At 41.9% G+C, this 126454-nt stretch overlaps 1 protein-coding gene and 1 long non-coding RNA gene across 6 annotated transcripts; both read left to right on the top strand.

Moving 5' to 3' along the window:
- Positions 1-25887: 25887 nt before the first annotated feature.
- On the top strand, positions 25888-29522 carry LOC127056399 (uncharacterized). Its single transcript, XR_007775799.1, has 3 exons — positions 25888-26001; positions 26963-27045; positions 29309-29522. It is a non-coding gene; the product is annotated as an uncharacterized LOC127056399 (long non-coding RNA).
- Positions 29523-32054: 2532 nt separating this feature from the next.
- Positions 32055-121423, top strand: PXYLP1 (2-phosphoxylose phosphatase 1). Of its 5 annotated transcripts, none has more exons than XM_050964069.1 (8): positions 32055-32224; positions 40149-40376; positions 42014-42226; positions 55175-55306; positions 86514-86675; positions 87768-87894; positions 115122-115261; positions 119016-121423. In XM_050964069.1, the coding sequence occupies exons 4-8, from the start codon at positions 55228-55230 to the stop codon at positions 119945-119947; spliced, it is 1440 nt and encodes a 479-aa protein (XP_050820026.1). In that variant the 5' UTR covers positions 32055-32224; positions 40149-40376; positions 42014-42226; positions 55175-55227; the 3' UTR covers positions 119948-121423. The 5 variants fall into 5 exon arrangements, with proteins under 5 accessions (XP_050820026.1, XP_050820027.1, XP_050820028.1 ...); XM_050964070.1 differs by having other exon boundaries at positions 40197-40376; XM_050964071.1 differs by lacking the exon at positions 40149-40376.
- Positions 121424-126454: the final 5031 nt, after the last annotated feature.

Below are 126454 nucleotides of genomic sequence, written 5' to 3' on the forward strand. Positions count from 1 at the left end.
TGTCGGTTCCTCTAACACTTGTACCAGGAAATTGTCCCTTATACTTTTTTTTTAAGTAGGGACTTGCACCTATCATAGACAACAAATGAGGTTTAAAATGTGTTAGTGATGGTTAACCCTACTCCCTACCAAATTTTCTGTGCCACATAACTTTTGTCTCTGTGCTTTTTTAAATTTTTGTTTTTTTTTTTAAAAGATCAGTGCAGTTTTGTGATGCAAGAATATATAGTTACATCTGGTACTTAAAAGGGAGGGGAGGAATGGAGTGGAGCAGGAAAGAAAGCCAGAGTTTGATTGTCATATTCTTTAGTGCCTTCATTATGTTGTTTTTGTGGAGATTGCAGCACAATTGTGCTTATCACTTGTTTATTGAGTAAGAGCCAGCTGGGAAAAAGCAGTCACTTCTTCTATGAATAAAAATGGAGAGTTTCTCCATGTCCATATTTGATTTGATTCTGTTTTGTTCTTACAGTCATGAAGCTCTAAAATTTCATCTTTCCTGCAGGGGGTATGCTACTTCACAGGGTTAGTTATGTTGAATTATACTGAATTCTTGCTAAAGAAACTTTGCCTTCCTACAGAAAAGGTGGAATTTTAAAAGATCCTGGGCTCCGCATTACCTGAACCCTGATCTCTTGCTGCCTGCTACTGATACATATAACCCAGAAGTGCTTCCTTGTGAATCAGACACTCATCATGCATTTTAACCCCCTTGGAGAAAATTATGCAGTGCTCTGAATTGCCTACATGAGTTATCTTTTATTCATTAGAATCCTAAATATTATTGAAATGTATTCTTAATTATTCCCTGCTGAAAACAGTGGTGATCTTGAACAAGTATTTTGCATTTGTTATATCCTGCTGCTAGCATAATTAAGAATAATAAAAAAATCTTTGGAGAAGACATAGAACTTATTAATATGATTCAATTCAAAGAAATTCTTACTACTGGCTTTCATGGCCTGTTAACAATGCTCTCTGAATATTTCAAGCATGTAGAATCTATGCTTGCAGGACTGCACACTAATACCAACATTTGCCAGAATGGTGACTAGCAAGAATTTCCCACCGGTACATTCCCATTCTCTAGATCAATTCTAGACCAGCACTATAACTATATACTGGATACTAGAACTGGTCATCATTTTGGTTTGAGATTTAAAAAAAAAAAAGAAAAAATGAACCTCTCCCCCCACCTTCCAAAAATGAATGGTTTTCAATGGAACTTATGTTTTCTGATTTTAAACAAAAAAAAGTTCATTTTCAGTCTTCCATGTTTCAGGTTTTTCTTTTACAGTTTTCTTTATCTTTCCCCACCCTTCATCCTCCCCATCCCCCTTCTGAAAAAAAGATGGAAAAAGAAAGGACAAAAAAGGAGAGGGGAGAACCAAACCTTGAAAACTGTTCTGAAAACCATTGATTTTTCAGGCTTCCTCTTCTTCCTCCAAACCAAAATTCGGAGTTTCAGAAGCTTGTACAGAGAATTTTTTTTTCTTCTAAACACAACACTTCTCTCTGCTAGATACTGTTATGTAAAGCTCAAAGAATCCACTTCCATGTCTCTTGACAAATCAAACATTTTGTGCAGTCTGAGGCCTTGTCTATGCTACATTTTTCTCTCTAAAACTTCCCCATTGCTACCACCATTTTGGTTACACCAGTGCCCATTTATGTATTATTCTTAAATTAAATTGTTCTACTATGAATGTCACCACTTCTTTGGAGGAGTTCCTCTATCCCTCCTAGATAGAAAAGCACCTGCTATTGTAACTTTTCAGCTGCCGATCTGTTGTGTTAACAGAGCTCCTGACAAGTTATAGATTTGTTCTGATATCCAAGGACACTACTGCCCGTGTGACCACTGCTGTTGGATGGTTGTATGGCTTACAACATGGCTCTGAACACCTAATTCAGTTTTGTTTCATTGTATTCTATATGTGGCATATTTCCCAGTAGAATCCAGGGGTTACCCCCCTCTAAGGTTTCTGGTCTGGCTTATTTATTATGTTCCTGATAACAGAAAAAATGATTTTTCACTGTTTTCTTACTTTTTGCCTGGCAGACATCCCTTTGTAAAAACGATTTCTTTAATATTCAAAACATAGGCCTTGTTTATCAAAAATGTTCACAAAACTCAAATTTGCTTTATGAGTTTGTAAATTATTTGAAATAAAGGAGTAGTCAACTACAATAAACATCTTAAAAAACAACGGGCCCAATTCTCAACTGCTTTGCTCCTGGTGTAACCACTTGCACCTCTTTTGCATGCTTCTACTACATGTGCATGGTGGGTCCCCTTTGGGGAATTACAGCTCCACAGTGGTACAAGTAAGCCGTCTGGTCAGGTACGCTGTACCATTAAGTCATTTATTGCCAGTACGCCATACCATTAAGACACATTTTCAAGAATGGATTGTGGAGCTCTGCATGGATACAAGTTTATACCTGCGGATGTTGATATCCTGGACAGCAATTGGTATCCACTGAACTGCGGGGCTCTTCCAGGAACTACAGTGGTGATAGGAGCAGAATGTGGGGCCGCTGCTTCAGGAGCCAGCGCCCCAGGCCGGCAGGTCTTTGGGCACAACCCTGCCCTCAGGTGGGACTGTACAGACCCCAGACAGGAGACGCAGCTGCCTGGAAGGGCAAGGGGCAGGGCTGGGAGCAGTACAGCTCCCCTTCCTCCTGAGGGGAGCTTTACTGAAGACCTCAGTTCACTGCACCTTCTGTTCCCCTCCCATAGGCTTTACTGAGGGATGATATGAGATAAATTCTCATTTATTAGGTTAGCCCTTTTCTTCTTTTATAAAGAGAAAGTGTTTGAAAGCACAAAGGCTACTCTCTGTCCTCTCTAACAAACCTGCCTCCCATACAACCTGATTTCTGCAATGCTTGAAAAAAGAGTATATCCCACAAAGGCTGCTTAGAGATGAAAATTTGTAGTGTGAACAACGGCTCCTATCTGGAATGTTGTGAATGGAAATACAAAAAAATGACTACCCCAGCCACTGTTTTTACAGTAATAGTACAGGCAACAAGCTATGAAGTAAAACCTCTCCTTCATGTGCAGGACCTTGATCTTTAAGAACTGGGAGGCTGCTGTACTTCTGTCAGGTACCAGGAGGAACTAGATATGAAATGCTGACACTCCTGCCACGCAACTGAATAGATAGGGGATGTAAGATGGTGGTTTTAGTGATTGAACGTTACATCTTAGAATGTTTGGGCCAAGTTTTATCACTGGGGTAACTCAACTGACTTGAAACAAATCACAGTACGGCTTAAGCAGTCTCATTTGTGTTTGTCATTGGGAGGAGGAGATGTCTGTTGACAATGGGGAACATTTTATTTCCTCCATGCCAATGAATTGCCTTGGTTAAAGAAAAAAATAAAATCAGATACCACAGCCACCTCTGATAGATTAAACAATTAGATTTTACTTGACAAAAGAGCTGATCTCAGCAGAGATCAAATAGTTTAGCTGTGGGAGCGGTCTGAAGAGGCTCCACTCTGTATGTGAAAAGGTTTTTTTTTTAATGTTCGTATAGTGCCTTTCATCCTATACAGCACTACTGATGTGCAACCACATGTGGGGGGCAGTAGGGTAAAAGCAGGGTTACCAAGAGGTGCACAGCACAGTGAACAGGGGCAAGGGGGCCAGGGGAAAGTTTCACCAAGGACACCAGAGCAAACCAGTGCTTTCACAGAGAGTGCATGGGCTCTTTATTATTCATGCACAAGAGACAAGATCTGAATTTTTAGAGGTGCCATTGGAATTGCACAGAGCAGACTGAAGAGGATTCAGTCTATCTGCCCTGGAAAGATTAAAATTAGAGTAAGTCTTATTAGGAATTTGAACTAGTGATGTCAATGAGTAGGTGTTTCAAACCTTAGACAACTAAGCCAACCCTCTCATTCTCTTGCGGTGTTAAAATTCCTTTCTGTCTTTGAGAAATCACATTAAAAAGTTTAAAATATTAAATTTTGGTTATACAGAATTTTATGGGACTGAAGGTTTAAACTGTTTTCTTTCTGGAAAAGAACACAGTAATTGGTATTACCTGCTTACTTCTTCCCAACCAAAACACAAGCTACAAGTTACCATATGCCCTACTGTGCATGTTATATGGCTCCACTGTCATTGAAATGTTACTGTGTTGCATGAGTTGGTGACACATTCAATGAGGATTTTAAATTAAACCAAGTTCAGAACCATTGGCTCATTAGTATTTTAATCCTTTGAGATCTCTACCCTTAAAAACCCCAGTTAATGGTTCTAGTTTTATATTTGTAAGCAGAGTCAGGATAAGCTCTACCCTGACATCTGGTGGAAAGAATGTGAGAGAGTGTATTTGCATAGGCACGCCCACCCTATCCCAGACTGCCAAGCTGTGGGACTGCTTGGTGACAAATTGCTCACCCTCAGTTGGGTGGTACTGGCTAGACATGGGACATGGGTTCCAAAACCCAGAGAACTGAGGGAGGCTGGGGACAGATATTTGTGCCTGGTGGTGCAGTCTCCTTGTGGAGCCAGAAGCACCAGTTGCACCCCCTCCTCTCTCCACTGTGGAATGTCAGAGTTGTTTTTTTATTCCCTTAAGAATTTAATTACAGGTTACTGAGCTGAAATCACTTTGGGCTAATGGTGCACTAGCACTGGGGCTCCCCTACTATGAGCTGGAATCACTAAGAGCTGAAAATCACTAAAGAGCTAAAATCACTGAGCTGAGAGCACTGAGTACTGTGCTAACTAGTGGGGAGCCCAAAGCTATACTGTGGAACAGAGCTGCTGGCGGAGTGGAGCAGTTTGTGGGGACGGCTGGAGCGGATCACGGGACAGCTGGTGGCAGCGGAGTGACTGGCAGAGCGGAGTAGCTGTGAGCGGCCTGCAGAGCTGAGCAGTTTGCAGGGACAACTGGAGCAGCTCACAGGACAGCTGGTGGAGCAGAGCAGCTGGCGGAGCGGAGCAGTTTCTGAGAACGGCTGGAGGAGCAGAGTGGAGCGGCTGGTAAAGCGGAGCAGTTCGTGGAGAAGGCGGGAGCAGAATCCACGGAGAGGCAGGGCAGTTGGCCCCGGACCACGTAAGGTGCCCCTTTCTACCAGGCTGCGGGGGGAGACCTGCAGATAGACTCTCGAACTTTGGGCTGCACTGACCCAGGACAGAGACTTTTGGGACTGTGGGTGATTTGGGGGTTGCTGGACTCAAGAGCCCAGGAAAGAGGACACAGCCCAATTTCCTGGGGTGGGTCTTTGCTCACGGTTTGGTCTATGAACTCTAGTAGAGGTGTTTTTCCCAATTTAGTGTTTGTTGTTTATCTCATGTATTAAATCTTTTCTGCTACACCGAGACTCTGTGCTTGCGAGAGGGGAAGCATTGCCTCTTTGAGGCACCTAGGGGTGTGTGTAAGATTTTCCCAGGTCACTGGGTGGGGGCTCGAGCTGGTTTGTCACTGGGTTATTGAAACGGAACCTCTGGATACTGAACCCGGCCCTTGTTGCTGCCAACTTAGAGGGGCAGAAGGGTTACATATTATAAACAGCACATTAGTATAAATGGCTGGGGCTCATCTCAAGGAAGACCAATGTTCCATTAACAGGAACTTTATGGGCTACTACCAAGTCTAGGATCAAAGTGATTAGAATAGGATGGGATAGCTATGGTACAAATGTCAAAGCTGCATTAAAAAACCTTTTACTAGAAAAAAAGGCCACTAAATCACATTGGTCTTTATTCTCTACTTTACTGGGCCTTCCATCAGAGTGGGTATAAAACAGTACTCAGATATGGAAAAGTCTCATATCCACATTGCACAGATATAAATGACAATTTGGACACTAAACACATTAGTACCAACAGCAACAGTGTTGTCAGCCTCAGACACTGATCCAGAATTGGTAGCACTCTGTTCCACCAGGAGCTGTGCTATACTAAGGAAAAAAGAGCCACCAGAGACTGATTGCAATTTGTAATGCTCTAAACAGACAATATATACTACGGTCAGATTGTAGCCAATTCAAAATTCTTTAAAAGGAGCACATTCTTCCACTGGAGGCTGTTGAGAAAACTATTGAAATACTAGACATATTTTTGCAAGTAGTGACAACTTCACTGGTCCTTGATTACATTGCCTTATGAAGGAACAAGAAAATAGAAAACATTGTGAAACAAAGTAAATGGAGAGAGGTTTATTTCCTCATTTAACAAATGGGACAGCCTCTGACTACATCTAAATATTTACCAGAGTTTGGGGGATTGCATGATGACAATATTCTTCATTAACAGGAGGTTAACATAGTGCCTGGAGGAATGGGTGCTGTCATTACAGCTAAGGGATGTCTGGTGAATAGGAATGACACAAAGATACATATGATTTTGTTTATTTGTAATCTTAGATCGAGGGTAGGCAACCTGCGGCACACGAGCTGATTTTTAGCGGCACTCACACTGCCCAGGTCCTGGCCACCAGTCTGGGGGGGCTCTGCATTTTAATTTAATTTTAAATGAAGCTTCTTAAACATTTTTAAAACCTTATTTACTTTACATACAACAATAGTTTAGTTATATATTATAGACTTAAAGAAAGAGACCTTCTAAAAACATTAAAATGTATTACTGGCACGCAAAACCTTAAATCGGAGTGAATAAATGAAGACTCAGCACACCACTTCAGAAAGGTTGCTGACCCCTGACTTAGATGGTAGGTAAAGATGTTTCACTGGCCTCTTTGATTCAGCCCTTGAAATGAAAGGCTAGGGGAATGTATTAATTCAGGAACACCTTTTATCTTAGGAAATTTTAAGAGTCAACTAGTATTTGAAGGTTTTCCCTTTTAATTGTCATCTTATTTATCAAAGGTTGGAAATTAAAGACTATTTCCTTAATACAAAGCCTAAAATGCCTACAGAGGAAGAGACATCAGACTAAGCACATTGTTTTGTTGCTCTCAGTGCATTTCTTTCCAAATGATAACATTAGTGCTTCAGATACACCATCTGGTATTCTGCTGGGACAGCACCTTTATGAGCAAATACATATCTTTGGGTTGACCACTTCCAATTTTTTAAAAACAGAACAGATTTACTTCAGGCAAGGAAATTCTTAAATACAACTGATGTTTTTGGTCATTTAAGTCAAGTCACAACCCCTTTTATCACGATGTTAAACAACAAATGCCTTTGTGTCCAAGTACTGTTGACTTTGGAGATATGTGAATGCATAATCTTATGTGCCATATGGGCTGTACTGTGCAACAGGAGTTGGGCCTGTTTACACCTGTGCTGGATTTAGTCCTGGAAGAACAGGGATACGTGCTGAGGAAAGGCTGAAGAGTCTTAAATATGAATTTCCCAGCCTCTGGAGGATTTGAGTCTGATCCATTATCCATTTTTCTTAACATAGGTTTTTTGTGCTAAGATTTACCCTAAGCTTGGTAACTAGCCTTCCCAGACTGCTTTTCTAATCTGTATACAGTGCTGCCAACTGCACACATAGCAAGATCTTGTGGGGGAAATGAGATCAGCTACCCCATGAGGCTCCATTTAATTTCAAATGGGAGCTCCATGGGAACACCAGAGAGATTGTTGCTATTTTTCAGCAGTCAGCACTGTTTGATTCTATGTGCCTTTCCTTTGCGAAGTTAGAAAAATAGAACTATTGTGAGTACAATGCAAATACTCTAATATCAGTGCATTCATTTTATGGTCTAGCCATCTTTTCCATCAAATCACGGTTTACTCACCTCTTTCTATTGTTAATATCGACAGTAATGTTAAACTAGGAAAATATCTCACAAAATGGCAAGCTTTTCCTTTGCTGTTGCAAAGCTTGGAAAAATATGCTTTAGAAATGAGTGACATGGAACAAAACCAGATTAGTCACAGATGAGATCCTCTGAGTAACAAGAAAGTTAAATACTTTCCCCTCTCATATTTAGCATGCTAGAATGCCCTTAGAAGGAAATAGATACCCAACCACATTTACTGTTAACATGCCAGGCACTAAGCTCTGTGACAGTGTATTCATTTCCCTAGAGTGTAAATCACCACAAGATTGGCCCAAAGAACTTAGGCGTGTGTACAATGATGGTCGATGTAGCAAGGCCCTGATTCAAAGCCCATTGACTTGAATGGGCTTTGGATCTGGTTCCAAGAGAATTGAATGTATAGTACAGGAATCAGTGAAAATATAGTCTAAAAATGCATAAATATGGTAAAGGGACTCAACTCTGTATGGTATTACATGATTTAGGGTGTGTTCAGGGTGAATGTGCAGTCATCGTTCTATGGTGAGAAGGTGGCTACTCCCTTTGAGAAAGTCGGAGGAGGTAGTGCCCAAGGGAGGGGAAGTGACAGATCGAGAAGAGGGTAGCAGGTGAGGGACCTAGGCAGGCATGGGGAGCCCGAAAGAGAAAGAGAGATTAGAAATGAAGAGAAAGAAGATGAGGGGAGAGGGAGTAATCTTGTGTATACTGTACCCCAGTTTATTGGAAACATGGTGAATTGAGACAGTGAAGCTCAGTCTTTGAGGGAAGGTGTTGACCGTTCATATTATAACAAACTCTGCCTGCTGTTGCAATCCCTAAAATGGCAGCGCTCTTCTTTTTAAAAATATATCATTAATTCTACCTCTTCTCTACTTTAATAAGTGAGAAAGCTATTATAAAGCTGAAAGCTGCTATGTTTGATCAGAATATGTATTAGCAATGCAAGAATGTGAAGGCTTCTGGGTAAAAGTATGGTAATTAGCAATTAAATATATTAGTTTTTTCAAGGGAATTTTTAGCTTGTCAGGGTAAAATGAGCCAGTAACTGCAAAGTGCTCTAAATGCATTAGAAGCATTAGATTTCTGGAGGGCTCCCTTACTAAGGAGAAATTTAGCATCAAGTTCTCTTGCATTCTATAAAAAACCCAAATGTGACAGTACTACTGTGTCATTTTGAAATTACACAGACCACTAAATGATTCAATTACTGCCTGCCCTGTAACCTTGGGTGCCTTAATACTTGTCTGCTATGGCTAAGAGCCCTGACACCCAGTATCCTGCTCACACACAGAGGTCTCATCCTGGCTTCCACCAGCCTAGCTGGTCCTTTCAGGGTGACATAAGCCATTCCAGTCCCCATCCCAATCCATCCATCAAGTTCTTAGCAACCAGACACTGACTTCTCTCCTCTGGTTTGTCACCCCCCAACACAGTTATTAATACAGTTTGCACACTGGAGACCTGCTTGGAGGTAAAAATAAACAAAGGTTTAAATAGAAAAATAACAGATGCCAAGTTGAAATAGTAAGGATAAGCAAACACATACAAGTTAGACAGAAAATTAACAAAGACGCAGCCATGGTCTAACCTTCAAATGTGATATGTTCCCTTATCTAGTACAAGTTACCTATTGTTTCCCAGCGGGGATGCTGCATTTCATGGACAGCACCTACCCAATGACTGTTACTCAATTTCTGGATCAATTTCAAACTCAAACCCCGTCCCTCTTCAAGAGGCTTTGCAGGGGGTTTCCCCCTTTTCAGTCACTATAGCTATTCGAAGTGGGGAAAACACCCTCCTTTCTTAGTTTCCCAAAACTTGGGTTCTTTTTTCAGTGCCAAGCTTTCAGTGTTTTCCCATTAACTTTAGTGGACAATCATTTGTCTTTTCCTGGGTTGTACAGTACTAGGTGCTGGGAGCTAGTCTCCTCTAGTTAGGAAGGCAGCCCCTTTTTGCCTGGCTGCCCAATGGCCTGCTATAAGTAGAACTGAATGTTGCCGTTCAGATTATGAGCACAGTTTTATATATCCACACACACTATTCATAACCAGTCTGTATGCACATTTTAGAACATTACAAGCTTTCATAAAATACCTTATTTGATATACTTTTATACTAGTCACATTGTATATGATCAGTTGATTCCACTGAATATTCTTTGGCATTCCAACTCCATTCTCCCCCTTGGGTGTCTGGACCATGCTTGTCAAGACTACTTACTCTAATAACAATACAAAGTCTCCTAGGAAAACATAGTGGGATGAGATAAGTGTTTTAGGGTTCTATTCTGCCAAGCACCCCCATTGTATTCAGTGATTTTACTTCCCAGTAAGGTCATACAGAATTGGGCCCTTAGTCCTCTGTAGTAGGGCATACCTGCTCTGGCTTCAGGACACAGTGCTGTCTCAGTTTCCCCTTACCTATAACCCTCCTTCTAGGGCTTTCAAGACTTTTCCTAGCTGACGCTTCTCTCTAGCAAGCTCTTACACCTTCTAGGTCTCTCACCCAGGCCTTTCCTAGGGAATGCTGGACCCCCCCCCCACACACTCATAGACTCATAGACTCTAGGACTGGAAGGGACCTCGAGAGGTCATCGAGTCCTGTCCCCTGCCCTCATGGCAGGACCAAATACTGTCTAGACCATCCCTAATAGACATTTATCTAACCTACTCTTAAATATCTCCAGAGATGGAGATTCCACAACTTCCCTAGGCAATCTATTCCAGTGTTTAACTACCCTAACAGTTAGGAACTTTTTCCTAATGTCCAACCTAAATCTCCCTTGCTGCAGTTTAAGCCCATTGCTTCTTGTTCTATCATTGGAGGCTAAGGTGAACAAGTTTTCTCTCTCCTCCTGATGACACCCTTTTAGATACCTGAAAACTGCTATCATGTCCCCTCTCAGTCTTCTCTTTTCCAAACTAAACAAACCCAATTCCTTCAGCCTTCCTTCATAGGTCATGTTCTCAAGACCTTTAATCATTCTTGTTGCTCTTCTCTGGACCCTCCCCAATTTCTCCACATCTTTCTTGAAATGCGGTGCCCAGAACTGGACACAATACTCCAGTTGAGGCCTAACCAGCGCAGAGTAAAGCGGAAGAATGACTTCTCGTGTCTTGTTTACAACACACCTGTTAATGCATCCCAGAATCATGTTTACTTTTTTTGCAACAGTATCACACTGTTGACTCATATTAAGCTTGTGGTCTACTATGACCCCTAGATCTCTTTCTGCCATACGCCTTCCTAGACAGTCTCTTCCCATTCTGTATGTGTGAAACTGATTGTTCCTTCCTAGGTGGAGCACTTTGCATTTATCTTTATTGAACTTCATCCTGTTTACCTCAGACCATTTCTCCAATTTGTCCAGATCATTTTGAATTTTGACCCTGTCCTCCAAAGCAGTTGCAAACCCTCCCAGTTTGGTATCATCCGCAAACTTAATAAGCGTACTTTCTATGCCAACATCTAAATCGTTGATGAAGATATTGAACAGAACCGGTCCCAAAACAGACCCCTGCGGAACCCCACTTGTTATACCTTTCCAGCAGGATTGGGAGCCATTAACAACTACTCTCTGAGTACGGTTATCCAGCCAGTTATGCACCCACCTTATAGTAGCCCCATCTAAATTGTACTTTCCTAGTTTATCTATAAGAATATCATGCGAGACTGTATCAAATGCCTTACTAAAGTCTAGGTATATCACATCCACCGCTTCTCCCTTATCCACAAGGCTCGTTATCCTATCAAAGAACGCTATCAGATTAGTTTGACACGATTTGTTCTTTACAAATCCATGCTGGCTATTCCGTATCACCTTACCAACTTCCAAGTGTTTGCAGATGATTTCTTTGATTACCTGCTCCATTATCTTCCCTGGCACAGAAGTTAAACTAACTGGTCTGTAGTTTCCTGGGCTGTTTTTATTTCCCTTTTTATAGATGGGCACTATATTTGCCCCCTTCCAGTCTTCTGGAATCTCCCCTGTCTCCCATGATTTCCCACACACCAACCTTCCTATAACTACTTCCTACACAGGAGCTTTGGAAAGCCTCTGCTTTACAATAGCTCTCTAACACCATAACTCTTTTCCCCACAGTATTCAGATGCCTTTTATAACTTCCAGAAGTCTGGTTCTGAGTCACCTGTCCCATCACATGACCCCTCCCCCACACCAACTCACTCCTTTCACCTGGAGAAGTGGGCTAAGCCTTGGATAAGTACAGCTGAACCCCAGCACCCTTAAAGATCCAGCTTATTCTGTAACAGCCCTAATTCATGAAAGCATCTCTGTTCAGGAAGGGCACATAAGCTTAACTTTAAGCACATGCTCAGTGGTTCCCAAGCACATGCTTAAAGTTAAGTGTGCATACAAGAACTTTCCTCAATCGAGGTCTTAGCAGGCAAATTGGATGTCTGGGACCTACTACCAAGCCAGCGGGGAAAATCAGTGCTATCATACAGGCACTAATTCTCCTCTCATTCACACTGGTGCAGATCTTAAGTAACAAGGGCTGTGTCAGATTTATAGTAGTGCAAGTGAAATCAGAACCTGGCCCACAGTGTTTTGTGCTCTGCTGAGGTTACAGAATAAACATACACATGGACCTGGATCTGCAAAGGAACGTAGACATTGCAATGCTCCATGGCATGGTGTCTAGAAAAATCACAGGCACAATACTTCAATCCCCAAAACCTGAGTTAGGTGCTTAGTCTCCCTATACAGTAAATGGAGAGAAATAGGCACCTCAGAATGCAATCCACAAATAGCAACATACTTGGTATGGAGCTACCTAAGCAACTAGTGGGAGAGACTGACTAGAGTGGTATGTACTAAGCCCCACCCCTCTCTGGTACTATCTCTGCTTAACAATCCACAAATGGAAACCCCTCTTAGACACCTAAGCTTTTTTGAGGCGGCAGCGGCAGCGGGGGGGGGGGAGGGGAGAAGAAATGAATTAGGCACCTACGTTGCTCCACACAAAAACAGTTGGAGGAGAAGGAGCTGAAGTTGACCTTATACAACTTTTAGCCCACTGTTTAGAGGACTCACCTGGGAAGTAGGAGACCCCTCTTCAAATCCTTTCTCCCCAACAGACAGAGAGGGGAATTGAACTATTTAAGTATTTATCCATAGTGGAACAGTAATTGGACAAGAGAGAAAGCAAGTGAGTGGTGATGATTCTCCAGTCATTAGGGCACCCACATGGGATGTGAGAGGCCCAGGGTCTAGTTCTCCTCCTTCCACTTTTCCATTTATCCACAGCTTCACTATGAGAATAGCTCAGTGGTTAAATCTCCATATTTGGCCAAGGGGGGAATTGAATTTTGGTTTACCTGTATGTTAGGTGAGTGCTATAACCACTTAGCTAACAGTTATAAACTGAACTAGGGTACTACCTGCTGCCACATTTTGCATGAGACCTGACTTGGTAGGCAGCCTCAGAGGCCATCTTCCAGATCAGGCCCTGCATATCTTGGAAGTAGATGAACGCCTATCTTCCTGTGGTTCATGAATTGCTTGGAGGCTTAAGTGAGTGTCCAGACACCTAGGGTGAGGCACAGTGCACATGCCTAGAGGCAGAAACATAGGTGCCAAGGGAACTGTTACCCTGAAAACTTAGGTGCTACCCAAGTTTAGGTGCCTACAGGGTTACACAGGCGTGGATTGAATTCAGCCAAAAACTGGTCCTTAGGCAGCTAAATATGGGGTGTTGACCCCAAAGTACCTTTGTGTTACCCACCATTGCTGCTTCCAAAGCTCTGCTGACTTCAGTGGAAATGGCATTGCAAACATAAATGCTATTTTAATTTTAAATCTCATTTTAAGTCAGGGGGGAGGATCAAGGCATGGTAAAAATGAGACAAAAGATTCTAAACGGGATATCAAAAACAGTGGATGTGGGGGAAGGGAGTAAGGCTCAAAGTATTTAACTGTGTCCTCCTGGAGGCTGAGAGATAAATAGCTGCATGGTTGCCTAGAGTGATTATTGTGATGACTGCTTGCTTTAATTAATGTCAAGGAAAATAGTTCCATTTTCTGCACACTGGGGCAGCTGCACACAACATGCAGTGCTTGGTGCTAGGATACAGATTCAAATCTAATTCTTCCACAGTACAGATATGTGGAAGAGATTCTAATTAACTAGGGAGTGTTTGTAGTCTACGTGAATGACACTTACTATATGAAGAGCAAACATGCTCCGACTGTGCATTAGAATGTAATGATATATATGTACGTTGTTTGTGGTTTGTTTGCAGAGCTGCACAAACCTGAGCAGTTCCATGGATTTTACTTGAAATCATTCTGTGGTCCCTTCTGCACTGGCCAGATTAGCCTCAGGCTAATATACTCTTTACTCTCATATACCTGGGCCTGAGGCTTTGGTCCTATGGCAGCAAAGAAATTCTCCTTTTCCCCTACTTCCACACATGAGAACACACATCAAAAGGTCCTACAGCTAGATCACTCTTCTTTGGGGGATAGAGTGGGATTAATGAATTTCATATTGACAGGTTCATCCATTTCAATGTGTTTGCTTTCAAATGTGGCATTTAGAGCTCAGTTTGGAGTTAAGTGCTTGAGCATTGCTTGAGGACTCCTTTTCATAATGAACACTACTGTATGTCTGTTATATATTCTGTGACAGATGGGAGACCTTGGAAGCCTAGAAACTTCAAAAGAGATGTGCCAGAGGCTATGGACACATGGGATATTCATAAACTATTGTATCAATAAGTGGTGTATGTACCGTGTTCCTGGCTTGCTGGATTGGTTTCCTGGGGAATCTGGAATCACTGGGGAGTTAGGGTGAGAGGGAAATTATTGCAAGTTTTCCGTTCTGGCTATGCAGATACCCAGCCCTTTGAAGTTCAACCCCTGCGGGCAGTAGCCTTGACTGGCATTACCTGGGTCAGGAGGCCTGGGAGACAAAGTTTCCATACTGTAAAAAAGTCAGACTGATCTGGCTCAGCAGACTCACTCTAAAATAAAGAACTGAGAGGTGTGTATGGACCTACCAGGGTCCCAGGGAGAGGATGAGTGACATCTAGTAAGCTTAGCGTGCATGTAGACTATTGTTTTATGATGCTTTCTCTGTATTGCTTTTGCCCTAAATACATCTATGATGCTTTGATTAATGCTGACTGGTCATTGATTAATACTGTCATTGTCCTGGAGACAGCAGAACTGCAGGCGTTGAACTAAAATTAGATATACTGGGATAGGTATAGTGAATGACAAGGGGAGGGCAGTCCTAAGACTCTGATCTGGAAAGAGAGGAACACAGGTTCCAATCTGGTCACACAGTGCACAATCCAACTCTTTCCATTCTAGACTCGAGTACCTCCGTCCTACCTCTATCCTGAATTTCCCATCATTATATTTGAAGGAACAATTGGAAATGGATATGTACAGGGAATATTGCCTGATGTCTGTATCAAGAAAAAAATATACAGTGGAAATGTAGAAGCAAACTCATTCTCTTTATAAAATGAAAATCTAAGGGAATGTATGCATTAAACAAAGGATGTAATCCCAAATACTAAAGGATTCTTGACTCCTGGACTTCAAAAGATTATGGCTTATAGATTCATAGATTCATAGACTCTAGGACTGGAAGGGACCTCGAGAGGTCATCGAGTCCAGTCCCCTGCCCTCATGGCAGGACCAAATATTGTCTAGACCATCCCTAATAGACATTTATCTAACCTACTCTTAAATATCTCCAGAGATGGAGATTCCACAACTTCCCTAGGCAATCTATTCCAGCGTTTAACTACCCTGACAGTTAGAAACTTTTTCCTAATGTCCAACCTAAATCTCCCTTGCTGCAGTTTAAGCCCATTGCTTCTTGTTCTATCATTGGAGGCTAAGGTGAACAAGTTTTCTCCCTCCTCCTGATGACACCCTTTTTGATACCTGAAAAAGGCTTCTGGGCCTTATTCTGATTTAAATCAGGAATAACTACTGTAGACAATTGAGCGATGCCCTTATAAAATCAGCATGCCAAACCCTGTTTTTTGTTTTGTTTTTGTCAGAAAAGAGTCTATGTAGGAGTTCTGTGACATCACAATGGAGACATCGAACTGGTGGAAAAGCAGCAACTTTAGGCTGCATGACAAGATAAATTTTTGCCACATACGGACCCAGGTAACATATTGCCAGATCCTTGGATCTCTCTGATCTGTGCTTGGTGCAGGACTTCAGGCAAAGGTGGCTTCAAGCCACCTTTCAACAACTGATCTTAGGACCACCCAGCACCTCAGGGCTACTTTCTGTTAGGCAGTCAGTAAGTTTCTTAAGGACTGTTCTGCTGGCCAGGGTATGTTCCCTGTGCCAGGAAAGGGGATCTGGGAGTGGGCTTTACAGCACTGAGGGATTCTCTTATGCCAGGAGACTCCTCAGCTGCCCCACCAGTTTTCCAGTTTCGTTTTGGTGCCCAAACAGTGCAAATCAGCTAGATGAACAGTTCAGGCTCTGGCCCAGATCTTCTAGTTTGTAACTAAGCTCAATGCCAATTTAGAAATGCTTTCTCTATGGTGTTTATTTTTACCTCTTTTATATAATTTTTTTTATTCTACATCACTAAAATTAAAAATTTATTCTGATGAAGACCAGGCCTGGATAGCCGAAGTGTTAATGAAAGACACATTTGGAGAAATTAAGTACTCTGGCCTCTCCAGGGCAATGAGGAAAGAAGTAGGTAACTGATGGTACAAAGTCACAGCTGTAGAGGAGACTAAAGATCTTTCCCCAAAAGTGCCACACATGTACTTGTAAGAGCCATCATGAATACAGGGAGACTTGCCTGATCTGAAAGTAGTAAGACATTGTTACAATTGTTACAATTGCCTTTTCCCAATTTGGACCTTTCCAGCGCATTGACCCACTCCTACTGGTTGCAGCTGTTCACAGTAAACTCAGCTAGATTTGATGGGATGATTGTTTATTTTTATACTGTCTCGTTTGAAATTAAGTTTGGATAGGGCTGGAATGAACGCTCAGTTTTGACTGTATTTGTATGGAATCTGGTCACTGGGCAAATATTCACTCACACAAAAGCTACAAAGAGTCCTGTGGCACTTTGTAGACTAACAGAAGTATTGGAGCATAAGCTTTTGTGGGTGAATAAATACCCGCTTTGTCAGACATTAGTGGCATCTGATGAAGTGGGTATTCACCCATGAAAGCCTATGCTCCAATACTTCTGTTAGTCTATAAGGTGCCACAGGACTCTTTGTTGCTTTTTCAAGATCCAGACTAACACGGCTACCCCTCTGATACTTGTCACTCATACAAGTTTCACTCAAAAATAAAGATCAGGCAATGAACAATTAAAAGTGGTGGTGGAAGCCACTGCAAGGGTAGCCCAGCCCCATTGTCAGCTCTTCCTGTCTTCCCTTTGCAGTCTCAGAAAGCTGTGTCTATTCCCTGCCTGTTCTCTGCCAACAAACGCCACCTCACTAGCCCACCCTCTGTGACACCCCTCACCAGCCCACCATCTACTACATTGACTACCCTAAAGGATTCTGTGATTCTTTTTGCTCCCTGGTACCTAATGGCTCTGTTCTGTTACCCTTCCTCTGGGCACTATTTGTGATAATGAGCACTATTCACTATGAGCAGGTTGCAGAAAGAAAGATACGTTCCCAAGCCTGTTCCTGAATACAATTAAAGCAGTAAGATAAATTCAGTGTTTGAGTTAAGATGCTGTTTAGATGCACAGTACTTTAATGTTCTATATAGAGAGAACTGGAATCAGTGTATATTGCAGATTCTGCAGAAGCAGACAGTGTGTATTGGGCACAGATCCTGACTGATTTACAGTATCCCTCAGCAGGTGTTAATTTTAAGCAGGGATAAGACATTAGAGGTGAGTCTTCCAATGGTATGCATCTTCACTTAGGTATGACACAGCTCCAGCTTTTACACATCTTACATTCTAGTCACAGAAATGGGGAACAAAGTGGCTTTGGTGTCACAACTAATAAGTCATATTAGTGTTTCCCCAAATAAGCAAACCACACTAATTTATACACATTTCCACCACCACAAATCATAATGTGTTTATTTCCTTCATAAGATGGAACAGCAGGTTGGGATGCTAAAGGATTTCCCTTGCAAAGGTAATTGTACTTGCCTGCTCCAATATATACCAGTATTATCAAGTTAGGAAGAAAGATTTTAGTAACTTGTATTGTCTTTGGGTTTATTTTCTTTTTACAGGACCAGATCTTATTAGAGAGTGAATTATGCCTGTGTTAACCTGAGCTCATCTGTGTCTCCATCTAATGTTTTTAAGGTGCTTATTACCTTTTTAAGTGGTAATAGGTGCAATGAAATATGAAATGTAAATACACTTGTTAAATGTTGGTGGCAATTTTAATGGTGAGGGGAGGCCAAGGATTTTAAAGGTATCTTCATACTCTCTTACACCCAGAAGAGGTCCTGCCTGGACAGGATTGAGGCATAGTAACTGAAGGGGCAGTAAGGAAGATGACAATGCCACTGCACAAATTGTATCTCTTCTGTAAAATAGGGGATTTCCATGTTCACTATTATCAAGCTATCACTTCTCATGAACACTACATGCTTTAGAAAAATGTAAACACAAAATACATTTAAAATTCAGAAATTTCTTGGGCAGATCCTCAGCTTATCCAACTATTGAGCAGTAAAAAAAACTTCCCTGACATGGCATCTACATAGGGTGACCAGACAGCAAGTGTGAAAAATCAGGATGGGGTTGAGGGTAATAGGAGCCTACATCTACAGATTCCTCTGGCATAAGAGAATCCACAGATTGTTTAAAGCTAGCACTATGGGCTCCTTGCCACCTTATCCTATCCCACTCTCTGTGGAGAGGCACATCAGGGGCAGAAGTAGCTGCCACTTTTCACAAAACCACTGCCCAGGCAACATGGCTCCTGCATGGGTCTGAATTTACCTAAAACCTCACAAAAATAATACACACTATTTATGACAGAAACATCATGATCTGAAAACCCTTCCTCCCTCTCAACTGTCCTACTGAAACAACCCCTCAATTACCATGTAAATACTGCAGTAATGTGTTCAGGCCACCAGCGGTTGCCTAGGAAGCCAATTGCTGTTCCTAGGGGATCTGTTTGAAATTCCAATCCAGATTCTAGTCAGGCTCAAGACTATGGGAGTAGAAAGCCTGAAGAGCAGGTAGGAGTTTCTCCCTCCCCAGCTTGTCTGAGCTAACAGAAAGCAGCTGTGCCAGACAGAACAGGTGGACCCTGTTACTCTTATAACCAATTAAGGTTATATAAGTAGCCTTTCTCAGCAGTATGACAGGAAGAACTGTTGAGAGAATATGGGATTTAGGAGGGTAGTAGTGCACAGATGGGATAGAGTCAGCCCACACTGATTGTTTTATGCCTTTGCTTGTTTTGTGTCTGCTGACCTGGGATAGTGATACTTAATCTGAATCACTCAAAATGCAAGCCATAGCAAAGAGCATTTCACTTGTACAAGAAAAATAATTCTTTAAGATCTGGATCATTCAGTGGGGCTAATCCTAGTCCTGCTCCAAGTTAATAATCATTATCTGAGAAAATATTGACTATGAGAGCAAGGATGGATAAATAGACAAATTTGCCAACTAGTATAAATATCAGCAGCTACTGTAAAATGGAGATATATTCACTGGTAGGTTGGAGAGTAGCTGTACTTTGCTGGCCACCCTTTGAGGAGTCTGAATGGGTGTGGCAGATGATCTAGTTATTCCCCTTTGGAGACTGCCTTCTACCTTACAAGGTCATTGGTGATTTAAGGCCACCAATTGAGCGGCAGGGGGTATGAGGAAGGAACAATGGGTGCTGTTCAAAATGGAGGATGGTGGTCTAACAGCATTAGGACACCTGAATATGAATTAGCCATAACTAATTATCAGCCTATTCACCCATCATGACAGCAGATTTTAGAACAAAAGCTAAGCAAGAGTGAGTCATTTGCTTATGCTGTTAAATTGAGTGTATAAAATTATCCAAAGCTACCTTTAGTTACAAGATATTAACAGCAGGACTGTATTAGGAATTGCAGGTGAGATCTGAGAAAAGCACAAGTCACCATTCCTGACAACAAACGGTAAACATTGCTTCTTAGGGCTGGTCCACACTACGGGGGGGAAATCGATCTTAGATACGCAACTTCAGCTACGTGAATAACGTAGCTGAAGTCGAATATCTAAGATTGGATTACTCACCCGTCCACACCGCGCGGGATCGATGTTCGCGGCTCTCCCTGTCGATTCCGGAACTCCGTTGGGGTTGATGGAGTTCCGGAATCGATATAAGCGCGCTCGGGGATTGATATATCGCGTCTAGATTAGACGCGCTATATCGATCCCCGAGCAATCGATTTTAACCCGCCGATACGGCGGGTAGTCTGGACGTGGCCTTAGTACAAAGCACTTCAAAAAATTACATCACAAAGTGCTATTCAAGCTCCTCTTCCAGTGGCATTGAGCAATGGGATATCTGTTGATAAAATACTGTACTAGGCCTGATGTAAACATGTTTATGCTGAATGTAGTTGGGCTACAAAGAATACCGTTTAACCTCTGCAAAGCAGCAGCAGATGTCAGGGCCATGCAAGTTGGTTTTCCCATTGAAAAAATAGTCAGCAGTATGCAGTGTGGGTATTTTCTTAGTTTAATTTGGTATTATATCCACCAGTCCTTAAACAGAGAGTCACAAATGGAAGTGCACAGGAAAACCCCTCTTCTGGAAATCTAAGCCCAAAATCCAAAGCCTGGTTCTCAGGGAGTAAGGATGCCAACAGCCTTGTATTATAAGGGAATCCATTATTTAACTAAACAAAATTGCTTGTCCTGACTAGGTAAGTATAGATAAGTCCTGATTAGATAAGTACTTTTACTCAGTTTTGCTGTAAGAGCAGAATCTGACCCACTCTGGCAACACTACATCCTAGTTGAATTTCAGGATAAGAGGTGTCCCTGTACGGATTTAGAATTCTAGTGGAGGTGGCCAGGTCAAATTTGCATGATGTTGCAACCCCAAGTACCAGGTCACAAAACCCCTAAAAGCTGGCCCCACTGGCCCTCCATCATGCTGACAGAGGGATGGCCAGGCCCACATCATTCAAATTTGGCCTTACTGTTCTTCCATCATACACATCCTTTACTTTTGAAAAATGTTCATAGTCCTACTAGGGAGCAAGTGCACCCCAGCAACTTAAAGCTATTACAGGACAGAGCAACTCCCATAAAGAAACTACATCATAAAACTAACAATACATTTTTAAAAAAACTGTACCTCATTTGCACACTAAGAAAAAGCACTTATAAGACTGTTCTAGCACCACGTGGAGAGTCCCACCATTACATTAAACTTAAGTTGCCCTGCTGTGTAGCTGGAGTAATGTCTACACTGATGTTAAACAAGGGAGGTGCTACACTGACAGCTCAGATTGAAGCTTGCAGTCTCTAGAGAACATTTGCTACCCAAGAGGATGTAAATAGAGTATGTTGATGTGTTTGAATTTTGTGGTGATGAGCACATTTGTATTGCCAGAAATGTTACCCCATTTTCATGAGTGTAAAAAGATATTTTTTGCTTCTCTTGGCAGAAAAACCATTGTTATTTTTGAAGATGCTGGAATTAAGAGAACTCATGTTTCAGCTGAACAGGTTAGTAGTTTGCTAGCAGGCACAGTATTTATACCCCAGAAAGCTAAAACTTAACAATTAGCACTGTTCTGCACTCACACTAGAGAATACACAAAGGCTGATTTTTACATGAGAGAGAAAGATATTTGTATGTACAGCTGGATCAACATCCTTTGCTTGTTTAATACCTTGTGGTAACAATACAGATTTTGTAGATTATCATTGGGGATTAAATCAAGTAGAGAAATAGTCCAGAAAAAGAATGAAACTGTTAGTATATTCCTGGACTGTATGTACTGTAATTGCAGATTATTGCTTCAACTGATGAATCTGAGCATGATAACATTATCAGGAAGTTAATGCCAAGAGCAAGAGATAAATATACCACATTTAACACAAACAAGATACAATACAAAATAAAGTTTTTTGAGGGTAAATGTGGCGATTCCCAAAGAAAGTAAGCAAAGGTCATCATTTAAATATCATAAGCTCATATATGTTAAAATGGCAGACATCTGAGACTGAGGTAACAAACTCTAAAAGGAAACGGGAAGAGATGCTGAAATGCAATGGTACACTTATACAGAAGTGGGAGACTAGCCTTGCTGACTGAAAAATGGCATAGTCATCAATTGAATGTAACGAAAGATTTTGCAAAGACTCCAGATGGACTAATATTGATAGGTAATAATATACATATCCCAGGAGGAAGTAGGAATATAAGGTTAGAACAGTTACATGTGCATGAGTCATCAGGGTATCAAAGGGAATAAAACCTTTGCTACTTCAGTCAAGCATTGATCATATATGTAATATGACATTCCAAATGCTCTAGAAACATGCCAAATTTGTATAACATGAACAAAGCAACCCAAAAGAACCTGGGAGACCACATTAATTTCCAAGTATGCTGTGGCAAAAAGCAGGCACAGAATTGTGATTTCAAAGTAAATTCTTTTTAGCTGATTATTGCCTGTTCATGTAAATGCTTATACATACTGAGAATGAGTGATGAGGCATCCCAGCCTGTAATTTAGAAGCTTAAAGCAGTGTTTGCTAGGAAGGGGATACTATCAGAAATGGTTAGTGACCTTTGTCTAGATGAGAGATTAAAGATTTAGCAAAGCATTGGGGAACATGTTAGAGAAATACAAGCCCAGGGTATCCGCAATCAAAAGGTATAATTGAAAGAATGATTAGGTGGTTAAAACTATGATTTTAAAAAGGAGAAATAGACCCTCAGGTTCAGTTAGATTTAAGAAATAGCCCTGGGACTGGTGTGTTATATTCTTCTGCTCAATTGCTAATTGGTATTTCATACAGAAATAGATTGGCATGTACTTTAGATGTGCCCAGCTTCAGATAAAAGTGGTTGAATCCCTCTTTTAAGTGCAAAACTCAGCTTAATCTTAATTATGGAACAGCAAGTTCTGGCTCTCTGCCTTAGAGAAAACAGGCTGCTTCTTGTTTTTGGATTCTTGTGTGTTATGATGAATTTTAAGAAATAAAATAATGTTATATTACAACCTTCTAGCAGGAGAAGGTATATTTTTATTTGACTTCTGTTTGTTTTCAGTGAAACATGAGAGAAATGTTACCAGAGTGGCTACATACTGTCTGTCAGGATCATAATAAGGACAGCCAGGTCCAAGGATTAGAGTAGCATGAAACCTCAGGCAGGGAGTAACCGAAAAGTTAATAATCAGGTTTCAGGATCTGAAGGCAAATTCCAAATCAAGCCAAGGGCACCCATGGCCATAGCAACTGCAGGAAATCCACACTGTTACCTGAACTGCCCCTTGTGTTTATATAGAGTGGGGACCCAATCAAGCGCCACGAGCCTGCTACCTGTCAAACCCCTTCAGGCAGGACTTCCCATAGTCTGTGTCCACAGTGAGTCATGGGCATTGGAGCAAAAGCAGATTACAGCTGTTGCTGGGTAGCAACCGGAGCAATCAGCTACGTGGTAGCTCTGTAGGCCTCCTAGACGCATTACTTCTGGGAGAATTCAGCACCACTGTGCATGTGCAGAATTCATGTCCCCCGCAGATTCCATCCCCCCCACCCCCACAGAAAATACATTCTGCCGGGAAGGTGCTGCAGTGTCACCAACCAGGGGCTGCTGGCTCAGCCTGCTGTGGAGGGGGAAGGGGATACGTTGTCTTCCTCACAGCGACTTGCCTGCACGGTGAGGTGAAGAGGCACCGGATATGGGGGCAGGAGTATGGAAAGAGCAGGGCACACGGGGCTGCTGGGGGGTTCACATAGACTGGAGTTCAGAAGGACCAGTGGGGGGACAGACTGGGGCAGGGGCACAGGAGATAGTGGAGTGACAGCATTGAGCCAAGGGCTGAATGGGAGTGGGGGGTGCAGTACCACATGGGGGTAGGAGGTGGGGAGTGCAGGGACACATGTAGACAGGGGCGGAGGGAGTGGCTCTGTGGGGGTACAGGGACACTTGGGGATGGGAGAGGAGGAGTGGCTGAGTGAGAGTGCAGCAACACAGGGGGGCTGGGGTGGCTGAGTGGGAGTATAGGGCCATGGTGGGTGCAGGGACACATGGGGGCAGAGAGAGTGAGGTGGTTGAATGGGGTGCAGGTTCACCTGGGGATGGGTGGCTGAATGGGGGTGCAGGGACACATGGGGATGGGGAAAGTGAGGGTGCAGGGACAATGGGAACAGGGGATAGATGTACCTGACTGAATGGGAGAAACTAGGACTTAGCCAGGGTCTGCCCAGGGAAGGCTCCCCAACTCCCTAACAATTCCCCCTGCCCCGCAAAAAAAAACCCTCTGTTTATAATTCTCCCACCCACACCCAACAACTCTCCAAGTTCATTCCCAGGTTCCTTTCCAGCCATTATTTTCCTCTCCCTCAGCTCATCCATTACTGCTAACTCTCCCAAGCCTTTGCATTGCTTCTGAGAGGTGTAGGAAATCCATTTCTGTATTGTAGTTTAAATGAATTATTACTCAAAGTTCTGTATTAATATGCCTAGTAAGAAATCTATTTGTCAAAAAACATTTCCTGAATCTTTTTTGGTGTCTATATTGTTACAGATATACTTGCTGACAGGTATTTTGAAATAAATTATCAAAATAATTGAAATTGGATTGATTATATGGTGTTATTTTGACAAAATATGCAGAATTTTAAAATATTGTGTGCAGGATTTTTAATTTTTTGGCACAGAACTCCCCTAGGAGTACCTGAGGGGTCTTACAGTGTTTCATCAAGAATAGGAGCAGAATCCAAATCTTATCACACTGATACCTCAGAATATGGCATCTATTAGAGCAGGAATAGGCAACCTATGGTATGCGTGCCGAAGGCGGCACGCGAGCTGATTTTCAGTGGCACTCTCACTGGGTCCTGGCCACCAGTCCGGGGGGCTCTGCATTTTAATTTAATTTTAAATGAAGTTTCTTGAACATTTTACAAAACTTATTTACTTTACATACAACAATAATTTAGTTATATATTATAGACTTATAGACAGAGATCTTCTAAAAACATTAATATGTATTACTGGCACGTGAAACCTTAAATTAGAGTTAATAAATGAAGACTCGGTACACCACTTCTGAAAGGTTGCCGAACCCTGTATCAGGGCTGGTCTACACTAGGCGAAGGGATCGAGCTAAGATACGCAACTTCAGCTACGTGAATAACGTAGCTGAAGTCGAAGTATCTTAGATCGAATTACCTACCGTCCTCAGGGCACGGGATCTACGTCCGTGGCTCCCCCTGTCAACTCTGCTACAGCCGCTCACTCTGGTGGAGTTCCGGAGTCGACAGGAGCGCGTTCGGGGATCGATATATTGCATCTAGATGAGACGCGATATATCGAGCCCCGATAAATTGATTGCTACCCACCGATACGGCAGGTAGTGAAGACATAGCCTTAGAGAAACAAGAGCTACGTAAAAAGAAACTTGGCATAGACCTCACACATATACCACTTCTGTAGGGGAGAAAAGACAACCACAGGACACTGCAGATCCTAATAGGATGAATGAAGATAGTGATGGCCTGAAATGCAAGCTAATGATGAACCAGCTACTGTATATCTGGATTGGCATCTACATTAAGAGGGTGGAATGTCTGTTTTCCAGGAACAACCAAAGAGTCTGTCATGTTAAAATTGGTAAAGACCAGACTTCAATAGTTAAATGCCAGTAACTGCTGATGATGATGTGATTTCAAGGTAGAACAGGAAGGCCACACACAGGCTGAAGCAAGTTGAAGACTGTTAAGTGTATGAACAGTGGGACTGAGTTTAAAGTTTGCATCACATGTATTTTAAAAATGTTGTACGGAACAGAAATCTTCAGGAGGAAATGTAATAGATTGTGGTATAAAAGGAGAAAGAAAACTTCCTGTTTGTGGGTTTGAGTCAGAGTAATAGCATGCTTCAAAGTTCTAGTTACTTCTCAGTAAAGTTCCAGTTTGTTTATCCACTTTTTTCTTTCCAGCATTCAGAAGTGCCTAGATCCCTTGATGCATTTTTAACTCTTGGACATGAGAGGTTCACGAACACATTCTTATCTTATCCAGGAAGGTCAGGCAGTCTACAGGTAAGGCAACACAATCTTAATGGATAACATTTAAATGTACTAAGATTCTTACAATTTCCAGTGTAAACAAATGGTCAGAAATTGTATATTGTACCATATATGGCAAGTGACTTTACCTCTGACTTTATGCTAAGGAATCATTTATTATTGAAATTCAGAGACACAGTTGGACCCAAATCCTCAAAGGTATGTAGGCACCTAACTCCCATTTGCTTCAATAACCACTGGACTACTGTATCATTCTCATTCTCTCCCTGCAGTCCAGTTACTGTCCCACCGTGGATAAATACTGAAACAATCTTTAGGCCAAAGAGAGAGAGACTCTATAATCCAGTGGTTAGGGCACTGGCTGGGAGGTGGGAGACCCAGGGCCCAGTTCCCTGCTCCAATCACTCTTTCATCTATCCACTGTGGAACAGTTTCATCAGAAGAGCTTGCGGGAGTCCGTGTCAGAAAATCCCATAGATCAGTTTTGTGCTAAAAGTTATTTGGTGAGCATCACCTCCGCCAGCTAGAGTTTCAGTTGACTCAATCTAGTAGGTGTCCTCTGAGCACACCTACCAGATTGGGTCCTTCAAGTGACTTAGGCAGCCAATCATCTTTCTTCCTTTGGTTCCTGAATTGCTCAGGAGCTTAGGCAGGAGACAGGCATCCAGATGCTTAGAAGGAGGCAGAAGTGTGCATGCCTAAGGGCAGAAACAGGCACCAAGGGAGCTTTTATTTTGAAAATGTTGGTGCCTACAAGGAGTTTGGGTCCATTACAGTAGCCCCAAAAACTGGGATTAGGCACCTAAATCAGATATTCATGTGCCCGAATCTGGGGTTTAGGTGCCTAGGTATCTTTGAGGATCTGGACCAAGTTACCCTGCTTCACTGAGGTGGTAGTATGAGAGCAGTGAAAAGCTAGTCGTTCTAAATAGTTTAAGACTGAATGCTTAAAGAATTCTTTTCTTCCTGAGAGACAAATGGAAAATTTTCCAGGTGCCTGAAGTGTTACCCAGAGGCTGTCTTGAGTGAATCATATGGAGCCTCACACTGAGGCAGGTGAGACTTCTTATAGTAATTTGAGTAGATAAAGGGTAATGATAGTCCTGATTAAATAAAATGTATTTATTAAGTTTGTTCTTTGTATGTACAAAGTACCTTTTCCTTCTGGTTTGTGGGTGTATAATTTAATTCTTTATAATCCCAAATTGCTTTTTTGTAATGAGATCAGAGTATTTATGTCACATCTAAGAATACATTTGTCTTGCTATTTTCCCCCTTACCTTGTATCTGCTCTTTAGCTCCCCAGAGAATGATAATAATATAAAGAGAATCTCTGAAAAATCAGAAAGGAGGCAGCCAGATACAAACACAACAAGGGCTACTTGGTGATAATGTACTTTACTTTTTTCTTTTAAAATAAAATAATACATTCTCTTAATCTGGCCAGCTTTTAGGTTGTCAGAAGCCAGATCTGAGAGTCTCAATTTCGTACCAAGCAGTACCTTAAAATCTAGTTAAACCATGAAACTAGTTTCAACCTTCATCCAGAGGGAGGAGGCTGTGTTAATACCTGACAGGGCTGGGTCTTTCAGCCACCTATAATTTCTGATTTGCAGGTCTGCCTGTCTAACCTTGAACAGAAGTCAGTTAGGGAAATATCAGACTATTTTAGACTCACAGACTTTAAAACCTGAAGGGACCATTGTGATCAAGTCTCACTCCTGCACATTGCAAGTCACAGAACCTCACACGCCTACTCCTGTATAGACCTATAACTTCTGGCTGAGTTACTGAAGTCCTCAAATGTTGATTTAATGCCTTCAAGTTACAGATAATCCACCATTTACTCTAGTTCAAATCAGCAAGTGATCCATGCCACATGCTGCAGATAAAAGTGACCCTGCCCAAGGGTTTCTGCCAATCTGACATAGGGGAAAATTCCTTCCCACCCCAAATATGGCAACCAGCGCTGGCTCCAGGCACCAGCGCAGCAAGCAGGTGCTTGGGCAGCCAATGGCAAGGGGCGGCATGTCCAGCTCTTCAGTAGCAGGTCCCACCCTCCCTCTCAGAGGGAGGGAGGGACCTGCTGCCGAATTGCTGCAAAAAATGAAGTGGCTTTTTTTTTCCTCCCCGCTGCCTGGGGTGGCAAAAACGCTGGAGTCGGCCCTGATGGCAACGAGTTAGACCCCAAGCATGTCAGCAAGAATCAGCAGTCAGATACTTGGGAAAGAATTCACTGTGGTAACACAGAGACCTCCCCATCTAGTGTTCTGATACTTGCTACTAGCAGTTTCAGATGGGCCACATGACATTGTAGGCAATTTCATTGTATCCTTTCCATATTGACCTAATGCATAATGCCTTGCCTCTGCAAGGATTTGGATGCAGTTAATGGGCCTGTTGACAGGTTTTGTTTCCAAACACACACTAGTAAGAGACTGCTAAAGTTTTAAGTTACTGCACAAAAACTTTTACAATGGTTGAAATTCACCCTGATTCATGGATACCTGGTGGTGTTGCTAGCAGACTGGTTTCTATGTAATGAAAATAATATTTCTGCTACTCCTACAAAGACCTTTAGCGCCATAGGAGAGATAGACTGGGAAAAGGGCTGTAGGATCTGCAGGTCTGTAGATCCAGTTGAATAAAAATTCTTTAGATTTGATAAAGTGGGACTGTGGCCACTATTTCAGACTATATGCTGGAGTAGAGTGCTGAGCTGTAGTTCACATGCCATGGATTCAAAATGAGAGTGGAGTTTGCCTTCCCACATACTATGGTATAGTGTAAATAACCTAATGACTTTAACTCCAAGAAAATTACAAATTCTTCTGTGTGTACAGACAAATGTGTTATTCTCCAGAGCAAAAGGCTTCTATGAAGGAAATGAAATCCTTTCAATTAGTTAGAGAACAGATGGGGAGTTCATGACTGCCAAATCCTTTGTGAATTATATTTAATTCTAGGACCAGATGGGGACGTAAGGGTATGTCTACGCTACAAAATTAGGTAGAATTTATAGAAGGCAATTTTTTAGAAATCGATTTTATACAGTCGATTGTGTGTGTCCCCACCTATGACCATTAACTCGGTGGAGTGGGTCCACAGTACCGAGGCTAGTGTCGACTTCCGGAGTGCTGCACTGTGAGTAGCTATCCCACAGTTCCCGCAGTCTCCCCCGCTCATTGGAATTCTGGGTTGAGCTCTCAATGCCTGATGGGGCAAAAACATTATCGCTGGTGGTTCTGGGTACATGTCATCAGGCCCCTCCCCCCCATGAAAGCAATGGCAATAAATTGTTTCTCGCCTTTTTTCCTAGGTTACCCGTGCAGATGACATACCACGACAAGCATGGAGCCTGCTCAGCTCACTGTCACCATATGTCTTCTGGGTGCTGTCAGATGTGGTACAGCATTGCTAAACAGCAGCAGCTCGTTGCCTTTTGGCAGCAGATGGTGCATTACAATTGGTAACCATCATCATTGTCTGCTGGGTGCTCTTTTAGCTGACCTCGGTAAGATCAGTCGGGGGCGCCTGGGCAGATATGTGTGCTCCTGGCTGGCCTCGGTGAGGTTGGCCAGGGGCGCCTGGACATAAATGGGAGACGACGATGGCCAGCAGTCGTACTGCATCGTCTTCTGGCAAGCAGCCAGGAGACGACAATGGCTAGCAATCATACTGCACCGTCGTCCAGCGAGCAGCCAGGCAATGACAATGGCTAGCAGTTGTACTGCACCACCTGCTGCTAGTCTAAGATGTATAAGAAAGATGGAGTGGATCAAAACAATAAAGACAGCAGGTTTGTTTTGTATTTATTTGGTTTGAGCATTGGCCTGCTAAACCCAGGGTTGTGAGTTCAGTCCTTGAGGGGGCCATTCTGTGGGACAACCCTGTAAGCCAACCCTGTAAGCCATGTCATCAGTCACCTCTTCCTCCATCAGAGCAACAGCAGACAATCATTTCATGCCTTTTTTCCGCACAAACGCCAGAGTACGACAAGCATGAAGCCAACTCAGATCACTGTCGCAATTATGAGCACTGTAAACACCATGTGCATTATCCTGCAGTATATGCAGAACCAGAACCTGCAAAAGCAAAAGCAAGCGAGTAGGTGATGGCAGCGCGGTGATGAGGACACGGACACAGACACAGACTTCTCTCAAAGTACAGACCCCAGCAATGTGGAGATCATGGTGTTAATGGGGCAGGTTCATGCCGTGGAACGCTGATTCTCGGCCCTGGAAACAAACACAGACTGGTGGAACAGCATAGCGTTGCATGTCTGGGATGATTCCCAGTGACTGCGAAACTTCTGCATGAGTAAGGGCACTTCCATGGAACTTTGTGACTTGCTTTTCCCTGCCCTAAAGCACAAGAATACCAAGATGAGAGCAGCCCTCACAGTTCACAAGTGAGTGGTGATAGCCCTATGGAAGCTTGCAAAGCCAGACAGCTACCGGTCAGTCACGAATCAATTTGAATGGGCAAATCTACTGTGGGGCCTGCTGTGATCCAAGTAGCCAACCCAATCACAGAGCTGCAGATTTCAAGGGTAGTGACTCTGGGAAATGTGCAGGTCATAGTAGATGGCTTTGCTGCAATGGGATTCCCGAACTGTGGTAGGGCGATAGATGGAACCCATATCCCTATCTTGGCACTAGAGCACCAAGCCAGCAAGTACATAAACTGAAAGCGGTACTTTTCAATGGTGCTGCAAACATTGATGGATCACAAGGGATGTTTCACCAACATCAATGTGGGATGGCCGGGAATGTATTGTGTTTGCTTTTTCTTTTGATAGTCAACAGTTGGTGTCCAGTTTCTGTTATACAACATGTAACTGTTTAATAGTTCTGCTTAGTGACACCAATTAAATTTAACTTTTGAAATGTAGGTTATATATTTAAACATGAGTGAAAAAAGAGAGTAGGTTTTACACTAAGATTACACAAATCTGTACAATTTAGTTTAATAGCTCCAGAGATTTAAAACAAACAAACAGGTTTATTCAAAAGAACTGACTTTAGGAGAAAATGTGAGACTATGATGGTGTAGAACAATCTTCATGGAAAAAGACTGATTTAATAGTTGTGAGGGTTATACATTATCAATGTCTCCAAGTAGTTCATAGAGTTATGAAATAAGGAGTCCACCTCAATTTTATCTTTTATTGGAAATTCCAACAGTGTTCCTCTGTCTGTAACTGAAAAGGAGCAATCCTGAAAAGATATGCCAGATCTCAACAGATCTCAGGAAGGCAACTGTGATGACAGAAATAATGAGAAGTCCTTGTGGAACTTTAGAGACTAACAAATTTATTTGGGCATAAGCTTTCAGGGGCTAAAACCCATTTCATCAGATGCATGGAGTGAAAAATACAGTAAGCAGTGTGTGTGTATATGTATATATATATATACACACACACACACACAGAGTACATGAAAAGATGGGAGTTGCCTTACCGTGTGTGTGCGCGCGCGCACGCTAATGAGGCCAATTCAATTAAGGTTGAAGTGGCCTATTCTCAACTATTGTCAAGAAGGGGTGACTATGAAGAAAGGGAAAATTACTTTTGTAGTGCTAAGGAAGCCAATGCAATCAAGGTGGACCTTGGCCATTTCAACAGAGAAGTTTCAGATTCTGTATGTTATGAATCATGACACTGATGAAGTCACAAGCACCAGTGAGCTCATCCTGGGGGTGCCTCACTGCCTGGGGCTCACTCCTGAGCGGGGCCTCTGGGTGAGGCTAGAATACAAACCATATCACTTCCTTTGTGCAGAAGGGAAACTGAGGCACGGGCAGGGGTTCATTTGCCCAGGGTCACTCACTTGGGCAGGCAGTGGCCGCGCTGGGAGGAGTGCCCAGCCCCGCACCTTTTGAGCGTCTGGGTCCCAGGCGGCAGGGAGCAGGGTGGCTCAGCGCGGAACCCCGGTTGTGGGCAGCGCGGCTGAGCCGGAGGAGTCACCGCGCCGCTCCCCATTCGTGGGAGGAGGGAGCCCAAGATGCAGCCTCCCGTTGCGGCGGTAGGTGGCGCTGGCTGCTGTCGCGCTGGGTCCCAGGGAGCCCCGCGTGTGGTAGCGGGGCAGGAGGCGGCGCTCGGCAGAACTTGGTCCGCTCCGCCGAGTCCGAGCTGGAGCTGTTCGCTTGGCGGCGGCAGCAGCAGGAAGCGGCGGGCTTCGGCTCTAGCCCCGGGCGGAGGCGCTGAGCTGAGCAGACGGCAGCCGCGGGGGAGGTAGGAACCGCTCGCCACACCTTCCCCCGCGCCGGGCGCCCCGGGCAGCGCCGCCACCGGGCGCCCCCTTCCCCCGCGCCGGGCACCCCGGGCAGCGCCGCCACCGGGCGCCCCCTTCCCCCGCGCCGGGCACCCCGGGCAGCGCCGCCACCGGGCGCCCCCTTCCCCAGCGCCGTGACGGGGCGTCCTGCCCTGGGTAGCCTCTTCCCCCGCGGGCACTCGCAGCTCCGCGCTCCTTCGGGCACCTGGGCAGCACTGCTACTGCTGGGCACCCCCGGCTCCCCGCTGTGGGCAGCGCGGCCAGCGGGCACCCAGCTCCGGGCGGACCCTTCCCCGCGCCCGCTCCAGGCGCCGCCGCAGAGCTCCCCTGGCTCCCTTCCTGGCGCGGGGGCTGCTTTGTCTGGGGGGAACCACCGCGGAGTGTGACCCGCTGGGCTCCTCCGCTCCCGCCTCCCGGGGGTCCCGGCCAGAGCAGCCGGGCTTGAGTGCGGGGCGGCCGCTGCTCCTCCTTTCCCGGTTGGCTCGGGCTGCGTCCGGCGCTCCCTCTAGGGGAATGTCACTTCCCCCAGTGCTGGGCAGCTCGCCCGGCGCCAGCGTGGGGCATCCACGTAGCCCGGTCTTGTTAGGGGCAGTCGGGAGCCGCGTGCCGGCTCCGGCTCGGTGAGTCTCCACTAGCTGGATTGCGAGCTCCTAGGGCAAGGGGCTCGGTTCCAGGCGGGCTGGTGCCCTGCCTAGAGCAGCTGGGTCTGGTTCCCAAAGGGTCTCTTAGGTGCTGCTATGCTACCACTAATTAATAATATTCTGCTGTAACCCCCTCCCCCAAACGACCCTCCAGCAAACTCCTCCCTTTTGGCATTGAAGATTAAGCTGTGACAGCCCTTTGAGGTTTGGTGGCCTTGTCTTTACTAGGGAAAATGTGAGTTCTTACCCTGACATAAGGAAGACAAAGCAGTTTGTAGCTTTAACTCATGCCAGCTGATGCAGAGTTTATCTCAACCTGCCAGCACATCTAAAACCTACAAACTGCTTTCTCCTTGCGAGGATTTCCCTTTCTGTTACCATATGTTAACTAATAAAAGGTGTGAAAGCATCTTTTTCTTTCCTTTTATTGTGGACTAGCCAATGAGATTTAGGCCTCTAAGGATATGTCTATACAGCCACAGCCTTAAAGGTGCTTTTGAAAATTTTACCCTAAATTTTGCTGATTAGATGTTAAGCTTCTAAGCATCTGAATTGGCCTTAGGAGCCTGTCACCTAGGTGACTGAAAACTTTACCCCAGCTTGTCACTTGCCAGTCTGAATGGTCTATTGGTGACAGCATCCCAGGCAAGTAACTTTAAAAAAAAAAGGTTAAATAATAATAAGTAATAATAATAGTAAAATCTAGACTAATCCCTCATAATGGCAAAGGCTAGACAGAATCCCCCAGTCTCCCCTTGACAGCCTTGACACCTGACTTTATTTATAAAAAGAAAGGTGAGAGCTAAAATTGGTTAAAGGAGTCAATTACATACAGTAATGGCAAAGTTCTTGGCTCAGGCTTGTAGCAGTGATGGAATAAACTGCTAGTTTAAGTCAAGTCTCTGGGGTACATCCGCAGCTTGGATGGGTCATTCAGTTCATTGTTCAGAGCTTCAGTTTGTAGCAAAGTTCCTCCAGAGGTAAGAAGCAGGATTGAAGACACAATGGAGATGATCTCAGGGCCTTTTATAGCTTTTACGGTGTGGAGGGCATCCCATTGTTCTTACAGTGGTCAATTACAGCAACAAGGTGGAGTTTGGAGTCACATGTTCATGCCCAATTTCCCTTAGTCATTGCAGGAAGCCATTACCTACACTCCAGACAGCACGTTTACATGACATTCCACTCAGTGTAGATGGCTGTCTCCCATGGTCCATTGTCAGCCAAGTGTTTTTTGATGAACCACTTAATTTGAATACTCCTTCCAAGATGTGCTGGGTGTTACCTTGTGGGCATTACCTCAGGAACAAACGTTTGAAATCCAAGTATTAGAGCCAGTACTCATAACTTCACATACAAAATGATATATGCATACAAGTAGCATAATCAGAACCAGCAAGTCATAACCATTTCATAAACACCTCACTCTACAATCTTTGTACAATATTTGCTGCAAATATATAACAGTGGCAGCAATAATAATCGATATGGTCATATTTTAATCAGATAACGTCACAACATACCATTAGCTATGATATGTTTTTAAGTGGTGTAGTATATGAGGTGTCAATTTTTTTTTAAATTCAATCTTTGTGAAGTTCGCTGCCTTTTATGTATTTAAGGAAAGTCCACTTTTTTCAGTGTACCGAAACTTCATCTTAAAATTTTTTTTGTTTTGAAGACTTTTTGACTTTTATTGAATCTCGCTTGAAATTTCTTGTGTTTGCATTCATTGGGTCCTTTATAGAATGTATCAGTTTTACATAGTGCCCTATCAAATTTGTGGTTCATTTTGGTCAATTTCACGGTCCTAAGATTTAAAAAAAAGTAAAATTCATGATTTCGGCTATTTAAATTTCACAGTGTTGTAATTGTAGGGAACCTGACCCAAAAGGGAGTTCTGTGTGTGTGTGTGTGGGGGGGTGTTGCAAGGTTATTTTAGGGGGTGGGTTGAGATACTGCTGCACTTACTCCTGCACTGCTGCTGGTGACAGTGCTGTCTTCAGAGTTGGGCAGCTGGGAAGTGGTGGCTGCTGGCCAGGAGTCCAGCTTTGAAGGCAGAGCTACTGCCTACAGCAGTGCAGAAGGAAGGATGACATGGTATGGTATTGCCACCCTTACTTATGCACTGCTGCCTGCAGAATGGGGCCCTTAGTCAGCAGCTGCTGCTCTTCGGCCACCCAGCTCTGAAGGCAGCAGCGCAGAAGTAAGGATGGATGGTATAGTATTGCCACCCTTACTTCTGCGCTGCTGCTGGCAGAGCATTGCTTTCAGAGCTGGGCACCCAGCCAACAGCTACTGCTCTCTGACCGCCCAGCTCTGAAGGCAGCACAGAAGTAAGGGTGGCAATACTATGACCCTCCCTAAAATAACCTTGCAACCCCCTGCGACTCTCCTTTTGGTCAGGACCCCCAATTTGAGAAACACTGGTCTCCCCTGAGAAATCTGTATAGGATAGGGTAAAAACATACAAAAGACCAGATTTCGTGGTCCGTGACACGTTCTTCATAGCCGTGAATTTGGTAGGGCCCTAGTTATACAGATTTTTGCTTCTTAATTTCTGTAAAATGTGAGTTCCTTCAAAAAGTGGGAGAAAAGAAAGGATTAAAAGAGATGTTCATAACCATGCCTATCTGAAGACTGAACTCTCTTGGCTGATCACTTTATGTAACTGCTAGGAAAACAGAATTACCAAGGGGATGACCTTGTTACTGCTGATTAAGGGACAAGCACCTATTTTCATCCCGAACTTTGCCTTTTAAGAATATTTATGCTATAATTCTTTATAGGTGGAGAAAAAAATCTCTGAAGCAAGTTATCTGGCATTGAGTAGCTGCATGAACCGTTGCATATTATACTAAAGTTATTGTGCCAGCATTACAATAATAATGGGATGCTAGACTAACTGATTTTGGCAATGAGTAGTTTTAATACTGATGTCCTGTTTTGACATCTGTGGAAGGAGGATTACAGCAGACAGAATTGGTAGTGGGTGGGTGTGAGTGGAATGAAAAGGAAAAGCTTCTTAATTTTAATCTCTTCTCAAAAAGGTGACTAAAAGCACAGAGAGATAAATCATATTAACCTTATCTTAGTGGTTTTTAATTGTAGTCATTTAAATATTTTATGTAAATTCAGCATTAGTAAAACACTACTTTAATATTTATAACAGACAATATATATGTAGGCACAGCTCTTTGTCTCCTAGAGAGTTTCTGCTAGACCATCTCCTCTCCAAAGAGAGGGATTCTGATTTGCTACGAAGGTGCCTATGGCAGTGTCTCCATAATTAGGATTACATTCTAGAATGGTCTTAAAATAGGCCATAAATTCTTGCTTTTTGTTTTTTTCTTTTTGTAAAAGTAGGTGTCCAATTGGTGTAACATTTTAAGCCCTTTGAATTTTCTCTGCAGCTCTTGTCTTGTTATTCTTCATAAATTTTTAATAGGTCTTTGAAATGGGGCTCTGGCTAAAATTTTTTCATGGCAATCTGACTTTTCATTATTGACTTTTTCTTTTTCAAACAAGATTGTCCATCTGCACAAAACTTGGCAGGAGATGGATGCTGTGAGTAGTTATGGTGCAGTGGGTAGGCTTTTTTTTATTGGATTTAGGCTTGTTTTTTAGCAGCTGTTTACATTATTATTGAAATCTTACACAAAAGAGCAAGCAGATCTAAGTGATGGAGGCTGAGCGTGCAAAATCTTCCCTGTCAGGAGCTACCTTTCCTGTCACTTTATTGCATGGTAGAGAAGGGTTTCCTGTGAAGTTGTTGACATACAAGGTTTTCTGCACAGCTACTAATGGAGAAGATTTTCTCCATTTCTCCATCAGCTGCTACGCTTCTGCCTCCACTACAAGTTTTCCTTAGGTTCCCACCCTGAGTGTAGTGTTACAAAAATCTAAAGACGATGAATACACAAACTTTGTTAAGAAGCAATTAGGGTTGATTCACTCACAACCTACCAGACGCTAAATCACAAAAGCAAAGAAATGAAAAGTTAACCAACCTAATGTTATATATCCTCTACTCTTCCCCCACATACCTTACCACAAACACTGTACATCGTAGACCAGGGGTCGGCAACCTCTGGCACGCGGCTTGCCAGGGTAAGCACCCTGGTGGGCCGGGCCAGTTTTTTTACTTGCTGCGTCAGCAGGTTCGGCCGATCATGGCTCCCACGGGCTGCAGTTCACCATCCTAGGTCAATGGGATGGCAGGAAGCTGCAGCCAGCACATTTCTCGCCCGCGCCGCTTCCCTCTGCCCCCATTGGCCTGAGACTGTGAACCGCAACCAATAGGAGCCGCGGTCCCCCGAACCTGCCGACACGGCAGGTAAACAAACTGTCCCGGCCTGCCACGGTGCTGTCCTGGCAAGCTGCGTGCCAGAGATTGCCGACCACTGTCATAGACCAAGCACTGGAAACATAGTTCTGTCCTGTGGTTCTCTTTGGGGATCACAAGCAGGTTTCAGGAGGTCCTCTAAGCAGGGCCAGCCTTAGACTAGCTGGGGCCCAGGGAAGATGGACGAAGCCCAGGACTAGGAGCCCTGCCACCTGGGGCTGAAGCAAAGCCTGAGCAACTTAACTTTGTGGGGGCCCTGTGGCATGGGGCTCCAGGCAATTGCCTTGCCTGCTGGCCCTGGCTTTTATATGCAGAAAACCAATTGTTGTGGCACAGGTGGCCGTGGAGTTTTTAGAGCATATTAGGGGGCCTGAGAAAGAAAAAGGTTGAGAGCCCCTGCCCTAGGACAATACCTTGCAACACTCCCTTTATCATCCTTCTGCAAACACCAAAACTAGCCTCTCCCACCGTAACCGACTACTACGCCAAACATCTGCAACTGCTAGTATTGGGGAGGTGGGGAATCTGACAAAGGGGTGTATGCAGAAAGGTTTGTGGGAGGACAAAATGGATGGAGCCTTTTGTAGGTGATATAAGATGGGTTTGGAAACTAGGGTATAAGAAAAATGACATGGTGCTCTGCTGAATGGTTTTGAATACATTTGGTTAGAAAGTGTGGACGTGGCTAGACTGTGTTCAAAACTGTCCTCAAAGACTCTGCAGTGTCAGTTTAAAAGAAAAATCTTAACACATCAGTTTCTTAAATTATCCTTGGAGAGCAGTTTTGATCAGGGTTTGGCAGTGTCCACATTTGCTGGCTGTGTTCAAAACTGCTCCAGGAGTTTGAATACAGATTGTAATCATGACTAATCATGAATTAGTGATGATGGAGCCAGTAAGACAGCAGTGCTGCATTGATTCACACTGAAAAAGTTATTTATAAAAATACTGTAGCTTGGCTAGAAACCTTCTTTTTTTTTTTAAACAACTTAAAATCTGTCTGAAAGTTTAGGAATAACAAAAGTCTATGTGGAGATTTTAAATTATGTAATTTGTACGTTCAGGTATTTTGAGAGCGACCTGGTAATTATACTGAAATACCATAGAGATTATCTACTAAATCTGATTTTACAGTATGGCTTTTTTCTGTGTAGCATCTTTCAGGCATAATATATCCTGAAGTGCCTTAAAGAAGTAAGTGTAGGTATAAATTACACGGAGGTGGCAAATATAAATTAAAGCAGTCAATCATAAGGTCAGTAACAGGGTGATAATAACTTAAATTTATATCAAAATGTATATAACCCCATCTATCCAGAAATATACCAGATGCTCTCTAAATTATGAATTACTTCTATGTGGTGAAACAGTGATTCCTTAGTTGAACACTATAACACTACAGAACAGTTAAGGGCAGAAAATTATGAATACTTTCTCTTAAAACTGCACAGGGTACTCCAGATAGGCTGAATGTAAGTACCTGGGCCTCAGTTTAATTCAAGTCAGTGAAACTCCATGCAGGAACATTTGCGTGATTCTCTTTGCAGTATCAGTATCCTAGTTTGGAATTTGGCTGCTCTCAGGAGTTAGCATTATATTTTTGTGTAAAGTGTCATGTGATCTTTGATTACAGTTGCTCAATACCTTGATTTTTATGTCTCAGGGAAGAAATTGTGGCATATGCAGAGGAGGTGAGACTTGTAGTGATAGAGCTGATATCTTGGTACATGTCTTACATATATCCAATGGTATTTTAATATACTGCATGTATTTTAAATGTAATTGGTTGATCTTAAAGAGAAAAGATATTTTCATTGTGCTGTATAGTTACAAAATATGTGCCAGGCAATCAGATTGAACAGACAGGGAAGGTAGAGGCTTGTTCATGCCCGAAGCAGCATCTGACACTTAGGGCATAAATAGAATTCAGATTCAGAATCAGATTGGTAGAAAGTTGATCCTGTTGATTTAAACAAAATAAAATAAAAATTCAGGCAACAAGAAGTAAAATTACTTAAACAAGAAGACATATATAGAATATGCTTTAAAAGAACTATTTTTGGGGGCTGAAATAATGAGGTTTGTTTTCTGAGCCAATCAGAAAAGAAGCTATTCAGTAATGCTGCAGTGAATAAGCATTACTCAGATGACCCATCTGTTAGATAAAGTTTTCATAACTGCATTAATCAGTTGATATAATAGGAATAAAGTCAGCATTACAGAAATTTGTCATAGGATTACTGGGTCCTGTTTTGAAAAGAAACCCTATGGCTTTGTCTCAACGTCTGTTTTGATAAATTGCACGACAGACCAGGAGTATTTATGCGGTAGATCATTATCCTGTGATGTTCTTTTAGAATTGATGTTCTCCTGTGAGTGAAATACAGAGACTCTATTGTATTGTATTCTGTATTGTTAATGATTATTTTAAAGGGACAAACTAATACCAACACCAATTTTTACCATACTCACTTCATTTGACTTTCTTCACATTTCTGTTTTGGGCTGGCTTACATTCCCCGTGTGTTTGGACTTCTGTTTCATGCTACTTGCATTTCGACTTAATCTTTTGACAGACATTCCCAGTGATGTCTATCTGGCCTATGCTTCCTGAAAGGAATTTGTAAGAAATAAATGGAAAAACCAAACAAAAACTATTGTGCAAACATTGAGTTTGCATAAGAAAGCATTTAGAAGTCAGTAGAAGTAAAAGTTCATGTGGACTATGCAACCATCAATCTGCCTGCTAGTACATACCTTTTCTAACAGCCTTTAATTGAAAGATCCCATGCTATTTCTTCAGCCTTGCTTGTTGTACTGTCATGGGGCTCAAGCTGCTTTAAAGTCACACATGCTGTCTGTTGCCGTTCCCCCAAGGAAATATGTCATTCTCTATAGCTATGGGGTGGAATCATCACTGAAACCTATCCCCACTACATGCTCCAGATGAATCTTCAGTGAAACTCTGAGGTTGAAGAAAACAGAAGACCCTGCCTGCTCCCTAATGCACCACTAGCCCAACATCGGGTGGGAGGAAGCGAAACTTTCTAAACAGAGTGTTAGCTGTGTTTCTGCAGAGCTGAAATGGGAGAGTGGCTTCAGTATATGCTGCTGAGGGAAAGAAGGGTGAGTACAGTCTGCTGGGATGGAAAGCCACACTTGCCCAGCTCTTTTGGATAGAGGGGGCAGGAAGCAGTTCTGGCACTTAGCTGCCTCACTGTTTTACTTCAGCTCTGTGACAGAGCAGTGTAGATAAACCTGAAGGAAGAAAAGTGGTCAGGAGACCCATCGTTCAAGGAGAGGGAGCAGCCGCTGTAGTGGGAGTAGGACCACAAAAAAATCTTATGCCAGGAACCAGAAATCCAACCTGGGAAGTAGGGAGCATAGATAACTTTTATTTTTCCTGTTTAACACTTTCTGTTCGGTGATACTTCTTACGTTTACCACAGGAAGTACCTCAGTAAAGTTTAAAGTATGGTAAAAAACTTAGTGGTATCTACTGCAGAAGAAAATTGTTTCATTTCAGGGTTAGTGAGAATCAGGTGAACTCTAATGGTTAGATGCTATAGGATTTTAAGCTAGTTGCCACTGAAGGGAAAGTCAGCTGATGACTGGATGCAGAGTTTGTCTTAAAGTGGTAGGGAAGTTCCAGGCTAATCTGGTGAGTGGACAGAAGAGTTGAGTACTTAATTACTGCTTGACATGTTAAAGGCCACATGGCTCTCCGCAAACGCATAGATTCTGTGATTGAGGAACAGTACACCAAAACAAAGTGATTTTGTGTATCCAGGATAACAATGGATACATTCCCAACTCTAGCTATCATAGAAGGTGTGATATTTAGAGGGTGATACTGAACAGGTGGAGAACAACTAGAGATTCATTCAGGATCACATAGGAGTTCAAAAAAGCCTAATTGACTTAAGAGCACAAGTTCCATTGACATGCTGCAAGAAGAGGATAATATGTAACTTTTATTACGAGATTAATAAGCAGAAATAAATGTATTTCTTCATACTAGTACTAACTCAAGTGTTGGACAGGGTGCTTGCAGAGTGGTCTGCAAAATTTGATTATTCCAGACCACCTAAAGATTTTATCTCCAAAATTCATGATTGGTCACCGTACTTTGACCTGAGCCAGTGACTTGATCACCAGTTAATTCTGGCTGGATCCCTGCAAGATACATCTCCAAAGATAGTGTTGGGGGGAAGAGAGTGGGGGCAGGGAGGGGTATGGTCAATAGAAGAGAATGTAGGGCTATTGGAGTAGTGGAAGGCAGAATAAGCATGCAAAGGATTAAATAATGAAACCACCTTCCCTTCCCCCCTGCGGAAGCCTGGGGGCAGCCCCCCACCCGCTCCCTCCCTGCAGAGGCCTGCCCCCCCATGGGGGGGGGCTATGTAGGGCCCCAGAATAGCTAGGGATGACCCTGTGTGTGTGTGTGTCTGCTTGCTATGGGGGGGATAATCATCCACAAAATGAGGCCTGCCTTTCAGCAATTCATAAGTATTTAAAAATTCAACCTTCCCCTGCCCGACCCTGGCACTTGTTTGAGGTCATAATGTTTCCTGATCATCCACTGTTTGTGAACTGTGTGTTGTCTGTTTACACTCTAAGCCCTTAGAGGGCATGGTGGTACATTTCTGAGTGTATGGAGGCCACTTAAGATTTGAACGTATCAGGGCATGTGTACAGTGAATTAAGTTATATTGATGTACAGCCAATGCAGTAATTAAATTGATTTTATATGTCCAAACTAGCTCTTTCTGTTGGCGGTGCAGATCCTTACCAGGAGCACTTGAGCCAGCCATCATGTGGGGCATCGTGGGACACTGACAGCCAGAGCCCCACCGACCAGGATTGACAGCCACCAGGGGCTGACAACTGGAGGAGTCAATATAGTGTCTATGCCAGGGGTCGGCAACCTTTCAGAAGTGATGTGCTGAACCTTCATTTGTTCACTCTGATTTAAGGTTTCGTGTGCCAGTTATACATAGAATGTCTCTTTCTGTAAGTCTACAATATATAACTAAACTATTGTTGTATGTAAAGTAAATAAGGTTTTAAAATGTTTAAGAAGCTTCATTTAAAATTAAATTAAAATGCAGAGCCCCCAAGACCGGTGGCCAGGACCCGGGCAGTGTGAGTGCCACTGAAAATCAGCTTGTTTGCCGCAGGTTGCCTATCCTTGGTCTACACTGACATTCTGTCAACTTAACTAAAGTGATCTAAGTGCTATGCCTCTCATGAAGTTTTTAAGTCAGTGCAGTATAGGGTGACCAGAGAGTAAGTGTGAAAAATCGGGACAGGGGTTGGGGTAATAGAAGCCCATATTTAAAAAAGCCCCAAATATCAGGACTGTCCCTATAAAATCGGGACATCTGGTCACCCTAGTGTAGTGGTTGACTTACATTGGCGAGAGCACCATTGTAATGTAAATGCTTACAGAGTTAGATTGATGTAAGCTTCCCTATGTCGACCTAACTCTCTAGTGTAGATCAGACATCAGTCATTCCATATCTACTGATGGATTATTATAATTTAATTAAATGTGTATGTTCTGGGATGTTTGCAATCGGTCAGTGTTACTGCAGGAATTGGGAGGCTTATCTCAGAATGGAATTCTGCTGTGCTGCAGAGTGCATGGGGCCATCACTACTTCTCTGCCTCCTTTCAAGTTCCAAATTAATTTTGAAGTAGCTATATTAGGAAAGTGATGCTCAATTTTTTTTTTTAAAGCAGGAATGTATTTTTACTTCCTTCCCCATCCAGATGGCTGAAGGGATTTTTTTTTTTTTTTTTTGAACCTTTAGAAACCTGCCATCTCACTAAATGGGGAAGGAAGCAACAGGAATTACCTTGACATTCTAGCCTTTCATTTGATGTGGTTTATAGCATATAAACATACCAGTTCAGGAAGTTTGTAAAGCCTGTGTCTCGTGTGGCCTGCACAGTGAATCCCTGGGCAGTTGGGTTATCAGACAGTAATTTGGAAGGAGAAGGAAAGAGCAAGAATGAAGTTAGCCCTGAAGCAGTGTTAGTTAGGCAGGAAGAAACACTACAGGCTGCTCATGCTTAGATTTCACAGCCAGGCTGAATTACTTGTTAGGAAGGAGTTAAAGGAGCTCTTGGACCACAAGGTGACATCTGGTGTGTCTCTACTTCTGAGGAAAAGTGGAATCCTGGTGTACAAGGCCAAATGAAGCTTCAGCTAACAACACCCACTTGTGATTTGTTCTGTGCATGTCTGTCTCCAGGGCCGATGCTTGCATTTAGGCGGCTTAGGCAATCGCCTAGGGCGCCAGCATTATTAGGGGGTGGCATTTTGCTGGAGGGGGCGGCAGGCGGCTCCGGTGGAGCTGCCGCAGTGGTGCCTGCGGAGGGTCCACTGGTCCACGGCTCCGGTGGAGCTGCTGCAGTGGAGCCTGCGAACGGTCGGCTGCTCGCGCGGCTGCGGTGGACCTCCCGCAGGCACGACTGCTGCAGCTCCACCGGAGCCGCGGGAGCAGCCGACTGTCCGCAGGCAGGACTGCGGAGCCAGGGGACCAGCGCACGGGGCAGCGAGATGGCCGTGCGCCTAGGGCGCTCAAACCCCTAGCACCAGTCCTGTCTGTCTCTCTCCCCTTGTCTCACTAATAAGTATACCGTGTTCACTAACTCAATTACCTTATATTAAGGATTTTCTTTAAAGCAAGACCTTTGAGTCCAGTCAGACCTAAACATGGATATTTGAGCTCCAAAAAGCAGTGTTTCAGCAAGTTAAGAGCATGTGAAAATGGGAGGGGAGGGTTGTTAAGGTTGCAGGACACCTTCTAATATTATAGTAATAGTTTCTGGCATAGCTGTGTGGTACTCTTAATGGGGGCATGTCATAAAGTCTAAAACTAAAGGATTTGTTTATGATCAAAAGTTATTTGAAAACTGTTAAAAGCTTCATAATTTGACAGATTTGATTATAAAGTAATATATTGGGGAGATTAATGTACAATGCAATCTGTGGTCCACTGTCTTCTGTTCCATTGTAAAATGTATTCTAAAATTCTCATTTTGTCTTAAACTTGAAACCATATAAGTCTTAATAGCAACTTTTCCATTTACAGAAATGTTATAGCAGCAGTTTATAAGTGGTTTTCTGCCGCAGTGATTTAGTTTCTCAGTCTTCCTTTTGGTAACCTAAAAATGTGCAGAATCCTTTGAGGTTTTTTTTTTTAAGGATGGTCATTTGTACAGGTTTCTGACTGGCTTAACATAAAATGAATACTCCCAATAGTCTGAAAAGTAAATTTAACAGCACATTGGGAGTGGGCAGAGGAGTATGAAGGGAGTAGCAAAAAGTACTTGGCTTCTTTTAAGTTAAAGTGCTAGAGAAACACAAATGGATACAACATTTCCCAGGGCCACCCGGGGGAGGGGGGGAAGGGGGCAAGTGGGGCAATTTGCCCCGGGCTCCACAGAGGCTCCCACAAGAATATAGTATTCTATAGTATTGTAACGTTTTTTATATTGAAGGGGTCCCTGAAGTTGCTTTGCCCCAGGCCCCTGAATCCTCTGGGCGGCCCTGACGTTTCCTTGTACTTAGTAGAGCTTTTGCTATTTTCTTCTTTTCTTTGTTGGTTGCAAGGAGTGTGGATGATGATTTAAATTTTTCATCTATAGTAGAGGATTGCAACTAGTGGCAAGATATTGTATAATTTTTCCCCAACAGATGTCAAAGAAATAATAGTATGTCTTTGGAAATTCAAAGATTTACAGCAAATACACTGTTTAATTTTGTTGTATGGTATGACAGACACATGCAATACAAGCAATTTTTTTTTAAAAATCCTCTATAGATAGGTCTGTAGTGATACCAAAGTCTTCCTTTTGTTTAGTAAAGGTGTACTGGTAAGTAACTTACAGTGGTATTACATATTTATCATATTGGCAAAGCTTTTTGTTTGTTCTTCTTAACTAATGGAACTATAACAAATGTTAATTTTTAAACTTGAGTATCCAAAACTAGAAAATCTGAAATGGCTGAGAGATATTACATCTGTAGATCATTTGCTGAAGATAATTTGTTCTTAGTCACTGCTGAAAAATGTAACGAAATGGTATCTGTTAGTGTATGAAGAGTCAAATTTTACTATTACTTTGGTGTAAATTGGGATTAAAATCATCCATTGAAGCCAAGGAACACATTTAATTTGGTTGGAAACATCAGAATAACTGAAGCTAGCTATAAACAGGGCCACAAAACAAGGTACATATGGAATTACTTTTTACCATGCATCTGTAAACTCTAAAATGAAAAAAGTCAATAAATCTACTATATCATGCACCTTTGCGCCTGTATTTTTGTGCACAAGCTTCTGTGCACAGATATAGAAATAAACATAGCATGATAACCCAGATATGTCACATTCCATCACCAGTTACTTCTTAGTGATCTTCTATTCTTGATCAGCTGCTGCAAAAATAAAATTGCTTTGATCCCGTATAATGCTTGTAATCATAACAAAAACTATAACAAACCCAGACTTAGAATAAATGCATAATAATAGTTCTATTACACACGACAATCTCAAGGCTCCCCCACCATCTTTTCTGCTTTTATCTGTCCTACCAAAGAACCATGTAAATGGAAAATACTGTAAACAAATAAAAATAAAATACAAAAGTGTACTATAGATGGTCTTGATATTGAGATACATATCCTAGATAGTTGGCTATTTGAAATACAAATTGCATGTAAGCATAAAGGCAGAATTCTAAGTTGAATTGGGGAAGAGTGGGGGATCCTGGCTAATCAATTGAGTGGGGTTTAAAGTACCTAGAGTTACACAGTCTATGTCTACATGACAGCTGCAATGCTTCAGTGTAGACAGTCCAGCGACAGGAGGGGTTCTCCCATTACTATAGTTAATCCACCTCCCCAAGAAGTGGTAGCTATGTCTACAGAATAATTCTTTCATTGACCTAGCGCTGTCTATCCTGGGGATTAGGTCAGTTTTACTACATCGCTCCAGGTTTTAAATTTTTCACACTCTTGCACAACGTAACTGGGTCAACCTACCTGTTATTGTAGTCCTGGCCACAGACTCTACAGAAGAGACCAGATTAGAAGGGTGGATTTAAGTTTTGTAACATAAATGACAGAGAACAAGGACCTTGGGGATAGAATTATCTGGCGTAAATTAGAGACAAAGGAAATCTATTTGATAGGGTTTTGTTATAGGCCATCTGATGAGAAGGATCATCAGCATGAGTATAAATAGAAATTGAGGCCTTGTGGAAATGGCAAACAAATTCATAATTAGAGAAATCACTTAGTGAAATACAGACTTATAGCTGCAGTACTCCATTGGAAGAATTGAGCATTAGTTCTATGGTTCTGAGTGCATGACAATACCTACCTTCCTTACATCAATGATAAAGAACAGAATTATGCAGAAGCAATTTTAGATTTGGTTCTGAATGCCGTGGAAGACATGATTGCAGATGTAAATAAAGGAACTAATACAAAGAGTAAATTCTTGAACTAGACTGCAGAATACAAGGATTTCAAAGCTGACCTCCACCCTGGCATTGTGTCCAAATGTTTTCCAAGTTTAATGTATTATTTTATGTAAAATAAAAAGGAGCTAACAAGACAGATGTAACAGTAAGTGCAACTCATAATCTCCTCTGTGTGAAATCCTCTTTGTCTTTCTCCCACCCTTTGTTTCTTATTGTGGCTAATTTAGACTTTTGTAAGCTCCTCAGTGCAGGTATCTGTTATTTTTTGTCCTCTCTGATCGACATGTTACAGCTCTTTATAAATATAATACCAAAGGCAGGAGGAGGTAGAACAATTGCAATAAGGATATTGCGAGACTCCTAGAAAGGCAGAGTGAGACAGCAAGTTGCTTAACGTTATTCCTCTCAAGTGGAGACAATTCTGGAAAAAAAAAAATCCCCTTCCCCTGAGCTTATTTTAGACTAGTAGCAAGGGAAGGCTTTTGGGGAGGTAGTGCAGAGCCTGGAAAATAAAATCATGGTGCAATCACCACCACAGAGAATTTTTGTGAAACTCTTGTGGCATATATGCAGTAGTTATAGTAACAGCGTTAAGAATGTGGAGGAGAAACGCTCACTCCAATAGGCGGATCTAGATAAACTACTTGTGTCCTGTCCCTATAATTTCCTGTTACTAAAAATTAGTAGATATTCATTTTCTTCTCAAATGTCTGTCTTTAGGAATCATTGATTATGCTGAAACAGCTGAATTTATTGATGGTGTCTAATGACTATACTTACCATAAGTAGTAGTGGTTTCTCTGGCCAAAGTAATGTTTCATTATTCAAGCGACTAGCTTGTTTTTGTTTGTTTTTTGCTTAAGTAATGTTATATGATGGCATATATCACATTGATATGCCATCATGTTCCAGCAGTGCCCCTCTGCCATGTACATTGGCTAAACTGGACAGTCTCTACGCAAAAGAATAAATGGATATAAATCTAACATCAGGAATTGTAACATTCAAAAACCAATAGGAGAGCACTTCAATCTCTTTGGTCACGCAGTAACAGTTCTAAATGTGGCAATTCTTTAACAAAATATATTTCAAAAACAGACTCCAACGTGAAACTGCAGAACTGGAATTAATTTGCACACTGGACACCATCAGATTTGGCCTGAATAAAGACTGCGCATGGTTGGGTCATTAGAAAACCTAAACCTAATTTCCCCAATATTAATTTCCCCCTACTGTTACTCAAACCTTCTTGTCAACTGTCTGAAATGGGCCACTCTCCTACTACTTCAAACGTTATTTTTCCAACCTTGGTATCCTGCTGTTAATTGAATTGTCTTGTTAGATTGACCTCATACTTGGTAAGACAATGCCCATCCTTTCATGTATTTATACCTGCTCCTGTATTTTCCACTCTATGCATCTGGTGAAGTGGGTTTTAGCCCACGAAAGCTTATGTCCAAATAAATTTGTTAGTTATGATGCATCGTGTACAAAATCAACGAGGAGTCCTTGTGGCACCTTAGAGACTATGTTATAATCATATCATAGTGATACCACTGTGATGAATATGGCGTGCAGCATTACATTCAGCTCTGTTCTTATAATTGGATATCTTTCTTAGGACCTTAAACTGGAATTATTTTGGGTTTTGGTGCTACCCAAAGATGTCCTGATGAATGTAGATAACACTGACGTTGTCTGCCTAGCCAAAAAGAAGTGGGGAATCAGAAATTTTTTATTGTAGGTATTTTACTAAGTGAAGAAGCATTGATCCTCTCATTTGCTGCAATGTGCAGTGAGATAATGGATACTCACCCAGATAGAATCACATACGCTACTATATAACTTTCTGAATTTGGTTCTGTTTGTGAGGCATTAATAAGGATCTATGTTCTCGTATAGAGGGACGCTCACTGTGTGCAGTTTGATATATTTGCTTTCAAAGAACTTCACTCAGTGTTCTTTCCCTTCTTTAAAATGGACCCTTCAAAAGTATAGTACTTCTAACAATTCAAGTCTGAATGTGGAAACTGAAAATAGAAAAAAAATTCATAATCCCATCTGCTGCTATCACTTTCAGTTCAGTTACCTTCAAAACAAGGCTTTCTTGTATGCAGGAAGAAAAATCCTTACCGTGCAATGAAAAAATACAAGACAGATCAAAAGCAATTGAAAGCTCTCAAAGACATAGAACTGTCAGTAGTAGATAGGAGACTAGTGAGCAGGCTGCCTAAATTCTTCAGTAACTTTCCCCCAATTAATCCATGAACGTCACTCTGTACCAGCCCATAAATTTTTATTTCCAGGCGATCTCTCCTCAATTTCCAGACTGGTTTTGCTACTGCAGAGCCTGATAGCACAGTATGATTGTTGTGTCTGTCTCTAGCAATCATTCAGTTATAGGCTTTGAAGCTTTCTTCCTTACAACTGTGACTGTTTCCCTTCTCCATTTCACAGTGACCACATGACCAATGTGATGTTGCTGGATCTGCCATACCAGATAAGCACAGTAATTGTATGGAAGCAGACTTTGAAGAGTAGTATTGATTTATTATGGATATATGCTATTTTAATCAAGTAAATTCATTCAGCTGTCATGGTGATTCAGTGAAATAATGTGCTTACATGCTAAGTAAGATCGTAGGTTTGCATCCTAGATGGATGCAGCTAATTTAGGGGTAATGTTATTAGTCAAGTGGCACAGAGGTACAGAATGGTAATGATTATTTTGGGGGGTTGGACAAGTCTAATTTCTCAAGAACTTTTAAAGTCCTTGGTAGTGTGGATATCTTTTCAGTGCACTGTGTGAAATACTAATACTAATAAAAAAACCACCTTTCTTACATAAGCCCGAGGAGATCTTGCAGTGATTTCCAAACATTCACAAATTCAGTCAGACATTTCTGTCAAGTAGGTTTCCACGTCTGAAGTTGAGAAAATTGAGGCAGAAAGAAGCCATGACTTGTCCAAGATCTCAGAAGAAGTCCGGTAGAGGCAGGAATGGATCCCAGATTTCCTGACTCCCTCTCTCCTGTCTGTTAATAACAATACCATTTTTTCAGCCTTGAGTGAATATGCAAGCAGTTGCACGGCGTATGTTAGTACATACTGACTTCTTTGTGCTTGAGTAGGTGGTAATGGGGATACTTTAAACTAGATCAGTAATCTTTTGCTTTTGTGATTTGTTAGAATAAATATTGGACACAATTTGAGAGGGAGGAAAATAAAAATATCATATAGCAAGGACATATACTGTATTAGGTGTCCAAGTAGCTTTTCTTTTAATTATTAGCTACATTTGGTTATAGGGGGTATCATTACATTATTTTTTTTAAAGTGTAGGTTGATTTTGTATGTCTTATGATTAGTAATGTCTGAATGAGGTTTGCGGTTCAGCAGAATTTCTTTATCCAATCTACCATTATGTCTTGAGCTGAAAACTAATGATATAGGTAATGTGCAATAAATTCTGTGATTTATACCAATTTATTAACCTACTGATAGAATGCCAGTGCGGAGAACGCTGGGTGTGAACTGCGTTTCTAGCAGTACCGTATTTATTCCTTTTTTAGAACAAGAGAGTCAGAGACTGGAGGATCACGAGCCAACAAGTAGAGCCAATGTTATGTCAATTGTTGATGATAAAATTGGCCTTTGGGTACTGAGAGCTTTCAAGTGGAGACAGTGAGGCTAGGACATGACCTGCACTCTGAACCACCCATAAAGTAAATAGATAAAGATCAATGTACTCCAAATGTCATCCAAATAGCAGCTGCTCTGTAATGCTGTGAGCTTTAATTCTGCAGCAGTAGTTCTAATTCTGTAATAGTGTATTTCTAAAGATTGGTCTACACCACAGAGTTAGGGCCACGTAAGGTAGCTTACGTCAACCTCAGTCTGTAAGTATGTACCTTACAGTGTTGCTCCCGCCAATATAAGTCTCCCACGACATCAACCTAGTAATTCCACCTTGGTGAAAGGCATAGCAGTTAGATCAATATAGTTAGGGTGATGCAGTGTCTGTGTAGACCAATGGTGGGCAACTTGTGGCCCGTTAGGGTAATCTGCTGATGGGCCACGAGACAGTGTTTACATTGACTATCCGCAGGCACGGCCACCCACAGCTCCCAGTGGCTGTGCTTCACCATTTCCAGCCAATGGGAGCTGGGGGAAACGGCGCCCAGCATGTGCCTGCGGCCGATGCCACTTCCCGCAGCTCCCATTGGCCAGGAATGACGAACCATGGCGACTGGAAGCTGCTGGCGGCAGTGCCCACTGACGGTCAATGTAAACACTGTCTCGTGGCCCACCAGCAGATTACTGTGATGGGCCCCAGGTTGCCCACCACTGGTGTAGACTCTGTATTGCCTACATCACCTGTTGGCTGTCAGCCATGTGCAGGGCTCACAGCTGTTGCCTCCCCACCCTGGGGCTCACAGCTGGAGCCCCCCTTGCCCCAGGGCCAACAGCCTCGTGTGAGTTGGCAGCTCAGGTTGTTGACCCCATGGTGGAATGGTTCCAGCTGTCAGTGCCCCACACAGTTAAGTCTGTGGAGGTGCTCCTGGTGAGGATGCACATAACCAATGGGGGCATAGTGTGGACATAAAGCACTGCAGTAATTACTCCGGTGGCTGTACGTCGACTTGACTTAGGTCAACTTAATTTTGTAATGTAGAGAAGGCCTAACATCAAAAGCACATTGGCTATGTGTTTGCCTCCTCATCTTTTTCTGATCACGTGGAGCGGGTTTTGGTTTTTTGGGGAGAGTTGATTTTCTTGCCCTTAGTTTATGCTTTCTAACCCCCCCCTTCTTTTTATGTACTACTCAATTAGAATATACTTCTCAAAGTTGCCAGTTGAATGTCCAGCCAGTATAACTAACATATATTCTATTGCTTCTATTTAATGTTTGCAGTCTTAGTGCTGTTTTTCTCTTGAATACCACATCTATCAGTATTTTAAACCAGTTGTTTCATTTCATATTACTGTATCTGTGCATCTGATCCCATGATACTTGATATCAAGTGACAGCTGACAACAAATTTTATTGGCAGACCCTTTATTGAACACAATTACTCTTCAGGAACTGTCCCAAATCAATCATAACATAATGACTATACTTTTGTTAGCATGCAAAAACATGTATCATTAAAAAAAAAATCTTGCTTTTGTATTTACAATCTCTGAACTATTTAGTCTAAACAGTAACTCTTAATTCCAAGAAGAGTGAAAGTTTAAGCTAATTAAACCTCTTCCATAAATATCCCGGCATCTGTTCTCCCCACTTTCTTCAATCTAAGGTCTTCTCTGAGCTTCTCCCTCTCCATTTTTTTTGGCATATTGCATTATATACCAACATTATTAACTAATGATATTGGGATAGGGGAGGTTGGTGCTAATTCTTGAGATTTTTCTTCCTCATATATTTTACCTTTTCTTCCCCTCTACATTTAAATTTGTTTTTCCTGTAGTTTTCTTTCTGTCCTTCCTTCTGTTTAACTTAAATGCTTCTTTCTCTCCTGGTGGTTTGTAATCAATCATCCTTATGTCTCACTTTTTTTCCTTCACAGCTCAGTTTAGCATCAGTCAGTGCACTGGCACACCTCTCGTTAAGAGATTACACTAGTGTACAGTGAGAGCTATTATTCTGAAAAGTTAAAAAGGCCCTTTAAACTACAGGCCTTCCTTCCCATTTATACTCTCTCTTTTTAGCCATGCATTTCTTACTGTGTTCCCATGCCAACTATGGCACTGGTGGCATTTTGGAAAAGTATAGCAACAGGCATCGGTTTCTAGTTTCTCAGAATCCTCAGTTCTTTATAGTCTCTTGGAAATTAGTATAACAAAATGGAAAGACAGTTCTCCCAATATAATCAGTATCCCGTGAGACAGAGAGAGAGAGAATCTTGCAAAGACTTTTAACTCCTAACTTTATGTTCTGAGAAATCCAATTAATTTTATTACCAGAAAAGCACAGATCCACATTACAATACTTAAAACTCATAATAATCAAAATTACATGAAACTGCTTAAATCTACTTTTAGATTAAAATTTTAGAGGTAGCTAATTCAGCCCCACAGTCTAATTATACCATGTTAACAAACACTCCATCCAGTTCTTATCCTGTCCTGTTCTTAAGGGAAATTATAAGCTTTTCAGTGTGTCTGAAAGTTTAATAAATCAAGGCTCTGGAGGTCTAAGTGGAGAAGGGCATTTCCAGGCTGGTAACCCCTGCCACCAGTCTGTCCCCTTTCTTGTTTTATGGCAATATTGGTCCAGACTGAGCACATTCACTGACCACTGCTGCCGGAATAATGATTTGAGGGAAGAGGTGGTCTCTCCAGAAATGTGACCCATTTAGGACTTCAAAGGTCAATACCAGCACTTTAAATTCCACCTAGAAGGCCCCAGGTAAACTGTGCAGTTTTCTGTGCACCATTATCATGCACGTCAGCGTAAGTTCTAATTCATAAAAGGACTCCTCAATTCTGGACTAGACATCTACTTTCTCTTGACTTATCTCCTCATAAATATATGCTCCATCATGCTGTGTGCTAGCCACATTGAGTAACTATCTAATCTTATTGATGTTGCCCTTGTGTTTCTTTCCCTTTGCCAATTGGATTGGTTAAGTTGCCTTTAATACTGTTTGATGCCCAAGAAACAATCCAATGGGGTACAGCGGTGCTGCTTTAAAAACGATACACAAAGATGAAAAAGCTCATCAGGACAGAATCGGTGCTGCCTTGATATAGATGGTCATCTTTGTCTCATATATTGCATACAGGTCCCTAAATTTTGGTCTTGCTAAGCAGATCAAGACAGGAACCAGTAGAAAGAATTTACTAATCTAGTTAATTCACTGTTTTGTGACACCAAAGAGTGTTTTCACAGGTTTTATCCTTAATCTGAGAAAATAATAATCTGACAATTTTGAGATTGGGAACCCCCATGGACTGTAAACAATCAAAAAGACTGAGGTCAGAATTCCAGCAAGAAGGTAAGCATAGCAGTCTCTTCTTCTCCAAAACAGGAAAGTATCTGGAGTGGCATTTTCCATACAAACATCAGGGTACTGGGACAAGAAACATTGGTGAAAAGAAGTTCTTTTCTGTCAACATATTGTGTGCTGTAAACAGACCTCAAATCAAAGGAGATGGGGAATCATAAAATACTTCTTTCAAGACCAACCAAATTCCTGCATCTTGCAGTCAACACAAGAAAAAGGCAACTGTCATTCATAACTAGAATTTCTGTTTTACGCACAGCTCGACTCATAACTCCTCCTCTGAATCTTTATTCTCTTACCTAAAAAGCGACAAAGAGTCCTGTGGCACCTTATAGACTAACAGATGTATTGGAGCATGAGCTTTCGTGGGTGAATACCCACTTCATCAGACGCATGTAATGGAAGTTTCCAGAGGCAGGTATAAATATGCAGGCAAGAATCAGTCTAGAGATAATCAGGGAGGATGAGAAGCCCTCTTCTAGCAGTTGAGGTGTGAACACCAAGGGAGGAGAAACTGCTTTTGTAGGTGGATAGCCATTCACAGTCTTTGTTTAATCCTGAGCTGATGGTGTGACACCAAACAAACAAACAAAGCCTGTAAGTGGCTAGCCAACTACAAAAGCAGTTTTTCCTCCCTTGGTGTTCACACCTCAGCTGCTAGAAGAGGACCTCATCCTCTCTGACTGAACTAACCTCATTATCTCTAGACTGATTCTTGCCTGCATATTTTTACCTGCCTCTGGAAACTTCCACTACATGCATCTGGTGAAGTGGGTATTCATTCACTCACAAAAGCTTGTGCTCCAGTACAGCTGTTAGTCTATTAGGGTGCCACAGGACTCTTAGTCTGGATCTGTAAAAAGTGACAAACACGGCTACCCCTCTGATATCTCTTACCTAAGATTCCTATATTATTTAACAATAGTGCTGCCCCTAGAGGGAGTATTGTTAACCTGTCTCTTTAACAGTTCAGAAACAGAGTGTATGATAGTTTGAACATTCCTAGCATGGTAAATAAGGGTAGTTTTGGGGAGCCATGAGGCAAGCATATTGCTTTTCTGACCTGTATTTTGCAGGAGGGTAGGGAGAGACTGCTTTAGTTAAAGGCATTTTAGAGTTGTGAAGATTGGGAACTCACCCTCAAAATAGCAGAGTGCGGCAAGATAATATTTAGAGACTGGAGAGAAGCAATTACTGTGTTGCAAATTTTGCTTAGTTTGATACACTGACCTGAGAGACAAGGAAGAGACTTAAAGCCTTTGTATCTTGATCAAGGCTCTGTGTCTCCAAAACTTGCATATAAGAAATAACCTCATGTCTCTCTTGCACTCCTGCCAAAATTATACTTGGATTTATTTCAAGGTAGCTGAAGCTTTCACTTGTTAAGTATTCACTTATCTGTTTCATTCACAGGAAGTGTTCGTATACAGAGATGAAACCATGAAGAGAAAGCAGAACAACTAATAATGCTTTTCCGAAATCGTTTTCTGATCTTGCTCGCTTTGGCAGCCCTATTGGCCTTTCTGAGCCTCAGCCTACAATTCCGTAAGTAAAACCTCCTTTTGTTTTGCCTACAATATGCCCATAGTGTAACCAAATGTGTTAGGTTTTTTCCTTTTAAAAAAAGCCTTTTGTGTCCTTTCTTAAGCATGTGTGTGTTTTATATAAATGTACATAATTTTTTCTTTTAAATTTCCTTTTAAAAGGTAAAATAATTTAAAAATTAAAATAGTAAAATGGCACATTGCGCAAATATAAAATCAGGACAGTTTGACAAAAGATCATTTATTTTGTGAAAACAATTGTCCTTACTAAGAATTTGGTTGATAAAATTGAGTCAGTGTAGTTATGCAAAGCTGATGTATGTAAAAATACTGATTTGTTTTATATTGGAACAAACAAGATGGAATCCAGTGAATTGCTCTGACAGTATTGAGCACTGAGACTTTTCCCTTTTTTGGTCTTATCCGCACAAGGAAATTTAAATGTGTTTTAACAAAACTTTTGACAGTCGAGTTAGCTGACACGAAGCTGACCACAAGCGATTGGCTAATGTAGAAAAAGGCAAATTATGTTCCGCATTGTATCTTCTAATCATGTTTACCCAAGACTAGTAGATACAGTGCTAAGCTTGACTTGCCCTTGTCTCCAGGCAGCACTGTGTCAGCTAACTTAAAAATCAGCTTTATAAATGAAATTTACTAGTGAAGGTGAGGCCAATTTGTGAACCTCATCTTTCCACTATTACAAACAAAAATAAATAGGTGTTGACTGAAGGTAAGAAGAAAAGTATGGATAGAATGTAGGAAAATGTCTTCTCCTACATTGGATGTGTGTAGTTTAGTTAAGAAATACTTGTGCTCTTCAGCCTTTGTATTTAATTTTATTAAATTTATTTGTAATTCTCCATTTCTTTCACATCCATGGAATAAAATATGCTCTGTTTAGCAGCCAAAATAACACCTGTAAAGGAATATAGTAGAACCTCAGAGTTACGAACACCTCAGGAATGGAGGTTGTTCATGACTCTGAAATGTTCAGAACTCTGAACAAAACATTATGGTTGTTCTTTCAAAAGTTTACAACTGAACATTGACTTAATACAGCTTAGAAACTTTCCTACGCAGAAGAAAAATGCTGCTTTTAACCATCTTAATTTAAATGAAATAAGCACAGAAACAGTTTCCTTACCTTGTCAAATCTCTTTTTTTAAACTTTTTTTCTTGATTTTTTTTTCCAGTGATTTATGTTTAACACAGTACTTACCGTATTTTCTTAGTTTGTGTGTCTTTGCTGCTGCCTGATTGTGTACTTCCAGTTCCAGATGAGATGTGTGTGGTTGACTGGTCAGTTCATAACTCTGAGGCTCTACTGTAACTTGCATTTAAAATGTATCATCTCAAAATATATCTTGAATAATGTTTAAATGATTTGTGAAGCACAGGGTTTTCACATTATATTTTTGCATTAAGTACTCTTCTGCAAAATGTAATCCAAAAACCCATGACTCAAAAAAAAAAAAAATCCTCTTAAGAGAATTTTCCTTTCTTGGGTAGGATGTGAGCCAGGCACACTGTAGGCTGCTACATGCCATGCCTTATGACTATACGTGCCTCTGCCTTAATTTTCTGTGTGGGAGGTGATAGTCCTAGAGAGAGGCCAGTTAAAATGTGAGACAGAAAAATATTACCTCAAATGTAAAAATGAGTGTGATAGCAAAAATAGATACCTCATAAAGAAGAATCCTTACTCAGAGAGGATGTATGTAGGTAAGTGAGAATCCTATGAAATAATGCCTTCAAAAAAGCAGGTAAGTAATTTTCATTTCTTTAAAAAAAACCATTTTCACACGACACCTGGAGAGTAAGAAGACAGAAGGATGTTTCAAAAGGAAAGTAGGCTGCAGCAATCAAGGGTAGCACAGTGAAGTAAAATTGGAGTTTTTACATAAAGAGGACTAAAAGATCATCCAGCAGGTACCAAACAGAGTAAAGTTCAGTCAGATAAGATGGCAATATTGAAACAATTAACAGCTTCAGTTAGCTGAAAGGTTTATCCAAAATTAAAATAAAGGACATTTCCAAAACAAACAGGACGTTTTTATAGATGGGAAAGGTGAGCTCCCTTTATCATGGAAATATTCTGGAATACAGAGCGGTTGAATCCAAGCAAGAATTCTTAGTAAGCTTGTGGAAGTGGCAGCCTTGCCTTTGATAGAGATGGCATTTTAGCTTCTGGCTAGCCAGATAACAAGAGGAAATGCAACTGGAAGTCTATTTAAACATGATCCTCTTGGTAACAGCAGTGCCCAATAAATTGGTGTCAAACAGAAAGTTGGGTGGAGTTCCTAAGATCTTTTGTCTGCTCCAGATTCTGTTTCAAGGACCTGTTCACACTGAGTGTGTCAAGAAAGGCCTGGCACGGATGAGCATGCAGCTTGGAAAAAATGTTGTTCTCCTTAAGGTGGAACTCCAAGAAGAGCTTGGAGGGGAATCTTAAATGAGTCTGTAGTACCAACTTATCTTTTTCAAATTTGATATACAGTCAGTCAGGTACTAGAGTCTGAGGGCATGTCTACACGAAACTTAAGTTGACCTTTGTTAGATCGACTTAAAACCACTGCAGTGATTATTGCAGTGGTCACTGGGTGGTGTGGTAGAAGCACTAGGAGTGCTTCCACCAACTTAAGAGGGGCTGAGAACCTGGGCACCCCCATAGGAACAGGGCTGCACTCCCCCCGTCCTGGCTCTTGGCTCCCTGCTGCTGAGAGCCTGGCTGTTCCTCCAGGCTTCTATCGGGGAGCTCTGTGCCCAGAGTATAGGCGACTCCTACTGGGGAGCTGGTAACCTCCAGGCAGCAGCCAGGCTCTAGCTAGAGCCCCCCTCCCTCCCCCCCCACCCCAGTAACAGAATGGCTTTCTTGTCAATTTCACAGCTCCAGAGTAGAGCCTTGAAATTGACAAGAATGACAGCCAACAACTCACGTAAATAACCAGTGTCTACACAGACACTGCATCACCCTAACTACACTGACATAAGCCCTATGCCTCTTGCACAGGTGCGGTTATGATGTCGACATAGTAGGGCACTTACATTGGCAGGAGCAAAGCTGTAGTGTGTATACTGACATAATTAGGTTGACGTAAGCTGACCTTACATTGACCTAACTTCATAGTGTAGACCAAGGCTGAGGCCCACTCACTCTGCAAGCAAGTCACTGTCACCAGGAAAATGATCTCCCATGTAAGAAACTTAATTTCACAGGAATCGGATGTTTTGAAAGGAGTGTTTATCATACCCAATATTCCATGACACACAGTAGAAGACTCTTTAGTGGGGAGGAGGATTCAGAAGTGCAAAGCCCCCATAAGCCATAACTTACCATGGACTAAGTAAACCAGTGTATCAGGAAGAGGGATTTTTTTCAGTCATTCTAGTTAGTGTATGTATCCATCTTATCTTTTATTACACACTGAAGTCTCTTTGAAATGTTACTTACATGCTTCATAATAGCCTGACATAGTTCTTTGTAGTTGTTCACTCTGCAGTCCTGGGATGCTGCTTCATTTTCTTTGGTATTATAGCTTTTCTTAATTGTTTTTTTCGTTACATCCAAATTATTTCTGTTGTATTCAGATCAGATTACTAATATTATGGCACAACATTTTTTGCATTACTTTGTGTAATCCCCTCCCCCCCCCCAAAAAAAAAAAAAAAAGAAAGACTTGTGTACATTTTGATGCTTGCTTTTGGTCATTGTCTTGTTGTAATAAATCCTCTTTCAGGCTTCCTCCCTCAAAAATTCATCAGTTATCATAATATTACTTCGTACAGTACAGTGTTTATTATGATGTCAATGAAACATAGCTCACCATCACCTTTAGAAGAGAGATGTTCTTCACAGTATTCTTGGTTCCCACTTTTACGCAAAGTGGTGATAATGTAATCTCTTTCTGGTTTGATATATTTTGTGTAGAATGCTTTTTCATCTGAGTGTAACATGCTCATTTTCTGTTTTATTAGACCGCAAAACTTAGTTTCCAAACTTTCAGTTTTTCCAAGCTGTCTTAAGCAAATTTAATTTCATTGCCGTATGTTTCAGTTTCAAATAACAGAATGATAATTACAGTGTTCTGGGACTTAGTATATTTAGATCTGGGAAAATACCCAAACCACGGTAAGTTAGGGGAGCCAGAGATGCATTTGAAGCCAGATATCTCATGAAATGTTAGGAGTGGAAATGAATGCTTTGTTTTAATGCAGATCTGTGAATCTATTACTAAATGGTGTATTAGTGAGACAAGATAGGTGAGATAATATCTTTTATTGGACCAACTTCTATTTGGTGAGAGAGGCAAGCTTTTGAGCTTACACAGGAGCTCTTCTCCAGGTCTGGGAAACTTCATGTCCCTGCTAAATGTAAGGTGGGATAGATTGTTTATCATAAGTTATTAACACGTTTCAAAGGACCAATCAAGGTGAAGTGGCATTTGTTACTAGTCCCAACAGGCCACCTTAAGGCAGCTTTTCACTAACTTCATTGCACTGTGACCCTCTTCTGAACATAAGAACGGCCATATTGGGTCAGACCAGTGGTGTTTGTAACTCTGAGGTTCTACTGTATACATACAAAATGATGGGGTCTAAATTAGTTGTTACCACTCAAAAGTGAGCTCTTGGAATCATTGTAGATAATTCTTTTAAAACATCCGCTCAATGTACAGCAGCAGTCAAAAAAGCTAACAATGTTAGGAACCATTAGGAAAGGGATAGACGATAAGATAGAAAATGTCATAGTGCCTTTATGTAAATTCATGGTATGGCCATATCTTGAATACTGTGTGCAGATCTAGTCACCCCATCTCAAAAAATATATAGTAGAAATGGAAAAGGTACAGAGAAGAGCAACAAAGGGTATGAAACAACTTCCGTATGAGGAGAGATTAAAAAAGACTGGGACATTCAGCTTGGAAACGAGAAGACTAAGCGGTGTTATGATAGAGGTCTGTAATATCTTGCCTGATGTGGAGAAAGTGAATAAGGAAATGTTATTTATTCTTTCATATAACACAAGAATCAGGGGTCACCCTATGAAATTAATAGGCAGCAGGTTTAAAACAAACAAAAGAAAGTACTACTTCACACAACGCACAGTCAACCTGTGGAACTTGTTTGCAAAAGATGTTGTGAAGGCCAAAACTATAATGGGTTTCAAAAAAGATCTAGATAAGTTCAAGGAGGATAAGGCCATCAATGGTATTAGCCAGGATGGTCAGGGATGCAATCCCGTACTCTTAAGTGTCTCTAGCCTCTGTTTGCCAGAAGCTGGGAGTGGACAACAGAGAATGGATCACTTGGTGATTGCCTGTTCTGTTCATTCCCTCTGAAGTACCTGGCAATGGCCATTGTTGGAAGACAGGATACTGGGCTTGATGGACTATTGGTCTGATCCAGTATGACCGTTCTATATTCCCAGTAGAGTAGGAGGCGATGGACTCCTGATTTTTCTGCTTCATGTAGATTTTGAAATTGGGGGCAAAGCTTCAGATTATGCTTTCAATCCCTGCCCCAACAACTTCAACTAATTTAGTGCTTAGTGTGATTTCAAGTGCTGAAATGCATGATGACTCTGAAATGAATTGCAGCAGGTGGACAGGCCCCCAATTTGTACAATTAGTAAATATCCCAAGTAATGTTTTCAAGTAATGGGCATCTATTTATGTCCATAACTCCTCTTTCCGCTTTTTCCCTCTTGATATGTGTGATGGGGTTTGTTCATGGATAACCTTTTCTTTTATTTACTTTTTCTAGTAAGTGCACAGTGTATTTACAGCATTTTGCTATAGTATTTTGCTATAGTATTTTGCTTAAGTATGTAATAAACTTTTTAAAGGACTAGTTTCAGAGGGAGTTCTGGACATTTTTTAAGTAATTTACTTTATTGATTGTGTGGTGTAGTGTTTGAAGCAAAGGACTAGGAACCTGATATGTTCTCAATTTCATTTTGGCTGATCTACTAACAAACTGTACAACATTAAATTTCAAAACAGCTCAGCTATAAAGCAAGGTTTCCTTGAACAGATGGTGCCTCTGAGTTGATGTATGCTTTACCTTTTTAAATAGTATAGAAAAGTAAGTGCTGCTTAAAACAAAATTCTAATTGAGCTAATTGTCTCTGACCGCTAGATACCACAGCATATTTTCAACTAGCAGACCATACAACCCTGAATTATTATGTGGTAGGCTAGATCTCAAACAGTATGCAGCTGTTGACAATTGATGTTTATTGGTAAATGCGAGCTGTTGCCCTGTTGTAAATATATCTGAGTACAGTAATGTTACACATGAAAATAGTGATTTTTATATTTATTTCTATATAACATTATGCTTCTTACTTGCCAGGATATCCTTTTTTCCCTCTTTGTATACTGTTTTTGGCTGCCTTATGGCTGCCACAGGCCCAAGCGGCTCCCATCAAATTGTGGGGCGCGCCAGGACGTGCCTTCCAGTTAGAACCTCTCTGCTAAATGGAAGGCAGAAAGCAGGGGAAAGGGGGGGCATGTGACCCTGTGTGCCCCCCTTCACATGTCACCTCTGGGGTAATTGGTGGAGAGTGCTCCAGCTATTCCTGCTGGTGGCTGGCAACCACATGCTGAGCCTAAACGCTTTTCTTCTGTAGTCAGCAAGCAACTCCCTGCAGGAGCTGCCTTTTCCAGTTACTGATCTGGCCCTTCTCCCCAGACTGTTTTAAGCACTTCTGCTATCCTTCCTGGCAGGTTCCATGTACTTTTTAAAAAATTGATTTTGTGAGACCCTTTTGCTTGGGTGCCTCGGCACTCTGGGAAGTCCTTCAGATCTGTTTCGCTGTGGGAGGCTTTGGCATCTGCCTCTGCATTTTACTGCTTTTATGCTGGATTAGCAGAGTGCTTGTTTCTTTGTGTTTAATGTGGGCCTTGATTGTCCCACCTAGTTTTTGTGATGCTTCAGTGCCTGTTAGCAATTGAGTAATGGGTTTTTTTTGTTTGTTTCTTTTTGTTACTGCTTGGGAACTTGTATCTGTGCTTCAGTGCCTGTGTGTGTGGCACAATAGTCCTTCTGGTTGTGTTTTGGAGCACCTCCTTTGACACCACTTTGGTACTTTTGCCTTCCTATATTGCATTTTCTGCTTCTGGATTATCCGTGTGAGGTGGTGCTAATGAGCCATACTAGAGTCTCCTGTAGTGAGGCACTGGACTCCCACATTGATGAGTTTATTGTTCTGCCTGTATCCTTTCCATTCTCACATGGTCCCTCTTCCTCATATCTTCAATGTAGAGACACACTTCACAGATCTATTAAGTGAACTAATGCTTTCTGATTTGTTACTATTACAACTTGATTGGCCCAATACTAGAAGGCCATGTAAAGCCTTGCTTGATCGGAAGCAACAAGCCTTGCAGTTAAGTTTCAGAGAGGCAGAATTTCAGGTTGGTAATTTTCTCTATAAACACCATGTAGGTTTATGTAGGAAACTGAAAAGCAATTTTAAGTAACAGTTAACAAATTTTTAGAGACTGTATTATCTAAGTTGTGTCATTGTTTTATTTTGGTTGAGATAACTGACTTCCCTGAAACCCACCACATCCATCCTTCCCAGAGCTACCTATTTAGTTCTGTTAATAGACTCTTTTATTTTCAAGGTGAAGTAGTTGCATTTTAAATGCTCTGAAATAATTGGATGCAGAACAACATCCATACAGTAATGGAATAATCTGTTAAATGATAACTAGTTTTATGGTTTTCAATGAGAATAAATCTTCAGTAATTAAGAGAATTCCTTGCTGCTGCATAATAAACATGCAACTCCTTAAATTTACAATTTCAAGGAAAATTACTTTATGCTTTTACTGAGAAAGGGAAATCAGGTACAAAAGCACACTTTGACATTCACCAGGTTAACTATATTGAGAATATAGCAACTTAGATTTTAGATTTACTTTAGCATTATCTTCTCAGGTGCAAATACATTTGTTTTGTTTGTCATGGTTGTCATCTGTATCCAAAGAAAATCAAATTAAAACAAAAACAGAATTTTTTTTTCTCTCTCAACTTGCCATCAAATCAATACAAATTAGTAACCTAATCCTTGTCATAGTGAAGGTCTCTTGATTGTTAATCTTAGTACCATAATAGCAAAGAAAAATAAAGCACAAAACAAAACATCAAGACCTTTGTATGTTGAATCAAGAGAAAGAACAATAGTAATGATTCTTCATGTATGCTGTATATATTCAAAATGCCATATGTTTTTAAATCACACCACCTAAAGTTTATGGTACAATATATTATCCATTAAACAGAGGCAGAGGGGTGTGTGTGTGTGTGTGTGTGTGTGTGTGTGTGTGTGTGTGTGTGTGTGTGTGTGTGTGTGAAAATGTCTGTCACGTTTTCAAGAAATGATTCTTTGAGAGAAAAAGGCACAATGCTATGCATAGGGATGGATGGCTAGGGTAGCTCCTGCTTCCTTCCACAAAGACCACAGTTGAATATATTAGAGGAACCATTTTAAAAACTCTGCTTTAACATGGCTCAGGCTGACTTGGTTTAAACAGGATTTGGTCAGTTAATATGGAAGTGTGTGAAAAAAGTATTTTCTAGGCCACAGAACTGTTTGTAAACTCAGTTTAATCCTATTTTTTGACCCGGTCTGTGATGGTTTGCTGAGCTCTAAGCACAGATCATGTGAGTCAGGTTAAAACGTGATTAAAAATGAGTGTATATATATATATAGAGAGAGAGCTTAATATTTGGCAAAAACTAATTCTAAATCAAATAGCTAGGTTTCTAAAAATCGTAAGACATCACTCAGACCAAATTATAGTGGGAAGGAAATGAGAATGGAAAATCAAGAGTGCTGGTAACAAATAGCAATCTCATACAAGCAGGCTTGAATCTGGTGACTGAATGTGCAAAAAGTGTGATGTAATTAACAACTATATTTAAGCCTTGTAATTGCAATAGTCATCTTATTAATATAATTCCTACTTTAAATATTCATTAAAAAAAAGGAATTCCTACTTCTAAATTAAAAAAGGTGGAACCCAAATAAATGCATCCTAATTCCAGTTTAATTCTTGGTTTGAGTTTTGGATAAATAGTAAAAGAAGTTCCAACTACTGTGATTCAACCAGGCAAATGGTCTTGGATAAAACTGGAACCAAACTATATTTGCTAGGAGTTCCCACCTTTATAAGTCTTTCCATGTCCTAGATCCCATTGTATATTTATCCTGGTATCTAATTCTCAGTTTTGTTTCTAATAACTGAGCTATCAAAGTTTGAGTTTTCTACAATACCTGCATGGTTGATTAGTGAACTGTCACTTTGCTTGTGAAGTTGTACCCTGTCAAATCTATTCTTCTTAGACAAGTTTTCTCTCTGAAGTGGAGCTTAAGGTCTCTTTCTGCAAAGTTTAAAAGAATATTGTTGGACACACTTGCTATTTCTCACAAGTGTCCTGTATATGAGGTCACATTGATTAGATCTTCCTTACTGTGAAGGCCAGGTAACTTTGTTATACATCCCTACAAAAGACTCTTGAGTAAAATCCTCTCCCCGTTGAAGTTGAAGGCAGTTTAACTTCAGGGGGGCAGGATTTCTCTCTCTGAAATTAGCTTTTTTTTTTTGAGATGTAACTATTAATTTTATATTCTGCATATGTACTTGATTTTAAATTCTGCTCACCTTTGAATGTATAAACTAGATTTCTTCACTTTGAAAATGTTAGTCCTTTCTTTCCTAATATAGCCTTACCAACACAGATAATTCAGCAGTTATTCAACCGGCCAGCCACCTACAAAAACTTCTTTCCATCCGTTGATTGATTGTTGCTCTGAGTCATGCTGCTTTTCAGGTAATTAAAGATGCATTTCTGATTCCAATATCTTTTTATCTTCTATGCTACATGACTCAATATCTTGGGGAAGTTGGTTCCAGAGTTTAATAATGTATTGTGTAAAACAGGGATTTTGCATATCAATATCCATTTTAAATTATCACCTTTTTATTCCAAAGCCCATCTTGTTTATGTTTATAAGAAAGACTGAATAGGCAGGGCTTGATTGGCATCCCTTCATTATCATCTATCTATCTATCTATCTATCATATCTTTCTTTCCAAACTATGTAGCCCTAGGATTAAATTTAGTTTGCTGCTTTCAGGGAGGTGCAAACTTCACCTGCGTGAGCCAGCCGACCCCTTATGTCCCATGGCAGATATGCCTCTTAGTGCAGAATTTGTATTGTGATTCTGCCTTGGGATTTCTATAGTAGTGCAGCTTTTAAGTTATATCTGTGACTGAATAGGAGCCACACCTTTGAGGGTTACCCAGAGGGATGTATTTTAGGGCTGCCAGTCTTTTTGGGTTGTGCTGTCTGCTTGTGGGCCACCCAGTGGTGGGGAGTTTGGGTGCTTTAATTCCACCAACCCCCTCCTGACAGGCTTTCTGCTGCGGTGGTGGTGCACCGAGACTTGAATTTAGCCCCTAGTAGCTTCCTAGTAGCTTCTTAAATCATTGTCAGATGAAAGTTCTCCTATTGCTCCCGCCCAGACCTCTATTTGTTGCCTTCTTGTAGACTCTTCTTTTTATGCTGGATTTTACTGAGATGCTGTAATCAAAACTAAATGCCTTTTGGCTTTCATAGTGACATTCTACATCTCTGTTGTACTTCTGCCCCCTTTTAATACAGCCTCTTGTTTTTTAGACTGATGCTTTGTTGGAGCTGTTCAGTCATGCGTGATCATCTTCCTGAGTGCTCACAATTAATTCAGAATGCATTAGTCTAGCCCATTTCCTTTTAGTTTCTTCAGAGCTTTCAAAATGAATACCATCTAGTCCCAGTTATGAATTGCAATCTAATTTCTCATAATAGTTCATTGGTCCTCTGCTTGGAACTTTTTGTCTCTGGGTGTGCCTTACCCGTCAATGAAGAATCACTCTGGCATAAGTATCTCTTAATCATTCTCTGTGATGAAGAATGTAAATAGGTCATCCTGTATCTTTCCTGAATTTTTCTTTATTCTTCTCAATTGCCACCATGTTACAATCTGGCACTCTTGTAGATGTACAGGTCGTCCTGCAGGCTTTTATTTCTGATACACTTAAAATTCCTTTTTCTTTGGCTAGCTGTTCAGGTTTCTTCTTAGCCCTCTTAATCTTCATCTTACATTTTACCTGTCAGAGTCTGTTCTGTTCCATTATCCTCAGTTATGCTGGTTTCCATTTTTTGAAAAGTTTATTCAGGCTAAAGTATCTTGTCATTTAATAATGCAGGAGTTTTTCCTAACCCTTTCTTGTATTCTAGGGTTTACATATCTTCTCTGACTAATGACGTTTCTTAAGTTGCTTCCATGCTGATTCTGTGGATTTTAATGCTTTCCCTTCAGGCATGTTTTGATCACTTACTTTTTAACGGAATCCCTTCTCCTGAAGTTACTTAAAAAAGAAAAAAGTTCATTCACTGAGAGAAAAGCAGTGATTTACATGTATTAGGTGGCACTGTGGTTCTGGTTGTAATAAAATGGAGTCTAAATCTGAATAATGCATGTTCCAAACCTACAGCAGGACTCACGCTCACACTCATTGCTGATATTGCAGTGAAATGCTGACACAGGTCAAGTGGAAATTAGCTCCCATCACCATTTATGATGAGGGAATTGTAACTGTTTGGGGACAACTGCAACTGTATTCCCTCTCTCTAATCCACCAGGGACACCTACTTTAAAGGCTTCCAGCTCCCAGCCATCACCTCTCTTGGGCAAAGACTCATGTCTCGCTCCCTTCTGACTTGTTTTTTCCAGGCTCTACAATTCCTTGCCTATGCTGTGATATTCTCAGCAAGCCAGACTGTCTAAACAGGCTAGCTTCCGTGTTTTGCTCTCTTTCCAAAGGCTATGAACAGTGTAATTGTCCACAGATGCAAGTTACCACACAGCTCTTTCTAAGCAAGCAAATTTATTCTTAAGATATACAGAGAAAATATTTAAAAACAGTAACAGAACCTACATGCATGATAAAAATCTTAGCAGAGATCATACCTACTCCAACTTCAAGCTCTGGTAGGTGTCAGTCCCTCAAAACCCACATGTGGATTTTCCCCATGGCTACAAGTTCATATCCGTTTCAAATTCAGAACCAGAACTCAGGCTGGGAAGTTCAGTCATTTTGTTCAGTCATACTGCTCAGTCATACTGCTCAGACCTGTGATCTCAAGTCTCTGGGAATCGGTAATCAGCAGTCAACTCTCTTCAGGGCATACACCTCTACCTCGCTATAATGTGACCTGCTATAACACGGGTCCTCATACAACACGGTAAAGCTCTGACATGCTGCTCTGAGCTGTGTGTTAAGGGTGCCGGGCCAGGCCAGGGCCGAGGGGTTGAATAAGGGGCAGAGGGTCTTGGGGGTGGTCAGGAGCTCTCTCCCCCGCCCTAGGGTCTGGGAGGCAGGAGCTGTGGGAGGGCACTCTTGGGGGCTCTGCAGTCCCAGAGTGGCCCGGGGGATTAGCAGGGGGCCAGGAGCAGCCTGCTCTGCTTACCTCACCCCAGCCCCAGCCGTGTCGCTTGGATCCCCCCTGCACTCACCAGCAGCGGTGGAAACGGAGCAGCCCAGCCCCTGCCTGCTCCACTCCACCAGCCCCCAGCCACAGCGCTCTGCTTCCCGCTGCAGGTCCTTTCCCCAACCTCCCCGCACTCACCTGCGGTGGAAAGCAGAGCACTGCGGCTGGGAGCTGGTGGAGTGGAACTGGCTGGGGCTGGGCTGCTCCGCTTCCCGCCGGTGCTGGTGAGTGCCTGTCAGGGGGCGGGGGATGTTGATAGAGTTCAGAGCAGTCAGGGGACGGGGGGTTGGGTAGGGGGTGGGTGATTAGGGACGAGGGTCTCTGGAGGGGGCTGTCAGGGAACAAGGAACGAGGAGGCCAAAGCAAGTTCGATATAACACAGTCTCATCTATAACACAGTGAGATTTTTTGTCTCCCGAGGACAGCGTTATATCGGGGTAGAGGTATAGCTTCAAAAGGCTGGGTTTTTGCATAGCCTAAGATACTTACACTTCATTCAGTAGGGTCTCCCAAGGATGTGGCAGGACATTGCTATATCTGCCACAGTGTTAAAACATTCCCGTTTTCATTTGGAGGAATTCAATGTGCCAACTATTGTTTTGGACCCCAGCATGCACAATGCACATAACCTTTGCCATCTTTCTCTGTGCCAGTCTCTGCTACTTCAGTGCCAGTGTAGGTGCACATATTTGTATAAAAGTCCCAGTGGAACAAACTCGTCTCCCACAGTGCACTGGTCACTGCATAGATGCCTATCTGGTGGAGTTTTTGAGCTCGACTGCTCTGAAGTCCAAAAGACACTCACCTGTACATTTAACATTGTGTGTTTCCTCAGCATAAACTTCACCATTGTAGTGTTGCTGTAAGATGACTTTTCAGCAGTGTCCTCTTGGACATGTGCTCCTTGCTAGTCTAAGGCAAACATCCATGTCCTGGTGGCCATTATAGCCAACTGTGACATAGTTGCAGCTAAGCTCTGTAATTTGGAGTGACCGGTTTTGTGAACACTTTGCCAAGCAGGGCATCACTCAGTATGGCTGGCAGTGCAAGGATAAAATAAAAGGGATAAAAGATTAGTTCAGGATAGCAGATGGTCAAGCACAAGAGGGAAAACTTGCCAATTTTATGTAACAATATATATTTTGGAAGAAAATGTAGGTTTGTATCCTTAGCATTTTGTATCTTGTAAGAAGGCTTTGGAATTAAAAATGAACAAAAAATGTTACCTTTACCACATTCCAAGGATTAACTATCATTAATATGCGTGTGAACCCTCTCATTTCAATGGCCACTGCTGAATTACGAGCATTGAAAAGTAGAAGAACCAGATATCTGGTATCATAATTCGCCAATCACTTGACCAATTTGAAGGGAATGAAAAAGAGAAAAATTGTTTCTGGAGATGCAGAGGGAAATGAAAAAGGTTTTGAGTTTTTCTGAAAGAAAAAGAACAATTCAGGGACGAGGACAAGGACCTGCTGCACACTTCCACCTGTGCCACAGATGAAGACAAAGGAAACTAGAACACAGAGCACCTACATTTCATGTCTCTGTGTTTTTAAAGCTGTGCTTCTTTCCCAGTTTTCTTCTTTTACGTTGGATACTTACAGCAATTGGTGTCCATGTTCGTGTGTTTTGTTACAGGTAATTTGTACTGGTTTCTTTTGTCAAGAATCTATCAAGCATACTTTGTTTTGCCATCAGTACATAATTCAGTCTTCATATCTTTCATCCTGAGTTTTGTTTGGCAGACTTTAGGGTACTAACTGGGTTCAGTCCTAATTAGCTCACAGCCTGATGTGCTATGACAGCATTCTAGATAAACTGGTAAGAATTATATAATTTACAAGATTATATTGCACTCTGTCAATCTTCCTTTTGTCTCTTGGTCACAGAAGGTTAAAGAAAAAGAGTAGGCAACCCTCAAGTGTGCCTCCTATAGCTGCACTTTCACGTGAGGGACATACGTGTGTGTTCTGTTTTGGAAGTCGTGGCAATCAAAATGCTGCTTCTGCACAAGGGGAGAGAAGCCCCTGTGCAGGACAGACACACTCTTCAAAGCAGCAAAGTCACTTGCTAAGGTTGTCCCTCAGGCTGGAAAAGACAAAATCAAAATCAGTCCACTCACCTCTTCAGACTCCTTGGTCTTTATCCATAGTCTCTCAAGAATATCTTCCCAGATGCAGGATAGTAATCTCTCTTCCCTTTTTTTCAAAACAGCAGGGGCTTTTGTCTGCAAATTGCCCCACACCTCTGGGGTTTGGGGACTGTGTTCTTGGTTCTGGGTGAACAGATTTTTAGCAGGGCAAGTTATACCCAGACTCTCTGGAGACTCGTCCTCATTTGGTCTGATAATGCAAATGAAGAGGGAAACCACCATCTTCTGTCTCAACCAAGGCACAGAAAGCAATTTAACTAGTAAATGGGAATGTAATTTGCCTATTGTCATATTGAAAAGCAAACTTTCTTATGATTCCAAGGCTACAAATACAGCAATAAAGAGGCCAAGGACATTTTAAAAAATGTTTGTAAGTGTCTAATATTATCCAGTCTGATCTTGAAATAGACTCTCCAAAGGTAAGTGAACAAAATGAAAACTCAGTTTGTGGATTTTAGTGATTGCTGCTGGGGGCCTAATGTGTATATTTAAAAGTTCAGATAACAATTTTCCCTTTGAAATGCCTGCTGCTATATTGATCATTACCATCCAACAGTCATGGATTTATTTCTCTTTGGTAGGAAAGGAGGTTTGCACTCAATAGCGTTAAGAGAACTACTCAAGTAGGCTTTTGATAATGTTTTTGTTCTCTTGTCAAAATACATTTTTGCTGAAGGTTTGCTGCAGAAATCTATGGTTAAGGTGAACTGCAGTATAAAGTGCTGCCACAGCAAGTATTTGTTCAGTTCTGTTGAAAAGTATTGGCCTGACAAGAATGTTTATTCAGTGATATCTACTCCTTGGTCACTGCGCTTTTAAATATTTTGCTTAAATATTTGCAGTATGAACTTTTTGGCCCTCAGATCTACTTCCCAGTTTATAAGTTACTAGCATACAGATAAATGAGGAATAGTAGTAGATGCTATAATCAAGCGGCGCACACACACATTTGCGTGCGTGCACACACGCACACCCCTCAGTCCCAGATTCACTCTGTGTAACAGGCTAGGATGCTGGAGCATTCTCTGTGAGGCATAGGAGAAGGAATCCTCCTCTTCTTTCACCCAGTTCTGACCACTGAACTGCTGTGTGGCTGGTACTGTGACCTCAGGGCTGCAGTTTGCCCCATCCATAGGCACCAACTTTTCCTGGCGCCGGTGGATACTTGACTCTTCCTCTCTCGCCCCAGTCCCCACCCTGACTCCACCCCTGCCCCGTCTCCTCCCATCCCTGCCCAGCCCCCATTCTAACCCCTTCCCCAAAGTCCCAGCCCCAACTCTGCTCCCGCCTTGCCCCTATATGACTCCTTCCCCAAATCCCTGCCCTGGTCCCACCTCTTCCCCGAGCGTGCTGTGTTCCCCCTCCTCTCCGCTCCCTCTCAGTGCTTGCTGCAGCAAAACAGCAACCGCTAGGAACTAGGGGGATCCTAGGGGGAGAAGCGGGGAAGGTGCACTCAGGAGAGGAGATAGAAGTGAGCTGGGGTGGGCGGGGAGCTGCCAGTGCGAACAGAGCATCCCCCAGTTTTTCCCCGTGGGTGCTCCAGCCCCGAATCACCCACGGAGTCAGCGCCTATGGCCCCATCTAGCTCTTGTGTCTGTGGTCAGGACAAAAGACTGGATTGGTGTATCTGCACAACAGTGTATCATCCACTGGCCTGTTTCCAGACTTTCCCCCATGTGTATGGGACCAAAAAGAGGATTGAATTGTTGATATCCAGCACAACCCCTGCACACAGTAAGTTTATGTGAGGATGGCTCTAGGTATGCAGTTCAAAGGTGGGGCTGGGAAGCCGGAAGATTTGACCCATAGTTCTAAACTAACGTATTTTGATGATATAGTTGGGCCCTACAATACATTTTTAATTGAAAGTTTGCAAATATGTATAAAAGACACTAAATGTAGCTTGATGAATTGTCTTACACTGTTTTACACTATTTTCTTAAACTTGTCCAGAAATTAAGATTTCTTATTTTAAATCAACTTTATGAAACATGTTTTATAAATGGGTTGTTTTTTCTCCACTAATCCAGAATTAAAGTAGTAACTTTGTTATGCCAACAATCTACCACCCTTTTAAGCGCAAGTATGGTAGTCTGTGAATTGCAAACACAATAAAAGCTGTAGAGTAACAGGAGTCAAAAGTGGGCTACTGACAGGTGAATAGTGGGTTTTTATTTATTTTAAACTGTTGTGTAATCTCAGGAGTAAAGATTAGTGTATGGAAACAGAGTTCCTAAACATACATTTCCATTTAGTATTTAGTCATTGGTTTAAAAAAAAAAAGTATAAAGGACACTAGAAAATGTAGATCTGTTTTAAATAATGTATACAATTTGATAAGCTAATAATATGTGTATATAGTTTACCGGCTGGTTAAAAAAACAACAAAAAATGCCATTTATGTATAAAGAGCTTTAGGTACAGAATTGGCAATTTACATAGCTCACTGTTTCCACCTAATCTTTTTGTTAAAAGGAAAAAATATCCAGTAAATTTTGTATTATGATATACTGCTCTTTATATCTGTTTTTATGGCACAAACAAATACAGATAGGTGGATGATTTTTCAGTGCTTAGTATTAAATGCTTATTCTGAGTCTCCTGTTTTCTGACAATATATGTAAGTCTGTAAGAGCAGAGGAATGGGTGACAGTCCCCTTGAAGTTGCAGGAGTTTTTAAGGTCTGTGTATTTGGCCTTGAAAACAGTTCTGCTACTAGACCAGAGGTCGGCAACCTTTCAGAAGTGGCTTGCTGAGTCTTCATTTATTCACTCTGATTTAAGGTTTTGCATTCCAGTAATACATTTTAACGTTTAACGTCTCTTTCTGTAAGTCTATAATATATAACTAAATTGTTGTTGTATGTAAAGTAAATAAGGTTTTTAAAATGTTTAAGAAGCTTCATCTAAAATTCAATTAAAATGCAAAGCCCTCTGGACCAGTGGCCAGGACCTAGGCAGTGTGAGTGCCACTGACAATCAGCTCGCGTGCCGCCTTTGGCATGCGTGCCATAGGTTGCCTAACCCTGTACTAGACTAAACTGACACTTGTTTTGGAGAAGGGCTGTACTCCGACCAGTCCTCGTATGATTTGCCAGAGAGCTTTGCTCCAATATAAACTGTAGGAGGTTTGTCAGAGTGGAGCTACTTCCCGTATTCCCCCAGTTAAATCCCTTTATCTATGCTATTGTTCCTCCTCTTCCGCTACCCCACATGACCCCCCCCTTCCCCCCATTCCCCTTGTTTTTCGATATGTCGCAAAGCCAAGACAGCAGCACTATGGGAAGCCCTTGACGCACTGAGCCATTGTACGAGTGCATCAGGAAACAGTATCCATTGCTGAGGTATCTATGCTTCAGGGGCTCCCAACAGCACTTCTGCTAGTGGGAAGAAAAGCCAAGGGGGAGTGCATGAGTGAGTGGGAGGGGTAGGAGGAGAGTGTATGGTACTAGGATGGGTGAAGCAGGGTTTTAGAGTGGGGTGGAGAATGTGGAATGATGGCAGGCATTGTGGACAGCCAAGGTGTGGGAAGGGAGCATAAGAATGTCCCTACTGGGTCAGACCAAAAGTCCATCTAGCCTAGTATCCTGTCTTCTGACAGTGGCCAGTGCCAGGTGCCTCAGAAGGAGTGAACAAGATAGGTGATTATCAGGTGATCCATTCCCTGTGGCCCATTCCCTGTTTATGGCAAACAGAGGCTAGGGACACCATCCCTACCCATCCTGGCTAATAGCCATTTATGGACCTTTCCTCCATGAATTTATCTAGTTCTTTTTAGAACCCTGTTATAGTCTTGGCCTTCGCAACATCTTCTGGCAAGGAGTTCCACAAGTTGACTGTGCATTGTGTGAAAAAATACTTTTTTGTTTGTTTTAAACCTGCAGCCTATTAATTTCATTTGGCGACCTCTAGTTCTTGTGTTTTGAGAAGGAGTAAATAACATTTCCTTATTTACTGTCTCCACACCAGTCATGATTTTATAGACCTCTATAATATCTCCCTTCCTTAGTCATCTCTTTCCAAGTGGAAAAGTCCCAGTCTTATTTTGTTCCATACTCCTCGTCATTTTTGTTTCCCTTTTCCAATTCCAATATATCTTTTTTGAGATGAGGGTGACCACATCTGCATGCAGTATTCAAGATGTGGGCTTACCATGGATTTATATAGAGGCAATGCGATATTTTCTGCCTTAGTATTTATCCCTTTCTTAATGATTCCCAACATTCTGTTGGCTTTTTTGGCTGCTGCTGCACATTGAGTGAATGTTTTCAGAGAACAATCCACAGTGAAGCCAAGATCTCTCTTTTGAGTGGTAACAGCTAATTTAGACCCCATCATTTTGTATGTCTAGTTTGGATTATGTTTTCCAATGTGCATTACTTTGCATTTATCAACATTGAATTTCATCTGCCATTTTGTTCCCCAATCACTCATTTTTTGAGATCCCTTTATAGCTGTTCCCAGTCTGCTTTGGACTTAACTATCTTGCATAGTTTTGTATCATCTGCAGATTTTCCCATCTCACTCTTTACCTCGTTTTCCAGGTCGTTTATGAATATGTTGAATAGTACTGGTCCTAGTACAGACCCTTTGTGAACACCACTAGTTACGCTTCTCTATTCTGAAAACTGACCATTTATTCCTACCCTTTGTTTCCTATACTTTAACAGTTACTAATCCATGAGAGGATCTTCCCTCTTACCCCATGACAGTTTACTTTGCTTAAAAGCCTTTGGTGAGGGACCTTGTCAAAGGTTTTCTGAAAATCTAAGTACACTATATCCACTGGACCCCCCTTGTCCACATGCTTGTTGACCGCCTCAAAGAATTCTAGTAGATTGGTGAGGCGTGATTTTCCTTTACTAAAACCATGTTGGCTCTTGCCCAATAAATTATGTTCACCTGTGTGTCTGACAGTTCTGTTTTTTACTATAGTTTCAACCAGTTTGCCTGGTATTTAATTCAGGCTTATTGGCCTGTAATTGTCAGGATCACCTGTGACGTCACATTAGCTATCTTCCAGTCATTTGGTGCAGAAGCTTATTTAAATGTTAGGTTACAAACCACAGTTATTAGTTCTGCAATTTCATATTTGAGTTCCTTCAGAACTCTTGTGTGAATACTATCTGGTCCAGGAGACTCATTGCTGTTTAATTTATCAGTTTGTTCCAAAACCTGCTCTAATGACCTCAATCTGGAACAGTTCCTCAGACTTGTCATCTAAAAAGAATGGCTCAGGTTTGGGAATCTTCCTAACATCCTCAGCCGTGAAGACCGAAGCAAAGAATTTATTTAGTTTCTCCACAATGGCCTTATCGTCCTTGAGTGCTCCTTTTGCATCTCTATCATCCAGAGGCTCCACTGTTTGTTTGGCAGGCTTCCTGCTTCTGATGTTCCGAACAATTTTTTTTGCTATTACATTTTGAGTTTTTGGCTAGTTGTTCTTAAAATTCTTTTTTGGACTTCAGAATTATATTTTTACATATCACTTACCAGAGTTTATGCTCCTTTCTATTTTCCTCACTAGGATTTAACTTCCACTTTTTAAAGGATGCCTTTTTGCCTCTCACTGCTTCTTTTACTTTATTGGTTCTCTTACTATGGCTTTTTAATTTGGGGTATACATATAAGTTGAGCCTCTATTATGGTATTTTTAAAAAGTTTCCATGCAGCTTGCAGGGATTTCACTTTAGGCACTGTGCCTTTTAATTTCTGTTTAACTAACCTCATTTTTTTGTAGTTCCCCTTTCTGAAATTAAATGCTACTGTGTTGGGCTGCTGTAGTGTTTTCCCTGCCATAGGGATGTTACATTTAGTTAAATTATGGTCACTATTACCAAGCGGTCCAGCTATATTCACCTCTTGGACCAGATTCTGTGCTCCATTTAGGACTGAATCAGGGATTGCCTCTTGTGGGTTCCAGAACTAGCTGCTCCAAGAAGTAGTCATTTAAGGTGTCAAGAAACTTTATCTCTGCATCCTGTTCTGAGGTGACATATAGCCAGTCACTGTGGGGATAGTTGAAATCCCCCATTATTATTGCGTTCTTTATTTTTTACTCTCTCTAACCTCCCTCAGCATTTCAGAGTCACTATCACCATCCTGGTCAGGTGGTTGGTAATATATCCCTACTGCTATATTCTTTTTATTCGAGCATGGAATTACTATCCATTGAGATTCTGTGATATAGTTTATTTATGTAAGATTTTTTCTTCGTTTGATTCTGTGCTTTCTTTCACATATAGTGCTGCTCCCCCTCCAGAATGACCTTTTGTGTCCTTCCAATATATTTTGTACTCTGGTAGTACTGTGTCCCATTGATTATCCTCATTCACCAAGTTTCTGTGATGCCTATTATATCAATATCCTCATTCCAGTTAACCCATCTTTTTATTTAGACTTCTAATATTTGTATATATGCAGTTTTAAAAACTTGACACTTTTTATCTGTCTGCCATTACATGATGTAATTGAATGGGACTCTTTTTCATTTGGCTGTTTCTCATCTGATCCTACCCGTATTTTATCATCGTCCATCCTCTCCTCCTCACTAAGATATAGGGAAGGATCTATTAAAGGAGAATCTCTAAGAGATGTCTCTGTCTGAACCACGTGCTCCTCCACACCTGTTGGCTTTCCCCAGCCCTTAGTTTAAAAACTGCTCTACGACCTTCTTAATTTTAAGTGCCAAGAATCTGGTTCCATTTTAGTTTAGGTGGAGCCCGTCCTGATAAATCTAAACCCCTCCTCTCTACACCATTGCCTCACACACACTGAGACCCTGCAGTTCTGCTTGTTTAACTGGCCCTGCATGTGGAACTGGAAGCATTTCAGAGAACGCTACCATGGAGGTCCTGGACTTCAGTCTCTTGCCTAGCAGCCTAAATTTGGCCTCCAGGACCTATCTCCTATCCTTCCCTGTGTCACTGGTATCTGTATGTAGTATGACAGCTGGCTTCTCCCCAGCACTACGCATAAGTCTATCTAGATGTCTCAGGAGTTCCACAATCTTCGCACCAGGCAGGCAAGTCACCATGCAGTTCTCCCGGTCATCGCCATCCCAGCTATGTATGTTTCTATTGATTGAACGTTATGTTTCTATCCAAGCTATGTATGTTTTTAATGATTGAACATAACTATTACCTGTCTCTTCCTAATAACTGGAGTTCCCTCCCACTGGAGAGGTATCCTCTGTGCGAGAGGATACCATGACATCATCTGGAAGGAGGGTCCCACCTATGGGATCGTTTCCCTCAGCTCCTGTTGGATGTTCTCTTTCCCTGAGACTTTCATCCTCCTCAACAGCACGTAGGCTGTCAGACCAGGGGTGGAACTGTTCTACTGTGTCCCGGAAAGTCTCATATGTTTATCTCTCCGTCTTCCTTAGCTCCTCCAGTTCAGCCACTCTGGTCTCCAAAGCCCATACACGGTCTCTGAGGGCCAGGAGCTGCTTGCACCAAATGCACACATATGCTACCTGTCCATAGGGCAGGTAATCATACATGCTGCACTGAGTGCAATAAACTGGATAGCCCCCACTCTGCTGCTGGACTTCTGTCTGCATTCTCCTTTTACTTCTGCAGCTCGTTTGTTTGTTGTTGCTGTTTTGTTTTTATTAGGGGAGGGGTTTGGCCTCAAGTTTAAAGAATGTTAAATGTATCTAACCCCCACTTTCCCACTAACCTTCCTCACAAAACTTCCTTGTTCACCATTCCTATTTGCTAGCTCCTTTGATCGTTTCTGAGCGGGCTTGTTAAAGCTCTGGTCTTCCTGAGTAGCCCCTCCCCCGGCTAAGGGTTGATGGGTGCTAAAGGGCTTAGGGACCAAAGCCTTGTTAAGAAGCTCTCAGCTTTGCCTAGCAGGCCACTAGGCTCAATACATGGTCCCCCAAACCATAGGTGCCGAGTCTGTAATCTGCGGGGGGTGGTCCCAGGGGTCTGCCCAGGCTCCACCCCCAGTCCACTCATTCCCCCAATGCGTCACGCCTTCCCCACCCAGTTCCACCCCCCTGAGCATGCTGCGCTCTCCCTCCTTCCCGCTCCTCCCAGCGCCTCCTGACGCTGCGAAACAGCTGATCTACGGTAGGCTCTGGTAGGGATGCGGAGGCACTGATCAGCGGGGCCTGCTGGCAGGCAGGAGGTGCTGGGGTAGGAGAAGGTTCTGGTAGGGGGGCTAGAGCACCGTTTTTTTTTTTTCCTGTGGGTGCTCCAGCCCAGGAGCAGGCAAGCAGCAAGCACATCACAAACACACACTGCAGACAACAAACTTACCCCAAGGGTCACGTAATCACTCTTCCTTCACCTGAGCACGAGGAAGAATTTGGATTCAGCTATGGATGGCCCAGAGGGAGATGTCTCCAGGAATAGCTCTGCAATGACAGTCTCCTCTTCCAGTGTCAGACGTTGCCAAAGTCTAGTCCCTTTTCCCCTACCTGCATTAATTTACTAGCTTTTAAATGTCTCTTTTAAAACACCCTTCTACTCATAATGGCTGTGAATATGACATCTACTGAGTGAGAGTTGTTTGTCCAGCACTGGCCAAACCAACTTCTCTCTAACATGGTAGTAGTTAAATGGAACAAATAATTGTATAGCTGTACGTGCACTTAAGGTCAGAGTGCTCACCTGCAGTGAGACATTCTTCTATTACAAAATTGCAAAACGTATGTACAACTATCAGAAAGATTCAGATTGGACAGGTGGATTCTGTTCCGTCACATACCAGCATATTTGAATGTCACCGGTGTTCAAATATGCATTTGTATAAAAAGCAAAGCTCTAGAAATGGCCCTGTGGAGTGGATGCAGGATGGCAGGAATCATAAACTGTTATGGCAGGGTCCTGAGTTGAGCGCACTTCTCACTTTTAAATTGACAGCATTATAGGTTATTTTACACTAGCAGCTCTCCAATTCAAACCTTATCTGTCTTTTCCAGACTGCTTTTAGTGCTGTATATCTGCCAGAAGAGTCTTCCTTCCCCATTCCATGTTTCATTGTTTCAGCACCCCTCTACCCTTTCTTATTGTTCTTTCCTTACCAGTCCTTTGCTTTACTCTTCCATTTTCTTCCCATTTGAAACAAAATAAAACAAAAATACCTCCTATGGCTATCATGAAGATTTCAGAAACTTGTCTGGTCTGCAGTGTACCATGTGACCCTTGGAATGACCTGTTAATACCAAAAAATCTTTACCTTGGAAGGAGGGATAACTAACTTTTTGTATTTCCTGACATACTTGTTCGCTTTTACAGGCTAGCATAAGATTACTGGATAGTCTTCTTGCGCTTTTGCTGTATGTCTTAGTTCCATGTCAATGCTTTAAATAGTTTGCTCACATGGAACTGAAAGAACCTTCTGTCTTTATAAATGTAGAAAATTTTACATCACTCTGTGGCAAGAAAAAAAAATGCAAGTGGCCATTTTAGCCTTGCTCCATACTTTCCTCTCAGACCCATTTCAGGAAAAAAAGTTTGAGACATGGCTTTGTTGTCTACCTTTATGCTTCTAGGTAAATGTTGATTTATTTATTTTTTGAAACTATATTTCTTCTGTATAAATTGCTGCAGCACTATTATGTGTGTTTTTAATATTCAAAACCATACCAGAGGGAATGGAAAGAATTTGTAATTCAGTGGTTTGATAGTTTAATGTTATACAGCATATGCTTTGTTCTGTGTAGACTGAAGTTTGTAATAATTTCGTTTTCTGCAGTGTGTTGTTTTTTGTTCCTGTCAATCTCATCTGTATTCTTTTTATATACTCAAAATCTGTATAGAACTGCCTTCCTACAGTTATTCATCTAAGTATAATATTTGATTTTTTTAAATTATACTTTCTTTCCAAGAGGACTACTTCTCATGTAGTCATGGATACAATTATTTTAAAGTGCCTGTTGTAATGATTGCATCTGTTGCTTAGAAACTATATGTCTAGTATTTATGTTCTGTGAGCTCACTTTCTGGAGTTCATAAATTGTTCTGCAAAAACAAAAGAACAAATTAATTCAACCCTTTTTAGATTTAATGGGTCATATTTTAAATACAGTGAAGATACAGCTATTCAAAGGAATCTTAAAATGTTTAAAAAGTGGCTATTTTTTTATTCATACACAAGAGTTTCTCTGTTTGCTTAGCCCAAACTGTTTACATATTTTAAAATGTTTCTTTAGCTTCTGTAAAAGATCAACTTTTTTGTAATACACTTTTATATAAAAAGTCTAATTTTTGTTTAAATATTCTTTAGTGTGCAATTCAGATGTTTACATTGCTAATAAATTGAAAAATACGAAAACCTTGGGACAGATAGCTGGTACAAATTGTTTTAACTCCTTTGTCTTCAACGGAGTTACCCTGATTTACATTAGCTGAGAGTTTGAACCCTTTTCTCCCATTAAAATTTTTGTTAATACAAAACACATTAGAATTCAGACATAAAGATTCCTAGATCATTGATTATGGTGGTGTTTTTTCTTCTACCACGTGGCCAACCTCCTGCAATTCTCTTGGAGTAAACTGAGCAGATTGCCAATTTTTGGCATCTTTTATTTTTGACTGCTATTTCCCCACATATTCCTTTTTTCATGTTTCAGACATATTTTGGCTTGGTAGGACAACAGTCAAGGCTTCCTTGCTGTTGTAGTTGGATGTTAATATAAAAACCGTATATTGTATCTTGTTTCTATTAGTCCTGACTTTTAAAAATATCCTTTAAAATAATTTTATATTATTGCTCCTCTAGTTTTAAACATTTTCTACAAGTTGTGAACTTTCTAAGCTATTTAAATTTCATCTCTGTTGTCAAGGTGTTATAATAATGATATACATAGGTAGTCTTTATAGCATAGTAGGTGAGGTTTCCAAAAACCTCCAAAACTATACTTTAAATCTGCCTTTTATCAATTGCACTGACTTCTGGAAATGCTCAGATAGCAAATTAATTAAATATGTTGAAATTTTCATCTTACACTTTTGGGTTCCTCTCCTGACAAGAAAAATGCTCAAGTCCTGGCATGATAAGGGCCTTATTCCAAAATACTGTTAATTGGGGCTCTAGATTTGAAAATGTGAGCACTGACAGAGAACTGACTGTTCCACAGAGATACATTTAGCTCAGTTTCATTTGATCCTGTACACCATGCATTATATTGATAGCACTAAAGGCTAAATTCACATAACGTAAAAATAACTAAAATATGTCATAGCCATTTATTGTAATGTAAAATACATTGTACAATAGAGATTTAACCTTATATCAGTTTACATCAGAAAAAGCAGAAAGAGATGGGACAACATTAGGTGGCCATCTCCATGAGTTACTTGCTGTAGCGATTCCTGTGACCTCATATTGCCATGGGCTTAGTGGTCAATAACTCTGCTCAGGCAGAGACAGGGTTGGCACTGAGGAGTAGGAGTTTCAGTAAGGAGTATTGAAAGTGAAAACTGCTGCTCTTCTAAGAGCTTTTAATAGCTGCTGCTTGTGGAGCAGAGATGAGGTGGCACAGTTGGAGAAATGAAATGTGTGTGCCAAGAAGTGGGGGAGGAGCAAGGCAGTGGGAGGAGGAGGGGGATGCATGCAAAGAAGGATTAGACAGCTAGGGCCGAGTACAAACAATCGACTCAAAAGGAAAAAAAGGCACAATAATAAAGACATCAGACTGAAAGGATGACAGAGAAAAGGCAGAACGGGAGGGGAAAAAAGAGAAGTTGAAAACAATTGAGAGAAATTATGAGATTGCACAGGGCAAAGTGGGAGTGGATCATTGGGGGGTGGGAGAAAGGACAAGGAGGAAAAGATATAGAATTGAAATTTTAAAAAAAGCCACAAATAAGTATTTAAATTACAGTATTTTTTATTCACTTCTGACATTGGGTAAGTAGAAATAACCTTATTGTATACAGCCTCTAGGAGTATAGAAATTGCTGTACCAGATCAAACCCGTATATGAATTGAACAGAACATAATATCCCAACTGAGGGCTTATATAATAGACTGATATAATGGAACTATAATATTTTCAGTGTTGTTTTCCTATCCCATTCCTTACGCCTTCAGGAAAAAAGTTTGCTTTTTTGATCACTGCTACACATTGAGCAGAAATGTAAATTAAAGTGTGTCCACATTAGTGTCCAGGGGTGATGCCTGGATCTTTTTAATCTGAGTGCTTACAGTTAATTTAGACACCTCAATTTGTATGAGTAGTTCAGATCATTCCTTCCAATGTGCATTATTATCTTGTATTTGTCAAAATTGAATTCCATTTGCGGTCGGGCTGCTCATTTGGCTGATTTTGCTGGGTCCATCCAAAGTTCTTAACAGTTTTCTCTATCTTGACTAACCTAAATAATTTTGTGTCATCTGGAAATTTTGCCACTCAGCTGTTCACCCATTTCCATATAATTGGTAAACGTATTAAGCAATACTAGTTCTTGTACAGAAACTTGGGACAGCCCATTGTCAACTGGTCTGTAAGTAAAACATTTGCTACCATCCAATCATGCAGAGTTGCAGCTGATTTTCAGAGAATGCATATTAGTTTTAGCAGTTTAGCCACTTGATTTTTAAATTCCCTCTGAACTCTTGGGTGTATACTATGTGATCCTGGTGACTTGTTGCTCTTTAATTTATCAGTTGTTCCATACTAATTCTTTTGATACTTCAATCTTTGGTAGTACCTCATTTTTGTTAACTGGATAGCGTAGGCCTATGGCAGGTAATTCCCCCATATACTCTGTGGTTAGGACTGATGTAAAGAAATAATTTTGTTTCTCTGCAATGACTTTATTATCCTCTTTATTGCTCTCTTTTCTCCCTGATTCTGGCTGCCTGTTTCTAGTATACTTCAATAATTTTTTTTTTCTGCTTGAAGGGGTTACACATCATCTTTGTTATCTTATACATAATAGTTTCAGAGCTAAGTCTAATGATTTTGATTTTTTTTGTTTTTTTACTTTAGCTATAGTGTCACTGTGTTAGTTGTTGGTATCATTTTCCCCCAACTACCCATCAATGGATGTTGAACTTAATTACATTGTGTTCCCTATTAGTTACACCAACCCTGTACATTCCTTAGGGCTAAACTGATCGAAGTGTCTCCTGTTGTGTGCTCTGGAACTTGCTGTTCCAAAAAGCACCTAACTGCTTATAGCATTTGAAAGTTGTCTGTCTAAACCATGTCTCCTTGGTACATTGCATCAATTTATATGGGGGTAACTGAAGTCCTCCAATAACTGTTCTTTAGGCATAGGAACTACTTTGATCTCCTTCAACAATGTGTATTTACAGAGGCTGGTAGTATAATCTTACTAGTATAATTAAGTGTATTCTTCTGATTTGAGATTTATAGCCATACAAATCCTACTGTAAGTTCCTTTCCACTCAGTCAGCAGTTCAAGAGACATTGTCTAGACTAATTATAACTTATTAAAATCTTAATATGGAAGGACCTGAAAAAATGGATGTAGTGAGTAGGGAACTTCTGGAGGTGGCAATTGAGCCTTGAGAGTAGAATACCAACAGTTCCCCTTTCCTACCCTCCAAAGTCCAAAGGTTCCATATTCGTAGATTATGCCAACCCTAATTCTGTGGGTTTTCTTCCTTATAAATAAATTTAAAAACACGAGTAGGTGAAATTCAGGGCCAGTCACCATCGATGTTGCCATGTCAGTAGCTGAAGCAGGAGGAGCACAGAATCTGAAAGACTTAAACTTTGGCTTTGGTGGATGAAGAGAAACCAATTTTAAACATTCTTAATGTGTGTAGACTATAGTACTTTAAATATTTAAATCTATGTGTATATTCTGTTAATTACTTTAACTTGGACTCTTAAACATTTTCTGTATTGGTTGCATTTTAGTACATCTTTTAAATACTTGGTATTGTTTCTCCCCACTTCTGCACCCAACACACCAGCCAACCCACAGAACAAATGTGCCTCTAAAATCAGTGCCCATCACAGTCATGATGTGATTTGAGGAAAATCAATAAATCTTCAGTTTTGAAATTAGTCTTCCCTCTTTGCAGTTGAAGACTAATAGGAAAAGTAGTTCATATTGTTTCCATCATTTTCAATAAGAAAATCTTTCCCGCTTTGAAAGGAATATATTGGCAGGGGCAAAGCCTTGAGAGTTCATTATTATGGCTGCAGTCTTTGAGGGCTACTACAGAAAATAGTCTTCAAACCTAGGCAAGCTGAAGAGACTTTGTCAACTCAACTTTGTCCAAAATTTGGATTTTGTAGAAACAAGTTTTTGCAGATCCAAAGACCTATGAGAAATATTTCCGTTTATTTTTTGTTTCACAATACGAGTTTGAGTTGACTTGTGGCTCTTTCAGTTTAGTGTGATACTGCCAAGGGCATTTTCACAACGACGTTAATATTCACTTTTGTTGACTTTTTGTTTTTGTTTTAGTTGGGTAAATTAAGTAATTTTTTTCTGTGTATTTCTGAAATCAATATTTCTTACATTCTTGTGAAAGGGACACTGAGATGTTGTGGGCACCAGGCATGATTCAATGTAATTTTGGCTTTTTCTCATATATTTTAATGGCTTTTTCCAATTTAAAAAGTCTGTGCTATCATCCAACATGAGTGAATTCTATTTTTAGACTTCATTTGTGTACAGCATTTCAGTTTCAAGTTCAATGATTATAAAGTGAATAAAAATTATTAGATATATTTTAACAATGAGTCCTGTGGCACCTTAAAGACTAACTGATGTATCGGAGCGTAAGCTTTTGTGGGTGAACATGCATGCGTCAGACAAAGTGGGTATTCACCCACAAAAGCTTATACTCCAATACATCTGTTAGTCTTCAAAGTGCCACAGGACTTATTGTTGCTTTTTACAGACCCAGACTAACACGGCTACCCCTCTGATACTAGATATATTTTGACATCCTTATGAATATTTTATTGCACAAGTAAACAAAAAGTCTGAATGGGGGGAAGGGGGTGATATCTGAACATTGTAAAATCAAAGTTTACTAAAAACATGTTACTTAAGTTTTTCTGTGAATTTTCGATAGGAGCCCTCCCAGGGCTGCAAAGGGACACTGACTAGCACGAGACAGGCTGCAGAGACAGCTTTCAAAGGGAAATATCTAGGAATATGTGAGCCCACTGCAGCTAGCTTCACATGTAAAACACTGCAGCTTTAGACTGCCGGTTGGACAGCAGTCACTGGTCCTCCAGCGAAAGTGCGTCCATGCAGATAGCTGATTGGTAAGAAGTGATCCTGCATGAGAAGTAGTGGTTAGGCCACGCTAGATATGTGGGCTGAGAAATACTCTGTGATAAGAAAAATTCAGCTGAAGTAATTTTTTATATCACCTAACCATTCTGGACTAATGTGATTTTCCTATGTTGTTTTTGCCATTCTCACTGTTTACTAGATCATAAATTAGGTAGATAGAACAATCAAAACTAAAATGTACTACTTTCTCCATAAATTGTACTTCCCAAGGCCCCAGTCATCACTATATACCTTAAATTGATGACCATTTGTACTGAAAATTTTCAGTGGGTTAAATTGTCCTATATGTAAAACAAGATTGTCTGCCACTCACAAAAAGATGACATGTTGGAAGTGTAATAAGGGTACTTTAGACCTGTTCACTGGGTGTTCTTTCTGTACTACTAGCAGTCAAGACTTCTGTTGTTTCCAAGGAGATGATGTAATATAAAGCCAACAATCTGTTGTTGTTTCCCTGTCTGAAGTAGTCTCCAGGCAGGCAACCAAGATACTCGGTAGAATCAAGTTCCTGAACTAAATGCTTGTGATATTTACTGTTAAGAGGGCCTAACAGAGTTAAAACTATCCTGAGCTATTAAACCTGACTTCAGAATAAGAAGAGTTGGGGAAATTCAGTCATTCCCATCCCTATAAAGAACAGACCAAAATCTGTTTTCCCTCTTTATATGGTGAAGTTTCTTTTCTAAATATTAGATTCTCTAAACTGTTTTCTCAGGTGCTTTTTACTAAGAAAAGTCCCAATAGTCCCATGGTTACAAGTTCCTTTACCAAGATGTGTGTCTCTTTTCTTCAGCAACTCCTGCCCGACCTCTCAGGGTCTATGCTGAAGAGTCAGGATATTAGCCATCATGGGAGATAATGACTCATATAGGTTTTAAATTCCTTGTTCTGCTGCTGCTCTTGTCACCCCATGGGAAAATCCAATATAAGAAGCAGTTTCAAGGAAAAGAGTGCAAATGACAAAAAACAGTGACTCTTATGTCCAGATAGATTTCAGTGTCTTACTCCAAGGACTGCCTACACAAGAGAGCTCTTTAGGGTCTTCCTGATTTCATTATGTAACAGCATCAAAAATTGACAGGATGAACACAGAGCCCCGTGGTCTAGTGTGACTGATTTTCATGGAGTCCATTTCCTGATAAAATAACCAATTTTTACAACTGAATATTTTGCACATTATAAAAATAATAATATGGATGTAATGACCAGTATTAATTTACTACAAATGTTACTAATTTTATGTCTTTTAGTGCACTTAATTCCAGTCAACCCAGTCAAGGAAGATGGGCTGAACCCTAAGAGCCGAAAGAGAATAATGCCTGATCCTCTGACCGAACCCCCTGCAATTGATCCTATTTATGAAGCTCGTCTTTACTGTAACGTTCCTAGCATAACTGAACGCAGCATGGAAGGTAGGCCGTGAGACGTGGTGTAGGCAATTGACAGGGTTTATTTCATTATTAGGTCTTACATGTTGGCACTGGAAATGGTGATTTAAGTGTGCATTGCAAATGCTTTAGAACATGGAGCTAGCTACAAAAATCTTGACTGGCTGCTGAAATATATTCAGTTGCCAGAAATGCTCAGTTCCTTCTTCCTCTCATTGTGTATTTTGATTTTGGAGTTGGTCGTTAAAGGAGATCTACAAAGGTTCTTCTGACAGTTAAATTGTTTGTAAGCTCCACAGAGGGACGAGGGTACAGGGAGAGAAAATATAGATTGTAGCTGTTGTTTAAAAATATTTAGCATTTTGTTGGAAACAGTGTAATCACTTCCTAGTGGTGTGAAATTTTGAACATGTTAATGCTGAAGTCTCAAACTGGGACACAAGCAATTGGGGTGTTTCCCCAGAAATGACAGGTTAGGTTGGTGAGAACCATGGAAAGAGATAATGATGGGAGGGGAAAGCAGCCTCTATCTTTAGTTGAGGAAGACACTTTTTGGACTGCTCACCCCATAGTATGGCACAAAGCATCTTAAATCACTATACCTTTGTATCATCCACTAATGTCAGTTAAGTGCTTATATCAGTCAATCCTCTTAAAAAATAAACCTAAGATAAAGATAAAAAACAATACTTTGATCCAAAGTAGTCCACATTTGGTGATTTTCTAGGCGTGCTGGAAAAGTCATCTGCTGAATTGGGTTTTTGGAGAGGGCTGTGGATATGCTTCCCAGAATGATTAAAGAAGGGGAGGAAAGGAGCCTTATGGGAGCAGAGTTTCTTTTTGAATAATTATTCTAACATTTCTTGGGTTCTATTGTAGCATTATGTGTTGGACACCTAGACCCTTTATAGATTTTTTTTTAATTATTTAAATTGAAATAAATACTTCAGGACAAAGGACTGTCTCTCCTCCATATTCTCCAAGCACTAAATACAATGTTGAAAAACAACAAATAATTAACAATAATACATGCTTTTTTACTTGGAATAGAAGAATTGGAAAACATATGGAGAGGATTAAGATTGATGTTTAATTTTACTTCTTCCTTCCACATAGGTCATGCACCCCATTATTTTAAGCTTGTGTCTGTCCACGTGTTGATTCGCCATGGGGATAGATACCCACTTTATGCCATTCCCAAAACAAAAAGACCAGAGATTGACTGTACATTGGTGTCTAGCAGGTAAAGGTCCTGGATTTTGCCATTTCTCTCTCCATGTTGATATTTATTGTAACATTTCCAAATGTGTGAGAGCTGAGGCATGGTGCATGAACAAAATTAGAGAGAAATGACTGTTGTTGTTATGCATCCAGTGTGTAAAACAGCTTTCTCGGAATGGTTGATTGTCTCTTCACTCAGCCATGAGCAGTTGTCCATTTTTTATTATTATTCATGTAGCAGACTGCTGTTTTGCAATCTCTTTTGCATGTGTACTGCTTGGATAAAGTTAGAGGGTCATTGAATTATCAAAAAATCCAGTGTGTTAACTGCACTCAAAATAGTTCGTTTGTCATTGAAAAGATGGCTTCTATCGTAGCAGGTCCTGTGCATTAAGATGCTATTTAATCTCTTCATTTGGTCCTTAAAAATGTAAAAATCAAATGATATAATAGTGCACAGATGCATATGAATATTTTTCACACATATTATATTAATGAAGCATTTTGGTTGGGATTAATTGGACAAAAGTGTAGAAATTCCAAGTTATGGTTCTTACAACTGTAATCCAGCTCACTCATCCGTGTATAGGTTTTGTATTAACATATATTAATATTAAGATAAATTCCTTAGTTTTAATGGCCAATTTGTTATCATTTTGTGCGAGATTCCTAGTTTCAATTTCTTGAAAGTTGGACCAATTTTAAATTTTAACCCTAATATATTAAAAGACAATTCAGATGTTTTTTCAAAGTGACAGAATCATAGACTTCTTCAAAAAACTCTATTTTAAAAATTAAGATATTTAGATATTGTCTTCACTTTCAAGGCCCTTCACAATTTACCTCCATCTTACTTCTCATCTACCATTCACAGTTGAGATGTCACTGCCCATCTCCAGTTGGCCCACTATGCCAGCCTCCATAATGCACTGCTTAAATTTTCAAACAATCACCTCTCTATTTCTCCCATTCTGCCTCTCCGTTTTGAGAGGAGCTCCCTGTAAACATCCACAAAACTACTTAATTATCCTCCTTAAAACGTTCTCCTTTTTCATGATGCCTACAAAAAACTTGACAGTGGTTAGAGACCACTGCCTGTCATGCTGTTTCCTTGTATTCCCCATCTGTCTGTATCCATCTGGGGGGGTCTCTTGACTTATACTGTAAATTTGGGGTAGGGACTATCTTTTTATTCTATGTCTGTAAAGCGCCTAACACAGTGTGGTCTTGGTGTATGATTAAGGCTATGAGGCATTACAGTAATACAGATAATAAATCTTATGATTAGCATGTTATGTTTAAATAAAAATATCCTATTCTGTTACCAGTTCAGAGCAGCACATATTCTTAGAGATTATCTATCTTCATCTGCAAATCCTGGGCTACATCTGCTTATAAAGAACCAAAACCAATTTAATTGAATATCTACACTACATACAGTGCCTGTTTCAAATTTTAAAAACCTCTTGTCCCTTATCTAAATGAAGCATTAGAGATTGACTGCTTTTTCCCCATTAATAGGAAAGAATTTCCGTCTCAGTTAATCAAATCTCCTTTCCTGCATGATAACAATAAATTGCAATCTCTGTTCAGTGAGTTCAGATCTAGCCTCTGCTATAGAAATTTTGAAACTTCTAAAAATATTTATATGCCACATGTATAAGTTACCTTTGAGTTTCATTTCTTAACATATATCCTTAGTGTCAAAGAGATAAATAACACTTTTTCTTCAGTTTAGTTTATTTTTGCATTGAATATCTTTTTTGGGCGGAGTGAGCGGGGGGAGATTGCACATCTGTCTTTTTAATTTGAGCTCTTTGAGGTAAACAGATACAATGCCACTATTCAAAAATTACTATTTACCAACAGTTACTCCACAGTGCTATTTGAGATGGCAAGGTCAAAGCCAAAGTAAAAAAGGAAAAAAATAGTATGTTAGTTACCTCTGTGTAGTAAATATTTTAATGACAACCACTTAATTTGATTGCTTGGTGCTTTTATTTCACATTATAAGGCTGTCTACAGTCTAGCACTTCCACTGGTAGCAGGCCCAATTCCGGTTGCAGACATTCTCTGAGTGTTGCTGCTACTTTTGTCAGCAACATTTGTTCTTTTTTACTTTAGGTAGTGCTCAGTGATATGAGAGGTGCAGTATGGAACGATCAAAAGTGGACATTAGAAACATACAGTATAAAAAGACTTCACCCTAGTTTGTTTGTTTTTACTTATACTGTACTTGAGTCATTGGTGGTGATTGAGTTCCCAAAAGACACAGTTTTCCCCAGTGAGCATTCTGAGGTTACGTCTACACTCAAAACCCACAGGAGCAACTCTCAGATCCTGGGTCTACAGACTTGGGCCCACGCTACAGTGCTAATAACAGCTGTGTAGGTGTTCTGGCTCAAATCTCTGAAACCCACCCTTTCCCAGGACTTCAGAGCCCAAGTCTGAATATCCACACAACTGTTCTTAACACTGTAGCCTGGGCCAGGCTCTGAGACTCGCTGCCACAACTTTTGAAATATAGTATAGACGTACCCTCAAAATTTTGAAAGCTGAAAGTAAAAACAAAAAATGAATGCCCAACATAAATATCTTTTCTATCAGTCTGTAGTTTGCTATGCATATTGATTACCTGAGACAGAATGAAGAGCTGCAATATATTTTTGTTAATTATTTCTTCAGCTATATTTGTCCTTCTGTAAAGCTGGGACTACTTGACTCTTTCCACGATACTCACAGTCCATGGTGAGGGGTGTTGAGGTCAGTGTATCCAAAGCAGTGTACGAGAGCTAAGTGTTATTAAGTAATGTCTTGCAAAACTTCTTTGTCTTTCTCTTTCTTTCTTCACTGTGACAGGTTTGTGGGCCAGAGTAGCAGAGAATTTGACTACTAATCCCATTTGGACCAGGGCTGGGTTTTTGTAAGGTTTCCAGTACTTCCTAGCAATTACTAGAGTTCCACATATCCTCATGAAACTGCCAAATGCAATGAAAATTAAACCTCTCCTAACCTGAAAATAGATGCAGTTTAACGTAAGGAGTAGGAGAAGTTAGTTCATTATTTGACATAGTTCTCACATCCTGGTTATATGTGTAAAAATGTTTATTGTAAAACAATTTTTCCCTGATATCATATGTCACCATTGAGGGCAACTCCACCTGTGTTTTCTCTCAGTGGTCCAGCAAACGCGTCTAGTCTCGGGCTTCCAGCACCCCAGCCGTTGTCTTTTTTTGGGAGGAGACCACATCTCACTCCCTTCTGACTGGAATATGTCCTGGCCGCACAGTTCCCTGCCTACACTGTATTAATGCTAGCAAAGACAGCCTGCCTAAACAGACCTGTCTGCTCTCTCAGTGGTTACAGGTGTAATTGCTACAGTTATAAGGTACCACACCGTACTTCTTTTTTCAGCCTACTTTAGTCTTAAGGTAAAAAAGGATTAGAGAAAACATGGTAAAAACACCAAAAGAACCTACAGCTTGCTAATAAGCTTACCAGACATCACCTTAGTTTTAACAGGTTCTGGCAGGATAAATCCTTCAACACCCCGCCCTAAGGGAGTCCTTGTGATTACCAGTCCATCACAGCTTCATCTCAGAATAAAGCACACTCACGACATGTTTAGTTTTCCCTTTGTACAGTTCAGGCATCTTTGATCTGGAATTACCAGAAGCAGGTAATTGGTATGCAATGGGTCTCTCTCTCCATAGGTGCTGATTCCATGGGTGGTCCAGGGCTGGAGCATGTATGGGGAAAAAATAGTGGGTGCTCTGCACCTACTGGCAGCCAAGCTTCTGGCCCCGCCCCACTCCACCTCATCTCCTCCCCCAAGCATGACGCATCCCCGCTCCTCCACCTGCCTCCTAGCGCTTGCAGCCGCCAAACAGCTGTAGTAAGCTCTGGGAGGGAGGGACAGAAGGGGGAGGGTGGGGCGGGGATTTGGGGAAGGGGTTGGAATGGGGGTGGAGTTGAGTGGGGACTTTGGGGAAGGGGTGGGATGGACGGGGCAGAGGTGGAGTTGGGCGGGGCCGGAGACAGAGGGAGGTCGATCACCCACTGGCGCCAGTAGAAGTCGATGCCTATGTCTCTCCTGAGGGCGTATCTTCAAATGGTTGGCTTTAAAGTGGCTCATTTGCATTTCCCACGTATTTCCTAGAAAATCCACTTCACAGGTACTATTCCAAAAAAGTCCATTGAAGTTTCTAATACCTTCCAGAGATTGCATTAGTTAGTCTCCTAGAGAAGGTTCATACATACAATCCTACAATAACACATACATAATTGCAATTTTAATACAGTGGACCCCAAAGATGTTACTTAATTTAGTGAAGTTTAACCTAATTCAATAAAGTTCATTAATGATATTTCAAGATATTGTCAGTGTCACACTATTGATTTTTAAAGAGAAAAATCTTTTAAATTAAGTTTGAGCATTTTGCACTTAAAGAAGCCTGATCATATTGCATTTTGAAAACCTGTTATGCTAATATATTTTAGAACTTGAGCTAGTGCTGGCTGCAATTCAGCAAAAACCAGAAGCTTTATTGTTACAGTCCACTCAGCAGTTCAAGGGTCAAGAGCAGAGGTGTCAGCAGGATTGTCTGAATTGCAGTGTTTTCTTGTAGGCTCTGGAGTCCAGTGCCAATGGTATAGATACATGGGTGTTGCTTCCTTCACATGTCACTCAGGCAGGAACTGACCAGCAGATGAGCAAGCATTAAGTTACTCCTCCAAGCAGCACACAGGATCTCCATTTTCCTTCCCAGCCAGTTCTTCCTGTTCCTGCGTTGTAGAATCAAGCAGAGAGGTGGTTGTTCTGTGGTACTTTTTAAGGGTAGTAGAGCAGGAATTTGGATGGATTTAATTTGGTTTTTAGGTTTGTCATTCTAACATGTAAGCTCCTGGTCTCAGGAAATATATAAGATGTCTTCCTGCACGTCCCCCATGCTTCCAGCATAAGCTGAACATGTGGTTTTGTCTTTGGAGCCAGACTGCCTCACCCCTTCAGTGTCTAAGTGGTTTTTATGTAACTAATGTCTGGACAGTGGGTATTGTGATATTCCTTGTCTCCCTGACTGGATAGTTTTGAGTAGTTCAATTTAGGAAACTATTAGCCGAGTCCCAGACCTTGTCCTGTTTCAATTCTTTGCGGTTCTGATTATATTAAAATCAGTGACTTTAATAATATTGCATGATGGGAATGTTGCTAACATATGTAGGATTTCTTGAGGTCCTTCCTGTCCAGCTGAGCCTCATATCTAATTAGTCCTTGCCCCCTGGCTGCTCCTCCAGTTACATTGTAGATGGTTAACTAGTCTACCTAGCCACCTTAACCCCTTCAGGCCTTGTGTGGGATGGACACCCTATCACAACTAGATTACTTTTTTTTAGTCAGATAGGATATCTGACTGCATAAGAAAAACAACCTGGAAGTAGGTATATGTCCTGAAATTGGCAATATTTAAGATATTACCTTCAGTAGCAGGCAGTGCTATAACCAAGCATGAATAATTAAACAGTAACCATATGGCTGACTAAGCTAATACTCTGGATGACTCCACAAAGAGTTGCGCATGCACAATCTGTTTTGCTCCATCAGTGCGTCTGCTGTAGCAGCAGGAAGAAAATGTACTTCAGAAGGCCCTTCAGACTTTATTTAGGTTATCATTCTTCTATTCTGTAATACAGCGCAAATTATGTATGGGAAAAAAATGGAAATAAGATCCTCTTCTATAACTTGTCAAGATAATCTCAGCATTGTCTCCATTTTGGTGGTTATGAAGTTATGCGTTATTAAAGATTTTTTTTAACATTTTCATTTAACATTTTAAAAGAGAAACAGAAAATGTTAAGGCCTTTTCCCCTCCTGTTGTATAAATCAGCCCCACTTCTAAAGCATTTATTCCTTCTTAAGCATGGAAAATTCAGGGTAGAACAGAAGTAAACAAAACGTTAGTCAATACCAGGACTCCATGTGGTATGTATAATGTTGCATTAAGAAGCAGAAGATTCAAATAATCATTTTCACTGTCTTATAGCAAAGAAACAGTTATAGAAAAGATCATGGGCAGAAATTTTGGGAAAACAAATTACTTGCACACCCTCACTTTGGAAGGGAACATGAGTATTAATCTCTTTGGCTGTGATTTATCACTGGTATAGTCAAGGGAGAGGTGCAGTGCCTGAGTGGTTAAAGCGCTCAACTGCAGTCCTGAAGGTTGTGGATTTGAGTGTCACTCTCTCACGCAGAAAGACCATCTCCAGTTCACCTAACTACAAAATGGGTACCTGATCCATCGAGTTAGGACAGTTAGATGTGATGCTGGCCGCATCACTCCCTTGTGTACCGTTGGCTGTGAAAGTGATGTGCTTTAACTGCATCAGTCCTATGAGTCACTGGCTTGTGGGTACTTCGACTTCTATAGTCAAGGGTCAATTTAGTTTAATACACACACATTTTTTCAGGAATTTTAACGTTTATCTTGTTAAAACATGGAATATTGTATGAAAAGTACATGCTGTTTTGTGAAAAATGTCTGATATAATGTTCAGAAATATTTGACTCTGTACAGGTTCAAATATGTACTGTTACTCTGTTTAGAGAGTTAGATACAGTTTGAAATTGCATGGTATTATTTACCCCAAATACGTTACATTTTTTAAACATGTCACAGTGAATTATTACAATTAAACTTAAAGGGCCCATGGATACTGTATTGAATCCACAAAAAATCAGAGACCTGTCTTGACCAATAGTTCTGTTAATTTGCTCCATCCAGTTATGAGATGTTAAAGTGTAAAACTTAGGTAAAAGGACTGATTAATCAATCAGGATTCTAATCACTTATCTACATGGGCAAAGTTAGGTAAGTATGGATTGATCCATTCTAAAATTTTTTCATGTGATTAGACAGTCAGTTTCCAATATCTAAAACATTATGCCTTAAGCATTTATTTATTTATTTTAGTCAGATAATTTATAGTGTAAAAAAAAAACTTGTTGTTTGAGGATATGTTATGGCCATAAACCACATATTATAACAGCAATTAAAAAACAATCTGTTTCCTGGTTGTGGCTTCCATGGTAATGAACATGAAAAGGCTAACCCTCCAAATGTGGTGGTCAGTGACCTTTTACAATTTCTGAAAACTTTCTTCTGTTACCACCCCTGCCATTTTTCTTATCCTCTCACACTGCTTCTGTCACTGAAGCACTTATTTGGTCAAACAACTAATAATCTACAGCATCCTGCCTAGAGGGGTCTTAATTCAGTGGGCAGTATGGATACTAATAGAGTACATTGGTCAGCACTTCCAAAAATTAAACTTTGTGAATTAGGTCATGTAAAGTTGAGATTGCTCCCAGTCTTTGGTCTTTTGCATGCCACCAAATAACTCTATCACTGGGCTGAGTAGGCAATTAATTTCTTTAACAAGATGAACTGGGAGCAAATTGCTAATTGCTAAGATAGGATTTTTAATTATCTGTCTCTAGGGAGTGAGATAATATTTTCTTTGGAAAATAAGGAGACATAATTCAAATCCACTCAGAGCTCGTAAAGGGTCTGATCTTTTCATCTCAGAGAATGTCAGCTATGTTATAATATATACAAGAAGGCACTTTGCAAAGATAACTGGAAATGATTAAATTTATGTCTCTGGATTACAGGGGGATATGAGATTTCAGTTTGATATTTTAAAGAGAAGTCAAGGTTGATGGATGGCTAAAAAAGGCATCTGCAGTTCCTTGTCTTTACTTTAAAATACTGTGCAAAAGTCACAGCTTTTTTTAAAAACTGTTTACTCCCTCTTAGTGAGACTGCTCAGTGGAATTGCTTAAATAAAAGAGAGAGAGCTTTTCACCTGAAGGCTACTAGCTCAATCTACCCAGGGACCTGAACCTGCAGTCTGATCTATGCAGGCAGACTCCTGCACTCCTGTGGAGCCTGAACTGAATTAAAATTAAAAAAAAAAAAAAAACTATTTAAAATTGTAATCTGTATTAAGACCAAAACTAATTATAATCTATTAAAATCATGCAAATTAAATAAAAAGTAAAACTAATTGGTACATGTTAGCTGCCAGGTTTTAAAGAAATTTCCCACCAGTTCAGTAGTTTGAGTCACTGGCTAAGCACCTGGAATCAGAGTTAGTTGAACTGAAACCAGGTTTGCTACCAGTAGTCTCTTCTGCAGGTGTACAGAGAGTATTTTCTTCATTTCAGTTTATTCCATTGGTTCAGTTCATTGACTAGTTCATTCAAAATTAAGAAATCAGTTAGGCATTGAAAAGGCAGGAAAGCTTGTTTTTCATTTTCAGTCTCTGAATAGAAATTCAGTGTCAGAGGATGAGATCTACTAGTTCCAAAATCCTGAAGGACAAGGGGACCAGGAACATTCAGTTCAATTAACCAACTACACATAATATTCATTTGTTTAATAAATCAGTTTTAAATGCAAAACATGGCTTGATAAACATTTTAGTGTAACTTTTAATTTAGTTTTATTTAGTAAAAATATATTAAATGATGTTTTTGTGCATTTTAATTGCATTTGAATTTCCATCCAAATGAAGCTTGACACAAATCACAAGTAAAAAATTAATAATCTTGTAAATAAGACATGTACTGTTCACCATTTTCTAACAAAAAAATTAAAAATCTGTGTAAAGATAAGTTAAGCTTATATTCTTACTTAAATAAATGAGTGTAGATGTAGTATATCTTCCTGATTAGCAAAAAGAAATACCAAATTTAGTGTGAAGGTTAGGATTAGTTGTGAATCAATGTGTTTTAATGGTTACCAAGCAATGCAAATAAAGCTTTCTTCAGAAGGATAAAAAGTACAAAAACAAAACATGATTAAAATTAATTAGATAAATCAAGGTTTTCTGCATGCTAATTTAATTCAGTGATTTAAATCAGTCCACTCGGTGGAGCCCCTTTGTGTTAGCAGGGTTCTGTATGGATGTAAGGGTTCTTTGCTGTGGGTCAGATTGTAGGAAAAGGGTGTAGGTCAGTAATGACTGAAAATAATTACTGTTTGATGGCTGTTTGATTCTGCCTGTGATCTCAATCCGTATTGTAGTAGAAAGGAGTTTGTATCATGAAAACTACCCATAAAATTTAACAGACTGGTAACTCTGCTGGCATTCTCAGCAGAATGTCCAGGTCAGAGAGTTAATGGCTTTATAATTCAAGAGTCCTCTTACCTCTAATCTTCAAATCTGTGTATCCACCACCTTCCATAGCCACTAAAAATGGGAACTTATCTAAAATTGAAACACTGTCTCTTGTGGGAACAATCCTCTTGTAAATTAAAACCCTGCCTGCGAAAAGAGTGCAGCAGTCAGTGAAAGGGGACAGCTTGAGGTGCATATGCCATAGTTTCAAGTCTTAGCAGAGGTGGATCACTTAGGTAAAAACACTGGCATTTTTAATTTTGCTGCCATCATTTTGGATAGTATATTGTTTTAATGTCAGGAGGATTTTAGTGTTTTTTGCCTGTCAGCTTTGAGTTCCTTTATGACTTTATATTGGCTTTTCATTGCAAATTCGTAATCAGAATATTAAAAGATATATAATTGGCACATTTTTGAACTGTAGGTTTGTTGCTATTGAGTAATTAATCTGAGGTGTCTAATTAATATTTAAATTTGTTTAAACTGCTTGAACTTTACTTTCTGATAAGTATACCATTCAGTTTCAGTCCATTCATTATTTGATTTTAGTATTCTGCTGATGAAATACATTAATTACACAGATTATGCCACAGCCTGATGGTCTTTTAATAGATATGTAAAATAGCTTTGCTTGGGCTTTGTGAATTACGGATTGTGGCATGTACATAAAATGTGGGATGAATAGAAGAAAAATGGATAAAATGCTTTGGAGATGTCTTCTTTCTGTAATTTCAGTTAACATTTTTACTATTTTCAACATTCAGAGTGCAAATTCCCAGAGGGAACTTAAAAACACATTTTTCTCTATAAGAAGAATTATTTTTTATGCTTTTGATCCAAATTTTTCCATAGTAGTAGTTATTTTTTAGGAACAAAGTAACTTTTGTCATGTTTTTCTCCCTCTGTAACAAATACTTGATTATAGTGATTTTGATCATACAAAATAGAGAACATCAGTTTACTAAAATAAGTTGTATTTAGAAAAATGTAATCAGAAGAGATTAAAACCATTACAGAACAATTTCCAGTTTAATAGCATGCTGGTTTAATTGGCAAGTGCTTGTGAGGTATTGATGTGACTAAGGTAAGTAACAATATTTGAGCTTTAGGTATGTCTCCTACACAAGTGGGTGCAACTCCACTTATTTCAGAAGGCCTGTATCTGCCTACAGGAGCAGGGAATTTGGTCTGTGGTTTTTGCAACTTCTGTGTTCCCACCAGTGCTAGAAGGCCTGGCTGTAATGGTACACTCATGCTGTCACCAGTGTAGCTCTCCAAGGGTAGTAGTGTTGGGAGAATTTAACAGAAGAAATAACAGCAGATTCCTCTCAAAATAAGGTGCAGAGGCTGTCAAGAATTAGGCTAAATCTTATTTAGAGGCTGACCTACTTATCATCCTGTAAACCACATGGCAGAAGCATATGGCAAGGCTAGAAAGTGGGAGTACTTCTACAAAAACAGTTAAAGGCTGAAACGTACTAATTTTGGAGGAGTCCTGCCCAGTGACATGGGAGTTTGTCCTAAGAAAGTGAAAGTTGCTGCATTTTAGTGAGTAAGTAAGGCTAAACTGTATTGTGTTTCTATTCAAAGCTCTATATGCAGATTAGGATAATTTATTAATCCTATATCTCTGGCCATTCATTTGTCTTCCAAAGAGCGAAATAATCCATTCCCTCAACCATAGCTATTTAACTGCTCAGAAGTTGACATCAGGTTTGCATACAAATGTATGTGATTCCCTTGTGGAGTAAACTCAGTAAGTATAAGAAAAAATGAACTTAGTTTCAGTATAACTGTGAGCCAGAATATATTAAAATACAAATACAATAAGATGGTGTAAAGCAGCGGTTCTCAAACTGTGGGTCTGGACCCCAAAGTGGGATCCCTCCCACTGTACCAGGGCCTCAGGCTTCGGTGTACCCTCCTGAGGATGTGTAGTAATTTTTATTGTCCAAAGTGGGGTGCGGTGCAATGATGTTTGAGAACCCCTGGTGTAAAGGGATACTCGGGGGATTCAGCAACAAAAAATTATGTGCACAATATTTTCAAATTCTGCATATTTTATTTGACAAAATAACACAATATTCACACCAGTTTAAATTATTTTTGATCATTTATTTCAAAATTCTTGTCAGCAAGTAGGTCTGTAACAATACGGACAACAAAAAAGATTCAGGAAATGTTTTTTTGACAAATAGATTCCTTACTAGTCATATTAATACAGAACTCTGATGATAATTCATTTAAACTACAGTACAGAACCATATTTCCTGACCTTTCAGAAGCAGTGCAAAGGCTTAGGGGAGTCATGGGGTAATGGAGGAGCTGAGGGAGAGGGAAGTAGTTGCTGGGAAGGACCCTGAGTGTGAATTTGGAGGGTGGTTGGGTATAGGTGGCACAAGTATGAAACAGGTTTTTTTGAAGGGTGGGGAGGGATTGTTAGGGAGCTTCCCCCATGAAGATCCTGTGTGACCCCTAACCTCTCCCATTTAGTCAGGCACATCTGCCCCTGTCCCCATGTGTCCCTGCACCACCATGTGTTCTTGCACCCCCTGTCCACATGTGTCCTTTCACTCCCCCACTCAATCACTCCCCCAATCCGTGTGTGGCCCTGCACCTTTTCCCCGTCCCCACTCAGTAACCTCGTTCCTGTGTGACCCCGCACCCTCTCCTGCTGTCCCTATGTGTCTTGTGCCCCCACTCAGCCACCTCCTGTCCCTATGTGACCCTCCACCCATCACCATGTGGCCCTGCACCTCCTTCCCCCTGTGGCCCTGCACCTCCACTCCCATTCAGCTCCATCCCCAGTCTGTCCTCCCCAGCTAGCCCTTATGAGCCCCTGTCTGACCCCCCAGCAGCACCATGTTGTCTGTCTTCCGACTTGGCCCGACAGGTGCTGTAAAAAAGGCAGGTTCTTTCTTTTCCCTAGCTGGCTGGGAGCTTCTGCTCTGTTTTGTTGCCACAGGGCCCTCTGGTGGGCAAAAGGGAAAACTGCAGCAACTTTCCAGCCAAAGTTATTTTCTACTGAGGCTGCTCTGTTCTATCACCACAGCACCCTCTGCTGAGCAAAAGGCAGAACTGCAATAAATTTCCTGCAGAAGTTTTTTTCTGTGCAAAATATTTTAAATATCCACAGCTCATTAATTATGGCACAGAATTCCCCCCAGGAGTGAGAGGGAGAAGGATCTGAGTCTTATGTGACCAAAGGCTTGACAGATCAGTAGGAGTTGTTGAGGGAGATCTCAGATATAAACCAGACAGCAGACACTGTCTCACTTCAGTAAACCAGTGGTGTGATCTGGGTTCGGATGCTCAGTGTTCATAGGATGAAAGAGCCTGTCCACTTCTCATCTTCTGGCGCACGTCTGTCTGGCTCTAGCCCGACTTAAGTAACTCCAATCACTACACAGAATGGGAAATTTGCTCATATTCCTTCAGCAAGTTCCACTTTCTTGTGGACATGTGGAGATGAGGAATCCCTTTTCCTGGGTATCCTCACATACTTCCACAGATTGTCTCCTGAGGTGTGCAGATGTCTTTCAGAGCACAGATTCCTGTGGTGTGAACACAGCACCTTGCCAGAGAAAGATCTAACAGAGAGTGTGTACCCCACTGCATTTTAGTGTACATCTTTAATCTGTCAAATTGGCAGCTTCCTATTTGATTAACTATTCATTTAACTTTTCCTTTTTGCTATATTTGAGACACATTTTTAAACATGTGACTGAGTAATTGGACACGATGATTAAAATATCATATTACAGCATAGTTTTCCTTTAATCATAGTCTGACAGCTTGTCTTCTGTTGTCTTTAGCATCTTGCATTATTTATTCTATTTATGAATATTTACAAATATTTAAATTATTAAAAAATAAACATGTATTTTCTTGTCAAGATATGATTTTAATGTCAGTTTCACTCATAAATGCTGTACTCCATCATTTTATTACTCAGTTTGACCCTGTAGTTTTCATGAAAGTTTAATCTCAAATGACTTGTGGATTCCAATATCTGTCTTTTCTTTTAACCTCACTAAAACAGACATATGGAGCATAGTGGTTTGCCAAACGTCATAAGTAGTCACGTTTTATTAGAAAGAAAACAAAACAAAAAGAACTTTCTACTCAGTTTAGTCCACATTATGTGGTAAAAGAATTGTTTAAAATATACAGCCTACTTATAGCAAGAATACAATTGTGCCACATAATGTGATTTGAATTATTAATCAAAAATGGTTCTCCCGATGATGGGTGAAAAGAAGAAAATCTTCCAGATATAAATTGGGTGCACTGACAGTGTTGTTTTCTTGAGTCAGCCTCAAACGGTAGGTCTGAGGTACATGAACTGTCCATATCCATCTCCCTGTTTTAACTCTGAAGTCTTGAGTTGATGTTCTGTTTTTATGCTCAACATTTGAATGAACATATCCAGCTTAATGAATTTACTGTATGATCTTGAATGGCCTCCCAGGCCTTTTGGTGTACCAAGAGCGATACCTTTCTCAGTGGCAAAAGCTCCAGCTAATTCCCTGACAATTTCCCTGTACTGATTTGAGTTCCCAGAGTTAGTAAAAACCTCCATTTTTAAAACTTTAAAGAAGTGCAGCAGAATTTCCAAGCTGCTGTCCCAGAGTGTCCCAGAAGCAAGGAGCCTTGCTGCAGAATGTATGTCCAGCTTGTTGAGGACTTAACATGACCTTTTGTGCATAAATCACATTTCATGCATGTGGGAAAAACATCTATATACCTAAACCCATGTGTTCATGTGTGTCATACACATACACACACCACTATGTACTCCATGGAAAACTGGACCCAAATTCTACAGCATGGCTCCTCTTGGTTCTGTATGTGTTGCAGCTTAGGGTTTTGGGTTTTTTTAACAAAGATACCAAAAATAGGGATTTCCCAGTGTGCTATACACATTCAGAGGCATCTAACTAGTTAACAGTTTAAACCACAAAACGGAAGTCAGAGTTCATTTCTCATCAAACCAGCTAAAATATCTCCTGATTTTTAGACCTACAATAACTCCGCACTTAACATTGTAGTTCCTGAAAAATGCAACTTTAAGTGAAAGAAGTGCTGAGAGGGAGGGCGAGGAGTGGAGAAGCCCCGCATCTCCACTCCTCCCCCTCCCTCCCAGAAAATCCTAATCCCCACTAAATATCTGTTTGGCGGTGTTTAGGACTTTCTGAGAGGGATGGGAAGGAGCAGAGACATGGTGCTTCCCCGCTCCTGCCCCTCCCTCCTAGAAAGTCCCCTAAGTGCTGCCAAACAGGTGTTTAAAGGTGGGGGAAGTGCTGGGAGGGATGGGGAGGAGGCGGAGAAGTGGAACTTGTGCAATGCTCCCTTGTAAAGTCGCTGCTCTGCCACAGAATCTTACAAGCAGGCAGCCAAGTGACGTTATAAGAGAGCATTGCACAACTTTAAACGATCATGTTACCTAATTGAGCAGGGACGTAACATTGAAACAATGTTAAGTGGAACAACATTAAATGTGGAGTTACTGTAATTCAACAGAAACAAGGACAATTTTATGTCAGGATGAGTCAGCTAAGTTTTTGGCATTGGTGCATACATAGTTCCTTTTCATGTAGTTCCACAAAATACTTTTCTTAGGCCACGTCCAGACTAGGAATTAAAATCGATTTTAGATACGCAACTTCAGCTACGGGAATAACGTAGCTGAAGTCGAATTTCTAAAATCGAGGTACTCACCCGTCTGGACGGCGCGGCATCGATGTCCGCGGCTCTCCGTGTCGATTCCGGAACTCCGTTCGGGTTGATGGAGTTCCGGAATCGATGTAAGCGCGCTCGGGGATCGATACATCGCGTCCAGACTAGACGCGATATATCGATCCCCGAGCAATCGATTTTAACCCGCCGATGCCGCGGGTTAGTCTGGACGTGCGCTTAGTGCATAGCAATGTAAAATGAACAGAACACTGTCATAGTTTTGGCATACATTCATTTTTTTCTAACAAGGATTCTAGAAGATCTAATATAAGTGCTTTTAAAGACTTAAAAAAAAAAGAATGTTTGCATTTAAAAATTCTTCCACATTTGTGCTAATAATGCATGAAAGCCAGAAAATGAAACTAGCAAATGGTTTTTGTTATCCCAGTCTAGATCTGTATCTAACCCCAGTGTAGTGTAGTGCATTGATAACAGGAAGTCACATGAAAAAAGCAAGCACGTGTTATTGTTAAAGGGAAATAAATTCTTGTATTTTGTTACAGGTAATCATCATTTTATTTTACAGAAATAAAAACTTAATTAAAAATCATTCAACTAATAACCAGACAATAGATGTCTATGATCAGATAAAGTTAGATGGTAACAGCTGATGAATCTCACAATGTACTGGATGACTATTTAAAAACAAATTTTGGACTGAATTGATTTGAAATAGATGCTATATTAACTCCAGATTCCCCAACTGCTGTTTGTAATGCTGCTGCTATAATAATAAAGAATCTTTGTCAGTCAGATTACACAATGAATCCCTTTTATTGCACTTTGAGTCTTTTGTGATGTTATGGAAATTAAATTTTACAAATTTCTCTGAGGGCTTAATCTTTTCAGCTACACAACTGAGTCATTTTCTTTGCTTCCTGCTCAGAAGCAGTCCCAGCAGTCTTAGCAGTGTTGCCTAGATACTCCGTCTCCTGCAGCATCTGTAAATTGGCAGATTCAACAGTAAGATTGGTAATCTAAATAAAAAAATCTTTGGGGAAAAAGGGATTTGTCAACTACCAGTTTAAATACTACTGCAAGAATTTCTTTTCAACACCACTTGCAGAATTGTTTGCTCTTATATAGAAACTTGCCACAGTAAAATCACTAGAATACTTTTTTGTCTGTTTGTTTCATATTGGAGTTTTACAATAAGGCTAGAAGGCAGAAACACATTCTAGTTTGAAATGTCCCATTTTGGCAGAAAAACCTCTAGCATGTCTGGATTGCTTCTCCACTTTTCTGAAATTATTGGAAGCAACCAGAAAGCTTTCTAGGTCTGAAATCCAGCTTTCAGAATGGGGAATCCAATAACATAATCTTCTGTACTGATTTCTGTGGGTGTATGCTTGTACAGATGCCCCTCCCCCCCTGGTTTACACAAACCAGACTTACACAAATCCACGCTTACGGAAAAAGTTGTGTAAGCTAGAAATAGGAGTTGGTTGGATTTTTTTGGTTTTTTTTTTTTGCATAATTGTCAGGTATATGTTTCCGACTTACAGAAAATTCGAGTTACGCAAGGCATTCCAGAATGGAATGCTTGCGTAAGTCAGGGGGTGTCTGTATGTTAAAAGAAACTTAGAAATTAAATAATGTATCTGTTTCATGTTTTGTAATTCATTGATATTCAAAGGTTGCTATTAAGTCCTGGATGTTAGTTGCTCTGCCCTAGTACTATGTGTATCACTCCCTTCTTCATTGTACCAGTAATAGTGATTTGAGAGAGATCTGCTATGTGGTTTCTTTTCCTTCCCCCAAATAATTCCTAACAGTTTCACCAGTGACAGTTTTAGTCCACTAGAATAGGGTTTCTCAAACAGGGGTCGCCGCTTGTGTAGGGAAAGCCCCCGGCGGGCAGGGCCAGTGTGTTTACCTGCCTCGTCCACCGGTCCTGCCGATCGCGGCTCCCACTGGCTGTGGATCGCTGCTCCGTGCCAGTCGGAGCTGCTGGAAGCGGCGCAGGCCAAGGGACTTACTGGCCGCCGCTTTCAGCAGCTCCCATTGGCCTGGAACAGCGATCTGCAGCCAGTGAGAGCTGTGATCAGTAAACACACCAGCCCGGGCCGCTAGGGGCTTTCCCTGCACAAGGGGTGACCCTTGTTTGAGAAACCCTGCACTGGAATTACTGGTGATATAACAGAAGCAGCAGAGCAAGTAGTAGAGCAGCTCTTGCCACTTGTCTCACTATTGTGTTGTTTGAAGAGCTTAACAAAAGAGCTAGAAATTTCATTAAAGGGGAGCATTGCTGGGAGAAAATTACAAATGGCAGTTTGTGCAGGCTAAAGTTTATTAAAACACCACAAGGTTTTAGGCTTGTTTTTGGTTAGCCAAAAAAAAAAAAAAAAAAAAAATCATAATGTTCTAGTCTTCAAATTTTGTACAAACCTGTTGGCAGCAGGATTACATACAAAACAATTTTCTTTAAATGTATTTCTTTCATTTTAGATTCTTATTCCTGAGACATGTCAAATACACTAAACTTTTTGTAGGTTTAGTTAAATTCCATATTTAGAACAGAATTAAGCTTTGTGGTACATGGCCAGAGTTGCTATAATAGGAAACCTGAAGTGATCTAGAAATAAAGGAAACTTTTTATGGCGTGTACTTTCCTAACACTGCACTTCATTTGACCTACATAAAAATTCTCAAAATCTGGAAACAGCGTGGGATTGGCTAAAATCCCATAAATTAATTTGTTTTCCTTCCACACTGTATTTATACTGTAAAACTTAAACTTTTCTTTCTTTATACCCTTTTTCTTTTCTCACAATTTGTCACTGCTCATGATTTTCCACATACATAGTTACAGTAAAGTACAAACAACTTTTTTCTAATCTCTTTATAAAGAAAAATATAATAAACACTGTGGTTTTGGGAATCTATTTAAGACTGCAGACAAAAAAGAAAGGGGCATTTTGATCCCAATTGAGTGAACTGATTTGCCTGAGAGCTAATGCAATTAGTGTATCTTCATGCTAGATACATTCTTATTAACCAAAGACATCTGCTCCCTTGGAACTATGCATCTAGGAAGATCCCATGTGAGCACTGTTGCCTTTATATTGAGAAAATCTGATGCCAGATTTCTTGTTTCAGAATGCTTTTATTCAGATGGCATTGTGGCACCCTCTAGTGGTTCAGATAACTTTCAGAGAAAAGCATAAAGTTCTTAGACATAAGTTTTCATATCAGTTTTGTATATTACTGTGGCAAAAGTCAGTAGGGTGTAGGTGTGTGTCTTTTTTTTTAATAGTTCTATATAAACTTTTCCATAAAACTACTAGAGACCCTTTAAGAATTTCTCTTTATAAAGTCAAAGTGAGTTCTGCTTAAAACCAAAATCCCAGTCAAATTAATTGTTTCTAAGCAATATTAAGAAATAGGTGGCTATATCTGATATTGATGGCTAAATGCCATATCAAGGAGATGTCAACAGTCTTGGATTTCCATGGTTAAGTATGCTGTCGAGCTGGAATAGTTGGGATAGGGATGGGGGTACGAGTGGGAGGGAAAGGGGGGAAATACAATGACACTGGACTAGATGAAAAAGTAGAACCTTTTAGAAGTGTATCTTGTATGTAATGGAATATGAGAATGCAGATGCACATCATTGTTCTTCTTCGAGTGATTGCTCATATCCATTCCAGTTAGGTGTACGTGCCGCGCGTGCACATTCGTCGGAAAACTTTTACCCTAGCAACTCAGTGGGCCGGCAGGTCGCCCCCTAGAGTGGCGCCACCATGGCGCTCGATATATACCTCTGCCGGCCCACCCGCTCCTCAGTTCCTTCTTACCGCCCGTGTCGGTCGTTGGAACAGTGGAGCGCGGCTTAGCTGACCTCCACTTCCCTAGCTACTCGTATTTCTCGTATATAGTTACGCAGTTAGTTTAGTTAGCGGGGTTCGGGAAGTAGCCCCTTCCATGAACCCGGTCCCGGAGCCCATGCGGGGCTCACCGGTTTTTCGAATGGGCCGGCGTGCCAGAAGCCGCGGCCGAAGGGAGATCCACACGACTCCTGTTTCAAGTGCCTCAGGGAATCACACTTGACAGCTAAGTGCCCCATTTGCAAGGCTTTTAAGCCGAGAACAAAACGGTGTGGGATTTTCACTTACCCCTCCACCTGGGGCGCCGAGCGATGATCAAGCGGCGGGCAGTAGCGCCTCCTTGGCACCGGACCCCGCCGATACTACCAAGGCCTTTCGGCACCAGCCGTCGCCGGCACCGATATCGGCTCGGCACCGCTCCCTTCTTCCGAGGTCGAGAGAGCCTACGATTCCAGTCCCCCAGGGCCACGGAATCCGGTGCCTGGCAGCTCCCCGGCACGCGCTGTGGTAGAGCTTACTGCTCCTGCTGCTTCCGTGCCAACGGCACCGCAGCCAGAGAGCTCATCTAAGACGGATCACCCGGCACCGATGACGTCGGCACCGTCGATCCCGGTCCCACGAGGGCCGTGGAATCCGGTGCCTGACGGCTCCCCGGCACGCGCCGTGGTTGAGCTCCTGCTCCTGCTGCTTCCGTGCCAGCGGCACTGCAGCCAGTGAGCCCGTCTAGGTCGGATCGCCCGGCACCAACACCTGCTGAGGCATCGACGACGTCGGCACCGTCGATCCCGGTCCCGTAAGGGCCGTAGAATCCGGTGCCTGACGGCTCCCCGGCACGCGCCGTGGTTGAGCTACTGCTCCTGCTGCTTCCGTGCCAGCGGCACTGCAGCCAGTGAGCCCGTCTAGGTCGGATCGCCCGGCACCGACACCTGCTGAGGCATCGACGACGTCGGCACCGTCAATCCCGGTCCCGTAAGGGCCGTAGAATCCGGTGCCTGACGGCTCCCCGGCACGCGCCGTGGTTGAGCTACTGCTCCTGCTGCTTCCGTGCCAGCGGCACCGCAGCCAGAGAGCTCGTCTGAGTCAGATCGCCCGGCACCGACGCCTGCTGCGGCACCGATGACGTCGGCACCGCCGATCCCGGTCCTACGAGGGCCGTTAGGATCCGGTGCCTGACGGCTCCCCGGCACGCGCCGTGGTTGAGTTACTGCTCATGCTGCTTCCGTGCCAACGGCACCGCAGCCAGAGGGCTCCTCTGAGTCGGATCGCCCGGCACCGACGTCTGCTGCGGCACCGATGACGTCGGCACCGTCGGTCCCGGTCCCACGAGGGCCGTTAGGATCCAGGGCCTGAGGGCTCCCCGGCACGCGCCGTGGTTGAGAGCCCTGCTCCTGCTTCCGTGCAACCTGCATCGCAGCCAGAGGGCTAGTCTCGGTCGGATTGCCCAGCACCGACGCCTCTGAGGCACCGACAATGTCGGCACCGTCGATTCCGGTCCCACAAGGGCTATCGAATCCGGTGCCTGACGGCTCCCCGGCACGCGCCGTGGTTGAGCTTATTGCTCCTGCTGCTTCCGTGCCGACGGCACCGCAGCCAGCCAGCTTATCTAACTCGGATCGCCCGGCACCGAACCTCGGTACCGTCAACCCCGGTCCCACAAGGGCCGTCGAATCCGATGCCTGACAGCTCCCCACTATGCGCTGTGGTTGAGCCTGCTGTTCCCTCCACGCCGGAGACGTTACCGACGGCGAGGAATTTCATTGCCATGACAGAGTCGATGCTGCCTGATACAGTCTCTTCAGGTGACCGTCCTCTGTCAGCACAGCAGAGCGGCACCGTTCATGATTACGGTCCCGCAGGCACTCCAGGTTCTGTCGACACGCCCGGCACCATCGGCAGTCCCGATGCTGTTTCCTCATCGGTACTGGTCACACTCGCTGCACCGCCCGGTATTCCGTTCGCCGACCCGCTGTCGGCACCGTTCCGACTCCCGGCGCCGCGGCGGATACCTTGACCCCTGTAGTCTCTCCCCGAGCCTCGAGATCTCGGTTGACCTCCCGGCACCGTTCTGGTTGCGGGTCTGGATCTCGTTCCAGGTACCGGTACGCCTCCCGGTGCCGGTCCCCGGTGCCGAGTTGGGCAAGGTCCGAGTGAGTCACAGACTCTGCCTGTGCCTTCTTTAGTACCTCCGTGGCAGTCCGCACACGCATCTGTGTCATTCCATATGCGCAGATTCTATGCTCAGGACCATGATCCTGACATGATGGCCAGCGGGCGCCCGCCCCAATGCCGAAAGAGGCTTGGCGCATGGGCTTGCTTGGCCGCCAGGGTACTCTGCAGAGGCCCTACAGTTCTAGGTAGCAAAGTAACAAGCCTTGCTTAGCTGCAATACTTATAGCACCGGGGTGAAGGAGTTTTTCCTTCAGACCTCCCGCCAGGAGTCCGCTGCCGTCTCGGAGGACAGAGGAAAGGAGGTTCCCGGAGCGTCCCTCCAGGCCTCGTTGGACGCAGCAGACACTGCGGCCAGGACTCTGGCCTTGGGCGTCGCCATGAGGTGCATGGCTTCAGGTTTCAAACCTCCGACGGGAGCTGCAGTTTGCCATTCAGGATTTACCCTTTGTTGGTAAAGGCCTCGTCGTGGCAGGGACAGCCCCAGGCTGCGAAGCCTGGTGGTCAATGGGCTCCTAATGCGCTCTCTAAGCATGCATACGCCGGCGATTAAACGCAGGCCTTTCTGGCCCCAGCCGCCATACTCTGTGCCTAGCCAGAGGCAGAACTTTGGCTAACGGCAAGGCCAAGGTGGTCGCGGACGAACGTCAGGCCCCCTAAAGAGCCAAGGTCAAGGTCCCTCGTAATTACCACTGGGACCGGAGACGAACCTTCCAAGGTGTACCTGGGGACAGTGCATCACCTTTAATTTGCTCCAGCCCTGTCCCCCTTCGGCGGGCGAAAGGGGCGAGGGGTTTTACTCCCGTTATGCCCTAGTCCCCCACGCGGGCACAGGTCAGACCTTCCTGGTCCTGCACGGCCTCAACCGGTTTAGAATGAGGTTGAAGTTCTGCATGGTATCCCTGGGAACCATTATTCCATCCTTACCTCCTGGGGGCTACTATGCCGCCCTGGATATGAGGGACGCGTACTTTCGTGACGCCATCTTCCCTCCGCACAGGAGGTACCTCCGCTTTATAGCCAACGGTCACTCTCCTGGCTTACGGCCATAGTCGCCGCCTACCATCGATTCGCTTATCCGAGGAGACTCTGAGACACAAACCGCTCAGTGCGTGGACATCGTCACGGTCTTATTCACAGGCCAAGGCCTGATGGTTCCTATAGAGCAATCCACTCTGGTTCCCACGCAGAGGTTGGGCTTCCAAGGGGCTATCCTGGTCTCCTACCCAGCTGGAGTCTGCTTATCACACCTGCGGTTTTAGGCGATGGCAACAATCATAGGAGGTCGACGGGCTTTCCCAACGACCTCGACTTGTTCTTGTCTCAGTCTCCTGGGTCCATGGTTGCCCGCAAGTTTGTATCCAAACACGCCACGTTCCGCCTCCGTCCTCGCCAAGTCCGGCCCACCTCGGCGTACCGCCCGGACAGGGAGCCAATGGTCATGGTGGTCACCGTTCCCTCGAACACCATAGACTCCCTAGAGTGGTGGCTCCTCCCTCCCTGATGTGGGCAGGGATGCGGTTTCATCCGCCCCAGCCCTGACTGCCCGGACGACGGACGCGTCATCTCTCTGCTCGAGTGCTCATGGTCACCCCCGGGCTTAAGGCCTTTGGTCTTCTTGGGAGCTGGCATTCCACATCAATGCCCCAAAAATGAGAGTAGTCCGCCTGGCGTGCCAGGGGTTCCGGCGGCAGCTGCGAGGCCGTTGTATCTCGGTGTTTACGGCCAACACAACGGCCATGTGCTTCCTGAGTATCCGGGGAGGGACATTGCCCCCCCCCCCTTTTTTGTCAGGAGGCCATCCATTTCCGGGTCTTTTGCATGGCCCATTCGATGGAGCTGGCGACGTCCTTTCTCCCAGGCGTTCGGAACGTCTTAACGCTTTGCCTCAGCAAGTCTTTCTGGTCTTACGAGTGATCACTCTGCCCCATGTGAGGCGTTCGGCTTTCCGGAAGTTGAGATGTTTCCTCACACAGACCTGTTCGCTCACTGCGAGAGCAGGAAATGTCAGATGTTCTGCTCCTTCCGAGGTCTCTCCGCAGGATCGATCTTGGACGCATTCCTGATGCCGTGGAGAGGCCAATTGCATTATGCCTTCCCACTGTTCCCACTGGTCCGCTAGGTCCTGCTCACACTCCGCAGGGGCAGAGCGTGCATCGTCATGATCACTCCAGAGTGGTCCAGGCAGCACTGATTTACCATGTTGCTCGGCCTGTCAGTAACAGACCTAATTACCCTTCCACCCCACCCAGACCTCATCACTCAGGGCGACAACGGGCTTTGTCGCTCGGTCCTGCAGCTGGTTTACCTCACGGTGTGGCTGCTGCGTACCTGAGTCGGGGTGACGGGCAGCCTTCCACCTGGTCAACGGTCAGGGCCAGGTGGAAGTGTTTCTTCTACGGCTGCAATACGCTCGATCTTGCTCCTGCTGAGGTCTCGATCCCCTCTATTTGGCCTGCCTCTGGCCTTCAGCGGCAGGGCCTGACGGTATCATTGCTGAGGATACACTTAGCAGCCTCTCTACCTCCCAGCAGGCTAAGGTGGCCGTTCCCTGTTCTCACGATCTATGGGTTCGAGGTCCCTCAAGGGCTTGGAGCGCTCGCACCCTCGGGTGCACCGCCCAGCCCCGACCTGGGAGCTCAGCCTCGTTTTAACCAGACTTATGTCTCCCTCAGTCGAGCCGTTCACGACTGGCCCTCTGCTATGCCTGTCCTGCACGACAACTTTCCTCGTAGCTGTTACGTCTCCTCCCTAAGGGGTTTCGGCCTTTCATGTTACCCACAGCTCAACGCAATGGGCATAACCATTGCACTCCTTGGGCATCTGTGGAGGGCTCGCATTTATATTGTGCTGACAGACCCATCTCCTAAGGTGCCCCGGCTCTGTCGCGGTAGCGGGCCAAAGGAAGGGCTTGCTTGTTTTCCTCTCAGAGGATCTCATCTTGGGTGATGGCGGACATCCCCACTTGTTATGATTTGGCTCATATTTCACCAAGCCACATCACCATGCATTCTACCAGGGCTCAGGCTTCGTCTGCCGCCTTGCTGTCTCGTGTACCTACCCACGAGATCTGTCGCGAAGCTCCATTGGTCCTCGGTCCATACCTTTGCTTCGCAGTATGCCCTGGTTCAACAGTCAAGAGAGGCTGTGGCCTCTGACTCGGCAGTTTTCATTCTGCCGCATTTCACTCCGACCCCACCGCCTACGTAAGGCTTGGGATTCACCTAACTGGAATGGATATGAGCAATCACTCGAAGAAGAAAAGACGGTTACTCACCTTTGTAACTGTTGTTCTTCGAGATGTGTTGCTCATATCCATTCCACACCCGCCCTCCTTCCCCACTGTCGGAGTAGCCGGCAAGAAGGAACTGAGGAGCGGGTGGGCCGGCAGAGGTATATATCGAGCGCCATGGTGGCGCCACTCTAGGGGGCGACCTGCCGGCCCACTGAGTTGCTAGGGTAAAAGTTTTCCGACGAATGTGCACGCGCGGCGCGTACACCTAACTGGAATGGATATGAGCAACACATCTCGAAGAACAACAGTTACAAAGGTGAGTAACCGTCTTTTATGATTTTCAAAGCTTGTGTGTGTTTCATATTTTTCATTTCTGCATGCGTTAAATATATGACTTAACATGTATATATGTGATATAGTCCTGTCATGAATTTGAACATACACTTTTAAATTCCCACCCGTACACAGAAGAATCAGTCTATTCCTTTGCTTCTCTCCTCACTTTTTCCCCTTATCATTATCTTGCTTAATCTTCAAATACCCCCTTAAGCAGGGCCGGCGCTTCCATTTAGGCGGCCTAGGCAATCGCCTAGGGCGCCAGGATTATTGGGGGGCGGCATTTTGCTTGGGGGGGCCAGCAGGCGGCTCCGGTGGACCTGCCGCAGTTGTGCCTGCGGAGGGTCCCCTGGTCCTGCAGCTACAATGGATCTGCCGCAGGCATTCCTGCGGACGGTCCGCTGCTCCTGCGGCTCCGGTGAACCTCCCGCAGGCATGCCTGCGGCAGCTCTACCGGAGCCGCGGACCTCCGGACCCTCTGCAGGAATGCCTGCGGCAGGTCCACCGGAGCCGTGGGAGCAGCGCGCGGGGCGGCAAAATGACCGCGCGCCTAGGGCACTAAAAACACTAGCGCTGGTCCTGCCCTTAAGTAACCCACCAACAGCAATAATATAAGAGTTCATATTGTGTTATGGAATCACCTTGGCTGAGATTTTCAAAGCAGTGTAGGGGATTTAGACACATCTTCCATTAATTTGAACTGTTATTGTGTTAATTTCAGATACGTTTTACTTATATCCATGAGAGTTGTAGCCATGACACTTGTATGATAAGAGAATGTTTGCAGTCAGTTTCTGTTACTGCATGTGTACTTGTTTTAATTTCTTAAAATAAACACACTAATTCTCCAGCTGTCTCAGTGAAAGGCCAAAGGAACAGTCTTGGAGTAGCCATCTCCTCCTGATGGGGTGTAACTTTAGGATGGGGTTAGCCATCTTTCTGTTACAGCCATCTTCACTGATAGGAAGGAAAGGCCAGTATCTATCAACTTCCTTGCTCCATATTGCTGCTCCTCTGTTTCATTCTCATAGAGCTGTCCATTAGTTACATGCCACAGTGCCAAGGACACCTCAGAAGCTGCAATGCATGAGAGATTTTAGTGCCACTGTGAGTTCCTAGGTGTGCCCTGTATTCCAGGATATTGCAAAAGTTTGAAAAGGAGCAACAGCCAAGACATGACTAGTTCAGAGCTAGAGCTCTGTTTCTTGTTTGTAGTATCAGGGAAGCCAAATATTTACTTTTCACATAACTGAAATTATTTGTTGAAAGAATGTTATTGGTTGGTGTAATGTTTAAATATCGACCCTTGTCCATGTTATGACTGCATGTCCTGGGGCAACTTACTTAAGCTTTGTGCTGCTCAGTTTTTCTACCTGTAAAATGAAACTAGTTGTCTCAGAGGGAAATTGATAAATGTTTCATTAATTGTGGTAAAGCACTTTGAAAGGCTTGGAAGTGCAAAGTTTTATTAGAAGTGAAATACATACTACATGTATATACATCAGGGTATCTTTGCAGGGATATTTGATCATAAAAAATGACTTTTAGTCACTCTATTAAATTGTATATATGTAATTTAGATATTGCCACTAACACTCACAATTTATGTGAACTAACTTACTCTCAAACTCTGCTGCTAGACAGAGATTAGAGAGAGATTATGGAGAATATTTGATGTTTGTTGTCTGTTTGCCTGCCTGGGTAAAATACTGGGTAAATATTCTGTGAATATTTCCCATCAATCTTACTATGACACTGCTTGGTTTGTTTTGGCCTCATCCGTAATGGTCAGCTCAAGAGTGTTAGGATGCATGTCATCTCATGTGTCTGTACTGTGCCTGACACAAAGGGCCCCATTTCAATTAGGCTTTTTGGGTGCCATTACAATATAAATGAAAATTCAGCTGTAAGTATGTACAAGAATAGTTTTTTATAAACACTCTTGCAAGTGGTTACAAACTAACACTATACTATATGATACAAGGATTATCTTATTCAATTAAAGCTGAATTTGAATTTGCAGGTGGGTACTTACCCATGAATTATCCATTAATTTGACCAGGTCACGTGGAATAATTCTCCTTCTCTTACAAAAAGGACCATGGTGTTTTTAATGGCCAGGAGAAGTTAGGAAGTTGCTTTTATTTCTCATTTAAAGACAGTTCCAGCAATGACACAGTGCCCTTTAAGAAACCAAGTAGAAATGGACTAGAGAAAAGTATGACTTACTGCATTGCCAACAGCACTTCCTGCACTATAATACCTAAGAATTCCCTGAAGATCTCCCACCTAAATACTGACCCAGTCAGCCCTGTTTAGATTATCAAACCTGACAAAATCACAAACCAAGGTTGTGTGGCTACAGACAATGCTGTTGAAATGGGGTAGTCTTTCTAGTTCTGAAAAAAAATCCCTCCACACAAGGGATTTTTCCCAATATTGTTATAATGAGATTGGTGCAAGTAACCACAAAAGTTACTAAACTGAAGAATGTTAACTTTTATTGAATTTTTGATATTCTCCTTGGACATTCGGACACATTAAAGTCCTTTATTTTGTCCTCACCAGTTCTTTAATATCAGTGCACAGCTATGTGGCTGGATTTTTTTAAGGAAAGCCCTGGCCAAGAGCAGCTGTTTTCTCAACAGGAAATATTTCCTTGTCATGAGAGTACGTGAACTGACCCTAATTAGAACTTTTCACTTTTCTGAGCTATTTTTGCATGCACTTACGGAAGTGTTCATGTTTTGGTTTCCTCTTCAGGAAGCCGTCTCACCCTCAGCTTGAAGCTTTTGTTAGGCATATGTCCCAAGGCTCTGAAGCCCAGATGGATGGCACCCTGAGCAGCCTGCCTCGTTACCCCAGTCATTCTTTGTGTGAAATGGGAGAACTTACACAGACAGGTAAGTTCCTGTACCTTCTTCTCGGTCTCCAACAAAACATAGTCCACTTCCAGGGCTCTATGGCCCTGTTTAGATAGGAATTCAGTGTGTATTAAGTAGAACCATGTTGAAAAATGATTCTGCTAGCTAACTTTGTTTCCAATCCCAGTGTAGATGAGATATGGCCATGTCAAAACCTGCATATACCACACACAGTCATGATAGTGTCATATACCTTGCCTACATTTAGCCTACTAATGCATCACTGTTGACGTTAGTCTTAACATGTTAAACCTCAGAATGGCAAACAGTTGCCATTTAAAAAAAAATCAAGCTTATTTCCTTTTCCCTCCTCTCCCAAACATGGAATTCCATTCTGCACCCCCTACATTAGTACATTAGTTGTACATTAGTCCAACATCCAGGAAGAATAATTAATACTGAGTTGGTAGCAGGCTTACAGTTCAATATCTTATGATCCATCAAATTTAGGCATGATTGGTAAGATTTAATTGCCAATTTTCCCCTGTGATGAAGTTGTTGCTTCTAGCCCAGGGAGATCCTGAGAGAGCAGATGACAAATTGTGGCACTTCTCGGTATGGAAATGGAAATGCTTTTTTAGATTATATGAGGGGCTTTTAATGTATGAGTTTATTTTTCTTTCTCGCTCTGAGTTCTGTTCAATTGGATTAAGTTGATATGAAGGGAGCCGAATTTTACAGATGATGGGATTAAAAAGAAATTCCAATAAATTGTTTAACAATTTTAAAACATTCCTGAACTAGCTTGGCTCTAAAATATGGAATGCATAGGACACATGATGGCTTTGTTATATGGTGTATAGCTTTCATTGGTAGTAAATGGGGATTATTTGCATAACTCTGTCATGGCTTCACTCCTTCTGAGTAACATTCTGTCCCTCATTTATTCTGATAAAACGTTTATATTACACCAGCATGCATTTCCTGTTTGTAAAACCGTGTTACAGTTTAGGTCAACCAGATACATTATCCTCACTATTGTAATAAAAATGAAGTATATATATCACATGATATATGAAAACATGTTGGACTCAGGTCCTCAAATGTATTTGTGTATTTTATGTGTATTATCAATTCTGTTCAACATATAGCACCTGTTGTGTATAAGCTACAATCCCTGTTTGTACATTTATTTTTATTTGCTGTCCAAATATTTTCCTCCAAAATTAACAAAAGCCCTTATAAAACAAACCAAAAAAATCCCTATCTGTAAACCTTCCCAGTCAAAACACAGTTGGGTTGAAATGTGGTTGTGAGCAAGGAATTAGTTTTACTGTTGGCAGATTTCTTACCTCAGTATATGGATATATTTTGCTTTCTAAAAAACACACTAGCAGCACACACCTCTGTGCTCTGGACTCTCTTTACAATATTTAAAACAATACTGAACCATTCATATCCATTGTTATTCCTGGGCGAATTCGGTGCCTAAAAAGTAAAAATTCTGCGTATTTGTCAAAATAACACTACATAATCGCGCCAGTTTCAATTATTTTGGTAATTTATTTCAAAATACCTCTCAGTAAGTATGTCTGTCACAATACAGACACACAAAAATTCCCCCAGAAGTAGAGAGTTAAAGAAACCCCTGTGTCAACCCAGTCCCTGCTTCTCTGCCCCCAGCCCCCCCAGAGCCCAGCCAGGGGCCCCTTCCCAGCGCAGGCACTCAGACCCCCACTCCCCCCAGAGGCCTATCTGTTTCCCCTCCCCTCCCCTCCTCGAAGCCCAGACACTCACAACCCCTAGCCCTACCCCACTCCCCAGTGGCCAGCAGCCTCCCCGCACTCCGGATCAGACACTCACAGACCCTACCCTCCCAAAGCCCAGGGATCCAGAGGAAGAAACAGCCTGATGCTGGGTCCCAGGCTTGCACAGAGTTTCCTGTGTGCTGCTGTCTCTTTCCTTCAGTGCATGCTGGGAACTGCAACTGCTGGGAACCCTCCAGTTCCTGCCCCCTTCCGCCAGCCGTGCCTTCTATTTGGAGCTAGGCTCTGCCAGGTCCAGCGGCTTCTAGTGGCAGCCAACATCTCTGCAGCTCATTTCTGTGGGGAAAAAAGGAAATTCTGCACACACACCATTAATTTCTTCAAAATTCTACATTGCGCAGTGGCACAAAATTCCCCCAGGAGTACACTCTGGACCACCTGCACATTCTTCATTCCTGCCCCATAACATCATTATACCTTCATTCTATCTCTCTTCCCCAAATACCTATGAATAATGGAGTTCTTTGCAATGTATCTGGAAGGAGAAATCTGGACTCTGGCCAAAGAGAATGGCAAACACATTGTAGCATTGAGGAGCCTCTGTGGAGAATGCCAGCAACTGCCTCCTTTCTGTATTCAGGAAGCACCAGCTATAGTATCTCCATTGATCAGACTTTTGATAATGATCAATCATACCACAATAAATTCCCTCAACTGTCTGGAGCCTGTCAGATCCCATCGATCACCTTGGAGTGGATCATTGAAACAATAGCTAGTTGGCCTGTCCATGCTGAGAGTGTAATCATAACTTCTCCAAACCCATTCTTAGTACTAGATCCAGATTGTAGCCAGCTAGATTTGTAAAACCAGCTGGGGTGGTCCTGTGACTGTCACCATAGCCAGAAATTCCAGAGTTAAATAAAAAGAATCCTCCTCCTCATGGGTATCAGTCACTGAGCAACATTGGCCTCAGCCCGTGCAATACCACCTCTCTTGAGGAATCTGCAAAGCTGTCCCAGGATTTCTGCCATGTAGTGGGGTAACCTATACATCAATTTTAAATCTAACTTTACCGCATCCCAGGACTCATACATTGTCTGTATGGGTTAGTTAGTATCTAGAACTGACGCTCCCTGTGACAACATGTAAAGGTGCTCTGGCATGCAAAAGTAACTGAGTTCTTGCCTATCACTTGGCTGTGCTGGACAGGGTTGTAAAAGGAAAGGGGAGTCTGTTGCAAAGGAGCCTACTCTAGGGGAAGGGTGGGACTTCTCCCTTCCCAGCTATGTGAAGCTGTGGAGGGTGTTATTCTGTAGTATGAGTTGATTTGTGCTGGCTTTGAATTTTGGTTCTGGAAATAAAGCAATCTCTGAAGAAAGAATGGGAAGAGGCTGGTAGTTGGGACTTGATTTCCTTTCCCTAGTTTGAGAGTCTGTATGCCAGCTTACGCTCCCCTAACCCATTCCAGGTTTGTGGTATGCATTTAAGGGCTGTTTTGAAACTATGGCTGTTTATCTATGCAAGCAGCACTGTGTTAACAGATTTCTCCTGGAAACTGAGTTTGGATCCATTTTATAAACCACATAGTATTTTTCATAGATCATCAGACTAGCTTTCCTGTTCAATTATTTTAAAGTTCTATATCCAGTACTACTCATGAATGAGCTGCTTTATTATTAAAGGTTATAGAACTAGCTGTTTATCTACACTGAAGAGTATACAGAGCTAACCTATATTTCAGATTTAGAAGTGTGTGTGTGTGTGTGTGTGTGTGTGTGTGTGTGTGTGTGTATATATATATATATATATACACACACACACACACACACACACTTTGTGAAATCTTCCTGAATAATAGCCAAGCTTAAGTGAAATTTGACTCTTGGGTAAGATCAACATTTTTTAAACTAATTTGTGCATGTTAGAAAACTGCTAATTGTCATTTCCCAAAAGTATCAGAGTTCTAGACATTTCCCATAACCCATTTATCCAAACACTGGTAACAGGATTTTTTAAATCTCTCCTAGGTGTTGTACAGCACTTACATAATGGACAGCTATTACGGGAAATTTATATAAAGAAACATAAACTGCTATCAAGTGATTGGACAGCAAAGCATCTCTACTTGGAGACTACAGGAAAAAGTCGAACCCTGCAGAGTGGGCTTGCACTTCTGTATACTTTCCTTCCAGATTTTGATTGGAAGAAAATTAACATAAAACATCAGTGGAGCACTATCTTTTGTTCTGGAAGCTGTGATTGCCCAATGAGAAACCATTACCTAGAAGAGGAGCAACGCCGCCAATATAGCTTACGGGTGAAAAATAGCCATTTGGAGAGAACATATGTGGATATGGCAAAAATAGTAGGCATTCCCACTAGGCAATTAAGAGCTTCTAACCCAATAGATTCTTTGTTGTGCCATTTTTGCCACAATGTCAGTTTCCCTTGTACTAAAAATGGCTGCATTGACATTGAACACTTTAAGGTAATTAAGACACACCAATTAGAGGATGAGAGAGAGAGACAAGAAAAGAAACTTTACTTCTGGTATGCACTACTGGCTATTCATCCTCTCCTTAATCAGACTGTTAACCGGATGCAGCGCGTTGCAGAAGGCAAGAAAGAAGAATTATTTGTCCTTTACTCAGCTCACGATGTAACCTTGTCACCTGTTCTCAGTGCCTTGGGCATTACAGAAGCCAGGTTTCCGAGATTTGCAGCCAGATTAGTCTTTGAGTTGTGGCAGGATGGGAAAAAACCCAGAGAACACTTTATCCGCATCTTATATAATGGGTTTGATGTCACATTCCAGACCTTGTTTTGCCGAGAGCATAACATGCATTCCAGCAAGCCCATGTGTCCTCTGGAAAAGTTTGTTCATTTTGTCAAAAGGGGCATGTTTTCAGTTTTTAATAGCACTAATTATTATGATGCATGTCGCAGGAGACCATTTTAAAGGGAGGTGTTGAGGAGAAGAAGAAATGTTAATTTATGTATTGACACAAGGTCTGTGTGTCTGTATTGGTGGAGGGGGTGGAGTTCACCTTTTGGGTTTTCAAATTCTTGTACATTAAAGTACAAAATATTGCTTGAAACAGATTTTAATACAGTTGGATTTTCATCAGAAGACATTCTGGATGTTCTGGAGTAGAAAATAATTTGCTAGGTTATTTTAGTATGCATATGAACACATTTGCTAAATTATCTGTAATTAATTAAGTGTGCTACTGTAAACTGGACATTGCTTGAAAAAGTTTGAGAGTATAGGTTTGGTTCCTCTGAATTCCAGGGCAATATTTGGACACTGCAAGTTACCATTTATAAACAAAATGGTTTTTTTCCACCATATTATCACGATAGTTTTAATACATAAGAAGCACACTGGATCAAAAGTACGTATTAATTCCAACCATCTGTAGTATAGTCTTGCTAAAGAAATCCTGTGACAGGAACATCTTTCCCTTTGCCAGAAATATTAGGGGACAAGTTGGCAGAAATACACACATGTGTTTTGAGCATGTGCAAATGTATGCGTGTGTTTTTTGCACACAGCCTTCTGTAAACTTGTCCCTCAGGTAGGTATGCTGGATGAATGGATATAAACGTCTCTTCTTTGATTGCACTTTCAGCACTTTCATAAATAGTTTGAACACAATCCAGAAATGTTAAGGTGTGTGACTGTCACTAGAAACAGATAAGTAAATACTAATATTACAGATAAATGTGAGTGGGAAATTAGAATAATAAATCAGTCAGTCTAATGGCAGAATTTTTGGATCTTTCCTATTAGTAACTGTATTCATGCTGACAGACTGTGGTACAAACCGATGTGTTTCAGGCTGATGTAGTGGCTGTTTGAGGGAGAAAGACAGCTTGAGTAAACGCTCAGAAATTTTGTAGTCCAACTAGTATTTTTATAGACTAGGAAGATGTTATTTTTTAAGATGAGTCTGGTACATACTGTATTGTGTGTATGTATAGCACACTACATTTTCTTACCTGTTTGGTTTGCAAAGGGCTGTGAAAAACTGATTTTGTACGTGCTTTCCCTGGATCAGGATCAACAGACTTAGGAACAAATTAGCTTTTATGGATGATTTATCTTGAGCCACCATAGTAAGTATGAAAACTCCATTTTTAAACTACTTTCATCTCTTACAAGTAGTTAATGCAGATCCAATTTTTAATACAAATGTTTGAAAAAGATTTTCATTACGAGAGTATTGCATTTTATAATGGTGGAGTTTTTTACATGTCTAGAAATAATTATGATTTAGTTTGTGGTTTGTGACTTAATGGTGCTAGTTAATCAAAGAAAATGTATCTGAACATCAGATTCTCTAAGTTGAGCAGCATTCCAGTCTCTCTGTCTCGTTTTCAAATGCTGAATTTGAATAAGTTTCTATAAATAAAGTTTTGGGGAATATTTGTACACTTGTGTGTGCTTTGAGTTCAATATAATTCTTACTTTTCTTTACTATACCCAGCTTTTAAAATTTATCTTGCAAACTGTTGTTTGCTTCATTGATAATTTTCACTGTCACTGCATTATTTAATTTTTTTCTGCCTCCTTAAAACTGTTTCTGAGTACGGGCTAGTAAACACACTGTAAGGTCTTAAAGAGAAATAAAGGTATAAATCTTGGGTCTTTTATGTTGCATTAGGAGTGTGTAATCACAGAAAAGGTTCCTGTACCTCTGTATATGGGGCAAATTTAAATTGTTCTTCTGGTGGGTTGGGAAGGGTACAGAATGCGTCAGGTTGAGAGATTTAGCTCACTTTAAACAACCTTTTTTTAAACTTATTGAAAATGATCAGCTTGTCTAAAGTAGGCATTGCACTCTCTAAGTCACTCTACAAAGGGCTGCTGCAATAACTTCTTCAGGCTGATAAGCTGCTGTTGTTTGAGGCCTGTAATGGGGTGTATAAACCCCACACTGGAATAGGTGTTAAGGAGAAGTTTCAGGCCCAAGTGGCTCTTCCCCACCATATCTGCTGAGCTTGATAGCCAGCAGCTCAGAAGGGGAGCAGGTAGGGTAGGGGGAGAGACCTATCTTGGCACTCCTTAGCTGGAGTCCTGGCCGTAGGGACGGGGGCTACAAGCTGTTCTACCACAAGCCCTAGGGGAGGGACTAGTCTTTCCCTAGGATTAGGGAACCAGTCACTCCATCTTCTGGTGAACCGTTTGTGAGGCTTTTGGATTGGGAGGGCTAGTGGTAGGGAGTGGCCCAGAGAGACAGCCCTGAAGCACTCCTCGGTGTTTGATAATGCTGCCTGTCATAGGCTCCTGGGCCAGAACCCAGTGGAGAGGGAAGGCCTAGACTTCCTTACCAACCCCTTTCCTGTGAAAGGGTACAAACCCCTTCTCCCTGGAGCTAAGGAGGGGATAGAGACATTGTAAACCCTGAGGCAAGGGCATGAAGCCCACAGAGGCCTGGATGTGAGCTGAAGACTTTCTTTTGTGGGAAACCTTAGATATATATTTTGTTGCATTCTATTAACTCCCTGGAAGGGGATTGACTCTACAGTCAATGTGTCTGGCAGCCAAGTCACATACTACCAGAAAGGAGACCGTCACAATGCCGGGAGTGACCACCAGCAGTGGATGCTAGAGACAGGACAGAGTTGTGACTCAACTGCTAAACCCTTATGCAGCGCCACCAGTAAGCACTGCCCATCGCAGACCCCTGTCCATTTTCAATCGTGAGATTGGTGCTCCCTGCACATATGCACCCTCTAGCAGCATTGCACCCTTTGCTGTGTTCAGGTGCACCAGAGAGGTCTGTTCCAGAGGATCATCTTGAGAAAAGTGTCTGTGTTTGTTCCTTTTATTAGGTGTGTCATGGATACCGCAGCAGGGTTTACTCTTTCGCTGTCTCTTCACAGGAAGAGTCTGCTTTGAGATGTGAGGGCTCTATGGTGTGGTGTCATTGCCGTGTGTTGGGGTGGGTACAAGAATGGATTCCTCATGTCAGGAGCTAAAATGATGTCACAGGTGAATGTGGAGGTGGCAGGCCCATGGGTCTATGGAATTAGTTTTTGGTGCTATTCTCCAGGCCTCTGCGTGAAGTGTAGCCAAGATAGAAGGTTCCATGGGCTTCTTGGTCCTGTTCACAGAGAACAGATATCAGAGACCTTTCACGTGAGCCCTGCTTGGAATTGAGTACCCAAGGAGAAGTCGGGGCTGATAGTATAGCCTATGTGAGTGATTGTGAGTGCTGACAGCAGCTGTTATAGTCCCCTTATGGGTTCCCAGCCCTCTAGAGTCTCAGTCTGTGCCTTTTAGGGATTCGCCAGTCAGAGTGGTCTCAATGTGAGACAAGCCCATGAAGGCTCAAAATTCTGCAATTGACTGGAAACGAGAGAAACATTTTCCTTAAACATAACACCTAAACTAAATGCAAAACTGGAAGAAAACTGTAAAAGGGGCTTTACGGAAGAGCCTATGGCGGAGAAGGTAAACAGCTGCACTTCCTTAGATAGACTGAGGCCTGGAACGCTTGCCTCAGTAGAGGGTACAGGTGTGCAGTCTCCACAGACACTGCTTTGGGAAAGGCTTCCATGCCCAAGGCAACGGGGGTGCCACTTCAATGAGTTTCAATGTCCAGACGCAACTTGAACCTCTGTTACTGATGAGTAACGTTTCTTCATTTCCCGACAGCCCTCTTCACCCACAGCCTCCTTTCTGCCCTCAAACTCCATTTCGATGCTGCTTTTTCTCTTACTGCTGGCCTTGTATGACTGCACAGGATATTGATGGAAGAAGAAATACTCTCAGCAACTCATTTATCTAAGGCAACATAGTTTCAGACAAGAAAATAATGGGCACCAACACTCTTAATAAAATGACCTCTTTAAGAAGGTCAAAGAATGGCGACAGAGCAGCACTTAGAGCTCATTGCTTAGAATTGTGCTCTCAAAACACTCAGCCTGGTATCTTTAATCACTACAAAGGCACGAGCTGAACTAATGTTGATTACTCACAATGTGCGTTGAGTGCCAATGGATTTGCAGAGCATCATGAAAAGGACCTGGGGCATTCTATATAAATGGAGGTGTAATTTGATCCTTCAGCTTTATGTAAAGGCCAAAAGAAATGCATAAGAAGAGAATTGCATGACTAGGACATAGCAAAATGCTAAGAAATAATGAAAAGAGGGCAAGGATCTTAATAGTCTGGTGGTTGTTTGCAGCATTTTTGGCATCTCAGTTTGTACCACTGTAGCTATGTACATGCATTAGGGTAAATAAATAAAGGGTAGGGGAGATGTTTAACCATTTCCACATGTTGCTGTTCTAAGATACTCTGTTATGGTGCTGTATGAATGATTTTTATAGAGAAGTAAAGGTTATGTCAAGATTAAAAGCTAAGTGCTTTTTTTTTTCTCTCTCTCTCCTTATGGAGAAAACCAGTTCACTGCATCTTTAAAGGTTTCAAGTATTGTTAACTTACAGGAAGTTCATTTAAGGGTTTTGCTACTGCTGGACCTTTTCCAGAATTCAGACTAAAACTAGTATCTTTGCAGCATTTTTCATTACTGAAAAAGAGAGAGAATTAGGGCTGTTTGTGGGTGAGAGAAAGAGAAGCAGCGTAAAATTGGGGTTCATGAGAAGAACAGGCATGACAACTCTGTGTACTGAAGCTTTCTGTTACTAGACAACCAGCATCACAAGCTTCCCCACATGGCCCACAAAAATGCCTCAGTGCTAATCTGGAACAGTGATTCGGTCTCCATACGCATTCTTTCACTAGCCTGTCTCTAAAGACTGCCAGTGAATGTGCCACTCTCATGTTTTCCATTGTTTACTCTGAAAAGCACCTTAGACTCTGGATCTGCTAGAGGAACGGTCAGGGCCAGTGCTACCATTTAGGAGGACTAGGCGGTTGCCTAGGGCGCCGGGATTTGGGGGCACCAAAAAGTGGCGCACTCCAATTTTTCTTTTTAAGTGTTTGAGCGGCCGCTGCCCTGGGAGGGAGAGGGAGTCTGAGCTGCCACCGGCAGCCTAGGGGTTCTCCTGAGTCAGCGGGCCGCCAGCAGCCGAGGGGTTCCCCTGAGTTAGTGGGCCACTGCCGGCAGCCGGCAGCCCAGGGGTTTCCTGGGGTCAGCGAGCCACCGCCGGCAGCCCAGGGATTCCCCTGGGTCAGTGCGCCGCCGGCAGCCCGGTGGTTCCACCGCGCAGTCGCTGCTTCGCTTCTCCCGCCTCCCAGGCTTGCGGCACCAATCAGCTGTTTGGCACCACAAGCCTGGGAGGAGAATTAGAGCAGGACAGCATGCTTGAAGAGGACGCAGAGCAGAGGTGAGTTAGGGTGGGGAGGTACTGCAGGGCTGGGGGGGCGCAAGGTGGAAGTTTCGCCTAGGGCGTGAAACTTCCTTGCTCCGGCCCTGGGAACGGTGCTCTATAAACCAAGATGGCTAAGTTTCCTTTATGTCAAAAATACAAAGAGAAGCCCAAATGGAACAGATGAACTGAGCCCTCTGAGATTTGAAGTTGATACCCAATTCTGGATCAATACTTCAGGACTTGTGCCTAACTCTATAATGGGCAAAAATGCATCACTGAATCTGGATAATCTTGAACTCTGGGGGAATTTGGGTTTGGATAAGATTCTTGATCCACACTTCGACTCAAGTTCATCTCTAGTGGGAAGAGGTGTAACTCTTCTGCTTGTTTTGTAAGGCTATCATTTAAATATATTTAAAGGCTTAATCCTCAACCTGGTCTTGATCTTTTAAACTCTGAACACAGGCATATCTTATACATCCCAAATTAAATTAGTTTAAAACCTGTTAGTATATATAATAATATTAGTCCTCTGCTTCCTCACAGAGGAGTTGGGAGGCATAATTAATGTTTATATGGTACATTAACGTTAATATATTCCTAGAGAAGTGGGTTCTAGAGCCGTAAAGCTAGCTTGATGTCAGGATAGTCACTTCAGCCATCTGACCTGGACAGAGAGGGAGTGAGCAGAGGCACTAAAATGAAAAAATGCAGCTGATTAGAAAAAAATTGCACAGTTCAAGAAAATCAGTTTGTCACCTTTTTGAAGCCACAGGCTTTTAGAGTCTGACCCAATTCCCATGGAAGTCATTAGGAGTTAGATCAGGCCTTCTGGTGCGGAAGTAATTGTGATAACTGAATTGTGCAGCAAGTTCAGCAGTCAATATTATTTTAAGGTTTGTAAGTAAAATGAGACTTACCAACCCCAGCACTCACAAAACTCTTTACCGTTGGTAGAATATGCCTATGTCCCAGCATCACTTTCTTCCATTTTGAACATCCATTCAAAAGGATAGGATGTTTGTGCACAAAGGGATATTGTACATCCAGCACTGAAAGACCCACTGCACCTCCCAGCACTTAAGGGGCTAAAACAAAGGCCATTGCATGGCTTAGTTGCGTTCACACCACTGACCCTTCTAAGGAGATGAAATGATGAGCCAGGCAAGCCATTACATTT

This window comes from Gopherus flavomarginatus, chromosome 8 (genome assembly GCF_025201925.1).
Source record: "Gopherus flavomarginatus isolate rGopFla2 chromosome 8, rGopFla2.mat.asm, whole genome shotgun sequence".
In the NCBI taxonomy this organism is placed as follows: Eukaryota; Metazoa; Chordata; order Testudines; family Testudinidae; genus Gopherus; species Gopherus flavomarginatus.

Coding starts and splice junctions, on each gene's coding strand:
- PXYLP1 (XM_050964069.1), top strand. CDS start 55,228: ATGCTTTTCCGAAATCGTTTTCTGATCTTGCTCGCTTTGGCAGCCCTA. Junction 55,307..86,513: donor GAGCCTCAGCCTACAATTCC/GTAAGTAAAACC, acceptor TATGTCTTTTAG/TGCACTTAATTCCAGTCAAC. Junction 115,262..119,015: donor GGGAGAACTTACACAGACAG/GTAAGTTCCTGT, acceptor AATCTCTCCTAG/GTGTTGTACAGCACTTACAT.